The 144,179-nt window shown below is 40.5% G+C and overlaps 5 protein-coding genes across 5 annotated transcripts; 4 read left to right on the top strand and 1 right to left on the bottom strand.

The window, feature by feature from the left end:
• Positions 1-47,877: 47,877 nt before the first annotated feature.
• Positions 47,878-76,406, bottom strand: LOC137284071 (RYamide receptor-like). Its single transcript, XM_067815741.1, has 2 exons — positions 75,685-76,406; positions 47,878-50,862 (listed from the first exon to the last, which is right to left on the bottom strand). Exons 1-2 carry the CDS (start codon positions 76,381-76,383, stop codon positions 50,485-50,487), a joined length of 1,077 nt encoding a protein of 358 aa, XP_067671842.1. The 5' UTR covers positions 76,384-76,406; the 3' UTR covers positions 47,878-50,484.
• A 7,849-nt stretch (positions 76,407-84,255) lies between these two features.
• On the top strand, positions 84,256-85,806 carry LOC137283856 (uncharacterized). The gene has a single exon (XM_067815536.1). It carries the CDS (start codon positions 84,256-84,258, stop codon positions 85,804-85,806), a length of 1,551 nt encoding a protein of 516 aa, XP_067671637.1.
• Positions 85,807-87,214: 1,408 nt separating this feature from the next.
• On the top strand, positions 87,215-88,270 carry LOC137283857 (uncharacterized protein DDB_G0290587-like). The gene has a single exon (XM_067815537.1). The coding sequence runs from the start codon at positions 87,215-87,217 to the stop codon at positions 88,268-88,270; it is 1,056 nt and encodes a 351-aa protein (XP_067671638.1).
• A 6,900-nt stretch (positions 88,271-95,170) lies between these two features.
• LOC137283858 (uncharacterized protein F54H12.2-like) lies at positions 95,171-95,701 on the top strand. The gene has a single exon (XM_067815538.1). The coding sequence runs from the start codon at positions 95,171-95,173 to the stop codon at positions 95,699-95,701; it is 531 nt and encodes a 176-aa protein (XP_067671639.1).
• Positions 95,702-95,760: 59 nt separating this feature from the next.
• LOC137283859 (uncharacterized protein F54H12.2-like) lies at positions 95,761-96,480 on the top strand. Its single transcript, XM_067815539.1, has one exon. It carries the CDS (start codon positions 95,761-95,763, stop codon positions 96,478-96,480), a length of 720 nt encoding a protein of 239 aa, XP_067671640.1.
• The last annotated feature ends 47,699 nt before the right edge of the window (positions 96,481-144,179 follow it).

Below are 144,179 nucleotides of genomic sequence, written 5' to 3' on the forward strand. Positions count from 1 at the left end.
AGTGTCAACAGAATGTGGTCAAAGACCATTTGTCGTCTGGCTAGACGTCCTGCCAGACGACAAAGTTTGACATTATGTCACCAACGTCTACGACTGCAGTGGTGCAAACATCTGCAGTGGAGAGAACGTGAGTGAAGGCATATTTTCTTCCAGATTCCTCTTGCACCGCGCTGATGGCTAACCCGAGCTTTCCGAGCTGAGCGTTATGCCAGAAACTGGACGACCGTCATGGTGACGGTGGAGTGATGGTTTGGGATGGGATAATGAGTGCTGGACGTACACCGTTGCCTGTCATCAGTGGAACTCTACAACGACGAATATTTTAATCTAGTCGTCATAACCTTTCTCTAGTGGAATGGTCCAGAATGATCTTTGGACAACGCAAAACCTCATGTCGCCAGGATGGTTCAGCAGTTCAACACAATGTTAACGTCCTTTCCTGGCATGCTAAATCCCCAGCTTAGTCTCCTCTCGAACACGTCCGTGACAAAATGAAAGGGAGAATAAAACGTTTCCATACCCCGTCACGCCTGGTGGTACCACAGATGTGGAATGCTATTCCACAAGACTTCTTGCGCTTCCATTGGCTCAACGAGACGCAGGTGTCAAGCGTGCACCAATGCTCATGATGGTTATACATATTAGAGACTGTGCGAATTTCGTTTTTACCGTTCTCTCACTGTGTCCGTCGTATAAGTTTAAAATGCGGCATTTGCAATTCTGTATTTTTTCCGATATGTTTTGCAATATTTTTAAAAAAAGTCTCATCGTGAAAATATCAGTTGTTAATTCACATATCTAAATTCAAGTCAATTACGACGTTTTTCTTTGAGTATAGAAGTGTGAAAGGGAGTGAGTGCGTCAGTCAGTGAGTAAAATAATAAGTGAGATTAGATTTTCACCCGAAACAGAAACCACATGACAGAAAATTCAAACATCCATAGAATGTCTCGGGAGAACTGTAAATTCACTGCCAATGGGACACCATTTGTCTACTTGTTGTCAAAATCTTTCTCAGTAGAGGTCCATTCCGTTTTAAGAAATTGACCACATCTTGTACAATTATGAAATCGCTATATTTCCAAACTCCTTTTTGAAACGAAAACGCCTTTAATACATTTCCGAAGCCAAGAAGACAAATGTGGCAAATGCTTTCATTTCATGAGCATGATAGATGTGCTATTGTGAAACCAGATAGGTTAATGGGATTTATTTCCCATGTTTGTAACGTATGCATCACTGTATGTCAACATCAGAGGTTCAATGATGGGCGTGACGCCATGATCGCTTCTTCCTTGTCATTTCAATAGACAGAAGCATCATATCGTTTTCACATTTACACATATCTCAATGTATTCATATATCTGCCTGGGATTTCATTTGCCTATTATCAAAGCTCTGTGCAATTATGCTTTACGGAAATAACGGCTTCCTGAATACAGATAACAATAACACGAAGAACAAGTTTTATCCTTGCGTTAAGGTTATAGCGGTCTGCGTAATTGTATGAACTCATTCCACGACGTTCAGCAACAGAAATATTCCTCATATTTTAGTTACCAAAACAAGTCAGGTTTCAAGGGACAGGTTGTCATTTAGTCGAATGCGCGCAACCCCCTTTTTTTTAAAAAAAACGTCAGCTTATTTTCATTGTTATTCTATTCGTAATTTACAGATTACAAAGAATGTTCGGATGTTCCTGACACACATAAACTTGGTAAACTCATCATCGGCCCTTGCTCCATTCACCTAGCTCAACGGCAGACAACAAACTTGAGATCTTCCTGAGAGCAGCGCCTAGTCGCTCAAGAACGTTTTGTTAAGTGAGTCCACTCATCGACACTGAGGCCTTCTGTATTACCTGGGGTATCAGGTGGACAATGTTCATGACAGGAAACCCATTGTCAACAGAATGGGAGGTACCACACCTGAAGCACAATGGGGAATCAGCTACTTCATACTTGGGATGCAAGGGAGACAGGTCCTGAATCTTGTCAATCAGATTGTGTCAGAAAGGACAGAAAATTACATAATATGAAGTCATTATTTCCACACAAGGTCAGGTTTGAATACTTTGACATGTCCGGGCTGAGAACTATTCCACAGAATTATATCATTGCCATTTTCTATGGCGTCCTCTTCATATGGAACCATTCATCGGACACTCGACGGCAATGATAAAAGGAACGAACCACGCCACCATGTCGTGTTAACGCCATTGCCCTCTCTTCACGCAGCCACGACAGCGTATCGGACTTCTTTCAGGAAGCCGTATTATCAAGACCATCTCATATCAGCAGGGTCCTTAAACCATCAGACCCCACACATCAGTATGAACAGGCAAGTAGGTGATTAAGTATGTAACACCTGCATTGCTGAAACCTAACGATCGGTGAAATGATAAGAAACATTAAACCGCAGTCGTTAACGTTTGCTAGTATTTGCCATCAGGTCTGAAAGCTTTGTCTTGAAATAGATCTGTAGCAATGCATATAACTGTCTACAGTTGGTGTAGCAGAAACCCTGGTATGGTTGTCTACCTTCAGTTGTTGGCGGTCTGTAGCCCGTTTTTATATTGTATGGTCCTGTGTAGTTAATCTGTTTTAGATTTAATTACTAGTTTTAAATATGTATCTGTGATAGTCTAGTTGTTTTACTGTCCTTCGCTGACATATTTTTTACTATTCACTATTATGCATAATATTAATGGTTATCGTCACAATATGGCTGAAATATATGCCGTATATATGACGTCAAAGTTATGACGTTTCAATGCTAATACCTCAGTCACAGTAGTATTAGACCTTTATTGACTCTTTCTTAGGAAAGAAGTACTTTGCTAGCTATTATTTTGCTAATGTTGGGTGAGTAATAAATGAAATACTAAACTATGTCCCGTGTAACACCATATTTATGAAGCTCGTGAATAGTATCAGTATCTAACGAGCGAAACCTCGTTAGACCCCAAACCATTCACTTGTTTCATAAGTATGGTGTTACACGGGACATGTTTATTATTCTCTATGAATCTTCAAATAAACATTCAATATTACATAATGTTATTACGTCCTGACAAGGAAAGAAATACATTCCCTAGTATCCCTTCATATCGCGAAAAGTGTATTTCTCTTCTTATTGCTGATGATGCCAAGTTGTAATTTAAACTGTCACCATACCACATACGGAAAGTCATCTGCATAATGTCAGAAACTTAAAGTGTTTTGTGTGCTAATATATGTATACCTCACTGGCAATGCAGTGGCGCAAATATGTACACAGTCAATGCCCACGTGTCGCAATATTAACCTTTAGGCCACATATACGAATCCATCTGTCGTATGGACCTGCACATCTCATGTGGTCGCGATCTCATTCACCTTTGTATTTGGAAATACCAAATATGACAAGTACAGCCAAGCATCTCGAGCTAAGTCGGACAAGATAAAATAAAATAATTACAATCAATTTCAGTTGAGCGAAGGTTGCAATCCTTCAAAATCTGCAATTATCCTCATGCCAGCTATCCATTGATTTGGCTATGTTGCTGCGACACTGGAGACTTGTCAAATGCAGTGCGAGTCCCTGAACAGGATGATAGGAATATTCACAATTAATAAGAAGATGAAAGAAACATTCTTGATGATTTGAAAGGGTTATTCTGTAAAATGTGTTCTATGTTCCATTCCCGAAACATCACGCTTCATCCGACGAAATAGTTATCCTTATTATCAAAGCCTATTACTTTGTTGGTTGAGCTTGAAAGGTTATTCCTTAGGTTATACATATTAACTAATATTAACTAGTTATGTTACTAATTCCCAGCAAAATAGCAACAGAGACGAAATTCATTCCAAAGGATGATAGAGTAAGGGTGATGACCTATGCTTTCCTTTACAAGTTCAGTTTCGGCATGATATGGCTCATTGTGACATGTGTTGAAAATGTCATGGTTGAAAATGACATGGTTCATATTGTGACATTTGTTGAAAATATAGCATGTCCCTAAGCACCAAAGTTGAATCGTTGCTCTCTTCCGAAAACCTGAAATACACCAAAACTCTCTCAGTCGATTTCCATTGTTTTTTGCAGTAAATGTATTGCCACATATTCGATGGACATTACGTTTACCAAACATCTCTATAAAAATATACATCATAAAAACTGTTAAATATGGGTAAATATGTTTGTTGCTTTGTGAAAAACAGTTTTTCTAATACATATATACTAATATCAGAATTCACCATAAAAAATACGTTGGCATCCGTAATGACTATACTTTTAATTAGAGTCTCGGCTTACACGGAACATTCTTTGTGGCTTTAAGGTGAACATGCATTCGCTAATACCAAATATTAGTTCGTATCTCCGTGTTTGCCCTAAAGAAAGGTATTTTCCATAGCATTGATGAAATGTCTATGTATTTGTACTGTAATACCTCAGACTGATTCGGATCTTGGGAGGTATATTGTTTATCCCCAGAATTTCCCTTTACTGCGCTATTGTAAGAAATAAGTTTCATCAAGCCTTTTCTTAGGGATTGTGGATTATTTCAGGGAATGGTATGCCACTTAACACGAGCTTATGTAGGAAGATGTAAGGGAATATGAGTCACTGCTAAATCTATGGACATTAGGATGATAAATGTGTACAAAAAGCGTTAGGACGTGATGGCACCTGATCTAAGTGCACGCTGATATGAATGCTATGGACACCGTTGATCAATCACTCCATCAGTACTTCCTATAGGTTGCAAGACACCGTTGATAGCAGTATGAGGCTGCTTTGACGGTTTCTGAGAAAGAATGGTTGACTTACAATATCTGTCAGTGACAAGTTATATACGACCTCGTGGATAACAGTAAACCCTTTCTGCAGCTCATACACCACACAGCCACTGTGAACTTCAGATTCTAACTTCAACCACAGTGTGTTGCATGGTGTTATCTGGAATGATTTATTGATCTTTTATAAGGGAAAGGACACTGCAGTCACATAAAACCTTAGATTAAAAAAATATAAAGTTAACATGCAAGAAGCCATGAAGAAAAGCGGCAATGATGAACGCAGCATGCTGTTTTTAAGCAACATTTGATGAAGAACACGGGTTTAAAAAAGTTTGATACAATCTTCGGTAACAGCTTTTGAAAATATCTATGTCAAAGCATTCTGTAAGTATAAAGCGACAGCAAAACAATATTTCACTGCTTTGGGAATAAGAAATGTTATTCAAGTTATATACTCGGTTGAAATGCTGATATGTATTTACGTTGAGTGATTTGTACGGGTGTTGCTCATGACATGAATGCATTTCTTGGATATTTGCTCACGTCCAATAATCTTATCAGTTTCAATTCAGATGGGAAGTTCATCTTGAACTGAAGTTGAATCCATCTCCTGATATTTAACACAGCTACATAATTCAGTTAAATCTAATATTTTGCTACCGCTTATGTCACAGCACATCGTTATTTTTGTCCTTTACGGTAATTCCATGTGACACTTTATTTGAAAGTGATTAAACTTGATATTCTAATTTAGGGCTAAATCCATGCAGCTAGAGTCCATGCAGGCAGCAAAAGTAACGTACGTCCCCATGATACATAATATGGTGATCTACATCTAGTTGTTGTCGATCAATAGCCTGTTATTATATTGTCTAGTTAAAGAAAAATGTATTTTGTTGAAAGTTTAACTTATTCTTTGTCTTTATGGAAAGAGTGTTATGTTCAGAGAACGAAATATAACACAATATGAGAAGGATTACACCTTTGACATCAATTTGATTTTGAATTTTGACTTAATTTTGAATTTTGACATATAAATCGAGTTCAGTTCCTTCAAAAACAAACGACCAATGCGTATGTATATTACCAACACTGAAAACTTAAACATAGAAACTCTGTAGTGCTACCGTTATTAAAGCATTTTACGAGTCCATTGTGCAACTACAATTATATTGCAGGGTTTGTTTCATTTTGATGTGATGCGTCATCGTCAACAACCATCGACCACTCTAAACTTGACTCTGCATTACAGCGAAAAGAATGGGATTGAAGAATCAAGCTGACACTGGACGGTTGACTAGAAGTATGCCTTGTCGATTCCTGGGTTATCTTGAGAATGGAGGCGGTTTAATGAGTTTGGAATTTCATGGTAAATGACTCATTGGCCAATCATGGAACACATGTTCAACGACTATTGTCTCAGCTCACCTCGTTTCTGATGTCGTTTCCTGACTGGCTGAGCGCGATGCAATATATGACGCTGCCAACAGCAACTCATTTGGTACTTCGTTCTGGTTACTTTTTTATTTCGAATAACATTAAAAGACGCACGATCCCCCAAATTATCGATGTTTTGCGAAAGGAAAAGGGATGGAAGGGAGATAACTATAAATCTGTGTTTCTTGTGTCGTTCGCAAAATCTAGCTATGGCTACGGAAACATTTGACTCTCTTTACAACAGGCAAAGTTTGACAAAAACGTTGAAATGTAGTTCCTGTGAATATTAAGAGGGAGGATTACATCGCGGCGACTTTACAATATCTGCTGGAATAATAGAACAGCAAGATCCAAGATTCGAATCGTTTGATTCACACAAGTTGACAGAAGTGTATGATCGGATACCCATGCTTCAAACAGTTCAAACGAAACATGGAGGTGTTCGGTGAGATAAATATGTCGTTCACTGGTCCCCCCGGCACCATGGGTTGAGGTACTCTCGATGTTTGTTTATGTTCCCTGAGTCTCAGCATATGCTCCCCTCGTGATCAGTGAAAGACTATCAGATATATCAGATATCTCTGTAACATTGTTAAACTATGGTAGGTACATACAGAAACGGTGATAACAAAACTTTAAAATCTAAATTTATCAAAGCTGTGTATACACATAAAAGGACAGATAACTCAGAAATTAGTGACATGTATCCAACATCCACTTCGTGACGCCAGTGGCTTCGTTATTTAGACGTGCAATACGTTGTTGTGCGTACATTCCGGGAAAGAGAAACAGAGTAAATGAATGCCACACAATAATGTGACTTTGGGAAGCTCAACGCCTGCACTTGCGATCCTTCATAAAATAGCATGCCAAGGATATCGTCTGCACAACGTCATGAGGCCATTGGGATGGCCATTGGGAAATACCCCAACAACAAGTGGCTGCACATTTCCATTACCACCAGGACACCATTTCTGCACTGTTGACACGCTACCAGAACACAACTGACGTCATCGATCGGCCACGTTCTGGACGTCCACGTGTATCAACGCCAAGACAGATGGATAAGGGTGACCCATCTTTGTCATAGGTTTCAGACTGCAGTGATGACTGCCCGAACCATCCCAGGACGTCGACGTATTCACCCCAATGCAGTTCGGCAACGTTTAAGTCATCACGTGATCAGACCACAACGTCCCGCCATACTACCTATCCCGGCATAACGTCATCTTCAAGCTCGCCGAATGTGGTGCAGAAATCATGTCCGCAGACCTTTGTTTTAGTGGAGCAATGTTGTTTTTAAAAATGAGTACAGGTTTAACATTTCCCATAGTGATCAACGATCTACGTCGTCTTCCTCATCTGCCAGGTAACGTTCTTGACCTTGCAACAGAACTTGAGAGAATCTGGCGTGACATCCCACAATCCTTCCTTGCATGTTTGAAAGGCTCCGTGCGTCGTCGATGCACTGCTGTTCTCAATTCCGATCGTGTACATACCCGTTATTGAACTTGTGACATGGTCATTTGACCCTTGTCCCGCTTGTGGACTCGTGACGTCATAGCGATTGACTTTTCAACCGAAACTTTCCCGACTTGGTATGGTCTCATCATCCCTCCATTAAAGTTTATGTGTACCTTTGTTATGGTACTTATCAAGTAGGATAATATTTTGACAATGCACAGTTTCTAACAGCATTATCATATGAATGTACATAAGAATTGATCTTACCTCGCACGTAAATGTAGTTTTCGGATTGGCTAAGCGCTCTCCTATTATTTTCAATCTACCCCTTTACAAGCGAGGTACATGTCAATGTACCTCGCTGCTAATGGCAACTCCTTCGGTACTTCGTGGTAGTACTTTATCTCGAATAACATTGAATCACGCATGGTGCACGGAAATTATCGATTTTTTGCGAATGCAAATCGCTGGAAGGGAGGCATCTTTAATTCTGACAAAAGGTTGAAATACAGTTTCAGTGAATATTAAGAAGGGGAATTATACCGCGGTGACTGTACTAAGACTAAACCTTCGGGAAAAACATCAAGATGCAAGACCCGTATCGTTTGATTCACACGTGTTGACTGAAGTGTACGATCTGCTTCGAACAGTTCCAAATTATCATTGAGGTGTTCGGTAAGATAAATACGTTGTTCACTGGCACTTCGAGCTCAGGGAACATAAACAAACATAGAGGGTACCTCAACCCATGCCAACCTCGTGCCCAGTGAACATCTTTTAAAGTAAACTTTTCACCCAAAAAACGTCACATGGGGACACATGTGTATGCATGACCTTTCTAACTCCCAGAGACCAGATAAAGGACATGAACAGGTCAACGATCTGACCTATAATACAATCTATGACTCAATGTCCGGACAATACGAAAGTGGTTCTGCCTCTGTATTACATATTCCCATCAGTGTTATACTTCAGTGTGGCCTTGGGGGTACGATCATTGAATAATTCAATGAAGGATATTTCTCGCATAGTTTGATAGCATTGCCAGATGTCTAGACATAAGTCACTGGCACAAGCCTGACTTACACAAGGTTTGATAGCATTGCTAGATGCCTAGACATACGTCACTGGCACAAGCCTGCCTTACACAAGGTTTGATAGCATTGCGAGATGCCTAGACATAAGTCACTGGCACAAGCCTGACTTACACAAGGTTTGATAGCATTGCGAGATGCCTAGACATAAGTCACTGGCACAAGCCTGACTTACACAAGGTTTGATAGCATTGCTAGATGCCTAGACATACGTCACTGGCACAAGCCTGACTTACACAAGGTTTGATAGCATTGCGAGATGCCTAGACATAAGTCACTGGCACAAACCTGACTTACACAAGGTTTGATAGCATTGCTAGATGCCTAGACATACGTCACTGGCACAAGCCTGCCTTACACAAGGTTTGATAGCATTGCTAGATGCCTAGACATAAGTCACTGGCACAAGCCTGACTTACACAAGGTTTGATAGCATTGCGAGATGCCTAGACATACGTCACTGGCACAAGCCTGACTTACACAAGGTTTGATAGCATTGCTAGATGCCTAGACATAAGTCACTGGCACAAGCCTGACTTACACAAGGTTTGATAGCATTGTGAGATGCCTAGACATAAGTCACTGGCACAAACCTGCCTTACACAAGGTTTGATAGCATTGCTAGATGCCTAGACATAAGGCACTGGCACAAGCCTGCCTTACACAAGGTTTGAACGATAATGCCATCTTCCCTCTAACACTAATGTCCGTTTAATTATAACGGTTGACCAGATTTAGATGTCGTACTTATGATAAACTTAGATGAAACTATAACTCTTGTGTGTAATTAAAGAATGTTTATATCGTATTTTATATCGAATTGCACAAATATAACATCTTTGATCAAATTTCAGAACCAGTATTTGCACTTAACAGCGGAAAGTATACTATGACGTGCGTAACAGAGAGCACTTTGTGTAAATATCACAGGTTCAGTCGATATCCGTGATTGCCAATTTCCTGTTATAGCTCGTACTCTTACTCATTGTACATATATATCTGTCAGTGATTCAAAGGCAGTTGATCAAAGCAATATCTTCTTTATCACATTCTTTACGTATCTACAGTGTAATTTGTCTATAAACACTTCATTGGCACAAAACTGCAACATGTTTGATATATACAACAGACACAACCGGTGTTGCAAAAATATCAGGTAGATAAAAACAACATTTACATTACACAAATCAAAATAAAACAATAAGATATAGACATGCCGATTGTATTTCCTGGACCCCTCCCCACAAAGAGGAAAAAGGGCCCACTCATCCATTCATTTGACATACACCAGTATACCAGTCATTATACATCAACAGTTGGATTTACTTGAAGAAGGCGTACGAAGTGCCGCTTTGTACAGGCCACTGCAATTTGTCGACAGATTTAAGTCTCATGGAAGCTGCATGATAAAGATGAAATGATTGATGTAAAATCCAATCATTTTGGGGTTTGTAAACAGGATTCAATGGTGGTGCTCTGTTAAAATCTGCTTTCCTCGCTCATAGATATCAGGCTATTTCATTCCCCATCCGTACTGTCTACAGCAGATGAACACATGAGGGATGTCCATAGTATCATGATGAACGAGTCAACAGGAAACCCCACTCCTGTAATCCATCTCGATTTTGAATTAGTGGCCTTCTGCCTTATGATCCTCGGGGACAAGATGAGAAACACGAACTCAGGGTTGTTAAAGATATTTATATATCTGTCAATAACAGCCTTGTGTCGTTTTGACATACAATGCAGCAGAAGAACTGGATATTAAGGAAGGACTCGTTCGTTTGCTGTTCATGCCTGGTGTCAAAGGCTGTCACATTGATACGTAGTCTCTTGTGTCATTTACTTACAGCAGACTGTTTATGTTAGAATGAAGCATTTCCGCCCACGTGACCGAACTGCTCCAACCTTACAACACCCGGAAACAAAGGTCACAATGTATTCTTAAAGGCATAAGCGACAATGAAGTCTGTGATCCAGATATCATATTATCAAGTGTCGCTGTTACTTTTGCAATGATTCATGTCCCGTGAGATGTCCTTTTCATGTTGATTTTTACACGTAATGCAAGAAAAATGTTTTATATAATTGTCCTATACCCTACGGAATTTCAATTCCAATATACCAAACATCATTTTGGCCTTGTTAATAAAAATACGTACTTAAATACTCTTCTATAGTTAAGAAACCTTTCTCTATTTACTGAGAGTCGCCTATGCATGCTCATCGAGGCATGTTGCAAGCTCATCGTTGAAGGTATCTCAGCCGGTTATTTTATCAACGGCTGGTACCATTAGCCATGTGAGTTTAAAATGATATGTACAAGACCACATGTTGTACTTATTTCTGTTCAAAAGGGTTGTTTAGATATTTCAATGAGAACAACGTTATTTGTAACCAAATCTAATTCTAAATTACACATTATATTTACTCAGACCTTTCCTAACCTGGGGCGATGGAGTAACCTGGTGCTTAAAGCGTTCACTCGCCACGCCGAAGACCCGATTTCCGGTTCTATTCACAGCATTAGTACAATGTGCCGAGATATATCTAAAAGCGGTATAAAACTAAACTCACTCACTCACTCACTTTGCAAACGTTTGGAAACATCTAATTGTGGCCTGTTTTCCGGGACGGTTACATTTAATTTAATTTAATAAACTCACGTGTAAAAATAAAGAAAGGTATTCGTTGAAATAATCAAAAGTGTAAGCAACAGAGTGACTTCACAAATGAACCAGGTGTTCGGTTTAAGGGACATTGAAATGATAACGAGGATAAACTGAGTTGTCAGGCTGCGGGGAAATGGATTCAAAAGCTTTGAAGCTTTGTTCGACCTTAATTCTACCCTTATGAGCAGTTGCGTGCTAGTGGTTTATATTCACTGCACTATTTAATTGGTTTAATCTACAGAGAAAACACGACGAATATAGAATATAGTCTCAGATGGTTTCAACGAAACTAATTATTGTTGACTGCTCACCTGAGGAAAATCAACTTGAGTAAAATTTCAAATAGCAATTAATCATCTTGCAAAGAATCCAGGCTATAAAGAAGAGGTTCTCTCAGCGATCCATGCTTGCCAGTAAAGCGCCTATGCTTGTCATGACGTCATTGTTTTCTTCCAAATAGAGTTGGAAACACCTGCCTGTCATGACAACTAACGGGATCGGGTGGTCGGACTCGCTGACTCTGTTGACAGATGTCATCGGTTCCCAATAATGTAGAAGATGCTTATGCTGTTGCTTACTTGTTTATCTGGTCCAGGCAACTGGGGTATTGCTGAGTGCGACGTTAAACTAAACTAACTCACTCCACTCACTCACTCTTGCAAAGAAGGATATGCTTGATTGCAGCCTTTTGAAAGTAAAATACATTGAATTTAATACTGTAATATTGATGATAAAAGTGTTATATTTCCGTTTAACATATCGTATGGAAATATGTGGCATTGTTTTGAATCATACTGGTACGAGTGAATTCCACTCATAAACATTGACATGACATTATGCCAGGAAAACATGAGACACCGTCTCACAATAATAATAATGTTAAAATCACCAACATGCGTAAAAGTTGACGTACAACCAACCTGAATACTGATGTCAAGGTCTTGACAGTAATAAGGGATATGTATAACGACCCTCGACTATCTGAGCCATCAGCACCAGTGTATTTACAACTGTGCATAATTTATCATGTTCATGTCTCAAAATATTCCCTTTTTTATCTATTTTCAAGGAATAACATTTCGTCATTCCAAGTACATGTTGGTGGGTTGATTTGTTTAATTAAGTTCATTTGGTCTCATAGCTTCGTTTGTTTATTTTTGGTGATTATTATAAACTGAGTGATGAACTGCAACTTTGGAAAGATAGCTCTACTTCCGTGTAGTGAAGAACAACCACATTCACAAGCCTATCAGGAATGTTGTTGAGAGATTTACCGTAGATTAACCATAACAGGAATTCTTTTGAAACTCCATGTTAACATTGCAAGAAGCAATGCAGCATTCTGAGTGTAATAATAGATTATGATAAATCGCAAATGGACTGCCATATAGAATTTCGTAAAAGTAAAGGAATGTGAGCATAAAAAGATTTTGTTTAAGAATTCCTCTGACGCAATCATCGGTTCAAGTAATGGCATTAACATTTTGGAGTTGATGTACAATGCAATGCAAACAACAGAGATAAACATTTGTATTTCATGTCATTGTGTTAACATGGTGTCGGAATAATTGTGGTGTTGCGGTATTTTGGAAACTAAATAAAATATGTAATTACAAACAAAACGCACTACCTAAAATCCAATGTCATACTAATACCTGCGGCTCAAAACTGGATCTGGTCCATTAAGGCCTAATGGACACAAAACAGACAAAAATCAACCTGAAGGTTGTTACTTTCTACAATTCGATTGAGCTCCTTTAATGAAAGGGAAGCTAATATGTTAGCGTATGGCATAGGGTTATTGTCCATCCATCCGTATTGCACACACGCTGTCATTCAAAACAAGCAAACCTTCAGTTCACATTTCTTCAGAAGGAAACAGAGTGTTTATCTAAGGAGTAAGATCAACATGATGTAAACTGAGGTTTTGCATAGCTTCCACTGATGTCCCGTGTTATTACACATGCACACACAACTAAGGTTCCAAACAATGTTTTGAAACAAAAAAGTAGAAACGCATTGTTCCACGTCGGAAACAACAGTGGCAAACACAACGTATAATTGATGAATATTTGAATGAATTTCTTGAATTTCTTTACTGCGAGGAAACCCGATTCAATGGACATAAACAGAACGACTGTACAATGTCTTTTTCTAATATATGTAGCGTAAAGGAAGACGCAAATGAAAGACGACCGCATCGGTTTGTAGCTTAACAAACACAAAGTTCGTAAAACAAACGAAAAAGTGTAATGTATTCATAGAAGCATCAGTCATCAGTCATGAACAAATGACACTATAAACGACGTGCGGTTTTGTGCTGTGGGGGAAAAGAAAGGACGTTTCACGCATGTTGTCGCCTGACTCTGGATCGGGGCGATATCAGGCGATCATACTTATGATATGAATGTAAGCGCTAAACGTCCATATGTTTTGTGATACTTTTTACTTTGTGTACAAGTTACAAAGAGTTTGCTGTTTGAGTTGTATTTGGAGAATCCAGATGGAGTCCGTGCTGGAAGCACGAGTACTGTAGGTACTGTAAGTCAGTAGCCTCTTCTTCTTTGTATTGTTTTCTGCGATAATAGATTTAATTAAACATACAAGTTTTACATGAAGTCTGTGGTATTCTTGTCCTTTTACTGTCCTTCGATGACAGGTTTACATGGTATGTATTTATGGTGGATTAATTGATAGATTGCTCTCGTTACGGTATGGCTGAATTACTCCCGATGTGACGTTCAATATTAACTCACTCACTGTACGTCGAAAGATGTAGACATTTCGAACCAAATGCGCCGTGATTATGCATAACGAGGAACTTGTAGTTCTGAAGACGTGCAGTATAACACACATGTCAGTCTATATGAAAAACATGCATTAGGACAATGGTAGTTCAATATATGGGCTTTTTGTAGAGGTTGCACCACTTTATTTCCCCTTTATTTGGGCCATTGCAGACATGCTCCAATACAACTTCAGTGGAATGCAAAACTTCACAGAGCATCAAAGGCAATGGCCTAAGTGCCACTTACTCTAGAATCAAATACAATATAACATGTGAATCTGACACGAATCGACCATCTCCCACAGCAGATTCCATAAAGGATGAAAGAAAACATAGTCATGAAAATTCGATGAATGGGCAGCTGACATCAGGTATTGTTCATGAAAAAAAATGTTCTGCTCTACAAATGACACATGCGAGTGGAATTATGATGGAATAACTTCATCCACAAGACGATGGTTGCATCAGGGATCTCGACGAGCACCCTCACTAAAGCTTTAAATCTGGACTGAAAGAATGAGACAATCACAGTGACGGACGATTGTGCCTGTATACCGTTTTCTTTGTGAAAAACAGTGTTTTGGTTCATACCATCGCATTCAGCACAAACAGTTCAGTCTACCACCGTGCAACGGTTCTGGACTGAAATAAAGTATTTATGCATATACGGTGCAATCAAGCGTTCGAAATGCGCTCTGCCGTGCATTGTCACACTTTTGTATATTATAGGACATTACACATTACAACGTAAGCAACTCCTACTCTCTTAACATGAAACTTTCGTCTAGTTGGGGTTACTCAAGGTTAAGTCAGAATGGCCTGTATCGGAATGCACAAGACGAGACTCGCATTAGACCAAGCGAGAGACATTGACGTGTCGATATCTAACAACAAGTAAACACATGGACACAGCTGTAGTGAATGTGGGGACTGTTTACAGTAATCTGCTGTAGAAGTGACATTTGTGGCCAAGAAGTGACACAATTTAGAGTTGTCGCTGACCTTATGAGGTGAAGGGGAATGCACCGACCATGATCGCCGCTTGAAACTGTCATGGCGGACTCCAGGACCGGGCTAGAATGGGAGTCGTTCTGGATCGCTGGCATCAAGACAGGGCGAGAAGATGGGAGAAGAGAAGGTGAAGTTGGGCTAGTTTATTCTGGATTCTGTCCCATACGTTCCATTTCAGAATCTCCAAATCGCTGATAAACAGAGAGACAATTTTTGGTCAGTGACGGACGTAATTTGAGCTGCACCGAAGTGACACCTCGACAATACTGTGACGCCAATGGCAAGGATTGAGTGATTTTGGTACACTGTGGATAGACTCTTGTTTAGTGGTGGCATGGGGTTTTGGAGTGTATTGACTCCATCGGAACGTTGCAGTACCAAATTGCGTCGTGGTCTAGTGTTTGTGCACAAACAATGCAAATAAGTGAGATAACTTCTGACGATATGTTGTTACTGGGGACGCGCGTTGTCCAGTTAAACATAGCAAAATATACCTACTGCACGTGACCGGTTAGGACCAGTGGGTAGCTGACACTGCTGTGGAAGTCCAGATAAAATACTGTGTAACGTCTTATTCAATTCAGGACCTAGATTTTCGAAGGGAGTCGAAGGTGACATAATTACCGTAGAACTATTTTAGCGCTCCGAAAATCTAGGCCACCCAGGGAACTGAACTATTTAGCGTGAGGGTCAATAGCAAACTAGATCAAAAGTTATGCTGCATAGAATATAATATGCTAATTTAATCTAAGACTTTTTATAACATTTCAAATGTATGCGATGAATGATAAATGTTTACCGCCATGCGTAACGAACCCACTTTTCACCAAACTAGCATGTATTCCTATACAATAACCTTTGTATCTGATAAGGAAATATGAAGGATCATGTCACCTTCAAATGCATACATGAAGCAGAGTCCAGAAATGAATCATCAGTTAGTTGTTGCAAAAGGTATGTGCTGAGCTGTCCGACAAAACACGGGCTTGAGTTTTTGCTTTGAAAGAAAACCGCGGTAGTATACTACACAACGAATGTTTTTTCACCAGAAACACTTAGTTTATAAAATAGCATGCGAATGACTTCGATTTGTATGCATAAGACCTCATTCGTGTAGCGAGGCTGAAATCTCGGATAAAGCAATTACGTCATTAATGAGTTCAGACTAAGGGGAACACCAGCCACGGTTTTCGCACAATGCGCATAATGCGCACAATTATACAATTACGTAACAGAATGATCTAACTGACTGATCCAGTTGTATTAACATTGTAACATTTTAACGTTGTTAAAACGTATATATAATGAAATATGATGATGTTTTATACTGGCCGCGGTTTCTTTAACACAATCCTTTCATTCACAACTATTGATCATTATAGTCGATATAGATTTCTTATGTACATAAATTGATATCGAATGTCTGTGTGTCTCGAACCAAGGCTAACTAGAGTGTGAAGAGCTTTGAGAAACATATTTTTTCCTGATTACCACAAAGTCGTGGAACACATTTAAAACGCAGTTTTCTTCCTGCCCAAATCCTCACAACTAGAGGACTTAGATTAATCCCTTGTCGCCAATGACAACTGGCTGGTCATCTTCAAGTATGATCAAGCTTCACTTCCTACACCGCGGAGTGTACGGATTTCCACTACTAGTCATCCTTCCTTCTAAAAGGCTTAATCAGACGGTAGAGATAGTGATTGTCCACCTTAAACCACCACGAACAAACATAAGAGGGTGATTCCAAGTAGAGTACGGTGTTAATGGGTTTGGGGAGAGAATGTATTAGGTCGCCATTATTCTTCTTGTTGACATTCAGTAAGGTACCCCATCTATAAACAGGAAGTTTCATCAAGAATATGTTCTGTCTTTTGTGTTTAGGTAGGTGTTGCCATAGTATGAAAGCAAACTCGTAAATTACACCTGCTACCAGGACTTGGATCGTCACAATGTCATTAATGAGTTTTCTGCTGTACGGAATAATGAATGTCATTAATGAGTTTTCTGCTGTACGGAATAATGAATTCAGAGGAGAGGCATGTCAGTTGACTTTCTGGTTTCCAGACAGCGGAAACACTAACGCTGTGACAATGTAAATAACGCATAATGCTATATCAATTAATGTCATGACATTACATTTATCGTTACATATTGGAACATACTATAATGTATAATTGTTCAATCAAGGGTTCTTCAAATTCGGAATGTATGTGATGAATATTATTATCATATGAGTATATTAATACTAGTTTTCAAAGGTTTGGGTAAAGACAAAAAAGGGCTACGACTGAGTAAGTTTTCTTCAATATCACTTTACTTGGCAGATGGCTGTAACATGACGCTTAAAGTGAGAGGAAGGTCTCGAGTCTCCGTCGCTTTGGCCGAAACCGGAATGGTGTTCACACATCTATATCTACAAGCAGCGTGAGATACGAACCTTTACAGATCCGAGGAACTCGTCTGGTATTGGAAATCGTGTATCTTGTAGAAATTCACACAACCTGTCGGAAAAGTGTTTTTCATATCGGCGGCATTTGAAAGATACTTTCCTTTTAGTTGAAGATGCAGATTCTATGCAGACAGAAAAGGAATTCTTCTGTTCATGAACAAATGGAGCAATGGAAACTATTTATGAAATAATGAATATGTCAATAGTCTGATTGCGATGGTCACACGTCTTCGTTAGGTTCTCACCATAAATATCCGACAGGAGGGAAGACACATTTGGAACGAACCATATGATAGAGCATTGCGTGTATTGTGAAAAAATAACACGAAGAGTTTATAAATGCCATCGGGGACCACGCCATACCTATGCCAAAAGGAAACTACGCTTGATCATCCCTATAAGAGTACAATGTATTGACAATATCGTATTTTTTATTTTGTGAATGTTGTATTCACTACATACAGGGAAAAGATATATCAGTGTTCGTCGGTCCTTTAACGGTGGACAGCCGAATATCCCATAATCCTCACGAGGGGGCATTTCCGGAGAATTTGGCCCCTTGATTGTTTTGGTAGGCAAAAACACCAACATGGCCGTCAGTCAGTTTGAGGTGCCTGTCTTGCTATGAAAATGTCGCCAGCCGCGCTGTCTACTCAAACTGATCAGGGTCCATTTACTCGGAACCAATGGCTCTAGAAAGACTTTCGTGGCAGACACGCTGCTGCATGTAATGAACAGGAATCTCGAACATGCTGCTTAAAGACATTGGCAGCAGGTCGTCGCATGCACTTAAGGAACAAAGAATGTCATTGTATGTTTATTCTGGAAATTAATTATTTTTAATTGACGTTAGGCCTAGACATTTTCTTGGAAAAAATGTTAGCGCATGCAACCATGTCAGTTAATGCTGGAAAGGGAAATAATGTTTTTTTCGTCCTGTGTTCAGCCTTGCTCTAACCTAACGAAAACGTCCCCATCTGAGAATCAATAGAGGCAGATATTTTGCAGCATGTGTCAGTTTAATAAACCTAAATTGATGCATTTCAACAATGTGGCAAAGATACTATTTTGAGTGACTGAGTTCAGCTAGGGTCAATTTAGTTTACTAGATCAGAAGGAAATCCCCTCCACTGAGCTTGTTATTTTTTCGTGGTCACTTTTCTATACTTTGTAAAGGTCTATGTGGATGCATTTAGTCATTACCGTAATTATTGGGCTCAGGTGTGTGCTGGGCATACGCGTTGAACTTTGAACGTTTATCTTCAGTAAAATATTAGAGAAAACGTATACACAAGTAGTAAAGAATATGCTTCGAAGAGAGAGCTGTGAAGAAAAAAAACAGCTATTGTGTGCAGCAATACAGTTTTGACGTATTACACATTACATGGCTTTTTGCATGATAGAATTTAGTTCCTTGTTCCATTACCTGCTAGCATTAATGGTAGTGAAAATGATCGAATATTGTTTAGATTTGTGACTGCATTTCGTACTGCACACTCAATTTTTAAGTGACCTGTTGTAAAACTGCATGTTGTAATGATATACCAAAAGATACCGATTGGAATCAAGCTTAAAACTGATAATTTATGGTTACGTTGTATACCCACATGTACGCATTTTGAGCGTAATTATCAGCCAGTGAGGACTTTATGCATTGAATGTCTCCTCCGTGATAACACGTCCAAGTAAATCCTTTGTACGTTTATATAAGAACATCCTCTCACATCTATGAATTCCCACTCAGTCCACAAAAGGAGGCTGACTGAAATGCCCGGTAGAAGAAATCGTATTACTTTCACCGTTTGACATGTACAAAGGGCACATGTACAGCTATTGAAAATGTACTCTCCAATCTTAACCTGTCTCAGTTTTCAATGTATACATCCTGTTGAGCTCTTGACAGTGTTGTGGAACTTGCTAAGGTGAATTCCAGGATACGACCATTTTACTTTACGCCGGCGTCTAGGTGGTAGAGGTGCAGTTCATGAACTGCATTCTATAATGTGTATGATACAAGAATTAAAGATCAAATATTTCTTTTTGTTTTGTTGTCGTTGATGTTTTTATCCAATGAGACCTTTAAAGACACGTAATTGTATACGGATCCTTCTGTATATACTTCCTGACCTGCCAGCCAGAAGAGACTTAACGGAATTGCAAAATTGATTCACCACAGACGGTAATATTTCAAAACCAATTTAAATGTTGCGATACAAAGTAATATTTCTATATTGATAAATACAAATAAGCTGATATTTATGACAAAGTGGCATTCCTGGCAGTATATTTCTGCACGAAAACTCAATCTTGCAAAAACATCTCTAGTGAAGCGAAAGCAGCGAGAAATTTCTGCAGAAATGCACTTTTGTGGGAAAATGACTATAAATACGTGTTAGGGTTTGTTTCACAAAAGTACATCGTAAAAAGCGTTTCAGTTAAACAAAGTTTGTTCTTGTAGCACTTTTAGTTCCACACTGCACAAGATTACACATTGCCATTTAGAAAGTGGTCAGATGTATAATGTTATATTTGGGATTACACTTTCTTCGTAAAGTAAACATTCTAGAAATTGTAATAAGAAATACAACATTTTACATTTGAGCACTTTCTAGATGGCACTGTATTGTCACAGTTTTTGGTATACAATTTCCACCATCCAGCCCACCAGTTGTCCGTCTTCCATTTTTGTGGAAGACTCGGTGACTGAGTGGGCGAGGTGGTGATTAGGTGAGTGACTTTGATTGTGTGAGTTCGAATCTCGGATGGGATTACTAGAATTTGTTGTTTACTAAGAAAGTGTAATCCCAAATATAACATGTTACATTTTAATTCTTGGTTACATTCGGACTGATGGCCATTCCGAAGTTGTTCCGCGCATTAGTATTTCTAGTGATGCTATAAAACATGGCATATGGTTCAGCGATAGTCCCTGGACAGTGATGCGAATCATCTTACCCATACCACTGGAATTAGTTACGTTTTCAAAATGCACCATTCACCGTAACATTTCGGTCACTGCGATTCCATACTCTTTCTTCAAATTCAAGACTGATACTTTGTCTGTGCCACTGAGCCAATACAGAATCTACATAAAATTCAGTGAAGTAATAAGTTTGAATCCGAAGCAAAATATAAAAAAAATACCGAGATTACATTTCTCTTCGCATTTGACTCCAAGTCTTGACATTTAGGATTGATTGTCTGTGGCAGGGAAGAATAGCCTTATCTTTCAATGAACACCTGGTATTTGATATTGACCTATAAACTCATGAATATAGTTCAATGGGAATTAATGGCAAGATTGCATGCTTAGAGTTTCAGTTTATTCCAGTTAAACACATACACGGATCATCTTTATGCTTACTGAGTTTGCATTTCAAAGCAAATGTATTCTTTGAAATAAAATGAATTACAAGCTCTGCACAAAGTTACTGGTAGTTTGAGGCTATTCCTCATGAATCGTTAAACATGTGTTGGACTCGACTGAACCAGGCACAAAACGTATAGTGTGTTTCTTTATTTGCACAATAATAATAATAATAAAAGAAAGAGATTTTGTTTGTGCTACTTAATATAAATATAGAGATAGATAGATGCAAACACCTTTATCAATCTATCTATCTTTCTATCTATCTATCTCCCCCTCTCCCTCTCTCTCATTTTCGTTTCATCTTGACACAAACGGATAAACGGATGGTCAGGTTCCCATATATCACAAAATATGTAAATATGTAAACTCCATATTTGTAATATGTTTTTTTTTAAAAAGGTTAGTTAAGTACTAACAGTATTGAGCTAATTTACACATTTGATGAGTTGGGTATCAATGCATAGGAAGAAGAGGTAAGTCTGAGTCAAAATATGGTGATTGTATGAAAGGTCTCAAGGCCATATACATGAGAGTAACAGTGCGAACATTTTCTATATTTGCATATGTTTATGTGTATAAACGTTTTATAAGATCTCTCTAATGCATGCTTTATATATACAAACAATGGAGCAAAAATATTTTCGTTACTACTTTGTAACTATGGTATAGTTGCAAAAAGAAAATGGTCTGGTATCATAATGTATTTCTGTCGAAATTGATGAAAAGAAGACATATCAGTGTAAAATCAATTTCATTGATATCCCAAGTTTACATAAATAGCGATTTCTTTCTCGACAGACGTCTTGCAGACTTGTAATCACATAGGTAAAGATAAAAAAACGATGTTTTACAAACACTGTTCTTAAACTATTTCATGTGCATATTTTTGCCTGGCTGAAACAACGTTTTAAAGATCCTGTGTATTATTCATATCGTTTGCTATCGTTTCCATTCTTGATTAAACATATCTCTTGATCTAACACGAAATTCAGTAATAAACCCGAACACATCACTATTTGTTTAGCCGAAACAGTGACAAAATAATACATTTCTGATTTCCGTTATCCAAGTATGTTATCCAAGTATGTCCGATTTAAAAGCATATTGTAAGCTAATTTGGCAGACGTTCCTTGTGCAAATAATATATAATGTGTTTTGTATTGTCTATACATTGACCATGTTACGATCACATGGGACATTTGTAAATATCCATGAGTGAACGTGAACAAGGAGCTGTGTGTGTTATCGTGATCAATGGAAAAACGAAGGAGCGTTTCCGCAATATGTTAAGGTATAACATAACCATACAAATTTCGTCCTGAAAAATATCCTACGGCAAATCGTGACCAGAGAAAATGAACACACACTCAAGTTTCCTCACCTTTCTGTGCCATGATTTGTGCTCCTCTCAAATGGTTTTGTTTGGTGCATATATACCCACTTCAGAATCACACATTTCATCTTAAATATACTTGACAGGTCGTCTGCCAAAATAAATTACGACACATCGTGACAAGAGACAACGAACAATTTGAATTGAGTGGAGTGAAGGGTTCAATACCTTATAATCTTTAATTATTTTGACGACAGGACTTTACCATATTACAGTGACACTGGTGATTTGTTGAATACAGCGAATGTCCCAGAATAGGTTCTCTGTATGTCGTTGTCGTTAATAAGAAAAGGGAAACAATGTTGCATATCTGTAGAAATAGCGTGTAATATGCCTTTTTAATTAATGGCACGGAATATGCTGATAGAATACCCAATAACAATTTTATCTTATTATTTGCAGTGTACATGGAAATATTTAGTTCTGAAAATGCCTGGTTCTTTTTTTAGGACGAAAAAACATCTGAAAGAATTCTCGCTTAGCTGATTTATCATTACATTCGTGCAGAAAATATTCACCATCCAGTGTTTTTACCATAAATTTGTCTGAAATGAAATTCTAAACTCTTTCCGAAAACTAACCTTTATAATGTTATAGAGAAAGTATTTAACATTTCTTAAAAGAAAACTTCATTGAAATCGCCATGTAGGATAACTGCCTATATCTGAAACGGGTGTTTGTCTGTTCTGAAACACGTTTTCTTATTTTGAAATGTGAAAGTAATAATTGATTGTTATGGGGCCTTTAAATTCGTTATTTAATGTTAATGGTTAAAGGTTTGCAAACTATGATTTAGGAAAGGTTACAGTCAAGCCCAATAAAGGTAAAATAAAGCACTAAGGTAATGCTGTAAAAGTTGCTTTAGAGACAAAAAATAGATTTTAACTGTGAAGGTTTTATTCGAAACAATAAACTGAAAATCATGAAAGATGTATTAAAGCTTACTTGGTGTGTACATGTCATCTCGGCATACAACAGAATTGTTATTTTTGGTACAAACTCTAATTTAATTGTGTACTTTCAACAGGAGAGATATAGTTATTTGGGGTAAAAATCCATTCCCATCATATTTTCTTTAACATATTCATTCATAAAGTAGAAACGTTTATTGTATTTGTAAAACTGACCATAGGTGAAACTTTTAAAGTATAGGTTGTTTGAATTGATGGTTAACACCCTTTCCTGTAGCATCAGATTTTGTTTTCAAAATAGGGTAGTACTTAGTTACTGCATGGGTGTATACATTCCATTAAGGAGATTGTGAGTGTCGGTGTCGGAATTAGAAAAGTAAGAACATATTCTTTTCACTTCGAACGAACTCTCTTTTATACTTTGGAAAACGTTCTTTTCTGGAACATATTTTACGAATGTACTTATCTTCGTTTACAGTGATTTCAATCCTGCTATAGAAATGTGTTGATGATCATGATACCATACGGCTTAGGACTCGGATATTCATAAGTCCCCAAAGTGTATTTCATTAATCACGTGTACGTATTAAGTGGGTACGGACGGTGTAAGAGATGACATTCAACTTGAACACATGTGAACACATTTCTCATGAAAACGCTACCTTATTGGCTTAGTCTGAATATCAAAAGTTTAACAAGGTATGAAAGCCACAGGGCCTTACATGCACGTGGGAAAAAGGGTATGCAAGACCTACAATTGATAACCCCCCTATAGCCATTTATATTCATGCCATAACTTTGTTTTATAACATTTACCACTTTGGCGCACTATGTATGATGTAAAATATGCACGTGCTAGGATCAGAATCGAGCATCACGTGCAATACATGTACCCACCAGCATTCAAACATCAGGTTTCAGAAAACAGTTCTTACAGCTCGATAGAGCATAAATTGATTCGTTGTTGACAAGCTCATCAAGTGCGATCATAGATGGCAAGCTATTGGTATACGGAATGGTCACATGTCATTGAGTGATGTTGCAAGATATGCTGGTTGTTTTCCATTGATAAACATCAGCAAACTAATAACCTGAGAGACTGTCAGCGTTCAGGTCGACCACGAGGGAGGATACAGTCCTTCTCAGAATCACAAGACTTCATCAGTTAATGTCAAGTGGCGTGTCCCCAAAACAGTGTGGCGTCCGCATCAACGTTTGTCCAGCGGTCCGAAATCAACTGAACTCGGCCGGATACAGAGGTTGACGACATATTAGACGTCCGTTCTTAACCCTAGAGCACAAGGCAGCACGACTTGTTTGTCGGGAATACGTTTGCATACGAGTTGGTTCAGTAGTATATAACGTTACTGACATGGGGAGTGAGCACACGATATTCTACTACGGCAACGCCTGTGAAAATGTAAATCGTTTCCCATTAGAATGTAAACTTTATAAAACACTGAGAGGGAGAGAGAGAGTATAAGTCACAATGTTATGGATGATAAGGCAAAGTTCGAAACGGTATGAGGAAATTGACATCTGTAATAATTTGTCTTAAACTTGAATACTAACTTCTACATGCCGCTCATGAACCTCAATCAAGGAGAGGCATTAACATCAAATCTGAAAAAAATTAGCTTGTGACTAACATTGTCACATTGTCATTACTGAAATGTCTGTCCATTGACAGAAATGACCATTCAACAAAATGAATATGATGTGAACACTTTTATTAATTGATCAAAACGTTTTTGCATAATCACATAATTCACGTCATAATTATGTTTGTTTTATCATTGTTAACCAATGTGTGGTTAAGGAAACTTTGTACACACACGCATACCCCCATAAGCGTGATCGCTGTGGAATTCTTACTGAAAAGTATGTAATGGCGCCTTTTTGTCACGAGCGTAGGATAACCCGTGTTCGCCCAATACCCCTATGAAAACGTTGATTCTTGGAAAACCCCTTTCCATTTTGTGTGAGGAAACGTACCACTAAAGGCCCCAGATTACTGCTGCGTCTCCAGTGACAACTGACTGGATATGTGCGAGTACGATCACACGTCACTTTCTACAACGTACAGATTGGAAACAGTGTTCCCTTTTCCTTCTCGAGAGAGCTTAATCCTAATCGAGAAAGTGATTAAACCATCATGATCATGTGCAGCCTCCCGATTGCAAGTGTAGTAGAGTGTCGAAAGGTTGCGGAGTATATGCCGTGTAGCCACCATTCACGTTCCTGAAGGTAAGTAAAGGGGTGTATGCACATACAAGAATCTTCTTGACCTTCCATATACAAATACTCCAAATACATTCACACATTTATAAGTTTTACATCATATTTACTTCATAAATATTTTGTTTCTGGAAAATACTGTATGACAAGCATTATGAATGCAGTTACTGGCATCTGGAGGCCATCGGTTGTGTCTTGAACTTACATAACAAAGTAAACATATGAACACTTTAAGAAAGATGTGTCATGAATCTTATGAATAAAATTTAGTGGTTACTTTGTGACTGTATTTACACAATAAAACTAAAGGAAATAAAACATACTCTATTCAGTTATGGTTTCATTTGGAGAGTTTTCCCACTATATAAAATACAATATGTGAAAATATTAAGATTGTAAATGCATGCTTATTGAATAATTGGAGAAGGCGACGAATGCATAGCTGGATGACGAACACAAAGCCTTGGGCATTTATGTCCAACACTTTGGGATCCTAGCTGTAAGGGTAATGAGACATATTAGAGTATTTACAGCCGTGCGTTGTGTTTACTAAGGTTTGATGGAGCTATGATAAGGACGAATGTCTGTCCAATGACAGAAATTGGTTTCATCTTGTATGATCAAGAGGCGCTGTGATTAGGCCCCTAAAGATTCGACATTGTACCAATTTATTCTTAGCTTTGTAGTTGTGTCAAAGAAATGACGCAGGTGAAAATCAATAAAAGGGTCAGCTTCTTGTGTTGAGGATTTGAAATATGATGCTGTTTGATCAAATTTGATGATCTGATTTGTTTGAGGCCCGATTGTTTCATAAGTATCGACTGATTTAAATAATTCAATTATCTTTGCAACACGTAATCAAATCGGAATGCATTTCTGATATTGGTCTTTTAAAATGGATTTAAAAAAATGTAATTTTGTTACGCACGAATGAGATAGACATAATGTTATTTCTACGATTAGCGGTTTGCCGTTTTCGCTGTTAGTTGCAGGGGAAGGCGAGTGACGATACGACCTCAAAGAAGGGTGATTTCAGGCTTGCTGCTGTAGCCTGGAATGCAGCGATGTTTAGGAATTCACAAGACGTTAGCTTTCTTTGGAACAACCACCACGTGCACATAACACAGATGACACCGTGTCAGGAACGAAAGCAGTGGCGACGCGTGCAACTGTTCACTTTCACCATACGTCTGTGTGTTGTTGGTAAAAAAAATAGCAGACTAATATCAGATAATCTAATTACAATTGAAATGTACATGTGAAGTCGCTAAGCTAAACTTCCCGCTACAAATCTACAAGTGGCTTCATGGAAAGAACGATGGGTTCAAGACACAAAAAAGGAGCTGAATATCTTCCAGAATATCTTAGAGAGAAGGTTAAACAGCGAGTGATGTCGTGACTGACAGAAGGGATAAACGGAAACAATACCTAATTGAAATAAAGCCATTCCGTCTTAAACAACTGGTATCAAAGTCTGGCTATCTTAAGTCAAACGTTTGCCGTTGACAATGCATCAAATAACATACCCATTATATGTAAGTATAACCACACCTGATGTCAGAACTTTGTGTAAGTGAAATATTAAATAATGGCACATAAAAGAACTATATGTTAACTGAACACGAAATCTCTCAACCCACGCCTCTTTAGACCTGTAAAAACTTGTATTTAGAGAGCGCTAATGCCAGGCACAGCACAGACACGATCGCATCCCTGTCTGAGTGAGTGTCCATAATCCTTGTTAAAATTAATAGGGACACTTTCATATTCTCACTGAGCATTTGAATCGAATGGCCTATGCACTATTTCAATATTCAATTCTGCCGAAAAACTTTGATTTACATTTTTTTGCCCAACGATTCCACACGATAAGCGCAAGTATAACTTAAAACACCAAAGCAGTTGTATATCGTTCGAAATCTATAGCCCTTGTTATATACTGTATTGTCTTCTTTCATTAAAATGTTATAGTTTTCCATACTAGTTATATATTCATATCTGTGATACTCTAGTGTTTCTACTGTCCATTGTTGACAGGTTTTACCATTCAGAATGTTTTGGTCTTTTATTGTATAAATTGTTTTCATCACGATGTGGCTGTCACATTGCCGATGTGACGTACAATGTTAATCCACTCACTCACTCATATTTATATGAGTGGACCACTGGAAATAAATGATGACAACAGGTGTTCATAAAAGCTTCATTTCCTGGATGGATGACACATCGGTTACCAAACATGATGACCATAGATTTATTCACATATCTATCCCCAAAGGTTTTGGAAAATTAGGCAAAGTAAAAGCAAGCTTTTCAAATTAGAATCAATATGTGAATATGTGGATAACAGACATAGATTATACGACGATAAATATATTGATTATGTTTAGTGTACATCTCCAGCATATAGGAGGAGTACGTATTAACATGACATATTGATACAGGCTAATGTATAACCATTCATGTGCTATGTTTAATGGTTTCTACAATGACAATGCAAATATGATTTCAGTAGTTGCACTTATCCTAAGGAACATACGTTAACCCGCAAAAGCCTTCAAACATATGCTTCGATTGGAGAATCCTATGTCAGCGTTGTCACGTAGCAGTTAGTTATAGAGGACGCATGTGGAGTACAAATTAGAGGATAACGATATTCGCGAATGTAATGGATCTGTCAAAGATGGGTTACCGCGTGGCTCTGAGTCCGACCCTCGTGTTGTGACTGCTACAGATGCCGTTATCTATGTCACAAGGGGCTACCCCTTGATAAATAGTTGCTGCACCATTGCAGGTGCTCCTGTGAATGAGTTATTGCACAATATAGTTGTGCCGACACTCCGACAGAACCACCAAATGGATTAATGAGGAATATGCAGGAGCCAAGCTTTCCCTTCAAGACAACCGAATGTTCGACACATCAATGTTCGACACAAGGGCGTGTATGACTGTTGTTTGGTACAACACAAACCACTTTGCCATGGTGTTTGATCTGGATATTATATAGATGATAACGCTTTGGTGACATCCACATGGCACCGTGTTGGGAGTCGAACCCGGGTCTTCAGCGAGACCGGCAAAGGCGTTGACCACTAGGTTACCCCATAGTCCCCATAGCGATTATAAAACCATACCAACAGATGTATAACTAGTAAACCTAAACATTCATATTGCCCATCCATGAGTTTATTTTTAAAGTGAGAAAATGAGAATGATATTAGAAACAACGTTTTCATTTTGTGACTCTGAAAGGGCTCCAACCCATTTCAGGACATCATGGAACTTTGGACGATACAGAGGAATATTTCTGCCGATGAAAAGGGAGACGTTTTAAAGGGAATATAATTGTATTAAACAAATTTTGCAATTCAAGAATATGAATTTTGCTGACAAAACACGTTTGATCACATTTCGACGGTAACAGGAGCAACAGGAAACCGTTTCAATAGAAGCACTATTAAAGGATATGTGTTGGTGGAAACACAGGTTCAGTATATTGTCATGATCATAAACAATTTACTTCATGTCGCTTGAAATAAATCCACTAGTGACTTGGTGACTTCTGATCAAAGCTCTGCATTATTTGCCACATTCTGTGTTGAGACGGCCACTAGTATTTTTTGCATTGAAGTGTTATAATATAAATATATATAATTTGTATGAATGATGTATTGAATACACACTCAATACCTTTGACATACATTGATATCATAGGCATATGTTATAAGAACATTAAGTGTTGCAGTAGCTAAATCACATATTCCAGATCAACAAACGTAATGGAGATACATGTTGTAGCAATGCCACTTGTCTACAAGAAAACGGCACAGCAAGATAAGGACAGATTTGCTACACTGTGACGCATTAAGAAACAACTGTTCCATAAAGAAAACCTTTCTTGGCTTGTGGTGATGTAAGAGCCGTTTCCATGATCGTGTGCCGAATTATTAATATTTTGCTGATGAAGTGTCCTCCGTTCCCCCATAATCACTTCTGCAGGTTAACAGAGGTAACACTAAGAGGTTCACTCGTATATGTTGTACTTACTTCGGCGTCTTTTAGTTATTTTTTGAGTCCTCTAGTAATTGTCACGTGGATAATTCTAGTGTATATCTATTTATAAATATCATCTCAAATGGGGGAACGTTAGGAGTTCTTACCCAGTTTGCAAAAGTAGTGCCCATACATGCATGTGGTCTCTACAACAAAGACGACATAACCGGGACATGTCAACAAGGATGATATCGCCAAGACTATCTCGATTTTGTATAAGTAGCATGCCTCGGGGTGATACTCGAAATGAGAGACACAAGTTCATTAAGAACTGATTTGTTTTGAGATCAGGTTCAATGATATATACGTGAAATAAATCTTACATAGGTTGCAATGTAGCCTATTGTCCGCATATGACTCCACTGGAGAACTCATCAGGGCGTTTCACCTGTCATGTTAGTGACTGGATTACATTGGGCGCTTATTCTCAATGTTTTCATGTGAAGTGAGAGACAGATGTATGTATATAGAATTTCGTATGACCATACATGTAAAACCCACTGGAACGCAAAACACCAACTGCAAAGTTAACGTGTCAAAAGTCAGTTCAATGAAATTAAAACTGAGAATAGAGTAACCGATAAGAGCTGGTCTTATCAATCATGTTACGGATTCTCATGGGATTGGTTAGTTGCAGCAACCGTCACCAGCTAATGTTGTACAAAGGATCTTTTATCAAAATATATTATGCTGGCGTTATGTCCTTGCACTGAGTATATGCCTGCATGTCCTATTTGCTATCAATGTGTTCAAGCATACAGTTACCTACCTACATACATAGATACACAGATACATACATACATACACACGTTGCTTTCTCAATATTACTGTGACTCCGGAGATTTGTTGAATACCGTGAATGTCCCTGAATAGGTTCTGTGCATGTCGTTGTGATTAATAAGAAAGACGAAACAACTTTTTCTATATCTGTTGATAAAAATAGTATGTAGATTTGTCTTTTCTGTTCCACTTTCGAAAAACGGATTCGAAGATAAGGAACATTTCTACATGCTACTGCCATTAGCCTTTAATTTAAAAACGTTGTAGAGTGAGATATATTTTGCAGTAAAATGGATAGGAACCTTTCAAGAATAAAGACTTGACAGATGAAGAGGAGCCCTCAAGACACCATGAACCTTGTTCACGTCTTGCGGTAGGTTATAGAAGACACGTAGAAGGAGAAAGAACACGTATGTGAACACTATACTGTTTGGAAAATGGATTTAACAGATACATGTAGCTCGCTGGAAGATCCTTAGCATTTTGTACTCTGAGTGATTGACTAAACTGGGTGAAAACATACAAGACAAGAAATATAGTAACCAGATAAAGCTCTGGTACCTGGTAAGACAAGGAATGCTCATCTGAAATATATTTTACCATTGGAAGGTTGCATCTGGTTTCGTATAGAGGTGACCGTGAAAAATCTATTGTGCCTGTCCCAAAGGATAATATGTATAATTTAAAGAGGTTGATTGTGATCATGGTATATTGTCACATGGCACCATTAACTTTCTCTAATAAGAGTTTTGGTATTCATAGGGATGTGATTCTGTAGACAAATCTTCAATCGAATAAATATGTTTACTCTTTGATTGCACACTGAACAAAATCCCTTTCAAGTTATTGTTTGTTTTTATATAGATATGGATTGAATTTACCATATTCTATAAATGGAAACGCTGTTTCTGTACTGATATCTTATGGATGTCTTACAGGAAGGAGATATATTCAAATATTTCCCCTTTCAGATCATTGTACTCGACCGTTAGTTTCTTCACTAATTTGTTTATAACAAGTTAACTTAAAGTTCGCTTCAAAAACAGTAGAACGCTGTACCGATGCTGGAACACATCTACTATGATATATAATCCACAAATCTGAAATTTGTCATTGCAGTGTTCTCTTAAGGTCCTGTTCCTTTCAATAAGACAAACTAAATGCAGTAGTAATTGTCTGCATATAGACATTCTTTGGCTTTCATTCATTTATCCATTTAAGGCGTAAGTGAAGTTTGTTGCCTTAGTTGTTATGGTAAGTCAACGGTCCATTAACCCATGAATGAGTTCCATGACAAACATACATCTATACTGCTCACAAAACTAGGTGATAATGAAAAGTAAAGACAAATAAAGACAACTGAAGGTTTAATGAGCAGCATGGAGACGGTTACGTGTCGTCTGTGTCGACGATTGCGAAGAGCTACAGTGATGATCACCTCTGGTGGTACATTTGGGGCGCCCACTTCGTGGTTGGTCGGCTATTTGTCCAGTTGCTTGGTAACGTGCCCACAGCCGGGTGACGACAGACTGAAACTCCAAGATGTACTGATATGTAGGGTTGTGTTCTTCCGACCTGGGACATCCCTATGCCTCTCACTCGTTCGTCTTCTCGAAGTCTTCGCATTGTGCAAATTGGTGGAAAGATCATTACTCATGAGACATGTGCATTTGGCCAAATGCAGGTGTGAAACATGGTGAATTCTAGACCCACCCCTGGTACATTTGGGCGCAATGTTTCATAACCCCATAACACCCAGAGATGAAAGTGCAACATGGGAGGGTGGCCCAGTTATTGTTCACAAACATGTCTAAAGTAATCAGAGGAAATAGACATTCCTATGGTGCGACCTCTGATTTCAACGTCAATATCCCCTACTTTTTGTGAGCAGTATATATCTAATGGCCGCGACCTTACGGTGTTTAAGAGTTGTGACAAGTTCTGTCCACACGCTTAGGTCAGCAGTAATGTCATTAAAGGTCTTTTGCAAACCGATAATTTCTTACTGACGTTAAGCCTAGACATTCCCCGAGGATTGTCAGCGCCCGCAACATTTGGTCGCGGAGTGTGTATGCATATAATGTTTGCTCAACTCATGTAATGTTGACACACGTGGTTTCAGTTGGAACTTATCCACGAGAAGATGAGAATGTCCCATGTGTGTAGACAGATAAAATAAAAGATAAGTGAGTTAGTAACTATGTGAATGTGTGGCATTATCAAGTATGCTTGGCATTATTTCTGGAATAGATCAAATAATGACTTGCTTCAAATACTTACCAAGAAAACATAATGCAATAATCTCCACTTGCTGAACCAAGTCCAACATTCAAGGGATCAAGGCTCTTAAGCATTTTATAGTAGATATCAGGAGGACATTCCGAAAGCTGATGCATCAGTGACAAAAATGATGTCGGATACAATTCCTTAATACACGTTCCCTAATTATTTCAGCTGAAGAATTGACCCTGTATATATTTATGACGGATGCCACAGTGACTGCTAGACAGGATATGTGCAAATGATAATATCACTATTTCCATAGAGCTTCATGCAGACACGATTTGTTTACAAACAACATCGCACAGTTGTATTACTGATGAAACATGTAATCACGATATAGCCACAATGGTACAATCGACTCTGCTTTTTGCAGAGACTTCATATTGAGTTGAAAGGGTTTTGTCACTTCTATTTACCGAGATCAAATGATGCAACAGTCTCGCCTCGTTAAAAAAGCCACAAATGCCCCTAAAATAAACTAAACAAAACACCACCAAGCCATTTCGTACATTTATCAATGTGTCCAGGAACACATACTGAATATGGGTGCTAAATAGATAATGTCTGTAATCACTACATTCCATATCCGATCCAACAAAACCCCATAGAAACTAATATCCAAGTACACCATTCTTGAAAGATTCTACTTTTAAAGTAAATGTGATGCATGTGTTGAATTAATGGGATTCAATTTTCAGCGTGCAATAGCAATTTTCAGAATGTAAAAATACCTAAATGGGAAATAAAGTAATATTTTTTTGGAAAATGTAATGCAATGGCTGCCTTGGAGGCGTTTGTTAAAATAGAAGCTAGTGCTTTGAGGTTATCATTTACATATCACTAGCTGTGTTTGAATCGGACGGTGCTTGATTGGCAAAACCTGTAGCTGTTCCAGTATGAAATCTGAAGACGTCAATCATCTAATAAATATTACACAACAAGTAAAACTGAAGAAACACCCTCTTTGCAGTTACGGTTGCACTTCCTTTAATTATCACCAACGCAAAGTATTGTGAAAAGAAGAAGCATTTAAGAATCTCGATTGTAACACTTAAAAGAAATATTAGATTAATGTTGCGACAGAGGTGTCTGTTGATCTTCTGGTGTTGATGGAGCTAGCATGAGGACCAATGTATTTCTGGGTACAGGTGAAATAATTGTACTCATCTTTGCACCATTGGTATGATCAAGGAGCACTTTGACTAGGTCCCCAGAGATTCCATCTGTCAATTCAATTCACGTAATATCATATTGTAATATTTGTAACCAAAACTTTGCACAGATGGAAATCAACATAATGTGTTAGCTTGCTTTTGTGGAAGAGTTAAACGGAATGCGCATATTTTTACATATAACTGTAATTAGTTTAGTGATAGTTTGGATATATCCGATTCTTACAAAACTCAATTTATGACAACATGGAATTCCTTCCCAACATTCATATAACAAAAATGTGGTATGTGTAACCGAAACAAAAGGCATCCATCGTGTTGCGTTAGAAATTCTAAGGACATTACTATAATCAAATAAGAATGCAGCACACCTACACAATCAAACTTGCACCTTGTTATCACGATGGTCACATACACACCATTACAAGCCAACAGGGTTTATACATCTTCCTTATGTTCACGGGGGCACAATGTGTAAAAGTGGAATTCCCCCATACGTGTTGTGAGGCGTCATTAACGGCAAACCATTGTAGCACGTGCCAGTAATTTGAAGTCATTAAGACACTGGTGTTCCTGAACACATGCAGGGGTCTTGCAATAAAACACTGATTTCTTGGGAAACGAACACTAGGTCGTTGAAACACGACTCTGATGTATACGGATATAGGCGAGTTCCACACAATAGGTGGGCTGGTATCGCTACGTGTCTGTATTTGTCGAACTCTAATCAGTACAAACGTATGGAGGAGCTTCTAATGCTTGATTGCTTTAAGATTAACGACGAGTTCTTACTCAGAAGCGCTGATGGTTTCTTTTCAGTGCGTCAGGTGAGGAAAGGCTTTCGGTTTGTGATCTCAGTTGGTTTATGACGAACTATGAGGCAACCAAGAGAGCCTGTGAAAGGTATCTCTTGCTACATGCGCCATAAACACTTGTAAACGAACCATTTCTTTCATGCTTAGCAGAAATGTATTGCCTAATGTAATAATGCAACTGTGGTGTCTTACATATTTGAGTTATGTACTATCTCGTATGCCTTTTCTTTGAGAACTCATATGCCTGAAACAAAGATTCGAGGTGAACGTTGCCGCCAACATAAGGACAAAACCGTTTTGATATTACAATAAAATACATGAAAGGGAATGTGTACATACACATCGTGCACGTTTGAGCACATGCTTTTCCAAGCACAAACATATTTTTGTAAGTAACCATCATCATTGAAAGAAAACATAGACGTTGTATCTTCCTTTTGAACATTTTTCATGAACCTCTGTTGCCAGAGGGGCGCTGTCGCCTAGTGGTTAATGTGTTCGCTCGTGACGCCGAAGACCCGAGTTCGAATCTCTACATGGGCATAGTGTGTGAAGCCAGTTTTGGTGTTCCCCGCCGTGACATTGCTGGAATATTGCTGAAATCACTCCCTCGCTGTCGGCAGTACCGATAGGTCGGAAAATATGCAGTTGAAGTATGAATGTTTTGTTGCGTTCAAAGCGTCTGCCAACTGCATTCATTTGACATATAAAGATAAAATGATTAAATACCCTTTGCATGTTGTATTTTTCTGTATATGGAGGATTGAAGGCAAGTAATCTAATACACAGAAAAGTAGTTGTATTGTGGCTTACGTGTGGAAGATTACAACTCTTATGGTTATTTCTCGGGTATTCGTGGATACTTTAAGGGGACAGTATTACGGATTATTCTGACACGAAGGAGGAACTGTTTTTGAAGATATTGAATGTGTCTTTGTAGACATGATTGATGCACTAGACAGATTGAAGACTGGACTAGAACGCGTTTAGATTATCATTATACACACGCCTATGTCTTGAATAGCACCTTGTCAAAGAAGAGAGTAACTGAGAATAACAACGGAAGAATGTACAGTGACGTAATTTGCGATCACAGCATACTCCAAGTTCAGGAATAGAAGCAGTATATCCGCTTACCGTGTGATAACAATGGGACGTAATTGATGATAGCTTAAAGGAGATCATTGCGATAAAATAATGAGGTTTGGCTCAGTATGAACGGAAGCTTCTATATCTACCGGCTTTAAAGGCACCGACATGCATAAATCGATGTCTTCAAGAAAAAAATTGGTGCATTTTCATTGCTTTTAATTTTAAAAGAGCATACATGACACTATATGTAGCTTCAAGATGAAGCCGTTCAAACAATCTCCTGACATTTGTAATCATTTAATCTTGCACATAGAAAAGTTAATTTTAAGGATTATTTGAATTTCGCATTGTGGAGATCAAATAGCGTGTATATCACATCACGGTACCTTTCCTCTAAACAGTAATTCTGGCCTGTCATTAGAATTCAGATTGTACGTGCTATAGATGTTTTTCAATTTGTATAGATGATTTGTGGGATCTGCAAAAGATTTAAGATGTTGGTGAACAGATTAGGAATGCACATTGCGAGGATACATTCATCATTATTACCTGAAAACACATCACTAATGGAGAGCAGAATATATCCTCAATGCTCTTCTGAAGTGGAACATAACAGCAAGGCAGTTGATGAAAATCGAAATCTTTTGTGGGATTACGTGCTGGTTCATGGCTGGCACTCACTTGTCATCACTTGAGATGTCGTTGAGAGATTCAATTAACACCTTAAACCTGGCGTTTCAAATTGACTTCATTTTGACACTCATGGCATAAATTGAAACCTAACGGCATCTGTGGTATTTCAGTACCTTCGTTAAAAATGGCATCTATTTCATATTCACAGTTATTTTTGTTCTGTATTGAGTGAGGTTATGCAAATAGTATTCGACTCGCAAGGTGTGTCTGCCGAAATGAGAGAGGTTACATTTCTTAATGCCATTCATCATTAATGAAAAATGCCAACTTCAGTGCCTTTTTAGAGAAGGTGTCACATTTCTACATGACAACATGAAGCGTCTTTGTTAAAAAATGACGTGAAAAATGTTTATCAGTGATGTATGATCAGATGTAATTAGTACCATTACATTTTTATGGTCTTAAAAATAGCCCGGTGAGTGAATATATTCTTTTACCAATTTAACTATCGCCAACGAAACCTCTAAAGAGGGAACAAAACAATGTCATGACTGTTTAAACATTTCGTGAATGGAACTGGAACATTAATCCACTTTAACGTAAATTTACATGACAGGTAATCTACCAGTATGTACCCTGATAAGGACATCCTGACAAAAAGAATTAACAAATAAATTCTTGCTGAGTGAAGCTTGCAACACTTCGTAATGTGTTATTATTCTGATGAGAGAACAGTGGATCGACCATGTTATGAGACTGGTGGAATACAGTTATTGTCGCTGAAAGGTTCTCTGTATTTTGGGTATAATGGCAGCATGTAAAGTAACATTTCCGTAATCTACTGAAGAGATTATCATGTTACAAGGAAAGAGAGGTTTGAAATATAAGAGGTTGTGGCTCTTAGGCTTCACCTGAAAAAAAGTACAAAATATCTTTGTACTAAAAGGATACGTTTCTTTCAGCAACAATTAAGATTTGACAGCTGACAGCGGAACATGCTCCTAACAAACTATTCACGACACTTTAGCTTTTCTGTTAACAATTTTGTGTGGCATATACAAAACACGGACCTAGTTACTTGTGGGTGAAAGGAAAATGCAGAAGGCTGACATGTCAGCATTGAGGTGATTCGGAGCAATATTTATTGCTTGAAAGTACCTCTCTGAATGGCCTTTTGCATTTTGAAAAGAAAGTTAACAACATAAGACCTCAATTGACATGAAAGAAACACACTGTCCATCAGAAGTAAATTTCCCATTAGGCATCATTCATTTTATTAGCAGGCAATGATAGAAGTGTCAGCCTTATTGCAAGTGACAGTAAGGGTTATAACTGGGTGTTTTCAAACGGATATACTCATCACCAAAAATATCACTAGACGGCACCATTCTGTTTGTCTTAGTAATATGATTCCCTGAAAGTTTACAATATACAGTTTGCAGATAATTTATGAACAAAATCATTTATACACAAAGTACCGATGCACTTTGTTGTGAGATGCTAGATAAACATGGCGCAACTAACACAGGCAGATATGTATGGTTTTCTGCAAAGAGACTTCATCGTGTCCTCGATGCCTGTATCTGTTAAACCGTTTTCGACAGACTTACAAAGAACTGTCCAAATGTGTGTTTACATGCACATCCGTAGTTTACAATTCGTTAGGTCTCGTAGTTTTTCAGATGAAACCTAATAGCAGTAACTGCTTACATTTCAAACGTCTTTGTTTAGCTTGTAACGTAATAAACCTGATTGGCAAGGATATACAAGCTGTAGTATGAAACGTGAATACGTCCTTCAACTGACGTATAGTAAATTATCCTGACTGGAACGACAATGAAGCATATTAAATTAATGTCTTGACAAAAGTGTCATGCTGATCTTCTGACGGAGATATCATGAGGACCACTGTCTGTCTGGGCACCGTACATAAATAGTACCATCTTGGAAACACTTTTATCATCAAGAGGGTATGTGATTCGGTCCCTAAGGACTTCACAATCTGCAAACGTAATTCACGAAATATGAGCTTGGAACTTGCAACCAAGACTTGGCTGAGACGGAAATAACACTAAAAATGATAGCTGGCTTTTGTGGAAGAGTTGAGACTGGATGCGAATTTTAAAACTGAAGTGAGTGAGTGATTTAAAGTCACATCGGCAATATTTCAGCCATATCGTGACTAAAACCAATTCTAAATTCAGAATACACACATATGATATATAGAACCCTAACAACTAACAGTTACTGGATTAATATACCTGTAGCTGTTTTAGTGATATTGTGACTACATCCTGTGTTTACAAAATCCCATTCATAACAACAAGTATCTGCAACGAGAAGGGAGCGTTGACATTTTTTACAATTAAACTATTTCCTTAGGTTTTGTGTATATTATCGTTTCTGGCACAAGATAACTGATCGCGCCTTATGATAAACAGTCATATAACAGACATTGCATTGCTATGTGGGGTACTGAAGCAGATGGCATCCATCGTGCTTGGTTAGAAATTATATGAACATTATTATAATGAAATAAGCATCCTGCACATCTATACTATTACACATGCACGTTATCATCACAATGGCCACAGAAACAACGTTTCCCAGTAAACAGTTTATACACATTTCTTAACTCACAAGAGCACAATGTGTAAAAGTGGAATATCTCCATACATGTTGTGATAGCCAGGCGTCATTAATAGCAAACAATTGTAGCGCTCCTAAGTAACTTGAGGTCATTAAGACACTGGTGTTCTTAAAGACATGCAGGGTTTGTACTATAAAACACAGATGTCTTGGCAACGAACACTACGTCATTGAAACATGACTCTAATATATACGGATATAGGCGGGTTCCATACAGTGTTTGTCGAAATCTAATCAAAATAAAAGTATGCATTAGCTGAAAATACATGATTGCTTTAAAATTAACCATGAGTTCCTGCTGCGAAGCGCTGACAATTTGCTTCCAATGTGCCGGTGATAAAAGGCTTTCACTTCGTGATCCCAGCTGGGTCATAGAGAATTGTGAGACAACCAAGAGTGTTTCAGGGCTGTAAAAAGATAATTGTTACTACATAGGCCAGTTATGTAAACATACAGCTGTGCATACAGTATCGAGGTAAACGTTTTCAACATAATTACAAAACACAGAGCACATACCTGATGTACACCAACATAGCAAAATAGCATAGCATGTTTTGACAACATTACAGTGCAATACATACATGGGGGCGTAGTACGCATTGTAACACATGATTTATTCCTAAATAAAGCTATATTTATGTGTAACCATCATCGTTGGAAAGGAAAAAGAGTTCATGTACCTCATCATTTCTTCATTATCATCAGCGCGGTACAATTGAAGCATGTATGCTATGTCACTGCCAACCGTTTCAGCTGAGACAATGTCCAACAACTGGCATTACAACCTTGCAACAGTGATTCAGGATAATATGCTTTCGAAAGTCCGAATCGTATCTAATGAATCTAATGTAAATATGCAATGTATTCACTTGTGTGGAATGCATGTTTTTGACTCATGAATGGCAACTTTTAAGAACTACAACGGTAAAACATAGCGGTTCCTCTTCGATTCACGGGGACACACTGCAGAGTACCTGCATATATTACAAAAGAGGTCCAAAGTAATATAGTTATTGACTATGTATCTGTAGGTAGGTTCCATATACCAGGCAGATGAAACGGTTTTAGATTGTCATTATATGCATGCCCATGTCTTTCCCTTCCAGGCTCTACAAACACGCATACTCGTGGACGTAAGGGTATGGATCCATTTACCTTTTGGCAAAACAGGCTGTGTTGGGTCCTTGTTTAGTTAAGGAAGCTCATTGATATAGTTATATCTTGGCTATTTGCGGATGAACTTTGAAATGTGAACCTTGTGTGGTGGGGGCAAACTGTAGTGTTCCTGATTATTATACCTCAGAGGTGGAAACATATAATTATTGACATATTCATTATATTTGTCGATAACATTGATACGCCTAACAAATTAAACTCTTTTAGCTTATCATTATACACATGTCTATAAGTTGAATAGTTCTTTGAGACACAGGAGAGTAATTAAGTATCACCCCAGAAGACATGACTCTAATGTAATTTGCGATCAGACCATACTCCAAGAACCGGAATAGAAGGCGTATATCCGCTTACAGTGTGATAATAACAGGACATAATTGATGACAGCTTACAGGAGATCATTGCCGAAAAGATAATGAGTCTCGGCCCAGTATGAAGCTTCTATCTCTGCCAGCTATAATGACAAAGACATGCATACCTGGGTGTCGACTGCTTCAAGATAAATGGTCATTTCTTCATTTTATCCAAAGAAAGCCATTTGTAACTGCAAATGTTTTTAAGGTGTTAATGTCAAAGAAACTTAATAATCTCCTGACACTGCAGTAATCCTTTAATGTCGCATATGAATGAAATAAGAAAGAACATTTTAAGGGTTCAAAGAGCTCTAAATCCATGTTCCCTTCTTATCAATAGAATAATAACTCAGTTTGAATGTGTTATAAACGTATTCAAAATAGCACCGATGATATGGATGATCATTAGAACGATAAGATCTTGCACCAGACAAAGAAAGCACATTGCCAGGTTACATTATAACCAGCTATGAATTGAAGTATGTGAATATAAATGCTTGCCTAATGATAAATTCAACAGTACAAGCGAATGTGAATACACATTCCAGACGTTCAGTGAACAGATTGAGAGGTACCAAACCTAAAGCAGCGAGGACAACTGCGTGTCGGACAACTTGGTGCTCTCAAACCCTCTCGGTCGGGATACGCTAGGATATTCCGGAAAAGGTCGACAAGTTTCCATATCAGCATAAAGTAAATGACCCGAGACACGAATTTATGAAATGCGGCATTAGTTTCACGATAAAATATTGTGGGACTAAGATAGAAGTTGATAGTTTGCATTTATCGCAAGACGGCATTTGACGCAGACTGAATAGACAGTAACTGGTGACCGGAGGTTAATACCTACAGATCATTACCTGTGTTTTGAATTGAATATATAATACCAGTATCAAATGTAAATACGTAACTCACCTGAGGAATATAACATACTGAGGTCAAACGACATTTGATGATCAGTATGCACAGATAATGGTGCAATAAAGGATAAACTGTATCAGTGAATTAGTAATCGCACTTCCGTGTCATATTCACATTCGGCGAGGTATCTAAGTACGAATGCTGTTTTCTTTGACATCTACTTATGGATGAAGAGTATAGGCAACCATGCAATAACTGTCATACATATGGTTGCGAGGCAAAATACTGTATGAAACTGCAAAATTTAGGTTCCTGACTTTGACGGTTATGAGGTATATTAGATTTATGTCCTGACAGAAGTGTCTAGCTGATCCTCTGGTTTGATGTGGAGCTATCATAGGGACCAATGTCTGTCTGGGCACATGATAAATAATTGGTTTCATCTTGACATTACTCGTATGATCAAGGGGCACTGTGATTAGGTCCCTAAAGAATCGAAAATCTGTCTATTTAATTTGCGCAATATCTGCTCCGTACTTTCAACCGAGATTTGACTCTGATGGAAATCAATACAAGGAGATCGGTGTTTGTGGAAAAAATTGAAACTTGACGCAGTATTATATATCATAATTGTAGTTCTTGTGATAATGTGAGTATCGTACTGAAGTAGTGTTATACGTTATGCAACAAGGTTTCGACTGTTACATGGTGTATGCAGTGATGGGTAATAATGGCAATCGCGTTACACCGAAAGATCGTGAATGGCCAACAAGAAGCCTTTGTCCACAATGTTCTATCATCCCTTTGTTTGTGAATCCTCACTTGAGTAGGTCAACACCGACACAGTTAACTGCTTGTGTTATTTATTTACCACCACAGAGTGATACCAGGTGTTTCCCAACATATCCTGCCCTATCAATAAATCCCATCAAAAACACATACAGCTTGTCTATATATTGTGAATACCAGGTGGCACATGCATATTCGGGTAGAGTCTACAAATAAACGGACGCGTTATTGTATATAAATGGATAAGATCAATACATCAGACAAATTCAACTCTTTCATGTTATCATTATACACATACCTATGTCTTGAACAGCACCTTGTGACAAACACGTGTAATCTAGTATAACCCCAGATGAATGTACACTGGCACAATTGCAACCACAGCATACTTCAAGGATGGGAAAAGAAGCAGTATATTGACTTACAATGCGATAATGATGGGACGTAACTGATGATAGCTAAAAGAAGATCTTGTCAAAAAGATAATGAGACTCGGCTCAGTAGGAACGGAAGCTTCTGTCTCTACCGTCTATATTGGCACCGTCATGCATGCCTCGATGTCTACGACTGCAAGATAAAATGACCATTCTTCATTTCATCCGATGTTAAAAGGCTATTTGTAGCTGCAGGATTATGCATTTAAGCTGTTACTTTCATTAGATTCGAATTATCTCCTGACATGGTCGTAATCATTTAATGTAGCAAAGGAATGACATAAGAAAGTACATTTCGAGGATTATTTGAACTTTGGAGATCAAAGAGCTTTAAATAAATGAGGGCAGTTTTCTTATGAACAGTGATTCAAACATGTCATTTGAATTCTGATCGAACGTGTGATGAACGTGTACAAAACTGTATCGATGATTTGGTCAATCAGCAAAAAGATCAAACTGTCCTTGCACCAGATGAAGAATGCACTTTGCTAATCTACGACATTATTGCGAAAGTTGCGAAACAACAATTCTTATCAATACACACCATTGAATTGTAGAATATGTACTCCTGAAGTGGAACATTGAGTTATGGTGAAACGAAACTCAAATCCTTGTTTCAGGAAGTCTGTTAGAAGAGACTGGATGTTTTGTGTGCAACTTCATGACTGGCACTCAGTTGTCATCGCATTACACACAAGGTGTCTGTTGCAGTAGACGTAGTGGCGAGATTCAGTTAGCACCTTAAACCTGCCATTTAAATTAGATTTCATTTTCATACGGATGACAATAACTGACAGCTAATTGCATTTCAGTGGTTTCCTTAATAATGGCAGTTATTTCATGTTTCCTCTTCGATTTTTGAGTGTTGAGTGAACTGGGGCTCTCTAACTACACTAACACAAAACAGCATCAGTCGCATATGGTCGTTTACTGATTGCAGATAAGAAGCAACTCTATATGCCATTCATCGATCATGAAAAAACCCAAATGCAAAACCTTTTAAGGTTTTTGCTTTAAAACACTACCCAAAGTTGATAAGAAATATTTGACAGTGATGGATGATTAAACGTAATAATCACGATGGAATTTTTGTAGGTTATTGTTATATGCCAGTTTCAACTGTTTTCAGTAGAACCTCCATGGGAGTACAGAAATAGTCAGCATTCTTCAATGAAACCGGTCATTTGGCGCTAACAGCTAACACTTCACACACAATGATACCTCAAATCGAAAATAGGAACATATCATGATTGTGTGTACCAATGCTTGTTGTAAGAGGCGATTAACGGCATCAGTTTGTCAGGATAGCTGACTTGGTTGACAAATGTCATTGTATCCCAGTTGTATCCACATTGTATCCCAAGATGGTGTCCCCTTGACTGTCCGAGTCCAGACTCGATTACTTACAGACCGCCGCCAAATATCTTGAATATTGTTGAGTGCGTCGTAAAACTAAACTCACCCAGTTAGTGGCTCACTGACACGGTACTCTTGGTTTTGCTGAGTTGGGTTAATGTGCTCCAAACGAATATCTGCCAGATGGATTGGGTGGTCAGTGTTTCGAAACGAAAACAAATTGTGGATTCGCCATTCCACATGTTGCAATTGTGATTAGAAGTTATCTTGTGCGCTCATCTCTGTTGATCTATTTTTCTTCGTGCATGGTAACCGTACTTCAAATAAAGCCGTGCACACGAATGCTCGGTCATTCGTGTGATCCGTTGTGCATCATTACTAACTGTCCTGTCTGTTGATGTAAAACATTACATATCGAATTTGGATGTGGGGTACCTATCCAAGGGAAGACATGCGTGATACGCTGCTCTCTCCACAGAGATGTAATTGTGTTTCGATGAAATTTTTAATCTCTGGCAACGTCATTTCAGGTAACATTCATTCATGAGACCCTGGTCACTAAGCAATCAGTATGTGCCTTAGAAAATCACATGCGATCTCGCCAGAGACCTCGTCATAAATATGTAAAAGATAATTAATAATTAACGTTCATTATAATACTTCCTTCTTTAAATTTATCCGAAACAGACTTATATGCAACTGAAATGCAAATTTTAATCGCATAGGCAGAGACAAGCGTACTTTGATCAAGCTATACATACATGAAATATATGAAATCTTCAGATTTGGTGAAATATGTCCACTAATAGAAAATATATGACTATCCTGTGAAAGGGTAAATTACTGCACAGATGTATGCAAAAAGATCATCTAGAAAGACACAGACAAGGCGGACAGCTTGATCTTTCCATTATCCAATGTTACCATCAGACCGAAGAATATTCAAAGAGCTCCAGACATCGATATCTATATTTGACAGCGTTTACCAATCACTTGGACATGCACTTTCTTCTAAGATTTAAAAAACAGTCGCACTACTTCAAAAGCTTTTTGATCAGGGTTACAACATCCTAAGCTTAAACGAAGCTTTTAAAGCTTTATGGTAGAAAAGAGGGGGTAATTTCCAGACTGCTCCCATTAGTGACTATAAATAATGCCCGGTTTTGTTCTAACTTCATGTTCTGATAAATGTTTATCATACCGTCGGATTGGTACAGCTGTAATTGTGATGCTCTCAATTATAACCTGAATCGTCATTAAGGAAAATCATTGTATATGTAATTCAGGAAATGAAGATGAAAACTAATCGTGGCGAAAACTCTTCCGTAACTATGACACAGTCATTTCCGTTCATTCCTATATAACGCCCTATGTAATATGCCATTGGTATGGTTAGCTGCCTGCAGGGTGATTCTGCTTCCGACGTCTACTGCGCACCTCTAGGTCTAAAGTAATCCCGGTTTTTTTGTTCAAAATGTCGAGGACAAATAATGTTAGCCATGCAAAGTTGCTTATTGGTACAGTCTTCTTACCTGGTGCAGGCTCAAGTCTTAAAATGTGAGTAGGGGCTATAACCAATATTACAGTAATATATGAACTACTATTAAAAAAGCGACGACTAGAACACCAGTTGAAGATTTAACCAAAGAGCGAAACGTGGAATAATGTTGCAACTTTTAGAATGGTAACCTACTGGTAAAGGGATCAGCGAATCCTGTCACATATAAGGGGCCACAACAACTATCTTTTTCGTATCGACTAGAGAATGTGAATCACCGATGTTTCAGTTTCACAGTGGCGTCTTTCAAAGGCAGTTGTTCATAGTGTTTTTAGAAGAAGTTTCTTGATCGATTCCAACAAAACGTGATCACTAAATGGTCTTTACTGGTTGAACGTTCACTTTAAATTAACAATCTGTGGACGAGGGCGATGTAATAAATATATTTTGTGACTTGAAATTTATAAAAAAAAACACACACAGTGAGCTTGAAACTGAGATTCATTAATTTGACGTCAGTTGGAGATTTCCTTCATGAGATTTTTGTCATATTTTGTGACACTACAAACTTCATGTTGACTTTATTTAATCTCACTAATATCATTATTTATTCAACTTGGGCACGCGTGGTCTGGGTATCTAAAGCGTGGCAATTCACATACAAATGCGTCTCTTGGTCGTGGTCCAAATCCTGATTCGTCCTGATCATGTTTCAAGGTTTGTCAGCATGATGGTCATGGGTTTCATCAAACATGGGAAACGTCTGAAACCAGCATCAGTTTGTGATTCCCTCCCACAATGAGCTCAGATGCTACGCCCCGTTTGTTATTGTATCGTGCCCCCAGTTTCAATTTTTTGCAGGTCCTTTTGGATATCAGTAAATGATCAGTCACCTTTTCTTTTCATTTAGACCCTTCTCATAATTATTTGTTCAATGTTAACGTTCGCAGATCATCCATTTTCTATCATAATACAATTTCCTTCAGGTTTTATTCCTGGTATATCAGCGCGATGCGCATACGAATGTCAACACCAGTCTAAAAGAAAATAAACAAGAGAAATAAAAAACCCAAAAAAAACAAAAACAAACAAAAAAACCCCCACAAACTTCTCTCTGCGCTATTGTCTTCGCTAATTGATTTTGTAGAAACAGTGTTAAACTAGTCTAGTCTATTTTTTAACCAAAAAGGGCATGCAGATTTCGTTTAGGGCCTGTAGGTTTTGGAGCCGGCAGGAGGCCTTGATGACCAACTGGCAAATTGAAGTATTGTAAATACTGTATATTGCCGCGACTTAAATGGATAGGCGATAAGTCAGCGATCTAGCCCACTCAGCCACAATGCCATATAGAAAGAGATGGGATTCAGTCCAGAAAGTACCGTGTAGAATATGTACATTTATGACACAATGCAAATCCAAATATAACAAGTGTTACATCTGACCTCTTTCAAAATGGCATTGTGCATTCAGCTGGAAGACCTTTATCGCTGAATGACTCTGATTCGTGCGTTCGAATCATGGATGGGATCCAACCTAGGAAGTACTAGCATCAGTACTTAAATGAGAAAGTGTAATAAAACATGACTTTTGTTTCATTTCACCACTTCGTAAATGACAGCATGTATTAAACACGCTCGCTCGGTCAACCATTCACCTAATATTCCATCAGGATTCCTGTTGTTGGTCCGAAACAGATACGACTGAAGTCTGAGCTCTATCCCGATAGCGGGGATCGTTGTTCATGATATCAGTCATTGTTTTGCCCGATGTTGGCGCTATCTTCAACCGGCAGTTATACTATACCTGTACTGGTGTTAAAGGCGTCATGAAAGGTGTGAAACGGTGTAACTGAACAGATATAGAATACACATTGCCGATGTCAGGCAGACCTCGAGTCAAAACGCCCCAAGAGGACCAGTATCTGCGCACGCTGCATCTTAAAAACCGCTTCCCGACAGTGACGTCATCCACGGCGCATGGCTTGGGTCACCTTGTTAGCCGATACACAGTAGACAAACGACTGATGTGTTAATCCGGGCTAAAATATCTTTACGGGGACAGCATGCAGTTCTCCGAACATCGACGGATACTAAAATGGGCCCGGGCGGTACGACGTTGGAAGTGGCAGAGGTTAGTATTATCGGATGAAAACCACTTCACTCTGTTCACTTTGTTTTGTGGACCTGTCTTCTGTGGTTATTTCACATGTGGGTTTTATTCCATGACGGCCTTTCCTTCGCCCGACAGTTTATGCAAAATATACAAAGCAAGCCGTTACACCCAACGAAACATTGCACAGTATGAGAAAGACTTGGTAACGAATATAGTCAAGATTTATTTGCTGCGACTTGTGATCAGTAACAATATATAATAAACTCATAACGCACAACTACTCTGTCAGTGTAGGATACCCACAATTACATGTACACATGATTCTCAAAATTGGACATAATTCTTATGCGAGACGTGGTAACAATAACGAGGTTAACATTTCAACAGCATTATTTGCTATAAACAGTGTAACGTGTGGGTGTTCTGTACATCAAGAGGGGAGCACGATAAATATTTAGAAACACATAGTGGTCAGTGACGTAAAACAAGGATACTCGTGACACAATATTTCTGACGTCACAACTGACGCACATAGTCGTCACATAACACATGAGTGAAATTTAACGGGGCACTGAACTTGGCGCACTTTCAACCATGTTCTGTCATGTCAGAATACAGAAGCCCCAAGAGACATCACCAAGTCATTGTCCCAGGTCGAGTTATCGATCATATTCTGATTGACAAAGGATCACAACTTGGATCAGTATTGAATCTAAAATCACAACCGGTTTATCCTGGCCGTCTTGAACAACACTCTCATACAAACCAATATATATTTTGATAGAGTGCTATTTGAAACGAGACCGAGAAAAAAGGCTTTTCATGCAGGATGCCATGATCTATTTTCGTGTTGCGTTTCACCTAATCACTATAGAGTTAATATGAAGACCAAAGGAAAAGAAAATGTGTTTAATTTCCGTTGACTGGGTCCTCGACTAAAATAATGAAGATATTAGTGAAAATAGTCATTGCTCTTTGAAAACCAACCAGCAATACGACAGGAACATTGAACTCAGTGATTAGAAACATCAAGTTAAAGTCATTGCTTTAATGATGGCGCCGGAAATTGTTATAGAACCCCTCCTCCCCTTTCACTATCTTGGTGACAATATGTTGACAGGTCAACGGATTTACGACATCTAAACAGATTAATATTTACTAAAACAGTGCGTAGTGGCTGGAATCATTAGTGCAATATGGTTACAAATTGCTGAGCATAATTTAAGACAGAAGTATCTATTAAATGAAAATATCGTTATTCATTTATACTGATTAAAGCATGATGTTTCAGTAAACTTCTTGACGTTCAAATATCAACTATAACAAAACGCACAAGAGATTCGACGCTTGAATGCAGAGGTCTTCCTGTTCCAGACTCGACTATTCACCAGTCGCTACCATATGAGTGGAGGTTTCATACCATGGCGGATGAGGGTGAATAGAACGTGCTTAGCCGTTCGCCTAGGTTTGGTGTCATTGACCATCAGTGATCCATTAATAAAATTTTGATGACTGCGTTGCCTTTTTAATTTTTGACAGGTAATCCAGAATGATTACGTTTACGTTGTGTATTTTAGAATAAATGTTAGAAGTCTGGAACAGTATTCCATTTACACCACGGCATGTAGCATCCCCCAGCCCCGTCTGACGTGATGCAGAGGATGCAAGCATGCAACAATCACATCTCTCCACTATGACTATAACAAATGCTCCCGCCAAGGAATGTAACTTTAATGTAACCGCTCGAAGACTTAATATCCATCATCAAGCCATCTCGGTCTTATTCCATAAAGACGTAATAACAGATCAACGCATCACAATAACACAGGCGCACATAGCCCAGGACTCCTTTCACAAAGTACTAAGGTGATCGCAAGTCACCGAGATAACCTGAGTGCAATATTAAAGAATGGGAGTTAAGGTTAACCTTAGTAAAGGTTGCTTCGCGAAAGGAGTCCCAAGCCTTATAATCCTAGGGTCGGGTTAACGAGTGAATAAAACAAGAACAGAAATAATACATATTACAGATATTCGCGATAACGTCGCCCTAGCCCAGGTTAGGTTAATCCCTGTCCCCGACGTTTTATGGAAACAGTTTATTCTAATATTCGCGTACAAGTCACTGACAACAAAATGAATGTCTATGGAAATCTTGTGATTGATGCTAATCCTATACGCAGCCACATTAAACAAAGCGATAGGGTGGAGAAGACAATATCAGTTGACATTCAACAAACCAGATACTAGAATTAGGTGTAGGCGACGCTGGCACACAAAAATCGCCAGACACGCTAAGTAGCACTGCATCATAACACAACATCAAAGTCCAGAACATAACACTCTCGGGTCTCTGATGGCAATTCTGTGAGTGAAGAGCAAGCCTTGACTGACCTTTCCACTAACACTTCGTGTCATCACTAATATTCTAGTTATTGAGCCCTTTACACCTAATGGAATCTGTTTTCTGAGGACAATAAAAACTGGGTATACTTTGTGCTGATGTTTCCTATTTGTCTAACATCACAGTAAAAAGCAAAACAAGACTTTAAGATATCAATTCCCTTTGCTACATTCTGTTCATCTGAATTATACTGGTACAACCAAATACGTACTTTTTCGGAAGGAGCATTAAACGGCCTGAAATCTATCGATCCAAATGGTAATATTTGAAATTGTCAGTTTGATGCATGGGTCGTACATGGTTTGATCTTGTGTTATAAACACGACACGCGTAGAACTTAAACATGTTTTCGGGCCCGGAGGACATGGGGGTCTCAGACAAACGGACACAAAACACAGACAAGCAAAACACAGTTAGCCGAGATCACGGCGGTCGTCGATGGAGTTGATGGTGGACAGCAACGTCTCAGAAGCCGGGACGCTGAAACTGCGACTGTTCCGAAAGGTCACGAAGTCACTTCCTGACTGTAATTTTGGAGGACGGACACATATACAGTGGAGTTTCAAGAACACAAGACGGAAGTTTTCATTGAATTTCTTGTTCATCCACCAGTAAACAAACGGGTTATAGGCGCAGCTACTCATGGACAGCCAGTGAGCTCCAACCCACATCACTCTCATATATTCAGCGTTGTAGATAGTGTGGTCCACGTCACCACATAAAGTGATGACGTGGAGCGGCAGCCAGCAAATGGCGTAGATACTCACAACCGTTATCATCATCTTGATGACCTGAAACAGAAGGAATAAACGTAGTAGTGTCATTTTCAAGTACATTATCGTAAAGGTCAAATTGGGTAGTATAGTTCATTTGAATATTGTCGTTTATTGTTGACAACAAAACGTAATATTGTTGTTTGTTGTGTGAAAACAAAAGCATAATATTGTTGTTTGTTGTGTGAAAACAAAAGCATAATATTGTTGTTTGTTGGATGAAAACAAAACAAAAATATTCCTTATCCTTGAAAATAAAGACCGCAGCGCATGGAAACAAGTTACGGATAGTAGTGACATATTCAGAATGAAAGCATAGCAGGACCATATTTGCAAATCATTTATAAGACGATAGATTCATAAATGTGAGCAATATACACATCCAGGCAGATAGCACTACTAATGTTTACGAAACATATACTGATATTATACGTTGCACGTAATATGATATCATCAATAATTGAATTGTAGACTTAAGTAACGAATAGTTTCAGGTTTTACATAACCCAATAATGATCGACATGTCTGTCGTTACAACGGCACTATGAAAACATTGAATAAAATAACTCATCCTTAAAATGTGTCAAAGTTAGTTACTACAACCCAGCATGACAAAGGTAGAGAGGTGATATGAACTTTTCAACTGGGCTGATTATTAATAGGTTGGGCTTTTATTTATGAACAGTTTTTAGGGTAATTCAAAACCATGTACAGTTTTTCATCTATGAACCAAAACGAGATGTTGGGACCTGCTGGCAGACTTGGAGAAGGATGCGCTATAATGCGAAAGAGAACAGAGACGAAGAAGTTCTGATTAACAATCTTTTATAAAGTAATTAACGCTCTTGCAATTAAACCCCTATGAGAACATAAGAGGACGGTTGTTGCAGCCTGATGACTGGACATTCAGAATGTGCATTGTGTGCAAATGAAACTAACACACCATCAGGTTTCAATGAGTAAACAATCGTATATATCAAACACAACAGGCTGGTCAGAGATGTCACAGAAATAACACTCTCATTAATGTCTCGTAGACTTGCGGTGAATATACCAAGCTATTACTCGTCGTTATCTAAAGTACTGAACATTGCATCTTCATATAACAGAAGCTATTTCTGTTCTTATCTGGGTGCTAGTAAAAATGCAAATGGCCTCTGGTTTAAAACAACCGAATGTAAATAAATCACATATGGTCAATCTAATGACAATAATTCAGCATTTTTATATAAAAGCACTTGCTTTTATAAAATGTATTGAGTAGGGATCGCAACTTTATAAGAAATTATTTCTGTGTACATGTATATGCACGGATATAACATCAACTTCGTAGACGAAAGCACCATCAACCTGGAGACTTTCTAGAATATGCCTCTAGTGCGTTTCCATGAAAATCAGTCTCGATCCATCCACCGAAATAGGTTTGGCGTAAAATAATATGAATGCATCACTGAAAATCAATGATGACAGCAATTGCTCACGAAAGTATTGGTGTCTTGCTTGAAGATGTCTGGACCATCATGACAAAATAATCACTCTTTCCTGGAAATTAACTTCTCTCATTCGAAGAATGTTACAACATATCCATTCATCCAGTAAATACCAGGATATTGATCACAGAGATTTCAAGTATGTAAAATACGTAATGGCACAGACGTAATCCTTATGTATTTCACACAAATCGCGATCAATATCCCCTCCCGCGGGCATTGTAGGAAACTGGTGTCTGATGCAAGATGTATGTCAACCTAAAATTTTACGATTATTTATTTCTACTTCATCAACATTGTGACTTCCAGTTCCATGAGATGGCGCCGTCCATGCGTGATTACGACTGACGACAAATCGTTGGCAATCATATGAATGACTGGGCGTGCGATATCGATATCATGTGATAGATAGATTCGGGCATCAGAACAGGAGTGCTCAGAACCTGATACGTTACTGCAATGACAGTTAACTGAACAGTCTTGACGATAGACGGTGAACGTCACCACAAGTTGCTAGTTTGATACCTTGTCGTCATTGAGGTGACTCACAATCAGCTAAGTAAATAAGCCTATTGCCTCTTAAGACGACGGGGACCATGGTGCTTGATGGTCAACCTGATGGTGAATTCTGCTGAGGTCATACGTCATGATGTGAACACGCGCAGATATGTGAAGGCACACGTCTTCAACAGCTAATAGGAAAGCGAATGTTACTTTATCTCGCAATTTTACACTTCCACTGTGGCCTGAACATGATTGAGTGTGGCCTACTTCACCACAGGTTGCTAGTTTGATACCTTGAGACGACTCGCAATCAACTAAGTCAAGACGTCTGTTGCCTCTTAAGACCAGGTTTGTGGCCTGGGGATATTATTCAGTTCTGAGGAGGAATAACATTTGTAGTACAAGAACAAGAACTTGTACTGACTGAGTGCCGCATATACAGTTTCATACATTTTCTAATTGTAAAAATGGAAACATTAGAGTACTTTTACCACAACTGCAATAAACGTTTTATGACTGTATATAGGTAAACTTTGGTTTTAAAGTCCACTACACGGTTAAGTCCATGTAAAAAAAAAAGTTCTTTTGTGTGCAACAAGGCATATCGGATGACTGAAGTCAGAGATACCATTCTTTGAAATGCAAAGAACTGTTTTTAAGACAAGTCTTCAAGCGTCACTTGAAGTGAGTGTGTGAGTTCACCTTCCGTCTTTTCGCCATATTCCAGAACTGAGCTGTACATATTGTACTCATCTGGGTCCTCGAACCTTTGTCTTCAGAATGGCGAGCGAACGCTTAACCACACGACTAACCTAGGTCTGTGCCCTGTGTCAGCTGGATCTCAGTTGACAGCACTATAATCTATCTCTACACTCAGTCCTGTTTTATTGAATCGAATGAAAATTAAACGATGACGCCTGTGGCGACAGCACTCTTACAAATTCATATCTAAGTGGTAAGAAAGATGATGGTGTGACATTTGAAAAGATTATTCAAAAGTGACTGTCGGAGTGAATTTAATCATGACATGCAAGATAGTAAACTAACAATGCTGGACTTGCATCAATGGTGCAGTTGACAGTAACAGTAATGAAACATATCGGGTGCTGACACTTGTCATTTGTTACACAATCACGACTACAACTGCCATCACCATTGGCCATAGTTACCTTCAAAATGGTCTTTAATGATTTGTTTTCGCTTCTTATTTGTGCTATTCGTTGGTTATTGTCAGCTGCAATTGAACATACATGTGTGTACTATATGAAATGTTTAATATAGTAAACTCTGGTAACATGAGTTACCTACATAGAAATGTAGCTGACAAAGACCTCGCCTTCACCAAGGTGTCTCTCAGAAATTTCCTACTTTTCAAATCGGCATTACTCACTATGACCGCAGACGATCTTTTATTCATTAAACCAGAATGTCTAGTTACAACTCTTACATATGGTAAACATTTCGGAATAATGTGTATGAAAAAGAAATTTTGAAATGGTCATATGTCTGAGAAAGAATACATGCAGAGACACTTAAAAAACAAGATTATGTTATGCAACTGAATTACTCAAAAGCACAGAGTTGAGTTCTATGGATTACTCTGAAAATACCACATCCTCCCTTGTTATCAATGCTTTTGCATAATTGAGTGTTGTAAGGCTGAATTCAGATCACAAAAGGATATTAAAATGATTTATAGTTGAAATAGATTCCCCGAGTAAGACATTTTTTCCAGTTTTCGTTGACGAAAGCACAAGTAATAACTAAATAATTATTTCAAGTCTAATATGAAAATGCCCCTTTCTGACAATTTTCATTAAAAACATCAAAACATATTGGTGAGAGGACCAAACTGGCGCTGTGGTTCTCCTATCGGAAACACATTCTGGATCCCTAATTGAATAATATTATTGCATTTGGTGACAATTCGACACTTAAGATATTCCCAGATAGCTTTAGATTGGCATTCCCGTCGTTCACTTGTCAATTACAAACTTTCCGTATGAGATAAATGATGTATAGAATCGGTATTTTGTATACATGATAGTTATATATATCCGACATAATCGTATCGTTATTAAAAAATGAGATTCTCTTCATCGGAAATAGGGAATAAACGCCCCGACACCCAATTACCACCTGATATAGTCTTGTGACAAACACCAGGGCACTTTGCTGTCATTAACACAGGAATTTATAGCAGTAATCAAGACGGTAAAATGTCAGTCTCTGGGAGCGATAAGTATGTACGTACATCATTCTATCGATAACTTAGCAGACTGCTTTACCTAAGGCAAGATTTTTCACAGGATAACTTTTTTGCATGATTTCTTTAGACAGCATTTATTTTAAAAACATTACATCAGCGACTGAGACTGACTTACAAGTCATGGTAATCTACCCAAACACATTCTATATGACCTAAAAGGCGACACTGAGATGGAAATTATGCGAGTTGATGACTGAAGAGTAGTTGCTTACTTAAGCACTAGGCCATACAGCGTGCCAATCGAGATATTCCAAGCTATAACCTGGCCACTGCCAGATCATGAAACCGCAGGTTGACAATGCTTTGACATTCGTTTGGATGTCACCAGACTCCACCATCGATCGCAACCAAGTGCAAAGTGACTCGGGACTTTTCCAAAAACTTTACACAAGACCACTGACAATCATCAACCTTTTTCGCTTGATCTGAACCTTGTCGTCAACGTTAGAGGTGAAACACTTGACGCATTGGCAAATGCAAACTGGCCTCGGCCAGATGCTAGTACGCCTAGATCCAGACGACGCATTGATACAATAATTTATACATATACAAAAAATAAATAGCAATGTATGTGCGATGAACAACATCGGTGATTTTGAGTGACAAACACAATAATCCACAACAGTCGATCGACGGTCTTTAAATGTGTTAATATCAGGAATTATTAATGTGTGTGTCAATACAGCGGAGCGGCACATGCATCGATAAGATAAGTTTTACAAGCTGACATATTCTCGCATAAGACGTATGTCACCAACACTTGTAAGTCTTCATATAAGGTACAGACACATATTTTTAAGATTCCCTAAATTGTCGTAAAGGTATGGGAAAGTAGATTCTTTGTTACCAGCAAGTCATATTCTAAAGCTTCATACTGTCGCCTGTTCGCACCGTTTTTTTTCATTATTTTATTTTGATGAAAAAACCCAAAAGAACCGAAACGAACAATTAACGTTTTAGGAATGATTCAGTGCAATATTAACACTGTGATCAAAGGAACGAAATTCAAGCGCATCAGTATTTGTATCAGGTTTCCAGTAATTCCAAACCACTCTATCTTTAAAGTGCGGTCTCCTTTAACGTAAAACCCATTTAAATGTGCATGAAAAACGCCATAGAAGATTTGCATTACACACTTCGGAAGGTAAAATCATCCAATATCTTATTTTACGCCTAGGGCCATTCAGGTTTTCTTCAAACAAGAAAAAGGAAAGAAATCCCAAACCTCACACGTGTCCTTCTATTTGTGGCCCTTTAGAGATCTCTTGACGGGAAATATGGACGATTTTTATTCTTGAAAAATCAGAAGTGGAAGGGAGGATATGAGGGCAATGGGACTGAATATGTATCGATTAGTCAAAGTTGGAGGAATGACAGGTGCTAAAATGTCTTTGGAATATCGAAGGATTTGAGGCAAAAACCAGAGATTACATTAAATTTTATTGTCAGATCCAAGGGAACGAATACGATGTTTAGATCGGTTTGCTTTGCAACGGAACTTCCCCTATTCAAAGTAAGTCTCTAAGCCAACAGTCTTGATATATGATCTTGTGTCAAGATTAGCTGGTGGATATATGACACCCATTTAGTGATCGGAAGCTCAGATACGATGGTCTTTATATAAGCGAGGCTTCTGCTACTGAGAAATTGAGCGATATAACCCATAAGGTTTACAGAAGGTGTTTGAAGATCAACTCTGTGTCATGCAGGATTGATCACCTCGTGCGTTGCTTGTTCGTTGACATATTTCCGCTCTGTCAACGTTATGAACATCCTGGGTGATTTATTGACCGTTAGGGAGGCGGGTTGGCTGCATGGTTCAAGTAAGTGAGTGAGTGAGTGAGTTTAGTTTTACGCCGCACTCAGCAATATTTCAGCTATATGGCGGCGGTCTGTAAATCTCGAATCAGACAAACGATCCAATGACTATCAACATGAACATCGATCTGCGCAACTGGGAACCGATGACATGTGTCAATCAAGTCAGCGAACCTAACCACCCGATCCCGTTAGTCGCCTCTTACGACAAGCATAGTCGCCTTTTATGGCAAGCATGGGTTGCTGAAGGCCTATCCTACCCCGGACCTTCACGGGTGTGCATGGTTCAAGTGTACACTTCTCCTGCTGAAGGTTGGGTTTTGATATGTAAGAACTAGCGTTGGTGAAGCTCATGAATGGTGCCCTCGATGTTGAACGTGCTGCAAAGTTGTTTACAGCTTGCGTGCATTACCATACTGTTGCAATCATCGATATGTAACTATTTAACCTGCTTGAGCGTGATCGCTCACCAGGTATTCCTGAAGCAGATGTAACAAGGAAAAATCTATCTACAACTCACACACTCCTTGCGTGGGTGACGGGTTCATTACAGGGAGAGTTGGGGAACGAATCATTACTGTCAGTGGTGAAGAAATAACAAACAAACAAACACACAAACAAAAAAAACCCGACCCTGATCGTCAGTGTTTACCATTATCATCATGAGAATCCAGTGATTTTGACACGCCAACGATTACACGTCTTTCAGGGATTCGAACCCTTGCTGCGGTTCTTGGAAGTCATGTCACGCTCCTTCAGTCTCTTCCTCACTCGATGTCCATTTTATGTACAAAATGATGTTACAAGTAACTGACTGCAACCGAAGTCATATGCTGTTTGCGACAACACCCCCGCCCTACATCAGAGTCTTGCTATCCAATCCGATTTCAAATTAAGAGATTTATTTCTGGGTGTATTGCTAATCTATTATTTCACCCATTCTTCGTGACCGTCTGTTGTCGACAAGTTAAAAATGTATTCAGTATCATCAGTTTTTCATCACAGTAATCAGGAACCAATTTTACAATGCTGGTGACGATAGATCACCTTCTCCGACACTCCCTGATCACAGTGATCCGTCAGTGAGTCGGAACAATAGCCACAGGGCATAGGAATAGTCTAACAAAGGCTTGAGTTCTCTCTTAATATGATCTTAGCGCTGCCGTGTCCTGCTTGATGAAAGGTACTGTCGCCTATTTGCCAATTCATTTGTACTGGTTCTGGTAACACATGTCATCAAATCAAATCAAATCTTTCAAATGCCCATCCTTTGATTGGGGTGTCACTCAGAAACAACTTTAAAATGTAGCAAAACAATGACGATGCTATGCAACCACAACTGGACTTTACAATAGTAGAGAAACAAGAGGTTGAAAAAATTCATTTGCTGTAGTTCCGGTAAGACATGCCTCAAAATCAAGTTCAATCTTTCAGAAATGCACATATTCAACATTACAGTCTAGAACATCAATGCTGATAATAAAGCACCAAGGACACAAGAGGTTGAAAGAGTGAGCTTCTGTGCACGCTACATGGACTAACAACCTGACATGACAACTAGGAGTTGTCCACAATTGCCGCACCTGTCCGTTACTTTCCACATACAACATTTAGATACATTTCAATGAACCATGAAAAACAAAATGCATAACTTCAAAACATAATCATAAATGTTCGTATCCTTTGTACATTTGCACACCTGAATAATTATTTGATGCATAATGTTTAGTAATATTTGTTTGTGAAGTTGATTTGACTTTCTTTCATCACCATATGTCACGAGTTTTGGGCACAGGGAAATGTGAGCCCCAGAGACATTATATGACTTTACTGACATTATATGACACTACTGTACGAAAATAAACGATTGCTACATTCGTGTTTATCTGACCTTACTCATACATGTCGCTGTCTGATTGGTTATTATTTTCAATGCACCCAGTGTACAAGCTAGGTGCTTTGCAATACACCCCGCTGCCAATTGCAACTCATTTCGTATTTCGCAGGAGCTACTTTTATTTACTTCGAATAGCATTAAATGACGCATGATGCACGGGAATTACAGTGTTTTGCGAATGTAAATCGATGCAAGGGAGATAGCTCTAGATCTGTTTTTCTTGTGTCGTCCGCAAAATCTAGCGATGGCTACAAAAACATTTGACTTTCTCTCCGAAGAATACATTTTGGCAACACGTTCAAATGTAGTCCCTGTGATTATTATGAAGGGGAATTACATCGCGGCGACTTTACTAAGACAATACCTGCGGGAAAAAAAGAGAGCAAGATGCAAGATTAGAATCGTTTGATTCACACCGGTTGGCCAAAGTGTACAATCGGATACAGTTCAAAATTACCATCGAGGTGTTCGGTAAGATAACTATGTTGTTCACTGGTCCTTCAGGGACCATGAGTTGAGGTACCCTTGATGTTTGTTTATGTTTCCGTCGAGCTTCGGGGTCAGGGAACATAAACAAACATCAAGGGTACGTCAATTCATGGTCCCTGAAGGACCAGTGAACAACTTATGATGACTCCACAGACATCTCGTAAGGTTCTCCGAGTAAGAGATTCTATACTGAAGTGAAAGCTATGGTAATTACACTTGGCATAAAGTCGTGGCATATTGCTGGAAGCCACGACTACCTACTACTAGATCAGATGAAGAAGCAATAAATATCCAATGATTCACCAGATTAACGCCAAGCTACATCATTGTCAACTTATAAATTCAGATTTTATTGGCACGGTTGCAAAGTTCTTGGTTAATAACCTCATCTGGGATATGTATGGACGACTTCCACACTGTTGCCAAACATATGCATGATTGATACAATGCTAGTTTAGGCACCGAGGTGTCTGGCAATGAAGATGCATAAATTCATTTTCTACTTATGTATTTTGAGTTGATATTAGATATACATATGGACGGTCAGTAAACCTGTTGGCTTCAGAATCAGACATGACTTGCTGAAGCTTCCACCACAATCCACTATTTGCTTTGAAGGCGTTCTTAAGCCAGATTTGGTAACGTGCTATTGCAAATGATTCTCTGCTACCTGTTACAAGTGTCTAGACAGGACCGTATCAATAGACATTGCGACATCAAAGATTATGTATGTTGAAGGAAAAACATGCTATCAATACCACATAATAGATTTCGTCAGAAAATTGGTTTATTAGCACGGATATGACAATAGGGTATTGGCGGCTTAATGATTAAGCCTAGTCTGTTCCATAGACAGGGATAAATATGTCTTCCTCCACACAAGTGCAGCAGAAATGGATTCATCACGCAATGGACCTGCTTCTGTAGACAGTGCATGGTGATAGGTGGACCAATTGGAGTCGCGGTAATCATGACACTTTTATACATATACTGACTGTGAGCTGACCATTCCTTATTCCATGACTCCAGGCAGGTTAACATCAAGTACCATATACTTTCAGTGTCTTTTGGCACAACGCAACTATAAGATGGAACCAGCTGCCGTTCGCTCTCCGAACATAAATGTCCAGAACCATGACGAAATTGCCAACAAAATGATACATAGAATGACTTGAAACATACCTAAAATCAATCTCTTCCAAATTTTTAAGCAACTTCCTGTACTTTTCACATCAAATTTGAAATTTGGGAAACGATTCCTCTTCATTCTTTCACTACCTCGATTCGCAATGTAGTTTTTCTCACACAGGACAACAGCTAAACATAAGTATGATAATATTTTGGGCGTACAGACCATGACTATTAGAAACAAGATGACCAGGTGTTTGCCAATAATATAGCACCGCCGCTAAAGAAGAACTAAATATTTATTGCATATTTACTAGTTTTTATTTTTGGGGTCTCATACGTGAGGCCTGACATGACCAGTGTCTGCGTGATCATGAAACGTAAACCGTCAAAATATTGAAGACTGTGGATGCAATGTTTATGACATATCGCGTTTACATAAGTTTGAACAGTGTTCAAAGTGTCCTTGGAAATATGGTCAAGGTAACCAAAATTAACCGGTGTCTGCATAATCACCCAATGTAGGCTATCACCAAATGTGAAGACACTGCGTTCACCAGTTCATGAGATATTGACTGTGTTACCAACATGTGTCGTGGTGACTTTGATGATAAGGTTAAGATCACCAAAAGTGACTGGTTTCTGCGTAATACGGAATGTAGACTGTCACCGTATTTGAAGACATTGGCTACAACAGTTCAAGGAATGTCAGATTAACAAGAACTGGGACGTACGTACGTACGGGCGCTGTTGAACATTTAGACAGCCCCCCGCCCCCTGCGTCATGCTAATACTGGGCGCTGATGTCTCATAGACCCATCTCCAACAGCGATTTATATATTGAAAAAATGGTAAAAGCAAATAAATAAAGGCCTCTTCTTTACCTTTCTTAAAGTTTCTTCTTATCTTAAAACGTTATCTTTTTGTGGTGATGTTTTATGTGATAGAACATCACAGTGGAAGAAAAATCACCCTAGGGCTTCAGTGTACTGGCCCTCTGAAAGGTCTTCAACATCGTGTTTCACGACCTACATGATTCCTTTTCATGGATCTATGTGAAAAGGGTCTCTGAATACGCCATGCTCTGTTGGGTGTGCAAAAAGGTTCTGCGGGTTTACCAACATTCACTTTTTTGTCTTTTGTTTTGTTCCGAACCATCTTAAGTTAGATGAACAGTGACTTACTGAAATCTTTCACATACACTTTAGTGTGAATCGAAGCTGACCTAGTATAGTGGATATCGAATCATGGGAAAGAGAGAAACGAAATTATTGCCAAACATTACGGAAACAACATGCCATGGGCTCTGAGGTTTGGCAACAGTTACAAATATATATTGAATATGATATGTACCAGATAATGTAAGAAAATAGAATTGGCATTGCAAACGACCTGACCATTAAACAGAGAGAGAAACTAAGAGAACTATCAGATACGGGAAAGAAAGGATACTATAAGAATGGTAACCTTTTTGTTGCAAACAATGTCAGTACCTCTAGCGACCACGTGATTGGGGGACACCGGGACGCTAGGCGCAAAGCACCTAGATCCAACACCGTACAGGATGGCCCTAGGAGGCGTACGAGACAGGACCGTGAGTACAGATAGGGGTACGGCCGGGTTCCAGTCAAAGCAACCCATATCCATGAGGATTTGTCGAACTAGGTGACTGATTCAGATAGTGGCGTTTCGTTTGTAACATGGAGCGTACCTGGACTTGTTAATAAATTACATGATCCTGACATTATGAACTTTCTTAAAGAACATGACGTTATTCATCTATCCGAGACATAGGTTGCTGATTGTGATCATAGTACTATATTGTCATCGTTTCCTTTGCACAAGTATTACCATATCCCAGGAGTACGATTGCCAAAATCGGGGGTATCCTCTTATGTGTAAAAGAATGTTACCAGGCATATGTTAAACACATTCATAAAGGAGTTAACGCAATATTTGCTCTCTTCGACAAAAATATGTTTACCACTGTCAAAGATAGGGTGTTTATATTTGCGTACATTCAAACAGACGGATCAAATTGGTACTCTTCACTTACCTATTCCAAAAATGGTATCGATATCCTTTTTAATGACTATTGCGATTACTCTGCGCATGTTGCACACAGCGATGTCGTTCAGATTGGCGATGTGAATGCGAGAACTGGCCAACTATCAGATTTTAACAAAGATGATTATAAGTACATATCGGACGATTGTAATGATTTGAATGACTTTATAAATGATGGATTCTCATCTTCACGAATATTTTGCGATACCCATGTCAACACATTTGGAAAATCTTCTAGAAATGTGTCGTCTGCTTAACATCCATCTAGCAAATGGAAGATCTGGTTCAGACAAGGGTAAAGGTGAATTTACGTTTATAAGTCAAGTAGGGTGCAGTGTTATCGACTATGTCATCGGGTCAGATACAGTACTTAACCAGATATCAGCATTTGATATTGTCTCCCGTTGAGAATCTCAGCATCTTCCAATATCGTTTTCTCTATTGTCGATACATGGCAAGTAGCTAGCTACAAATGAATCGCCGCTAAATACACCTATTGTTAAGTACGTCTGGAAACCCGACAGGAAGGTGAATATGTCTCAAATCCTTTAAACCTGTCGAACGAGTTGGAGAATGCAACAGAAGTAATACGTTCTGATTGTGAGCTTGGCATACAAAAGTTTAGTGATGTAATACTCAAGTCAGCGGAGTGCGTGAAGCGGACCATTACATCGTCCAAACCAAACCCAGATTGGTTTAATGATACATGTTTGGCACCTAAACATCAGCGGTGTCACTACCTTGATAAATTTAGAAAGCATAAAGACACACCATCCCAGGACTCATACATCTCATCAAGAACTGTCTACAAGACTGCGTGTAGGGATGCAAAACGTAAGTTTGAAAACAAAATATGAGTGCGTTGTCGGACTGAATTACTAACCCCCAATTATTTTGGCGAAAACTAAAGTACATGTTAATAATATGTCCACGTAAAACTGAAAATAACATTACGGTTAATTCATGGCAAGATTACTTTAGAAATCTCTTTGATTGGGACTCCAGTGTGACTTCCTCTGACTCCCTAGAAGATAGTAATAGCATTTCCATACCTGACAGCCAGACAGAGGACATAACTATGGATATATTCAATGCATCAATTAGCCGGGAGGACATCCAGTCAAGTATTAATTAACTTAAATATAATAAAACCGCTTGGGAAGACCTCGTAATCTGGGCTTCATATGTACAAACGATTCTCTTTAGATTTGGACTTGGATACGTGTGGATATGGCAGGGAGTTGGAAGCAAACACAATTTCTTAAATTTGATTGCTTTATACAGGAGTGGCATGCAAAACTCGAAAACAGTTCCTGTACATTCACTTATTCCTTGTTTAAAGAACACTTTATATGTGAACGACATGTACGCTGTATTAATCTCAAGAAAGTAAGAATAGCCATGTCACAGTTCCGTTCCGTTTATTATGACTTCAGCTGTTATAAAGGAAAATTCCATAAGAAATCCATCATGTGCAAACACTGTAAATTGAACATCCTGGAAGACGAATACCATGTACTATTAATTTGTGATTACTATAGAAACATTAGAATCAAATATATACCCAATTATTTTACGATGCAACCGTCAAAACATACATTTATCCAACTACTGTCAACTTCCAATCGGATACTCATTGGAAATGTTGCTTTGTTTATTTATCGTGCTATTTCGAAAAGACATCCACTCTGCTGTTGAACAGTTCTGAATAAAGATTGATTGATTAATGTATTCATTCCTGTTGGTAGTACAAAGGTACATGAGAAATTGGTACTGTCGTTATTTATGAGTACAACAAATTAAATCAATATCTGGAATGTCATTTCTGTTATTCACGCATACCGACATGAAAAGCCTTACTCAGGATCAGGGACATAAGGAACAGGAAGTAACGTCTATTGTGGTCCATATACTCATGATTGTCAAGTTTGATACAGACTGCTTAAGAAAGACACTTCTTCACACACATACACACACACACACACACACACAACACACACAACACACACAACAACAATAATAACAAAACAAAAACACCCCCAAAAAATAAACAAAAAACAACAAAAAACAAAACAAACAAACAGAAAAACAAAAACAAAACAAAACAAAAACAGTTTACATCATGTACGCTAACTGATTATACAATTAAACAACTACACAAGTAATTTGACAACATACTGTCAGTGATGACGGGAAATGTTGTGTCATGAGACTTTCATTCAAACCGTCCACGCCAACATAACCAACATCAAGGTCTTCACCATGCTATCCTCCAGGTAAATATCCCGCATATATTATACCGACTTCAAAGCTGATTTCTCATGCAACATTGAGACATTGAATCACTAGTACTATCCGTGCATATCCCCGTTCTTACATCTTCAACGCAAGAGTAAGGTTGAGCTAGGAGCTGGTGCTTGTCATGCTATTGAATAATGGGATTGTTTGTTTTCTGCTTCCAGTAGTATCAGAGGCCATTCATCTGAATTACGACGTTATGAGTTGAGGTCATAGTCGGTAATCAATTTAAGATTCTATCTAAAGTTCCCCCTTTCCTCACAAGTCCATTAAATCACCGATCCCCTCTTTTCGAGTAAGAAAACGTGTCAAGAGTGATTTGCTGGGCGACTGAAACCGCTATCGAGTGTCCCCGCGTGGTTCTGGCGTCACAAAATGACTTTGAATTACATCGTAGAGGGTTAATGAAACTCTGTGTCAGGATTAGTTAGGTTTACCTCGGTGAGTTATAAGGAAGATAGTCTCATAATGAGTGGCATGGGCGGAAAGGAAGGTGAAAGATCCAGTCACTTGTATTGCTTTTTTCACTTTGTATTTTTTCTTTCCCAAGAACATCGAGTAATACTTAAAGTGTAAAGGTTTCAGAAGTAGCCTTGCAGGGATTGACTCAATGAAATACTCAGGATAAATGTCGTGAATTCGCGTCTGAACTGTTTGTAGTCACTTTCAAACATTACCATATGGATTTACTTGGAAAGTGGAAACAGAAAAAATGAGACGATCAAAGGAACTAAACGTCACACCTACTTTAATTATGATATATTGTAACCGTTCCATGACAATATACTGTCTTTATTTTACATTAACAATTTCGAAAACAAATCCCAAAACCAGCTCACCAAAATAGTTCATAAACCATCTTCACTTTTGCTGATTATATAGATTATCCACGTTATCATAATAATATATTTTTTAAAATACTGAATATCGCAATGACACATACAACGATACTATGCTTTGATTGCTGTATCTGAACTTTTGTGGCTTCTTCTGTCTGTTGGTGGTCAGGATGGCTAAAACATTTTAAAGCGGTTCAGGATCAGTTGTGGACTTTTGACTGTCCGGCTTGTCAACAGATCGCTGTCGCATGCAGTGAGTATTGTTGTGCCGATACAGGTAACACTCACTATTTTTATGAATTTGTGTAACTCGTCGGTTTAACCTACAGGCAGGGCCTAGATTTTCGAAACTCATTTATCGCTATGATAGTCGTTAGTGCCACACGTCAACAACAACTTACGACTATCTTAGTACTAAGAGAGCTTCGAAAATTTAGGCCCTGGACATCCGGTTTCAGCGATCCATTCATATGATTTACCAGTATATTGTGCCCAATGGAATCTGGTCCACATAATCGATACTGGTTATTTCCTTGGGTTGACGTTTTATATTTACATAAACTTCTTATCAAGCCACACTGGGATTGTGTATGATAAATAACGAAGGATAAATCGTTTACTTCGTTCACAAACAAAGTAAACGATCGCCAAGAGTGTACTCCCAAAGATTAACAAGCAGCAGCCCGTTGCAAATGGTCTGAGATTTACTGATGCTGCCTAAATCAGCATATGGTAACTGAGTTAATGTTTTACGCCAAAGTCTACCTATACCTATGCTTACTGCAGATATAACGAAGTAGAAACTTTATCCAGGAAACCAGCAGACAATCATACATTGGGGGAACAGCTGCACAGTCTGTCTCAGACTTCAAACAGGAGACAAGAACGGATTACATGTGCATATTCGGCCCCAGAATCCTAACGGCAGACAAGAAGCGGTACAGCTGCTTACTTTGTGTTGAATCCTAACGAGAGACAATTCGGGAAAACATTTGCATATTCAGGGCCACCTCCTATCGGCACACAAATAGCGGAAGAGCTGCATACTTTATGTGGAATCCTCAGGGAAGGTAATTTGGGAAAACAGTTGCATATGCAGGTCCATACTTTAAACGACAGACAAGTAGTGGTACAGCTGCATAGTTTGTGTGGAATCCTAAAAGGACACAATTTGGGAAAACATTTGCATATGCAGGTCCAGAATCCTAACGGCAGACAAGTAGCGGTACAGTTGCATAGTTTATGTGAAATCCTAACGTGAGAGAATTTGGGAAAACTGGTCCTGTCACAGAATCTTCATGGGAGATAAGTAGGGACGCACTTGCATACTTTGTAACAGACACCCCAAACGAATTGGTGGCTTACGTTTCATAAGAATCCCAACAGGGCACAAGACAGGATGTTCTCAAAGTTATTGTTTCGAATCAATTAATCAATTTGATCGAAGAGTGTTCCACTTGAAGCAGTTCTGTTCAATGGTCATTTAAGGTACATAATAAGTTGGAGGTTCAATTTCAAGCTATCTTTCCCAGAAAGATGTTCTTTTCTTTGTTGAGAAAATAGATCAACAATCACAGTTATTGAAAATTTGGGGAACCATGTTGGGAAAAAACACTTGGTGCATTTTGGCATCCCGTAGAATCATCATGTAGACTAAGAGCGCTCTGTGGTAATGCATCTGTTGGAAGAACTACCCAGCGGGTCTTTGACAACTTGCGATGAGTTTGGAAATTAGGGAATCTGTATGATCGATCAATGCCGAAGTAATTCTGTTTCGTGAAACTCAACCTTCCGCGTATTGATTTTGAAATTTATTAAATTCGTTTTTCCTCTTTCATACTTTTCAATTTGGGTAAATTTACAGATCAGATGATGATTCTAGTTAGTAAATATTGAAGTCGTGTTGAACTCGAGGGAATTATGAAGAAATCCCAGCCTCGGGAAATATCCCCCACAGTGATAAAGAAATATTTGAAATGTTCTCTGTTTTTAACATCCGTTTTAATTTCAAACTAACACAAAATTTGCTCAAAGTTTTCTAAATTTGATGCAGAAACAATTATGCATTTTTGCATGTTCTGAATGTCTTGAGAAATCTATTTGCATGAAAGAATGCTCCCCGTGTCTTTCTCCCATTCACAGTGCACGAACGTAAAACACCGGAATTGCCAAATGCACCGTTTGCTGTTCTTTGAAGAAATAATCGTTGGATTATTTATGAAAAATGACACTGGGGTGTTATCTTGAACGCTAGTTTAAAAGCATGCCAATTTTACAAAGTCCGGAATTTATCACCCCCAGCAACTGCGTGACGTTAAAGTTAGGCATAAACATTATGTAAAGCATTTATGTTACCAGAATGTAGATATGAGACTCCAGAGCCGCAATATACTACAAACAGGTGATAATGTGTACTGACGATCGAACTTTTAAGTCAGTATGGAAGAGAGGAACATGAGAAGATGCGTTGGTTTATGGGTAAGCGAGTGGTTCAATGTTCAACAGCATGAGCATCGATCTACTTTGGACGCAATGGCATGTGTTAACCAAGTCAGGAAGCCTGACCAACCGACACTGTTAGTCGCCTCTGACGACAATCATGGTTTGTTGATGACCAATTCTGTCACCGCAAAATACTGAATGCAAAATACTGTCATTTCATGCCCCTTATTCTCTCCCTTGTTTTTATTAAACAAGACCGTCCGTGGTGTTGGCGAGCTCAGCTCAATATTCGCCTCCTGTGGTGGGCGTCATACCCAGTACAGGCGGAACAAAGGGTCATTCTGCTATTGGGTCACCCTTCTTTATACATCCGGTGACAAACAAAGTTTCATACCTTTACGAATGGTCCTTTGGTGGTTGTTTGACAGTAAGGAACTATGTGTTACGACTTCCAAAACCTGTGACAGTCAATCAAGGTTGTACATTTGGTGAGGTATAATATGGCCATATTTCGCGCAATTTAGAATCAGAAGTGGTCCTTGATTAAACGCCAGTGCCAAAAGTCACCTGGGCTCAGTCTCGCATAAGTTGACGCGCGCAAAGGGAGCACGGAACCAGTTTAGTACCGGAAGTAGGACCTTAAAGGATCTATTTCACAGGATTTTCCATTGATAAGATCGATGGAGCATTATAATGAAACAATCTAGATCTGCCTTACCCAGGTCCAAGTGCTTCCCTGACCGCATTTCCTACAGTTAAAACTACACTTTGGATAGGCACAAAGTCGGCAAGTCTAGAATTTGACATCCATCTTCCAGGTGCATTTCAGCATTGAATTTTTGTTTTAGGTCAGTTACATAAGTGATTGCCATTACCATACTGGACCCGTGCCTAATATGCGGTTTATGCATGATATCAAATTCATTGTGATTACACAGTTTGCTGGTGGTACGCCACGCTATTGAAAATATTCACCTCAAGAATAACTCATTACTTCCCGTACGTTTTGTACGTGCTATAAATATTTCGTTTCGGGACGTCGTCATAACATGAAGATTGTCTTGTCAACATGATCAGTGTTGTTTAGCGATACAGCCTTCCAGTTCGCGTGACACATTATTGAGCTAACAAAGCCAAACAATGCAATCTTAGAAGATATGCAACGCTCATACATATGCATATGTAGTTTTAGTGTTCATTGCAGACAAAGCGTATATCAATGCATATGACGACCATGTTCATGGGGCCAGGTTTTGCTGAAAGTGAGTTAGTATAATTGAAAGTATTTGTTTGTTAATATCAGTAAACAGTCCAGTAATTCTCGAAACATTCGTAGCCCATTCTTAGCACACTGACTTCGATTCAAGTTAAAAATGCACAGGACTTCGAACGTTTCCACAATAAGGGTCCAGATTCTGTGGACGCTTGGCACATATATGCCATACATGTGATTCAGTTTCAACATAAGCTGATGAAGAAAAGTGACCAGCTGTTATTTTCTTAATCTCATGTAATTAGTTTGCTCAAATGATTTCGAAATGCCTGATTCGTTTACTGACAGCTACTCCGATACTTAAGACAGTTGATATTGCGGGGAAATGTTATGTCCAGGCACAAATCCTCTTAGGTTTAAGATCTTAGGATGCAAATAGGTTCGTGAAGTGATCATCCTTGTCATACTCATATGTTCCATAGTAACAATAACGATGTATGAACGTATTACTAGTATGACACTAGCAATATTAACAATTTCCGATTGTGATCGTCAAACAACAATACTGTATTTACGTTCGATACTCCGTGACAGCATACAGTGAGCGACTGGAATGATTTTTTTTCTGGACAGTGTTTCCATGACATCGTGTGTCTTGATATCCCAGAAGTAATGCAAACCTTACCTCTATCAACCCATGTAATCCATGTGCGTGGGTACGGTACGGACAAACCAAGATACCTGACATATATCGGATTCAAACCCTTGATCAAAATTGTCTGGCACTTAAAACGGACATGTTACAGACGCTGTATAGAAAGACATTACGCACGCACACACCACACACATACACACACGTGTGTGTGTGTGTGTATATGTGTGTGTATACACACACATGCATTATATATATATATATATTTTGGACCAATATGTGCCAATTTATTGTGCAGTTCAAACTCTTTGTTGCGTGTATAATTACAATAATTGTATATTTCTATATTTTGATTGGTTTGAACAATATTTATTTAGTCAATTTTCGTATAAAGAATAAAAAAAATCCTGTATTCGGTGCTGTTACCAACGACATGTGTTGCTCGTAACTGGAGACATCGTGTACAAATATTTGAGTTTGTTTTATGATTAATAGTTCAGTTATCTCAATCCGTACCGATTTCATTTAGAGGGATCCGCCGCAATATATATGGTATATTGTTGAGTGCGGCGTAAAACTAAAATAACTCTCATCTGGAGAAAAAGATGTAGGTATCAGATTTTTAGCACTTACTAAGATCCACGTGGTGTTGACACATTTACAGGCATAATCAGACCAGCCAGGGATTCGAACCCTGTAGTTTCTTTGATGCAAAATGCTGCAGATGATGTTCGGCCAACTGAAATGTCTGGACAGAAAAAGACGTTGCTTCAGCTTTCAGTATTGGAACCTTGCCGCTGTAAGATCCTGTAAATCTCCATCTTGAAGAGAAACTGTCGGGATTTGAAATGGCCGAAACATAGACTAATATAAATGGACGTAACATGCACTAATTGTCCGGAAAGAGGGTTTCCGGAGAAACGAGATTTCACAGTGTAATGGTACATCGGTCGGAAATGTTCGACTAATGGACGGTCATAACTATTACTGGCCAGACTGAAAGGCCCTGCGGGAAGAGCAGGATATGTTTAGCCTTCCGTGAATACGTGCCGTAGTAACTACGTTTTCATGTATTTCCCATCAACATGTTGCATTTACACCAAACAGAATATGTTTTGGAAGATATTGGAGACAGATTATTCTTTGTCGTTGATATGTTTTTAAATTAACGCTCATAGTGACTTGTCATTTATGTCGTGCACAATGCTATTAGCTCTTAGATCTGGTATCTACTTTTATGTTGCCGGGCACTTTGGATCAAGTATATATAAGGACATATTTTGTTGTCAGGTGAACTGCCTGACTAAAGTATCACGGTCAAAGATCGGGTTCAGCCATTCAAGAAAATGTATGGTCGACATCCATACGTTTTAAACACTTGTGATGTGTGCCATGTCAACTTGATGCGCGATCCTAGCCCATACTATGATTGTTGCTTTGGAATTTCACTTGTACAGAACATTTGTGTGAAAAACGACTACTATCTTTTATGACGCCCTGTCTACTATTTATGGCAACAGCTTGTGACATTACTGCTTTTATGTGATCTATTCGGTAGATATTTGCGACTGATTATTCTCCGGTAATGCAGTTTTTTCGTAAGATATCCTGTTCTACGTATTAAATAATAAAAGAACTGTTCTTAGCTTACGTGTGTCGTGACAAGCGCATACAAACAGGTGTATTAAGCGTAAGAAGCATGACGCTTGTGCCTCACGCTGGACAAAGTGATTATATTAAGTAGCTGGAAATGTGACTTAGTTCACGGTTTCAGTATAAAACAAAGGTATTTCCAGCTATGTGTATATTACGCCTGAAATCAGAAATGTGTAAATCAGTTTGATACCTCTGTTGGCCCTTACCCATGTTTACCCGAGGAATACCGTTTAAATGACAGCGAAGAATATGTGTGTCATTGTCTCGATTAAAACCGCACCATTACTCCCTTTACTTAAAACACAAGAATATGCAGATTTGAGATACACATGTCCATGGATAACAAATGATTCAATATCGTACACAGAGTTTGCAAACAGCGAAATACACGATGCACATATACATCCACCGAAATCGGAACTGCTGCGAAGTAAGACATTTTGCAGTTAACAATTATTTACCGAATGCTTATATTGTATGGATTTGGCTGCCCCACACACTGACAGCAAATAACGATCAAATACTTGACAGGAAATGATGCGATGAAGAGTTTCACGAAATTTCAGTACAATACAATGAACATCGCATTTTATCGATCTTACAGAGAAACGGAAATCTCCACAGGCATTCTCCAGAGTTTAACAACATTGACTAAAAATTGCATTGTCTCTGAAAGTGTAAACCTCTCGACATTAGTCTCCTTCGAGGGGTTCCCGATTGTTTTTCTATGTCTCCGCTCTGTAATGCAGGAATAAGCTGGTAACTGAACGTGTTCTGCACATGCAAGAAGTCCTTTTCACATCTGATGGACCTGGCATAAAGATAACTTACAGCTTATTCCCTAATCCCTGGACTAAGCCCATAGGCCCTCTGGTCAGAACAAGCGTGTACGGACAAAATCGGATTTTTGTAGACATGAGACTAATATCAGTGGATAAGAGCACGTGACGGTATAGTCACATTCGTCATATTTTTCTGTGACCTGTCCGCTCAAGACCGTCAGCAGGATAAAAGCTTAGAAAACCCAAACATTCACAACACGGGATGATCGCGCGAGAAGTGGAGACTTCTAGTATTTAAAATTCACAATATCCCTTAAACATCATTACCGTAGCGATTTATCCGTTACGCCATTACGTTTTATGATATTCAGATAGAATACAGGTTGGGTAAGATTTTATCATGACTTCTAGGTCCCATTTTAATGATCATATTGCTTCATCAACTGCTGTGAAGCTTATATACATATAACACTTATATACATCTTAGATTTATTTATCCACATTAGATGTATATAACTCGCCACTGAACTGTAATTCCTTCACTCTTGTAAAATATAGTATGCCGGACTCCGAGAGCGTGGGTTTGAAACCTGAATGGGACTCGACCTTTCTTGAAAAAGTGTAATCCCTTACACAAAATCTGTTAACTTACCAATCAGACAGTTCAGTGAAGTTACATTATGGTTCGTTTTTCTTATGCTATTTTTCTATGACCTTTCCATGGTCAGAAAGACTCCATAAACCCACACAGACCCTTTATTTTCCCGGGGCGATATTTGGTATTGAGGTTTCTGCTGAGGACTTTCTTTCTGGGGCATGTGACTGTGTTACGATGATGCTTGGGGAGTACTTTCCGAGAGCCTGAATAGTGTCATAATCTTCCTTGAGTGTTACAACCTGGAAGTCGCATCTTTATACAACATGACCGAAGGGAATAACTGCAAAACAAGCTTAGTTACTTTCGTGCTCTTAAAATATTTTCATCAACAAATTGGCTGAAAGAACTCACTAGGTTGTTTTGCTGTACTAGCCAACACATTGTAAGTGTCATCACGGATGTAAGCAGAACTATAAAGTCACATAGCTCAACATCACCAGCGGACCCTGTCCGGTAACCGACGCTGTTGCCATCTTTAATGAACGCTTGCTTGCCGCAAGAGAGTCGTCAGCGTGTCTGAAAAGCTCGTACAACTCTTCGGACGTGTCATGGGAATTTTAACGAGAATGGGCCGGAAGTTACGCAAGCTGACTTGCATACGGTATTATGGTGTTAGTAACGTGTATGAATGTGTGCAGAGTTTCTTTTCAGCCACTGACTTTTTAATAATGTAAAGTAAGTAAGTAAAACAGAATATGTACTCGATTAGTGATGACAAAATGATTGAAATATTGCCAGTCTAACCAACTCATAAAAAACATCCTCAGTGAGTGACTGAGTTCAGCTTCACGTCGCTCTCAGCAATATGCTAGCTATATGTCAGCGCTCTGTAAATAGTCGAATCTGGTCAGACAATCCAGTGATTAATAGCATGATCATCGATCTACGCAATCAATGAGTCAACCAGTTACTCGAGCTTGAACAGCCGATTCCTTTAGTCGCCTCCTACGACAGACACGGGTTAATGAATTCTAACCCGGTTCTTCACAGGTCGATACCTTCAGGCCTTTTCAACGCTTAAATTGTCTGTAACCTCACCCACTCGCCTACTGCCAACGTTACCTTGGACACTAAACGGATTCAAAATCGATGGAAGTTATGTCGGTGCTTAAATGACGTTAAGCACAATTCGACAGACCAAGAAGTCCTAGACATGTGATTCAAACGTCGATGCAACAATGACATACCTGTAACTCGGGCAACAATGACATACCTGTAACTCGGGCAACAATGGCATACCTGTAACTCGGGCAACAATGGCATACCTGTAACTCGGGTATCACACAATGACCGTTTACACTATGCGTTTTCTATATTGGTTGGAGGTGAGGATGAGCAGTGTGTGGTGTATTAGTCACAATGAATTAATATTATTCATATTGTTAGTAGTGTTAGGATGATGATGATGATGATGATGATAATGGTGATAATTTATGAACATTACAGTATGTGTAATTTGGAGAAAAAGACTGGTGACGATATCAGGGAATACGATTGTTAACATTTACAAACCATATGAAATCCTGAATTTCAACACAGGTAGTCGCTAACAAGTCAAAGAACAATAGATTTGTACCAACAGCCAAGGGATCCTGCTACTGACCGTAAATAGCCTAATAATTTTACAATATATCCTGCTTACAATCAATAATGTCACCTAAACCGATCGCCAATAATCCAACATAACAAATAGGTATTTCCTTCAGCGTTCAACCGTGAGGCTAAACAATCTACGACTGCAATGAGTGATTAAGCATTGGAGAGCATCGAAAGAGGAAGAGTGATCTTGGCAAGGAGAGGAAGCAGTTCCTTACGGAAGCTCACGTGTGGGGACATGTCAGTTTCATGAAACATTCATACATGCTGTGTACAGCAGATGCCCCTGTATCGATCAGAAAATGTTATATTGAACCGTTTACTGAATTAAGTAGATTGTTATATGAAGAAGTAGATTTCTATAATATGTGGGAGTCTTTGAAGTTAAGTCACTACAGATTGAATAGACTCGAACTCGTAACCCTGAGTTTGAATTAACATTTGATTCTAATAGGGCATCATTACATGTATCTGTTATATGCCCGTGGGATAATAAAACATCTTTGTCGTCATGTGACACGTTTAGTTCAATAATTCAACACGAATATTGTCTCACGCACTGATTACGCAGTTCAGTTTCTTAAGAATTGTAGAACTGATTCAAAGCTGTATTGAGTTCAAAGAATCAGGGAAATGTTAAAGTGTTTCTTCTTTCATGGTTTCGCACACACATGAAATTTAACAGTGTCAGCAATGTCACAAGTATTCCATTGATCCATTGAGTAAACGACCTTGTATCACGAAACCCAGTGGTTGATATAGTGGAGGCCTGTTTATGAGCTCCTTATTCCTATACGCTTTTCTTACTATTTCCTCACTTACAAACCCGTAAAAACTAACACCAGGTGATCTGGCTGTTCTAATTGTTCTAACTGAAGACTTACTTTAAATACTCGATTGTTCTTTGCAGTTTAATTCGACACATGCGAAGTTGAGATTTGAGTATAAAGGCTTATAAATGCCCATAATGCTACAAGGTTCTCAATTTATTTACTTCCTAAACGTGAGCACAATGACTGTTTTGAATTCTGATATAACTCACCTTCTTCTTGGGATCCGTAGTGTCCTCGCATTCTCCAGGGGGTACGTCTTTTAGCCAGACGACGTGAACAATGCGACCGTAGGTGAAAATCAGCACGCCGAGGGGGATAAAATACTGGAGTACCATGATGACCACACTGTAGGCAAACTTTTGATTGGGCACTGGCCAAACTTCCTGGCACAACGTCACATTGTCGACGTCGTCCTTCACCGTCATTGACGTTATAGCTGTAGGAAGCGGCGTCAGCAACGACAATGCCCAGCAAACGGCAATCACCCACAACGACTTTCTTTTAGGCAGTCTGGGTTTGAAGGGAAACATGATGGCGATGTAGCGTTCTAGGCTGATGGCGAGAAGGATGTATGCGTTGAGGAACACCACAACCACTTGGAGATATGTAACAAGGGGACATAACGCTATTCCAAACGGCCAATAGTCGAGAAGGATGTTAGTAACAAAGGTGAACGGGACACACAGCGTTGCCATGAGGATGTCACTTACGGCGAGACTTGCGATGAAAAAGTTAGTCACAGTTCGCATACGACGTGTCGTAACGACGATGTAGCACACCATGCCGTTACCGATGACGGAAACAATTGACACGGCTGAATATAACAACACCAAAAATACTTGAATTCCCGGACTCAGCGACTCCGGTAGTTGAGTGTCGTTGGCGAAACCGATAGTGCTCACCTCCATTTTGACGTTTCGACGTCAATGTCGACGTTCCGTCTTGCAAACAGATTCTCCAAGTATTAAAGTCTTCGCTTTAGCTCATCTTCACTCTTTAAGAGCCTCCACATGACAAGCCTCTAAGTGCCTCCTGGCCAGAGACACACAGACTCAACTCCCAAAGACTCGCGCTCTTATCAGCGATTTGTCGCAGAGCCGGTTGCGCGTGACGGTACTAATTCTTTCTGGTTGTGTGACAAGCGTTGATTAGAGATGATATATACACGGCAACGACCGATGACGTTGCCACCAATCCTGTCAATCAACGTCACAACCCCAACCGTGCAGAGTCGCTTCCTCAGTCGGATCTAAATTCAATTTACCGACACAACATTCCAATCCACACTGCTAAAATGTAGCCAGAGTTTGTCGACTGTACTTTATGTCAACACTTCTTCATAATGCCCAGACCAGCCAGAACGCTGAATCAACTTTAAATGTTGTAAACTCTTGTCTGCCTGGTACTGCATCCCACCTGTCTGTCAATGCAAGCTGGGACGCGAATGCCACGCTACATCACCGTTAAACCTGCTCGTTAAGGATGGAGCTTCGTTGATAGGAGGGGCTCTTCGAGTAAGCGCCTTCTGTCTTGCATCCCACAATCAAATCTGCTGACAGTTTGGTAGTACTTCGTTTCAGATTTAAATTAAACCACATAACTAGTTTACTTTTGCAGATTAACGTGAACGGCAAAACTGATTAATCCAATCTGATCTTTCTAGCATACTGAGACGTGGGTCGAACAAAAACACTCCAAAGGCAAGTTAGGATTAGGTTCTGGTGCCAATTATGCTCTCTCACATGGGACTCTTGCTGGAATTATCCATTTAAGGATTCCATCTGCTGAGTCGGGCATCACCAACCAATTGGTTCGTCAATTGCATCTTACCGTACTGGTAAGATGGGGCGATCGATTGACATATCAGGACAACTGTTTATCTGTGCACATGAAGAAACGTCGCCTATTCGCGATGGTATATATGAGCCTCTGTTTACCGTAGTGACGTTACTGTTCATTTAGCTGCTGCAGAGCATTTGAATCAATATTCCGATTTCCGTAGGTGTTGTTTGTTTGTTTTACGCTACATTCAGCACTATTCTAGCTACATGGTGGAAGTTTGTATATAATAGAGTTTAACAGTCGCGATCGAACAATCCAGTAATCAACAGCATGAGCATAAATCTACACAATCTCTCTCTCACTCACTCTCTCTCTCTCTCTCTCTCTCTCTCTCTCACACACACACACACACATACACATACACGTATGATTACTTCATCCAGCCATCAAACGGCCTGTACGCAGCAAATTCGCGTAAAAAATAGATACTTAAAAATTTCGCAGCGCAGTGGAATTCAAAGGATTAAATGTACTTACTGATGAATAGGAATAAAAGTTCACAGGAATATATGATGCACGTAGATGATCGAAGGCTGAACATATTATAGAGACAATGATATTCACTTTCAGTGTGAGCACCCGTACACATATGACATAATCTGAGATTTCTTGGTTCACTGGTGAGTCAGAGGTTAACTGATGAGAGTTGCAAAGAAACTGTGAATATGAATATGTTTTAGAACTTGATTCATGTCAACCCTGTACATACATATTCTGTGCTGTAATCATGAATTCAAAACGAAAAAGGTCAACGGAGACAGCGAAGCGAACCTGACAACTGGATCCCGTTAGTCGCCTCTTACGACAAGCATAGGCTGCTGAAGACAAGTCTCAGAAGGTGCATTTAGGAAAACGTTTTGCACGTGTGAAAAAATGGAGAGTTTGCTGATAAATACACAAAACTAACGCAAGGGACAGAGTGTGGGTATTTTTGTGATTCACGCCAAATCATAGCTAAATCTGTGATACATCACACCTTGCCTCATCATAATCAACCTCTCGTCAGTTTTACAGGTTTATGTACCACTTCAGTGAAATGGCGAAAGAAATCAATCAAATCAGTCTCTCTCTCTCTCTGCCCCCCCCCTCCCTCTCTCTCTCTCACACACACACACGCACACAGTGACACAGACCATGAACGAATTACAGCTGACATCAAGAAACATGAAACATGTTCACTGTGCACTGATGATATCAAGTAAAACCGTCGTACCAATGCACGACTGTGTGAGAAAGCATATGACGTAGCATTCTGACAAGGGCTGATATCACCTTAACTACATCTGGACCGACCATCTACTGCAATGGTGAGATTTGAGACTAGTTTGCGCAGTGTGACATGCTTACGTGTGCCCGTGCTGCTGTATTGATCGAATGTTGAAAGTGCGGCGTTAAAAAAACAAACAACTATGATCATGAACCACTTACATGACGTGAAGTTTTTATAAGCATCATCAGCAATTCATCCTTGCTACCAATGGTTTTTTGTAAAAAATCCATTTGTCATGCGAAGCACCGGTTCTCAGCATAAAGCTGTGCCCTAATTGTTTCATGTCGCATTCGAAAGTGAGCTTAAGCCTGTCAGAATGCAGGATGAAAAATTCAATAAGTAGCGTCTGAAGATATTGACTTCTGAACTGGGCTGACAGGCTGGAGCTACGGGAATACAAGATGCCAAAACAACTCGGACGGGTCTTCTCCTCGTTTCTACACGTGTCGGTTTTGAAAGAGTATACTGTCAACATGCCGGAGCCTGTGGAGGGAATGATGCCAGCACACACTATATAGTAGGATAGTCACAAAATTATATTAGGATACTTGTTTTGGAAGGACAGGTTTGATTAGCCATATAGATACACATGTGCTAAGCGCTTGATATTCCTGACTCAGCCGTTTTATCTTGCAGTGGGACTTTAACCTGATAAATATTGTATAAAAACTCAAGCATTAAATTTCAACACCAAAAGAGATCCCGGTTTGCACATCTTTAGCAACCCGTGCCTGTTATACGAGGCAACTAACCGCATCGGGTGGTTGGGGTCGCCGACGTAGCTCACTTATGATATCGTATCCCAAATGTGTATATCGATACTCATGTTGTTGATCACCTGGTTGTGAATTCCAGACTCGATTATTTACAGAATATAGCTGGAGGTGCTGAGTACGGTGTAAAACTAAACCCACTCATTGTTTGCACAGTCGTGTTCCTGAGTTCCATATAAATTGAAAATGTATGAGGCCTGCATCACTTTTTTCAATGTTTTCCCACAGTAAGCAGACCCGTAGTGCATTTTATTTAAAAATACAATATAAGATAATGTTTGTTATAATGCCCAATTATCCCATGAAGATACATGGATTAGGCAGTTTTCTGAAAGTAACTTCAAATATAATTTGATAAAATTTCCCTCGTTCTGAGTTTTCTTAAAGGAATAATCTATTTTTCTAAAAATATATATGGTGTAACAGTAAGCTGTAATTGGTATGAACACGAACCTAATAGACTTTAAAGAAATACCTTAACGTTTCAGGTGATATTTGAACATATTCAAAGATGTCAGCCATGATGAAATAATGATAAAAATGGATAAATTCCTGGGCAGTTGCGTTGGGAAATAAATTCTAATTATAATATGATTTTTTTTTTTATCCAAAATGAAACTACACCAAACAACTCCAGTATTTGTGACGTGGCAATTACTTTTACTCTCAAATTGTCAGTTCCTATTACAAATGTCACCTTCTATGCTCAAGGTTATAGAGCTGTAATGCCTTTGATTCAATTGTACTCAAATCTCAAATCAGAATGTTTGATGCCTTCTTACTCAAATGGCACTGATCATCGTTCGATCCCATGGACGTATGCATTACTGTTGGAACTGAATGTGGAAATTATCAAAAACATATATGAAATATTCATTAAATTAGCTGCTGAATTTTGAGTCCGGTTTTATTTGTTCCTAATCAAAGACTGTAAAACCTTTCAAAATGTGTAAAGTGGATATATTTGCCTGAGGACAAAAGTAGTGTACAACGTCTCTCTGGCGTCGTTTTCAAGATGGCGGCACTTCCGATCACGTGACCCGCATGGTGACGTCATTCGATTGTTCTCGGATGACGTCATGAGTTGGTGTGTACGGGGGTGTGGCGTCATGCGATTGTTCTAGGATGACGTCATGAGTTGGTGTGTACGGGGATGTGACGTGGTCGTTAGCAACGGGGGTGTTGCTAAGCAACGGTGGTTTGTGCGCGATTTCGCGTGATCTCGCGTGATCTCGCGAGAAGGAAGCGTGTTTCAAGATGGCGGCGGCGGCAGACGGACGGCACGGGACGGGACGAGGGAAGGGAAGGGAAGGGAAGGGAAGGGAAGGAGAGGGGGAGAGAGGGGGAGAGAGGGGGAGGAGGGAAGAGTGAGTGGAACGACGGCGATGGGATGGGATGGGATGCATCGTGTTTCAAGCAGTCTTTAGGGAGCATGTGGGTGGCCCTGAAAAGGGCCGTTGATATTGTTTGGGGGGGTTGGTTTATGACTGTGGTCCACTGCTGCTGTCGCTGGAGACGTCATCGTCCATGGGTTCAACAAACTCCAAGATGCGTTGGATGAGAGTGTACATGGTGTCCATGCGTTCTTGAACGAGGGTGATCTTGTCGTGGAGACGAGTCAGTAGGCGATTGTCTTCCTGTTTACTCACTTTCTTCGGCGGTTCACTCGACCGGTTGGTGGGAGCCGAACGTTTCGAGGTCTTGTTAGGACAGTTCATGCTCTTGTGCTCTTCATGGCCACAGTGACGGCAGGGATGTGGACAGTCGTAACTGCGATGACCTTCGTTTTTACCACAGTTGTAACACGTGTCGTTATCGTGCTTGTTGGTGCTACCGTTGTTGGTCTTCTTTGGGCATATGTAATGGCGATGTCCTTGAACACCACACTCGGTACAGGTCACCTTGGGGCAGTGCAGATAACTGTGGTCATCTGTTTCGCACAGGCGGCAACGAAAGGACACAGAGGAGGCGGCGACGGCGGGAGACGTCTGCATGCTTCAAACTTCAGTCAACAACTGATGAGGAAAAGCTGGAACACCTCGAGTTTATATATAGAGTCGATGACGTCACGCTGATGCGAACCACCAATCAGCATCACTGGCCTCGTGTGACGCGACGCCATAGGGATGTGTGACGTCATGGGTCTGCCCCTCGGAAACATATAAATCACTTCACCAACTCCTGGTGCACTCCACGAACTCCTAGTGCACTCCACGAACTCCTGGTGCACTCCACGAACTCCTGGTTGACTGACACTGACCGACAAAGACCAACACTGCCAGCACTGGCTCACACTGCTCAGCCTACGATGACGTCATAGGGTGACGTCATAAACCGTCTATATAAAGCCGGCTCCGCGTGGGTCTTGTCAGTTCTCATCATGCCGTCAACGACCACGAACAGCGATGAACTTGAAGCAGAAGACCTTGAAGAGGATCCTGAGCCCTACCAGTTGGAGCCGGCGTCCAAACTATTCACTAAAAAGTTCCGTACTGACAGTCATCGCTACAAGCTTAGGTTTAACCCAGCATGGCTGCAACGTCAACAACCTGAAGATTTACCCATCGTTCTCAGGGATCAATTTGATGCTGTCTTGCAAGATCTCAGAAACGAAGTGAATGGTCATGATGGGGATCGAGTGGGACTGACCCTAGAACACCCTGCTTTGGATACACCCATTCGAATCACGTTTCGACGTATGGAGAACCTCCAGGGGGAACACATCATGGCCAAAGTGGAAAACGTGCAACAGAGTAACCGTGACTTGAACATCGACGACACGATGGACATTTTCTTACTGCACGTAGATGATCCTGATCGTCTTGGCGAGGGACACGGACGTCTCAAACACATTGCTGGCTTGAACGTTTTCCTGGAAAAGAAACAATGCATTGTCCAAATCAAGAATGAAAACGATCCACTCTGTTTTGCTCGCGCCCTCGTCGTGGCCAGCCATCATGTCCACTAGCCGGATCCCGTGACGAAGGAATGGACCCGGCAATGGAAGCACCTCTGCGACCATCGTAGACCCGCTCAACTGAAAGCAGCCAAGGCCTTATTTCGACAACTGAAGATCCCCGAAGGACCGTGTACAGGGCATGCCACGTGGGACTTGTTCAGTCAACGTTTGGCTCCTTATTATCAACTCAAAATTTACTCTCAGGATGTCATGAATCGGCTCCTGTACAAGAGGTGCCTCAACCGACCAAGATCCTGCACTTGTATCATCACCATCACCACTACGATGTCATCACCTCCATGGCCGCTTTTACAGGTTGTAGTTACTACTGCGACACCTGTGACCAAGGATACGATCACCCGCAAGATCATCGCTGCACCCGAACATTTTGCTGCCAGTGGTGTCTACATGCTGGGTACTGTGGTGACGTGGTCAACGAAGGACTCTCCTGCCTTCAATGTGGAGGATGGTTTCGAAACCCCACCTGTTTTCAGCGCCATCAAGCAGCTTCCCCCAAGCATCCCAGCACCTGCTCCACCATCCACACTTGTCATCACTGCTATGCCAAAGTCAACGTTCGGCACATCCAGGGGATGGCCAATCACAAGTGTGGCACGAATCGTAATTGCAAAATCTGCAAAGAGCCTTTGAAACCCAACCATCAGTGCTACATGACACCCATCGAACCACCCAAATGCAACGATGATGGTGAGAAAAGGAATGAAGAGAAAGAACGGCAACAGCGTGAGTTTATCTTTTACGATTTTGAATGCACCCAAGATCAAGGTACGCACGTTCCCAACTTGTGTGTGGTGCATCTGGGATGTGGCAAATGTATTTCCGAGGCCTCGAGCGAACTTTGCGAAAAGTGTCCCTGGTGTAAAGAAGGAGAAGGACCTAGCCGTGTCAAAGTGTTTCGAGGGGCGACCACCTTGAAGGACATGGGCGACTGGTTGCTCAGTCTGGCGGAAAAGAAAACCGTAAAGAAACGGAAGGCACCATCATCAAACTGTCCACCCTCGAAACGCACCAAACCATCCTCCCCAGTTGATGTGGAACAAGAAGAAGGCGATGACGAAGAACAAGAAGAAAACGTTGCCATTGACGATGACGAAGTGTTGGTCATGGCTCACAATTACCGTGGGTATGATGGACACTTACTCCAACAGTACTTCCACCGCCATCTCGTGAAAGCACCGCAGGTCACGATACGAGGGAATCACATCTTGCAGATGACTGTGGGGCGTCTCGTCTTTAAGGATTCCCTCAATTTCCTCACCATGGCTCTCAAACAGTTTCCAAAAGCGTTTGGATTGACGGAACTCAAGAAAGGATACTTTCCACACTTTTTCAACACCGACCATAACTAAGGCTATAACCAAGGTCCTTATCCTCCCGCCTCCACCTGACCTGGTATGATGCACGAGTGGCTGAAGGGGTCGCCTTTGATCTGGACGAAGAACTGTTGGCCTACTGTCAGAGTGATGTGGATATTTTGCGTCGAGGTTGTGCTGCCTTTCGTCACATCTTCATTCAGCAGAATGACGTGGACCCTTTCTACGAAGCAGTGACTCTCCCCATGGCTTGCATGCTCACTTTCAGAAAGCTGTTTTTGGAACCACGTACCATTGCCATCATACCTCCTCAAGGTTATCGTCCACAGCGTCGTTACTCTCTTCAGTGTCTGCACTGGTTGAACTGGATCATGCATCAACACCCTGGCCTCCACATTCAACATGCTCGTAATGGTGGGGAAGCTGGCTTTGATGGTGGTGATGGCAGTCGCTACACGGTGGACGGTTACGATGCCAACACACGTACCGTGTACGAATACCTGGGTTGTTTCTGGCATGGATGTACTCGATGTTACAAGACAGGCCGATGTGAAACCCATGCCACCCTGGGCACAACCCCTTGGGAACGATTCCATCACACCATGTACCGGCTCGGTGTGTTACGACAGCATCCTGACATCGACCAAGTAGTGACCCAGTGGGAATGTGATTTCTTGAAAGAACAGAAAGACAACGAGGATCTGAGAGCGTTCCTGACCACCCTGCAAGGACCTCATGCCTACCTGCCTGACCCATTGGATCCCAGAGAGGCTTTCTTTGGAGGACGCACCAACGCCACCAAACTCTACTATGAAGCGACGGAGGAGGAAGAGATCAAATATGTGGACGTGTGTTCTCTCTACCCTTACATCTGCAAGTATGGCACGTACCCCTTGGGACATCCCGAGATCAAGGATCATCCTCCCGTGTCAGACTTGTTTGACCTACATGGACTCATTCAGTGTCGGGTCTTGCCACCCACGGACCTCTACCATCCCGTGCTTCCTTACCGCGTCCATGGCAAGCTGCTGTTTCCTCTGTGTCGCACTTGTGCTGAAGAAGAGTTTGTTGGCTCCTGTCCCCACGGTGACGAAGATCGAGCATGGGTGGGCACCTACGTCAGCAAGGAGTTGCAGTATGCCGTTCAAGAGTGCGGCTATCAAGTCCTTGACATCTACGAGGCTTGGCATTTTGACAGACTTACCACCTACGACCCTGACACGCAAGAGGGAGGATTTTTTGCCAAGTATGTGAACAATTTCTTCCAGATCAAACAAGAGGCCTGTGGATACCCTGAAGGTTGTACAGACCCCGAGGAGTACATCAGGGAGATTCAGCAAAAAGAAGGAGTCACGTTGGATCGTGCTCACATTCGCAAAAACCCTGGACTACGTGCCCTCGCGAAAGCCTGCCTAAACAACCACTGGGGCAAGTTTGGTCAACGTATCGGGTTCGACAGGACAGAGTACATCAGTTCTCCACAAAGGTACTTTGCCCTCCTTCGGGATGAACGGTGCCAAGTAAAGGATGTCAACATTATCAACGAAGACCTCCTCTGTGTCACGTATGAACCTCGCCCAGAATTTCATGATCCACATCCTGCTCACAACGTGGTCATTGCAGCCTGGGTCACAGCCCAAGCCCGTCTCAAGCTCTACTCCTACCTGAAACCTTTGGATCGCCGCGTCCTGTACTTTGATACAGACAGTATCATTTACATTCATCGTCCCCTACAGTACAACCCTCCCCTGGGAGACACCTTGGGAGAACTCACCGACGAGCTGGGAGGGGGCAATAGCATTCAGATCTTTGCATCGGCAGGACCTAAGAGCTACACCTACAAGCTACGACATCCTCAACCCGACGGCAGTGTAGTAGCTGTCAGCAAAGTCCGAGGATTTACTCTGAATCACAGGGCAAGTCAATACGTTCACTTTGTCAGCATGAAGAATCTCATCTGTAAGAGGGATCGAGTCAGCATCACAGTCCCCTATCCACGTCGGATCATACGGACAGGACTCCGCCAGGACAACACCTTGCTGTCCAAGGACACCAGCAAAGTGTACCGCATGGTGTACACCAAGCGACGCGTGATTTACGATTCCGAAGGCATGCCCGTCGAAACACTACCTTATGGCTATAAGGGCGAGTGACTATGCCTGAGGACTCAACAAAGGGACTGTTGTGGTGGTTGCTGATCATGTCATGGACAAGAAAACTGATGATACTGTATACATGGTTTGTTTGTTTGTATGTTTATCAAGAGTCATTAAAAAAAAACATCATGTGATGTATGGATATTCATGTGTCGTGTCATTTGTCTTCAGGGTTAGACCTGGTGGAGTCCATGGTCACCCTTTTTTTTTTTTTTTTATGATGATCTTGTTAGGCACAGACCTGGTGGAGTCCATGGTCGCACACCCTCCTAACACCTCATTGGTCAAACCCTGTTGTCACGTGTCCTGACGTCACGTGTCCTGACGTCACGCGTCATAAAGACCTCCTCAACGCAACTCCTCATTCTGACTTTAGTCGTCAGAGAGAGAGCACACACACACTCACCTCTTGGTTTTCGGTATGTTTCGGCACCCCCAAGCCAAAAAACACAAAAGGATGCAGTCCGTTCACTGTGATAAGCTCAGGACCAATCGCCTCAGTCTCGTCGTAGCCATCAAAGATATCGAAGCTGTGGTCGACAAATTGGTGGAGTTTAAACTCCTTACCCTCTTCATGAAGGCTGACATCATGGAGGTACCACAAACCTCTTACAATCGGATCAGAGCTTTATTAGATGTTCTACCCCGGCGAGGACCCCAAGCTTACACCTTCTTTTGCAAAGCGTTGAAGGAATGTGACGAGACAGAAGCCATGAGAGTGTTGGGAGTAGAGACTCCCAGAGAGACTCCCACAGAGGCTCCACCCAGTGACAGACGACAACTGACTCTGCAGGATGTTTGGGATGATCGTAGAAGGCTGATCTTATGGAGGGACGGAGTCACGGAGTCACTTCTTAGAACTGGGCAGAGAAGCGATGCAGAAGCAGTCACAGTGACAGAGACGACCGAGTGATGTCATCCCAGGTCATGACGTCATCGCATGTGTGTGTATATATAAAGAAGAGTTTGTGTGTGAGACTTGTCATTCATCATCATGTTGTTCACGTTGCTGTTTGTGATCGCCACGTATCTGGAAGAGAGACACTTCTTAGAACAGATCAGACAAGCGGTGCAAGAGGCGGTGCAGAAGCAACAGGCTCGTGACGCCATGCGTGACGTCAATGCGTGACGTCATAGCACGTGCAGCTGATGTGGGCTATAAAAACTCGGGATCCATCGAGACGTCTTCAGTCGTACCAGTTCAGTCAGCATGGCAGCATCTCCACGTCAGCACAGTAAGTATGGTTTTCACTTACTTAACTCAACAAAGTACGCGACCGCACAGAGCATTTGTAGGCCCGAGGGCATCATGCTTGCACAATGCAACCGTCGAAACGTTGATGTTATTCTTTTTCCATTTCATGTTACAGGTACTAGAGATTGTTCACTGCTCCCTTCTTCCAACATGGACCACATCATGAGGGCTGAATACATCCAATCCCCTTCGAGGTACTTTGCTCTTCTCCAGGATGAACGTTATCATGTGAAGGACGTACTCATCATCCATGAGGACCTCATCTGTGTCACTTATACCGTTCGTAAGTCGGAATCCTCCAAAGAGACAAAAGTCAAGACACCCAAGGCCGTCCCTCCTAAATGGGTGGTGATACCACCACCAGGGACAACCCCTGCCGCCACAATGACGAGGAAGACACAGAAGGAGGAGGAGGTGGTGGTGGTGGTCAGCAAGAAGAAGAAGAAGAAAACACCCACCAAGAAGACCCTGGTTAATCCTATGGATACCCCTGCCACGGCTCCTCCAAAACAAAAGAAACAGAAGTTGGAGGAGAAGGTTTCCGTCAAGACATCCCCTAAGAAGGTGTCCAAGAGTATCTCTCACAAGGGTCCCTCTCCCAAGAGTGTCTCTCCCAAGAGTACTTGTCTCAAGAGTACCCCTCCCAAAGGTACCCTTCCCAAGGGTACCCCTCCCAAAGGTACCCCTACCACGAAGAAGACGAAGAAGAAGGAAGCCCCTACCACCACCCCCACCACCACCACCAAGACAGCAGACCCACAGAGTGTCAAGAAACAGATGACGTCTGATGTGCTGTGGAACAATGATCAGCAAACTGTTGATGTCAGCCCCGACAAGTTAACACCCCACGATGAGTTGCCTCCTGATCTACAAGACTTGTATGATCTACTACCGATGCTGTCACCAGAGATGCCACCGTCGACTGTCCCCATGACTGATGCAAAGCAGACAACAACAACAACAGTGTCAGGGGAGACTTCCGCCGACACGTCTGCTCATTCAGGCCTGATGACGACGGATCGCATGATGACATCCGTGATGGCTCCAGAGACGACTTCATCCGAGATGACTGCATCAGAGATGATGCCTCCCGAGGACTATCCAGACATTTCCATGTTTAACGATGAAAATCATTTTCATCCTGGACAAATGGACTTTCTACGTTGTTCGACTTGTAATCCCCACGACCATTTGAACTGGTGGTGATCTGTTGTTGTTGTTGTGGTTCACAAGTTGTTGGTGTTGTTCCAATAAAATTCAACGTGAATGGTTTGAATGTGTTGTATATATCTTCAAGGTTCATCGATCCTTGAGGTCATTTCTGGTGTCAGCTGCAGAGCGATAAGACGTATGTCAGGGACACTGTCAGGGACCATGTCAGGGGCCATGTCAGGGACACAGTCAGGGACACTGTTAAGGGGCGACGACCTGGTGGATGCCATGGTCACCCCACTCACGTTACGTCATCCTTTTACCATGTTGATTGCAGGCCCTACAGGGTCGGGTAAAACGTCGTTCGTCAAAACGTTGCTGGAACACGTGTTTCAACCAGGGATTCTCGATCTACCCCCTCAGGGGATCGTTTGGGTGTACAGTGAATGGCAACCCATGCACGAAGATTTGGAAGTGTTGACATCAAAGTTAAACCTTCCCCTGACCTTTGTGCAAACCATGAGCGAAGCCAACACGCAGTTACCTGCAGCAGGGTCTGTTGGGGCTGGGGGTGGGGGTGGGGGTGGGGGTGGGGGTGGGGGTGGTTTGCCTGCACCCCACTGGTTGATCATTGACGATTTGCTGGGCGATCATAGCAAAGAGGAAGAGGCAGACGTGTTGCGATGGTTTACCAAGAAAAGTTATCATCGCAACACGTCCGTGTTGTACCTGACGCAAAACCTCTTTGCCTCAACACCTCATCATCGCACCATTAATTTAAATGCTCACTATCTGGTGCTGTTTAAAAAGCCGAGAGATGCCTCTCAAATGGATCACTTGGCTCGACAAATCTTTCCAGGACAGACGGCTTTCCTTCGAGAAGCCTACGAGGATGCCACCTTGGCTCCTTATTCCTATCTGTTTCTGGACTTGAAACCCACCACGGCCAAAGAGCATCGTGTGCGTACCCATCTCTTTCGCAACCCCACCACCCTTTACGTTCCCAAGTGATAAATAGCGCTGACTGTCGACCTGACCCATCAGTTGAGTCTGACCTGCCATGGGAAACAGACGAAAACAGACCCAGCCCCGCAAACGTGCTGTTGTTGCCACAGGCTTGTTTAAACCCGCTCATAAAACCCTCCCCACCACCTTGGGACGTGATCCCACCGAACGTCATCGCTCGGGTGTACAACGGTTGTACGAAAGTCTCAGGACACCTCTTCCTCCTGCTTCCACCTCCTCCTCCTCTGCCAAACCCAGAAGACCTTCCTTAAAAGAGTTGTACCCCGCCACTCCCACCATGGCGGCAGCAGCAAACACGTTTGTCCCTGTCTATACGCATCGTGCTTCACCTGCCGTCACCTTGTCGCCTCCTTCTTCTTCTTTTGATGCCACCCCTTTGTTCTCGTCGTCGCCGTCTCCTACCATGATTCAACCCTTTCAACCCTTGACGTCTCCGGCCATGATTCAACGACCTCGTGCTCCTAGCTCCACCAAACCGACACGCTCCAAACCGACGACACGCAGAAGAGTCAAACCCATCCGCCTTGTGAAACGCTTGCCTTTGGCAGAGAGTGTGGCTATCAAAGGACGTCATCGGCTGTTGCAATGGTTTGCCATCGCCGTGAGAAATATGCGAGCAGGGCGTGTTCCTTTGAAAACGCAACACAAGACCTGGCTGTTGAGACACCAAGACGTGTTAACCAAGATTACTAATCCACGTTTGCCTGTGGATGAACGTCTGAATTACCTGATGAAACGCAGTGGCAGTGGAACGTTGGCAGGTGTGTTGACACGCATCTTGTTGAACTGCCAGTCCTACCTGCAGGAGGAACAACAGAAGCGACAACATCCAACGCGTCGCCAAAGGAAACCTCAAGGGAAACCTCAAAGGCAGCCTCAAAGACAGCCTCAAAGGAAACCTCAGGGGCGTCGTCACTCCAGGAAACAGACCAAGAAGGGCAACAACAAGAAAACAGACCCAGGGGCAGCCTTGACCCGCATGGTGTTACGAAGCCAGAAGAAAAAGAAGAAGAACAAGAAGACAACGGCATTACTCCCACTTCCACCACCAACGCTACCCTAAATAAATAGAGGTATCCCATCCTTATCCTCGTCAGTTCCATGGTAGCAGCAGCAGCAGCAGGAACATCATGTCTGCCCGTTTGAAACGTCACAAAGAAGCGCTCTGTCATGTGTGTAGTCCTACAGCAACACCAGCCATGCAACAGGCTATTTTGAAACATGCTCCGTCTGAACTGATTCAAGCCATCTGCGAATGTGTGGTGAATTTGTATGGAGGTAACATTCCCATGACAGCACAGCAACGCCATCGTTTACAAAAGCATGGACCCCTCATGCATACGTTGATGAAAAAGAAAGTGTCTGTGGCCAAGAAACGCAAACTGTTACAACAGAAAGGCAGGGGATTGGGTCTCTTGTCTGCCTTGGTCTCGGTGGTGGGTCCTTTGGTGTCTGGTCTGTTGGGGCGATGATCATAAATACAGGGATCCTCTCGGATTGGGGTTAGTTGTCTCTGCACCATGATGAAGCATGCACGGAAAATGGTGATGGTCCCCGAAGAGGTATGGCAAAGTCTGCAAGACGAAAAACGACAACGTCATTTGCTCAAGTCCAACCTGTTGGAACAGAAACGGTTACACACGCTTCACGATATGGATACCCTCGTTCGTGATGACACGATTCCCTTCAGGGACAGAGAGCAGCAGTATAACACCTTGTTGCAACAGATGTTGGCGTTTCAAGACAAAGCAGCAGCAGCTGCAGCAACAACAACAACAACAGCACGACGCACCAGCCACACGCAACCATGGAATGGAATCCCTGCCAACACCAGTCAGGAAGGAACAACACCCCTCGGGAAAGGAGGGACTCCCCCTCTCCTAGCTGCTCCCCGTAAGTACGGTTTTACTTACTGAGTCACACTCTGGCCTGTGTAGAGGTCGCCTAGAAGTCTTAGGTCTACAAGTCTCAAGACTAAGAGAGCTGTCATCCTAAGCATGGAGAGCGCGAAGCCGGTTACAGAGTCACTGACTCATGTTGGTTTTTTTATTCTTCTGTTTCAGAACACCCCTCCTCCTCCTCCTCCTCTGACCTCATTCTGAATGACGTGGTGCAAACGATTCCTAAAACGCTGCAAGCCAAGGCCAAACAGTTGATGGCACGGATACAAGCCCATCCTGACTTGGGTTGGAATGAAAACGGTCAATTCGTGGTGGAAGGGGAACCCATGCCTGGGACTCACATGGTGGATCTCATCAATGTTCTGGTGCGACAACGTACCAAAGCAGATCCTCCACGGGGTTGGAACGTACTGGCTCAGTATCTCGCTTCCAGCAACGTCCCTCATGAACTGATTGGCAAACCCTCTCCGTTGGTCCTGGATGATGAAAACAAAAGGATCAGCATCCACCACCCAGCAACCTGGCACACGACAGGCAACACCACCTGACACCCCTGTCAAACGTCCAGGAGGAGAAGCCTTGTTTTTAACACCACCTCAATCGAATCTTGCTGGCGTCAAGAAGAAGAAGAAGAAGACAGAGACTCCCTCTTCCCCTCTGAACCGAGTGCGTCAATGGATTGACTTTTAATCATAAAAGAGAGCAGAGGGTGACATCTACAACAGTGTTAGCATGAGACGTCCCAAGAGAAACAACAACAACAGCAGCAAGTCCTCCTCCTCCTCTTTGTCGCCTGCCTGGGCACGATGGCTTCACCATACTTATTACGATCCCAAACATCCAGCAGGCTATGGAGGGTGGCGTGGTTTGTGGCAAGCAGCAGTCAAACAGCAAGCCGTGGGATCCCAGAAGGGGAAATCCCAGAAGGGAAAACGACAGAAGGGGAAATCCCAGAAGGGGACACCCCCACTCACGCAACATCAGGTTCGACAGTGGTTGAAAACCCAGGACACGTACACCTTGCACAAACCTGCCCGACGATCCTTTTCCAGGGATCATTACCGTGTGAGCGGTGTGGACGAATTGTGGCAAGCCGATTTGAGCGACCTCCTCGCCTATCAGAAAGAGAACCAAGGTTACCGGTATCTGCTGTGTGTCATCGATGTCTTCTCCAAAATGGCTTGGGTGCAACCCATGAAGTCCAAGACCGGCACCACGTTGATCGAAGCCTTTCAACGAATCCTGAAACAAGCTGAAGGACGTGTGCCCTCCATGTTGCAGACAAAGGGACCGAATTTGTCAATAAACCTTTCCAAGCCTTCCTCAAGAAACAGGACATTCATTTCTACACCAGCCAAAACCCAGAAACCAAAGCCTCGGTGGTGGAACGTTTTCAAAGAACGTTGAAAAACCGTATGTGGCGTTATTTCACCCAACATGGAACACGTCACTACCTCAGGGCTTTACCCCAGCTTATGCATGCCTACAATCATCGCATTCATCGCACGATCGGACAGCGACCCGTGGATGTGCATCCCCACAACCCTTACGACGAAATTCGGGTGTTGGATCACATGGAGCGCCAGAAGCAACGGCAGAAGCAACGTCAGCAGAAGCAGAAGCACCATCAACACCAGCATTCTCTCTTGTTACCTGGGACCCGTGTTCGCTTGAACAAGACCAAAGGGACCTTTGACAAAGGGTATCTTCCCAACTGGACCAGCGAATTGTTCACCGTGGATCGCGTCGTGAAAGGGCGTGTGCCTCCTGTCTACCGAGTGAAAGATGATCATGGAGAAGTGCTCCAAGGCACCTTTTACCCCGAGGAACTACAACCCATTCAGAAAACGGATGACGTGTACAAAGTCGATCAGGTCTTGAAACGTCGACGGCGTCAAAAGAAGGACGAAGTGTTAGTGAGGTGGTCAGGTTACCCGGCCAGCTTCGATTCATGGATCCCTGCGGCTCATTTGGTCTTTTAAATAAGGGTGGCATCCCTCTGTCACCGTCATTTGGGTCATACTCCCTGCCCAATCATGCAGAGCGAACCCAGGCTCAGGTGCAAGGAGAACAACAACAAGGCTTCCTCCTCCTCCTCACGTTGGTGTTGTTTTGGCATGGACTTGCCACGCAGTGAAGTGGTGTTTTTCTCCCAAGTGTTGCTGATATATGGCGTGGTCGTCATGAGCATGGTTCAGTTGGCATTGGACCACGGTGAGAAACAGTTGTGGACAGCGTTGTTGGCCAGTTCGTTGGGATACTTGCTCCCACAACCCACGTTGGTATCATCGTCGCCGTCATCGTTGACTTCTTCTTCTTCTTCTGCTCCTGCTGCCGCTACCGCATCTTCGACTCCCTCCGTGTCCAGTCTGGTTCCCTAAGCGCAAGGATGGCCATGTCCTTGTTTTCCTCCAAGCGGGACTTTTACGTCACCTTACCCAGCGATGCGTCCATGGATGTTCATCCCGACAACAAGGTGAACCATTACGAAGTCAAACTCCCCTTTCCCATTCAAGTGAATCGTCAAGAGTGGGAAGTGGGCGTCAGTGAACTTCATTTTCCCATGACGTGGTACAACGTGTCGTACCCCTTCAACTGGTTTGTGCTTCGTGTGAACTTGGAACGCTTGACCAGGATTTACAGTTCAGGAGCACCGGATGCGACCGTGATCGAAGAGAACCCAGGCATCATACGAGCCGTCAGCGAAAAGGTGATCATTCCCGAAGGCGTGTATTCCGCTCGAGAACTGGTCCAGAGACTGAACATTCTGCTTCAGCGTGCCTGTGCACGATTGTTGGAAAAGCATACAGCTAATGTGTACCAGTCGGATGCCAGAGGTCGTTACACCGTCACCGTGAACTACCCCAAAGAAGAACTCCGATTTGAAATGCGCGGCCCAACGCACGTCAACTTTTATGCTCCCACACCGAAAGACATGTGCAGGGCCATCTCGGGTTCTTCCTGCAAAACAGTCACCCAACCAGACCACGATGCCATTAGGTCTGCCTACACCACTCAACTGGTGTTGCCTGTTTCCTTGGTACGCATGCTCGGATTCATGCAACTCCCCGTGGTCGACGAAGCAGAGGAAATAAGTCAAGTCTCCACTTACCCTGTCCAAGTGAGTGTGTTTGACCGTCCTCTTGTGGTGGGGGAACAGGAAGCCGACCATCTAGCTGGCTTTGATACGGTGTACGTCTACTCGGATGTGGTAGAAGATCAAATTGTTGGGGATACCATGGCTCCCTTACTGATGTATGTTCCCGTATCTCGTCGAATGATGGAAGACAGCGTCGTGATGAAAACTCCCCAGCATGTACGCTACATGGGATTGCGTCAGAGAACCACGGATGCCATTCAAATCTATTTAATGGATGACATAGGACGACCCGTGCCATTCCAGAGTGGGAAGACCATCGTGACACTCCATTTCCGTCCCCGTCGTCTGGGCACGTACTGACATGGTAGGACATCAGTGTATCCGACACCGGTGCAGCACCGGCTTGGGTGGCCTACAACAACAAGGACGAGGTTTAGCCGCGTACCGAGGTCGCATTCATCAACGCGGGAGAGGTCTCGGAAACATCTTGGGAAGCTTGGGCCGTTCAGCCCTCTCCATGCTGAAGACGGTGGGAAAATCGGCTCTCAAAACCGGTGTGAAGATGCTGCCAGGCTTAGTGCAAGATATTCGTTCTGGACGTCGTAGTGTACGGGACAGTTTGAAACATCATGGAAAACAGGCCTTACTGACCACCTTGCAGTCACAGTCATCACCGGCACACAAAAGAAAACGAAATCCGCCGTCTGGTCCCATAAAGAAGAAGAAGAAGAAGAAGAAGAAGAAGAAGAAGAAACAACAACAAAAACGCCAAGCTTTGTTTTGAGTCGTCATGGAACTTTGTGACATTGGACTTGACATAAAAAAGGATCATTCCCATGAACAAGGGTCAGTTCAACACCAGACACGAACCTGTCAAGACCTGTTGGGCAGACCTGTTGGGCAGACCTGTTGGGCAGACCTGTCAAGATGATGCGCCGGGATGCTTGTGAATGTGCCAAGTCACAGTTGGATCTCTTTTCGGTTCCCCCTGTGGTGACGTCAGTTCAAGAGGGTCAGTGGATTCGATACAGTCCTCTGGCACCCCCTTCGGTGGCGGGTCCCCTCCAGTTTAACATTGCCAACCCTGTGAATGCGTACATCGATTTGAATCAGTGTTACCTTCGCATCTGCCTCAAAATCAAGAATACCGATGGCACGGATGCCACTCATGATGGGGATGACCGACTCGTCATGTCCACGGTGAACAACATGATGCATTCCCTCTTTCGAGAAGTGCGTGTGCAAGTGGGACACAACCAGTTGGAAATCACCCCCTCCATGGGAACCTATCCCTACCGAGCCTATTTGGAAACGTTACTGAGTTATGGGAAGGCAGCCAAAGGGACGCATCTCCAGTGCCCAGGATGGTACACCGATGAAGCTGGAAAAATGGATGACTTCAATGCCGTCGTTCAGAATGTCAATGCAGGACTCGTCGCACGACGGCGGGTCAACTGACAGGGCGTCTCCACTGTGACCTGTTTCTCCAAGACCGGTACCTGGTGGATGGCGTCCCCATGAAACTAGAACTGATTCGGAGCCCGAGTGATTTCTACTTGATGAGTGCTGGAGATGTGGAATGTCGATTTGAACTGACCAAAGCCGAGTTTTACGTGCGCCAAGTCAACATCGATCCTGCCATACGGGAACAGCATGTGAAACACATGTCACCAGGAGTCACGGCCAAATATCCTTTGACCCGAGTCCAAGTCACGGCTCACGACATTCCAGGAGGAGGGCGCGATTTCCACAAAGATCAACTGGTGGGAGGACAACTGCCCAAACGCATGGTGTTGGGACTCGTGGACAACGATGCTTTTGCCGGTAGCAAGGAAAAGAACCCCTTCCATTTCAAACACAACAACGTGACCAGTCTCAAACTGAAACTCAATGGCCAGGAAGTGCATGGCACAGAAATCAAAAGTGACTTTCAGAACAACAGTGGTTCGCTCAAACAGTTGTACATGAACCTGTTTCGCAACACGGGACACCTGTGGCAAGAACATCCCTGCAACATCACCCTAGACGAGTTCAGGAACGGATTCACCCTGTGGGTGGTGGATTTGACGGCAGATCTGGGAGCAGACGAAGGTCAAAACTACCCACGACACACGGGCAAGTTGGGACTCGAACTCCAGTTTGCAGAACCCTTACCGCGTCCGGTCACCCTCGTCTGCTACGAGGAATACGAAAGCGTGTTGGAAGTTGATCGGTTCCGCAACGCTCTGATGGTCTAAGGATGGATGGACTGACGACCAAGGACTTGAACGCCTACGTCCAACAGGACCCCCTGGTGCGACCCCTTTACCAAGGGACTTTTGCCCGAGATCACTTTGCCATCACCGTGCTAAGTGAACGACACGGACCTTATCCTAAAGCTTACATCGTCAACACGGACCCCAGTCATCTCCCGGGACAACACTGGGTGTGCGTGTATCGTCCAGCACCGGGTGTCTTTGAGTACTTTGACAGTTATGGCGTCCCTACCCACTACTATGGACCAAGGTATTCTATAAGTGATCCCTACCAACTGCATCCAGACGTTCGGCATGTCATGGCCTACAGTGGATGGCTCGCACAGCGGTGGAATGTGAATTCACTTCAACCCTGGTTCAGTAGCTCTTGCGGAATGTACTGTTTGTTTGTCCTGGCTCATCGTGCCCGTGGATGGACTTTCGACGACGTGATGGAACAGTTTGATCCCTTCAACACCCTCGTCAATGAAGAACGTGTGAAACGCTGGTTTCAACTCACACGCCTACCAGACAACAACAACAACAACAACGACGTCCAGGATCCACAGCCCTGTCAAACATGTTGTTCTTATGGTTCTGATGTTATGATGTTCTCTTCATGTTCGAGTTCCTACCGTTTGTAAACAAAAGATCAGGGACGCCCCTAATCCTGACTCTTTTGTCACCATGGTTCTTGTTAGCGGGGGAAATAAAACGTTGAAAAAAACCAACACACATGCCTTGTTATGATTGTCATAGCATGAAAGCATTCTTTAGAGAAAGTTGGATGGCCCTGAAAAGGGCCGTTTTTTTTTTTCGTTGTGATGATCACAACGACCACAGGGGCGGCATCATGCACTGGCACGGGTGAATGGTTATCTTGGTTTTCACGGGGCACTTGGCCCCGTGAGTCAGCCGGCGATGATAAGTATCTTTCAACACCGTGCCGCAATACACGCATTGAAAAGTCCCGCTGTAGTCATCTGTGCCCTTGCAATACACGGGCAACCCTCCCTGGCATTGGCGACACCGCCAAGCTGGCAAGTGTCGCCATGATGGAAAAGCCGGTGGTGGTGGAGGGATGGGCGCTGGCGATGGTGGGGGTGTCTCCACGGAGATCAGTTCTAGATCCCAGTTTTCTTCCATGGTTGTCCGCTGTCGTCTTCCTCCTCATCTTATATAACAGAACTCAGCCAATCACAAGACAACACCTCACGACCATGACGTCACGACCTCACGCGCCATGATGATGTCACGATCTCACGTGCAAGCACGACGTCACGGCTGTGACGTCGTCGAGGCTATATAAACGTGGCCATTACTAGTCACCCTCACATATCGCCGACTCCTTGTGTGTGTGACAAAGATATGGATACACGTAAAGTGAAAATGGGTCGACCAACCCCTTACCGAAGAAACTGTGGACGAAAACAGTGTCTCCGGTGCAGCCCGAAGAAGGAAGAAGAAGAAAAAGAAGGGACAACACCCCTCATTCCTACCACCACCACCACCACCACCACCACCACCACACCCTCACCACCACTAGAACCGACCATCAAGATTGAAGACGGTGGCGACGACGTCGACGACGTCGACGACGGTACGACAGGAGCTGACACGACAGCGCGACCACCACCACCAACCACCGCGAGAACAGGCACTACAGCCAAGAAAACAAGTACAATGACGGCATTACAAGAATTAGCAGACCAATGGCGATTCATCATGTGCCCTACCTGTCTGAAAGCCCGTCCATCCGATCGATTCGATGTCGTCCCCACAGCCAAGTTTTACGTATGTCTCTATTGTGGTGGGGGTGTCCCCAAAGGAACGCAATCCCTCCACGATGACATTTGTCCCGGCAAATATGTTTTCCGAGGACTCCAACTCATCTGCCGATGCTGACTGTGAAGCATCCACATCTCACGGCCCTTTTCAGGGCCACCCACATGCTCCCTAAAGACTGCTTGAAACACGATGCATCCCATCCCATCCCATCGCCGTCGTTCCACTCACTCTTCCCTCCTCCCCCTCTCCCCCTCTCTCCTTCCCTTCCCTTCCCTTCCCTCGTCCCGTCCCGTGCCGTCCGTCTGTCGCCATCTTGAAACACGCTTCCTTCTCGCGAGATCACGCGAGATCGCGCACAAACCACCGTTGCTTAGCAACACCCCCGTTGCTAACGACCACGTCACACCTCGTACACACCAACTCATGACGTCATCCTAGAACAATCGAATGACGTCACACCCCGTACACACCAACTCATGACGTCATCCGAGAACAATCGAATGAGGTCACCATGGGGGTCACGTGACCGGAAGTGCCGCCATCTTGAAAACGACGCCAGAGAGACGTTGTACACTACTGACAAAGCAACAACATAATATTAGAAGTTATCTTAATACATTATGTTTCAATGTGATTGCACATTTTCCATAAATATGCCGCATTATTTATTTCTTATCTGGTACATCAAAACGAGTTTCGCACTCCCCGAGGATCATAACAATATTCACAAGCTTTAAATATGTTTTCCTTTATTTGAATAATGATCACAAATACAGTCCGATCTGGACACTGTCGGACAAGTCCATTTTGTGAGCAGGATGTTCGTTTGTGCTTGTTTTGCTATGTTTGTTGTAACGTAACATCCCATCAACATTGCGTCAGTCTGTAAATAATCGACCAGACACCCCATTAGTAACTTAGACCTACGCAATAAGGATGCGATGATATGTGTCAGCCAAGTCAGCGGGCCTGATCATCCGATCCCATTAGTCGCATCTTACGGGCAAGCATAAACTGCTGAAGAACAGTCCTAACCCTATCTTCACGGGTTCGGTTTAACTGATGCCGTTGTCCTGCCATTATCTTCATCAGTGTTGCCCTGCTACTTCCGTGGGTAACAACTCACCTCCCTCTCAATCATCCAAGTGCAAGTGTGCATTCGCCTCTGTAGGAACTACGTCGTGAAAAACGAAATGTTCCATCGTGAAATGAACCACGCCTCTGTGTCCATTTTTGCTTTGCTGTTTATGTGCTCTTGGCAGATATAATATATCTTAAATCTTATCACCCTCTGTGGCTTACGGAGTAACATATTTGATCGAAACGAACAAGAAAGAAGTAACGACTTAAAGCACTTAGATGCCAACAGCCATATCAGTTGTTTTATATATTGGCATCACAGCACGCTCTGTAAGTGTAAGTTGCAAGACGATTACACGACTGACGCTTTTATGTACGATATAAACTGACATTTAACGGATTGTTCCCGATGTCTGTTGCAACATGACATATGACTAAGGGTGAAATGAATTTGAAGAGATCTGTTTTGTCTTGCAATCTACTGGAAAAAGACCCATGTGTCTCCATTCCGACTGATCAGGAACACGATATAAGCGTTAAACGTACTTAATTCTACATCGCGTGACAAATCAGGACTTTTGCGGATGTCGCTGGACTTGAATCTCTAAACATAGCCAAGAATTCACTTCCACATGGCCCTCTACTAGCTGAGTCAACTAAAAGGCCTGCCTGAGATCAATAGCAGTCTCTTGTGTGAAGGTATTTTACTCCGTTTTAACGAATGTATGAGTGGAGTCACGATGCGTGAGTCCATAAAGGCCGTTCCATATTATTTATGTCCCAATTCTGATGATGGGGAGGGGGCTTGTTATGTTTCTTGTGACGGATAAGATCATGCTTCAATACTTGACTTCCCTCCACCAGATGAAAGAGTATACATTATACATGTACTCTGAAATGTTGTGTTCTTGATATAAAAGTGAAGCTGACATGTCCCTTATGTGGGTCACTTTTAAGTGTCACTCAAAGACCTGGCATTATGAATGGGTCATTTCTAATGCCATTTCATGTTTTCATTTGTAGGTCAACTAGGAGAGCAAGGGTAGGGGAGATGTACACCTTGTCATCAGTGCATCTTAAAAATCATTTTGTGCTCACATTAGCCAGAATTTACTAAATATCGTATTTATTCCGCGATCTATACATGATAACATTTGTCATCAATCCAGACTAATTCCCGTTCATTTCCTTTGTACGTTAGTTCAGGTGTACGAATGTGAGAGCATTCTAATGCGATGTGATGACACAAATAACGGCGGAGACGTTCTAGAAGTAAGGTGTAGAAGGCGTCATGATATGGGCCGGCATGTGTGACCACCCGTGTTTGACCACCACTTCATACCCATGCATTCAACAAGGGTGATGAAAGATCGATAAGTATAAAAATGTAATAGTAGGAACTAAAAACAAAACTCACCGGGACGGGTGCTTCTTCGAACGACGCCATGTTTTGCTGCGTGAGTTTCCGTTCCCGACCGACAAATCTCCGAAGACGGCCGAGTGTGTTTCAAGTATTACCGACATTGCTTCCGATATGGCCGATGTGTTTATGTAATTACCGCTAAATTGCCGATATGGCTGCAATTGTTTCGCGAGTGGGATGCGTTTGTTTGCATTTGAGATGCAATTCCTTCAAATTTGCTGTAATTCCTTCAATTATTTAGGGGGGCCTGAGTTTGAGACCTTTAGTTTGTGGACAGAACAAAGCCGAGAAACAGTATGTGTCTTTCACGTATATTATAACTTTGATTTGATTGATGAAAGCCACAAAAAGGAGCAAAGAAGAGCTGGAAACAATGAAGAGTGACATAGAACTCTTATCAGAGTGTACATAAAGCGTCAATGACGTGATTCTGATCAACATGAAAAGCAAACACCTTCCCTATCAGAAAATAGATGATTGTGCATTGGTACAAAATGTGATGTTTTGGCGCATATAGAAGCATGTGTTACAACAATATCAAATTAACAGAACTGTAACTGTAACGCTCAAAACATGCCGTCCCGTACAGCTCTTGAAAAGCATGTTAAAACCCAGCTTACCAGGCAGGACGTATATGGGTAATTTCTTGCAGGGAGGACGTATATGGGTCATTTCTTCCAGGCAGGACGTATACGGGTCATTTCCTCCGGGCAGAACGTATGCCGGCCATTTCTTCCAGGGGGACGTATTTGAGTCATTTCTTCAAGGCAGGACGTATATGGGTCATTTCTCCCAGGCATGAAGTATGTGTGTCATTTCGTACACCCACGTTTTAACACTGGAACCAGCAGGAAAATGGTAAATATGTTCCCTAATGAACAACACTTCACCACACATCAACATCTTGTCAGGAGTTAGTCTGCCCTGGCTGTAGAATGGGATGGAACAACATAATCTTTATTATGCAACAGCAAACTTACTTATTGCAATAGCAATAGCACTATACGGCTCATGGCTCTGTTGGTGTAAGGGCCAATGTTCATAAAACTTACTCTCCATATTGTGAAGACATTGTTATGAGAGTGTATGTTCTGTAAATAGTATTATTAATGAAGTAATAATTATTATTGGGTCACAACTTTTAGTGTTTTAAGTGATAGTTATTATGGGTCACATTTCGTATCATAAATTTCAGAGGTATTAGTATTTTATCGGCAGAAGGTAGTTCTCTAGAGTTACCTCCCTTTGATGTTTTGAAATTCTACGTTGATGGCGATGGTCGTAAGTGCTCGAACTTTCAGGAATTACTGACTGTATATATAAAGGCTAGTTGCCGTGTTGTTGGACACGGAAATACACAGACTACTGGAGTATATATTTGCCTCTCCGTCAACGCTTGATCTACATAACCGCTGCCTGACAGCACGCCGTGTTACATTCTGCATAGCTGTTTCTCACTCTCGCACCAAGACTTCGGTGAGTTGACATTATATTGTCACCCATTACGTCAGAATTGACTCAGTTGTATTGTACATGAAACCTCTATTGTATCGCGTTTTTGCTTTTGCTGAATACAAATTATTGAAGATATCAAACTTGTCAGTGTTACATATTTTGTCGGTTCTGAGGAGATTTCTTATACCTTTTTTCTCTGCAATTTTTAAGCGTAACAACATTTATCCAGAATATGTAGTTAAATGTCCCTAAAGGCATTGATGATTTTTCGAAATTTAAAACTGTTGCAAGAAAATGCAAAGTAGTAGTTACCTTCTGCAAACGCTCGTGAAGATGCGAGTTTGAATTGGTCTTTTGCAATCCATGCTTCTCCTAAGTGACAACTAACGGGATCTGGTGGTGATCGTCTCTGACATTAAGAAAACAGGATCGAGTGCTCAGACTTGCTAACTTGGTTAACGTCATCTGTCATCGTATCCCAAATGCGTAGATCGATGGCCATGCTGTTGACCATTTGATTGTTCAGTCCAGAGTCGATTATTTACAGATCGTTTCAATTTAGCAGGAATATTGCAGAGTGCGCCGTCACCAAGAAACATGCAATTTGTGGAAAATCCTAATCTTTGTGGAAAATGCCCCACTCTTCTAAGTGTCCAGCTGCAAATAAGGTAAAACAATGACGTCATCAAGTATTCAGTAGTGTAGAAAAACTCAACAAGGAATCTGTCAAATATCAGTACAATTACGAAACAACATGAGGACTCGACGATGTCCAGAATCGCCTACAACAACCTGTTCTTCTGGTAAGGGATGGCTGTGGTTCTCAAAGTCAAGCCCGATGGTTAGTTGGTTGTGTGTTATTGAAACAATGGCTATAAATAATATCAATCACTGGATTGCCAGGTCCACTTGTAATAGTTTTCTGTAAATCTGAAATCTACAAGCGAATCTTGCGATTTATTATATAATGTACAACAATCTATGTTTTAGCAGATATTTCGTAAGGTTATGGAAATGGTTTTGTTGTTTGCATTAAAAATACGCACGCAGACACGCTCGCACACACACGCCTGTTGTATACATTAATTCATAAAAAATGTTCACAGGTTCACCTTTATGTATCATTAGTAACCTTTATTTTTATTTGAACAATTACTTTGAATCGATAAACGCCATAAATATATTACATGTATTAGACTTAACTGAAGCTATCGATGTTGGTAAACATGCTCATCAAAACTCATATCCGCTGCTTTTAGCTTGTTTACGTGTATTTCTTGTGCAATGAAGTTTTAATATCTGAAAATTATTTCACACTCACTTTCAGGTAGACATAATTCCAAACGAATTTACATCGTAAATATGCAGTAATTCAATGTCAACATATTTCATTCGCCGGAATGACTGGTAGGTGTATAACATGGATGTGTATTTGTGTAGTGTGTACACCTGTTACCACCAAACAGACAAAATTCGTTTCCAAACTAACAATTCATCATTGGACCAACAAAACTGCCCTAATGATTCGTTGACATCAGTCAAGTTCAATGTGAAGTACATAACACGCTTGTGATAATATTGACAATATTTTGAGGTGAATGTGGAAATCTGAGGACTAATTTACATTTTCATGAAAATGATACATTCACGATGCATGACAAAATCTTGAATGTGTATGATTTAAAATGTGTATGATTTAAAATAATACTTTTAAATTACGTTATCGATATTCGAACCCGAACAGTTCAGTTATTTGTGGATACATAAAATAATATAACCAGTCTTCATTGGTGCATCTATTAAGCCAATGGTGGTGAGAGGTTAATGGTGGTGAATGTTGTATCGATGGATTACATGGGGGAAAAGACACTTATAATACTCCTCGACAGAGGACTCACATCGACGCATTTGTTACCTATAGCTGCATTGGTGCATCTATTAAGCCAATGGTGGTGAATAGTTAATGGTGGTGAATGTTGTATCGATGGATCACATGGGGAAAAAGACACTTATAATACTCCTCGACAGAGGACTCACATCGGCTCATTTGTTAGCTATTTATTATAGTAATTAAGCATCACTTTCATCTGAGATGAAACAAATAATTGTCAATCTAACAATAAGCTGTCTGTGTTTGTTATTAAACACAAAAGCACATGATGATTCGATTGGCTATGAGCGCGTACAAGAGTTAATTGCTTTTGAGTTGGTACTTTGTGGTTAGAATTAGGTCTAAAGAAGCATAAACATAATTATGTATCTTCCCTAATGAAAATGTGCAAATCCCCAGATCCCTAAGGTATCATCTTGGTGACGATGTAATCCTGGATAAAATGTACCACTCACGGAGTAAGCCTCTCTTGTATGCCTTCCTCCCTAATCCTGCGTCCCTGCATTCAAAAGCCGTCGCTAAACTGTCCAGCTGGTCATCCGCAGTGGTCAAACGAGGGAGGGGGTAATTGGTCTTATTTGACAACCTCACGCTATCTTACTTCCGGTCTTTCAGTGCACCGGAAGCAGTAGTAGGAAGATGAATGCAGCTTTAATTTCCGATCTGCACTGACGAATAAAGACAAATGGAATAATAAGGGAGCTACATTCTTGTTCTATGTTTAGATCTCACGAACACCATTAGCAATGTGAAACATAATCCATGTAGTCAGTGTATCATCCTACATTGATATCTTTCTCCCTGTTACATACACGCCGATGTCTATGCTGACTTGAATGATCAACGCACTTGCTTACTTGTTATATAACCCTGCATATATGCATTCGCGTTGAATATCAAGATGAACATTCCATGCCGAGATACACTGATATCCGTCTGTCAGACATTTCATTCTTCGCTACCGCGGGGCCTCTCGAAAACAACCATACAAATTTTAGGGTCATCACTTGCTTGATAACGGTGTTAGTACCTACATCGAAAAGTCGTACTCAACACCGAAACGTCCCAGTCATTGCAATAATGAAGTTGACTATCACAGAATTTAATTTTCCTTCACCTAACTTCTAAAATGCCCCTTAAAGAAGTCATGCAAGTTTTAGCTATTGGTGAAAGATGTCAAAGCCCTTCCCACAAAATAAATGAGTGAGTGAGTTGGTATGCTTTATCATAATTCCGGCAATATTTCAGCTTTTGTTTCATACATTGCACAGTACGTATACCCATATGAGGAATCGAACCAGTGTGTGTTCGGCGGGACAAGCGAACGATTAAGCCACAAGGCCATCCCTAGCACCACTCCCTTAGCTCATGAAGACTCACATAACCATAACCGTACTATCACCTAAGCAGTTTAACTCAAATCAGTAAAGGCATTATTCAAAACGTCATATTGCCGATGAGAGAATATCTTCCGAAACGGCTAGGGCATAACTAAAGGTGGCGTAGAATTCTTCTCACTCATTCATTTCAAGTACGTAATTCACATATACATTACATTTATACCTACTGTTATCATACTACTGAGTTTACAATGAATACAATATTGTTTCGTCATTAATCATTATGCTTCTATCCCGAAATATTTTCCCTTACTCAACCAGACCTCAAGCATCATCCACAAAATAGAAACGACAATTCCTCAAGAAATCTCTGCCAAAAGAGTCTGTTTTTCAATTCTGACTATACTATTGTGAGTATTTGTTTGTTTAAAGCCGTATTCATCTCAGCTGTGCGGTGCGGTCTGTAAACAAGGCTAATTCTAAAATTGATCGAAATTCGCACACGTGAATAAATTAAAGACGGCTAAGAATGGAAGCTTGAAATGTTCAGTCTCCACGACAACACTTAAGTAAATATTTTAGTAAACAGGGCCACTGACCCGAATACAATCCCATCAATTCAAAAGGTCAGCGACTTCCTGTTTGGCCACTGAACTGCAATGTCTGGCAGCTACGGTGTGTTATTAAGTTAAGCGGGCTGTCTGTTCCTTCCTTCATTTATTCACAACCTTGTCCAGTTCAATGGCAGCAATCGAATATTTAATTGAAGGTGGTGCTATTATAGCTGTTAAGGTGAAACGAAGAGCAAAGCACTTTTTTCAATTTGCACCATATCATTCTTCGACTCGGATCTAGTGAATTCTGTTGTCTGTTAAACAAGGTTAAGGTGACATACTCCCCCGCCTCTTGTTATCAAATCAAACAATCAAAGAAATGAAAGTGAAGGTCGTAGTTTATGATTATTACTCTCAAACTCTCTTGATATCTTGCACTGTAGTTGTTACACTGTACAAATTATTTTGAAGAGTCACTTAGGAGTATTCTTCATTGGAGTCAGGTGCTGAAAACCATCTAACAAGCTTTACATGCACTTTAACATGCTGAAATCTTCAAAGTGTCGCCATGACCTTGAAAATTAACTGAAGGAAGGTGGTCCCCGCGCCTTCCCTCAATAACGCTTGGAATATGAAGAAAATGCAGAGAGCAGTTCTTGAGGTATCTCGCTGACAAGCTTAACATGCAGCTTGCGATGCTGAAATCCTCAAAGTGTCGGCGTGACCTTAATATCACGTCTTAATATCGCCTGAAAGTTTTAACGGTCATCGGACACTTTTAGAGTACGAGTCACAGAACTCTTGTCTTGCTGAAATCTTTCATGAAAGAGCTTACTGGATCGTTCCTCAAAAGATGTGAAATGTAGAGACGATACATGGGGATATTTCACCCTGTTACGTGAAAGATGAATATTGAAAGTTTGCAGCCATCGGTCTTGTCATGCAGTCTTGATTCTAATTTTATCACAATATGAAGCAAATGAGTTTGTTTTCATTTTACGTGTTTCTTGTTTTATTGAGATTGAATACCTGCATCAAATGGTTTTGGGTTCAGGTTGGTTTGGCGAACTTCACGCTGTGCTCCACCCTAATGCAGCCATTTTCCCAGATGAATTGAAAACATATTAATCCCTATTCTGTATTATGTGTACCATTTTGTCATAAGCTCATGAACCCTTATCCCTCTCTTCGCGGATCCCTGACAGCGAATGGGGCTTCTCCAGGGACGCCCGCCTTCATCGAGCACACTTCATCCTCTAGAATGTGAAGACCCCTAGAACTGCAGATGTCTGCATTATCCAGATTGTCAGAAGTGCTGTGGTCCGGGTTGTCACTGATAGACAGCATACTCTCCCGATCTCCGTCAACAGGGATGTAGGTGTCAAAAACAATGACCGAGAACGGCGGGGAGCCTGAACACTTTGTACTTCGGATACAAACTTGACATTTCGTTAGCGTGGTCCTCGCAGCTCACACTTGCCAGCACACATTCCTGAATCTTGCCAGTCACACTGTCAGCAGCGTGAATGAATTTAGTGATATGAATCATATCATTAGAATTACAAAAATGTGTCAGTTTCAGGTTTTGTTTGCCCAGATACGCCTGACACTATTCTCATAAATTCTATAATATAAGTTTGTATGATGTCATCAACATATTGTGACCACAAGGATTGCAAAGACGGACACACAGATCAAAGGTAAAGGATATATATTAAAACACCGTAGTAAAATAATTCCAATACATGGATTACTTTCAGTATGAAACTTGTTATGATTAACACTTCTATTAAAATACAATTGTTTCAGATGATTACATTTGATTATAAGCGTTCTGAGTGTCAGCTTGAGTATCTTTATTCATTGAATGAACACTTGTGGAAACTGATATTGATAAATGTGGTTCAAATTTCCATTGACCACCCATCTTACCAAACTCAGGGATTTCGAAAGCTATAAATGTGTAAGGAAATGGAAAAGATTGAAGCCAAGTGTTCTTCGTTATATGTTCATGAAGATTAACTACGGTGCCAAAGAATGTATATAATTGAAAATTGCTTTTGGTAACTACAAGAGACGGGGCAAAACAAGTTTGAATGAGTTAGCGTTCTTGTTAATAGCTCGAGTAGCATATGTCCGACCATTTTCATAAATGAAAACGTTCGTGAGAATATTTTCATGTTTCATTAAGTGAAGAACAATCAATTCTTTGTTTGGAACTGGTTATCTATGACTGATAATGTACCAGGTATCACCTCAAGGACTATGACTAAACCCCGATGATTGGGACGCAGTTCTAAAGATTTCGATGTACAAACCCTAAACCATAGAAGTACGTTTGTTATTAGATACTATTAACAACTTTAGTTTCAGGAGCTGAAATAATATTAAGCATTAAATCATGCCCGCTGGTCATGGGATTCACTGGACGCCATAACGTTGTGTAACTAGTTGTTTCCTGCTGTTGTGCCAAATATTCTCTCTGATATCGATCATTTCTCGGTTTTAACATACATTCCAGACAAGTGGTTAAATAATTGATAATACATCACGGCTTTACATTCATCAAAGAGATTTGCCATACTTTATATAATTAATCTTGATTATCTTTTTCCCTTTGTGCTTCACAGAATTGATGTCAGTGTAAGGAACGATTATCGTTTTTCTGCATGAAAGGAATTATTTATAACTTCCTTGGATCTTACAGTGGTTGTTGGCTGAAAGATAGTACATGGCAGCAGGTTGTGGAGATTAATTCCCCGCCTAATACATCAGCATCCTGTCACAAAATCTATTTTTTTGAGGTTGGAAATCTTTTAGACATCTACATCCCCCGACAATTTGCTTTGGTCCCACTAGTGCCTAAGGCACGACACTCGTACCGGTAATTTGTTATTACAGACCATTTTTCATATCCGTCCATCATATTGTGTTCGAAGGAGTTGGGCTATATAGCATCAATACTCAAGACGAATTCAAGAAAACTGTCTGGACACTAAGGTCTGACTACGATAAGCAAACTAACAGCAACAAAAGCGACAGAGCAATTTTGAGATCCAAAGAATCTCTCAGCTCAAAGTAATTTCTGGAATCTTCATAAGATTGTTTTATGCTTTCTCATTTGTAGCACCAGTAACATGAACGTCCTAATACAAGTAAAATGTTAATATATGACCCTGGATGAAAAAAAACCAAAACAACAAAAAAACAAAACAAAAGAAAACAAACAAAACCGGGAACTCAAAATAGTTAATTGCTCCAGGCTGCAATTTTGTCATTTGATGACAAATGACCACCATGTCTATGAATGTTTTCCTGGGCCTTGGTATTGTTTATTCCTTACCAAGCAACGTTCGTACAAGGCTCTAATAACGCATAACGCTCTTTAAAGTCTGATGAGCAGGCGTTGCTTTGAAGCTGTCTTCCCTTTGGTGAGCGGCTCTTTGCGGCACACGAAAATGAAAGTCAGTATTGCATCAACATCTTGACAGTCTGTAAATAGTCGAGTTTGGATTTTGCGATGCTTAATGGCACAAAGATTTCCCATTTTAGGTATAATGACATTCATTTATAGTATAATTGTACACGTGCAATCACCATTATACCGAAGTGGCTTTTCATGTCTAATAATATATTAACAAATATGCACTAACAACACTTGCTCGAAAGACTTTTGATCGGTTAAAAGATTCAAGGCCTTAAAGCTTCAAAATGTGTTTCAGAGTAAACGTGTCAGTGACACAACATTTATCATTTTTATATTTCAAAATTAACTGTTTCTGATGTGTTGGAGGTGAGTGTCAGTAGTGGGATAGGGTACACCTAAGTTTCCGGGAAGATATGCTATTTGATAGAGATTCACATGCAAATAGTAGTGTCAACATCGTATGATGAACATGCGTAAACTTCATATACAGGAGTCCAAACTGTAAGAATGTTTACAATGTTATTAACGCCAAACGCTTATGGACGTCAGTTTTGCAGCTCTATGACTGACCTGTCGTCCAATGCATGTGTAATCGTTACGTAGCAAAACCAGTATACGGCTGAAAAAGAGGACTTGGTGAAAGTTTACATGTTCTGATGCTCTGCATACAAACACTATAGGTCTAGCTATCTCGACTTGCACAGCAATGTCGGCTACCCAGTGGTTAAAACCGGTCATGTGCTGTGGGTACATTAGTCTATGTAAAACTGAACAATGCGCGTCCCTAGTAACAACATGTCGTCAATAGTTATCTCCTTTGTTTGCATTGTTTGTAAACAAACACTAGACCACGACGCAATTTGGTGTTGTAACGTCCCCGTTGGAGTCAATATTGTAAACCAAAAGTCACTGTGTTCTGTGATCTGATTGGTTGAAAAACATGATCAAATGGTATAAGATTCCCGGAAACTACAAGACTATTCACTGCGTATTCTACCATGACTACAGTAAATACTGGAATGTGATTCAAAGTCATTCAGAGGTATATAATCACGTTATATACCTCTGATTTTCCAAAACGTTAAGTATTTGTTTAAAATCTGAATAACACGGTAATGGTAGAATGGAGATAAACGTATTGTGTTGGAAAATCAGAGGTATATAACAAAATTATAATAGCTCTAAATTTTGTATTTAAGACCTCACGCTACGCGTTCGGTTTTAAATCAAATTTAGAGCTATTATAATTTCGTTATACACCTCTGATTTTCCAACACAGTATGTTTATCTCCTAACTGACCTCGCAAACAATTGTTTTGTTGATTCATCAACAGTGGTGACGTCATTCAAATCATATTGTGACGTAAAGTCAGAATGACGTCACAAATGAGCAACTCCAAATGAGCAACTACCAAGGGAGCCAGCTGAAACGGCCTGCTGATGACACTTCACTGCTGTACCCGTACTCGATGTAAACGAGTGCAGACAGTAAAACCGTTTGGTTTACGTTTGTGTTTACAATGTCGATAAGTCGATAAACATCATGTGTTGGCCAATCTCCGGGTTTTATTGTGTATTTGAAGCACGGGAAATTGACCAACACATGATGTTTATCTCCTAAGTAACCCATGTCATCACTAAGCAAGAGTTGCAGTCTATCCACAGTATACAAAACGCGCTGTATCCTTGTCACTGGGGCCACACTATTGTCGAGGTGTCTCTGCGGTGCACCGTCACTGACCACGAGAGTGAATACATATGATCTATCTGTTTCTTCTTCCATTGTCTACTCGCGCTGTCTTGATCCTTGCGACCCACAGCGGCTCGCTTTCTCGCCTGGTCCTTCCACCTGAGAGGGTTCAGCGACAGAAACTTCTAGGCACAAATGCCACTTCTATAGCAGTGTACCATAACCAGTCCCCACTTTCACTACAGCTGTGTTTTACCTGTTGTAGGATATCGACACGTCTAGATCCCTCACTTAGTCCATGTACGTGACATCTTCGTGGCCTGTGCATTCCAATACACAACCTCGAGTAAGAACAAGTTGATAAAAACTTTCAGGTTAACAGAGTAGCCGTTGCTTACGTTGTAATGCGGTAGCTGAGAGTTCCTTAATATACAAAAGTTTGACAATACATGACAGTGTAGATTTCGAACGTTTGGTTGCACCAGGTGAAATGTCTGCACGAGGTGACGTGACCGTTCAAACACAAGTAAGAAATCGCCGTTTCAGCTGCCGTTTAGCTTAATTTCAAATTGTATAAAAGCGCCATTTCAGTCTAGAACCGTTGCACGCTATTAAACCAAATTTTTGTGCTGAATGTAAGGGTATGAACCAAAACATTGTACGTTCAAGAATAAAAATTATACAGACAAAATCGATTGGCACATTTTGATTGTCTCATTCTATCAGTCCAGATTTAAAGCAATTAGGGTGCTCGTCGAGATGATTTCGTTACTTTACCGTTCGTGAGTTTGATAGGAAGATTAATCATGAGTCCAAGTTAAATATCAAACAGAAACGAAATAATATCAGTCACACTATCCATTATATTACCTCGGATAGGGGATAAAGATATGCGAATAGTTTAGTCGGTATGTGGATGAACATACTTCATAACCTTGATAACAAGAATAAGGAAGTATACGAGAATATATTTACTTTATTAATCGTCATCACACACGAACACACTGAAGGGTCCTAATGGCGTTTCTCGCACTTACAACTGTAAATAAATCTGAATCGCATCAAAAATCATTTTGAAGAAACAATTATCCTTAAGGATTCCCTAAATGTTGCTGCACCCATGAGTCTTAAGTTCACACGTCGTTCCAGAATCTTTATTGTGTTCTCAAAGAACAACCGCGTTGGGGGTTAAGACGAGAAGCAATTATATGAATGGCTCTGGTTCCGGCGCTTTTCTACTCGAAGATCCTCTTGAAGACACTGCCATGGAAAAACACTCCGAGTACTTCACCAGACAGACTTTCCTCACCTTCCAAACACAGGGCACAGGGCTCTGGCAGATGTTCTTCCCAAACGACCCGGGCATTGAGTAACGCTATTGAACAGGATTTGGATGAACACATTGTTGCTTTAAGGAATAGATCACCATACCATGGTCCATGGGGACTTACAGTACCTTTGCTACCTGCATGGGCCCTAGTTGGATTTACACCATCCCCTCAGCCGCTGGCGATTGTAAGGAAGTTTAGCCAAATTTTAAAAGTACAAATATACTACGTTTAAAATGGGGTAAGCAAAAATTAAACTATGAAAGGTTTGGGGCCTAAGTACCCTCTCAGAAGGACAATACTTTTACGATACTTTAACCCTTTTGAGGATACAGCTACTAACAATAGCAGCTGCTAATGTATGCTACCAATAATTAAAATACATCTGTCTACAGCACATATTAATCATTATGCAATCATGAAATCAATTTCTTTAAAAAAAAACAGTACTTAAGTGAGAACTAACTGTGGTAAAAAGATCCTTAACAGTTTTGACACTGAAATATTTATCCGATGTGATACAGAATTCAACATAGTCATACTGATTATAAACATTTATTTAACTAATGTATGTAAATACTAGCCCTTCTATTGAGTACATACATATACATTTCTTCTCTTCAGTTTCTTGCCAATGTGACATTACTTTCAGTTAATTAATATAGCGTATGCTAAACGAAAAAGATCAGGAAGGACAGGGTCAGAACTGAAACCCTATGGGCACACTACACTACACTACACTACACTACACTACACTACACTACACTACACTACACTACACTACACTACACTACACTACACTACACTACACTACACTACACTACACTACACTACACTACACTACACTACACTACACTACACTACACTACACTACACTACAGTGGAACCAGAAATTTTTATAGCGCCAATTTTATAGCGCCAATATCCAGCTAGTTCAACTGCTCAAGGGCGCTTTGTTTCTTCCCTCGATCATTGGATGTCCATCACAACGGCACATAGTATTTTCAATGTGAACTCCCTGGGGATCATACAACTCTTGCACCCGACCAGGCGCACCGGGTAATGTGGCTTTCCCATCCATACTACACTGCTCTCGATCTGGACCAAGCCTCAATAGGCGCTGTACTTTGCTGTATTGTGTTGCGTGGAAACCTAATATACTACTGTATATATTAAAACAAGCTCGCCCCAATTATGTCTGTTTTTGTTGCCGTTTCATCCTCAGCAATATTCAAGCTGTGTACTGACAGTCTCTAAATACTTATAGAGTCTGGAACAGACAGTATAGAGATTGACATCATGAGCATCTATCTGCGCAATGGGATACGATGTCATGCATCAACCCAGTCAACTGGAAGTCAACCCGTTGATGAAGACCGATTCTAACTCACGTCTTTAGTTATATTCCTAGGTTTGGCAACACGGCACTGGTGTTGGTGAGACACATGTGTCACTTTGCGTGGGTGAGTTTTGTTTTAAGCCGCTTTTAGCACTATTCCAGCCATATCACGTTTGGGGAGACCAGAAATGGGCTTCACTCACTGTACCCATGTAGGGAATCGAACCCCGGTTTCAACGTGATGAGCGAACACTTTAACCATTAGGCTACTTCACCGACCTGTATTACTTTGAACGCCTGGACTACATGAAAGAACGTTATGTTGAAACACGTTCGGATGGTCAGGTGGTTTGGTATCCTGGTAACCCTTTGTATCAGTCACCAATTCGATTGGCGCACATTACAGATCACAAAAGGGTTTGACCAGTTTGACGTTCATAACCTATGTCATATCTTTGTCCTCAACAGGCAGACAGACAAAAAAAGTATATTTTCTTTTTATCAGAACTCATCCTGTAGTGTTCACGTATAAAATGTAAATCCAGTGAGATTATTTCATGGTGTATCGTCAAAAGTTTGAATTACTTATACTGCCCATATGACTCTGTTGAACAAAACATTATGTATGCCTGAATATCATTTTTCAACAGTTGGGTATTGACCATTAACTGGACCGTAAATGTCTGGAATGCAATTCAGGTGCTGGCTTTACATCCAATCTATTTTCATAAAAACATTTCATAATCTGAGTAATTTAATGGATGATTATTGAGAGGTATTTGATCCCCGACAAAGATAGCATTTGGCATATAAATCAGATAACATCACCGTCAAATATGTAATCTGTGATTTTGCTGTAATAATATCCTTTACTGCCGAATCAACCGTTTAGGACCCAGACCTCCAGACAGATTTTCAATTTGAATTACCCTTTCACTGTCTGAGTATTCGACGAGAAAATGACTAGCCACTGACGGGAAAAAGATTATCGATTTAAGAAGTCAATCAGTGAATGCTTTGGGAATCATTGAGCTTGTTAACATTTCCTGCGTCAGCAAATGTCACGTATAGACTTCATCCGAACCTTATTTGCACGTTTTCAAGCGAGCGAAATATATAGATATATCTATCTGAGAACAAATACTCGAGTCTCACTGTTCTGTCAGTAATAGGATGGACATACGATATGACGACGTTGTTTTCACATTGTTCTTGAGCAGCTCTCTGCAAATGACAACACTAATATATAAGATAAGGGCGCAAATGAGACAGAGAGACGGATAATCCTAATGTGAGGTATTTATCGACTTTTTTTCAAATCATTTCACTGTTCCTCTTGTTGACAGTTGAGCTTTCATCCTCCGTGCAATGGTTGCACTATATGATACACTATAATCTGGCGTACTGTCTCCTGCTCACCATGTATATGTTCATCACGTATACTTGCATTAATTAGAGAATCATATTAAATGTTTGTGTTTTGTATATTAGCTTTCGTCGTTTTGAAATGATGTAATTTCAAATACGTCTTTAAACGGAACATTTTGGTGATATTTCTATTCCCATATTCTGTAACACTAAACGTCTTATCTGAAAGCACAAAGGATGACTATAGACACGTGTTAAAACAAATAGGTTAACCAAATAGTATGTTATGAAAATTTCAACTAACTATTACACATAGTGTGTCTACATATCACATACGATTTACATCCATTTATTTGATGCATGTACACGTTGTTTCACTACTTTGTATAAACAAGTGACACATTATATTGCGTTCCTATAAAAATGTATTTAAAATTTAATACCTACTACGTGCTCAGTCAGCAAACGACCATTTGTATAATGATCCAGTGAACTGAATCGGGACGGAACAATCACAATTTCAGGTTGATATAATTGCTCGCAGGAATCCGATTTTACGCCTTCGTCTGTTCACAAGGAAATGCATATAGAATATTAAATGCAGTGAGCATTGTTGAATTGGCCCTGGAACGAACTTGGTGTGCTGACTTCGTCACATCCCTACCCTTTTACATAATGCGGTGCTAGTACACTAGTGGTTAGTGATTTCCTACATGGCTACACTATAAGAAGACCATTTCCGGTGTCCACCGCTGTGATATTGTTGGAATATTGTAAAATCGGCCAAAAGCTAAACTCAATCACTCATAAAGCCAACAATTAGACACTTATACACACACGCACGCACGCACACACACACACACACACACACACACACACACACACACACACACACACACACACACACACATATATATATATATATATATATATATATATATATATATATATATATATATATACATCAATTACATCAATTACACAAAGATCACAAGCCTACAACCACTGATAGTTAGCTATAACCAACACCAAAGTCCAATCGCAACGACCAAACTGCAGCCAAGTTTCTATCCTACCTGAGTTTGCCAGTATCCCTAGGAGGTCTAATTGGGAAAGAAGACAGAAAGTCCCGCAAATTTAAATCTAATCGGTGAATAATTAAACTAATATTTGCTCCATAGCTCATTTTGGTCATCACAGCCATTATGCATACACATGAAAACATACACGTGATGATTACTGTCGGTTTGTAATTCCCATCCGACTTTATGAATATTGGATGGCGCTAAGGAACTGCAATTACACGATCAATTGAGACAATTGACCACTTAGGCGATTTCATATGAATATCCTGTATGAATTGAGTGGTTCTCCGTGAATATATGATGGGAAGAATTTAGTAATTACTAAACTGATGTTTGCTAAAGATCTTAGAATCGTTGTCTTTATGTAAGCATAATACTGTTCAGTTTTCATTCACTTCTTTGGGGGCCGTTTGTTGTTCCAGATGTGAACAGAACGATCATATCTCGGATTCTCCAGTTCACGCTGGGTGCAGTGTGAGGGACCAAGTCATCGTCATAACATACGCAAGTTATGTAAATGTTATGATGAATGGGATATTCTCTGTGATAGTGATTATGTGAGGGTTAAAACTGATGCGGTTAGCTGAATAATTAGGGATCCACTGAAATCCATGGAACTGTTTGTGCCATCTATGCATCTTTAATCTGGTCAAATTAACTGCATAACTGCCATTGATATATGTCCTACGCACACCTCTCTTAGACTAGGCTGCGTGCCCAGATTTTGAGTACCCAACTTTTGCATGTATTTAAAACGAGTTACTCCATGAACAGAGATTTTTTAGTTTTGCATGTTACCCACTCAGTGTACTTCAAGGCTACAGCTGCAGGATCGGCAATGCTATGCTCACTGCTAAATGCCAGAAGGTAATCTGGCGTACTGTCTCCTGCCCATTGCACTGTGTCTGTCTAATCAGTGAAAATAGATTGCGTCTTTTTTGTATCTCTTTCATGGGAAGAATTAAGACGTGGGTAGCTAATATTGATCCATTTTTTACTTCTCTATGGGAATTGGCGCAGTGTTTAAGCGTTAACGTTGACAAAGTCCCACATGACAGAATTACCCATTCAACTCACAAGATTTTGAAACTAGCGTAGATGTTCTTGATGTAACTCTTTGGTATAGATCGATTTTCAGTTTCTTAAAGGTGTTGGAGTCCGGGTTGTCATGCCAATGTTTAAATTGCGAAAATATTACATTATAAAACATCGCAGTATTCAGCAATATTAAGATGAACATCTGACATATTTAGTTCTCAGTCAAAGAACGCAGTTTATTGCAGTGTTCCGCAAAAAATATTGAAAAATCCATTTTGTGTATCATTTATTGATGTTAATCTTTGGAAAATGTCAGCTGTGTTGCCCGTATGCATGCAAGGATATCTTGAACTACCGGTGACACATATTATACAGTTTGTTAGCTGAGCATTTTACAATTTAGTCTGGTTGTGATATTGTTTGTCAAATCATGCTGACAAAAATTGTATAATGGTTAATAATTTTTACGTTATCGCTGTCCGTTCATCGTTTATGTAAACATTTGCTTTCAGATACTGTTATTTACACACTGACCTCATGAGAGACTTTGAACGGTAATTAACATGCAAATAATGCTTCACGGAACCAAACAAATTGAAAGTGTAAAACATGTCTCAAAAACTTTGTATTGACCTTTTTCAATCGATAGTAATCAGGACTCTTCGGAAATTGGTACGATTCTCGCCACAGAAGTCGGTGGTCGGTGGATGGTTATCAATCTAGCGGTCAAAGCCGGAGAAAGACAATTGTCCAGATAATGTTATAGTGGGTAAGCAAACAATGTCATGCCTATATGCAAGGTTGGGGACTAACGATTCTTGACAACATATTCCAGTCTTCCATGTTGGCATTAGAAACGAGAAAATCGACACATAGAGCGTGTCGTGAACATTTGTTACTTTAACCACCGGTCATATGGTGTGGAGAGTCAAACCTGGAGACTGGATAGTATTGTTACTCATAAAACTTCGAATCCGTGCATATGGGAATACGGTCAAGATATGAAATAGGCAGGGTTCATCGACTCATTTCCAAACTTAAACAGGTATGTTTAACTAAGTAGGTACATGACATCAAGTCTCGGATACATCAAGTCTACGTCATTGCTACCTGTAAAACAAAAGTCAGGTATACCAAATATGCAAAAGCATGGTGGAATCTTAAATCTCGCTCTATGCATTGTTCACTCCAGGTGGGGTAGCCTAGTATGTTAAAGCATCATCGCACTGAAGACCCGGGTTCGATTCCCTACATGGGTACAATGTGTGAACCACATATCTGGTGTTCCTCGCTGAGATATTTTGCTGAAATAATGATAAAAGTGGTGAAACACATACTCATTCACTCCTAGGTGTTGTATGTGTAAGAAAAGGGGGAAGTTTTATGCTATATTTGTCTAATTCAAAGAGCCCTTTGACTTTGTTAACAGAGATAAACTATGGGCCATCCTCAAATATAAGATACTTAAAGCCCTAACGGCTATATATAAATTGTGTTAAGGGACCGGTGCGTGATATTTCCCTTTTCCAGTTGTTTAATTGTCCACATGGTTTACGACAAGGGTGTGTTTTAGGTCCGCTGTTCTTATTTTTATTCAACTATTTAGCTTTGGAAATTGAATCCACACTGGTATACAGCTTCACCCTGGTGTTGTACAAATGTTTCTATTACTTTTTGCGGATGATATTGTACCTTTTGCAGACTCTCTATTTGGTTTACAAAACGTATAAATATTTTAGAAGGTTTCAGTAAAAGTCATAAATTAACTGACAATGACAATGACAATGACAATTTATTTCAGTGTGAAGGACACATGGCCTAAAGTACATTAAATATACAAAAGAAATTGTGCACAGCGGTGTACAAAGAGTATTATTAACTGTAAACGTGGAACAACCTAGATTGTTATATTTAAAAATGTTTGTAAATTGTCAAAATATGAGAAATGGCATTTCAGTGAAATTCCTTTGGAAACTGTTTCGTGTTACAGATACTCGGGCATATTATTTGCTCGTTCACTATCTTTCTATTATTCTATATGAATAAAGCTGCTTTGCAAGCCAAGAAAATTGCATATATTCTAAAGTCTCTTTACACATTTAATGCACTTCTTAATGATATATTTTCAAAGATATTTGATACCAAAATTAGACCAATTCCTGTATATTGAGCTGAAATATGGGGAGTTGATACATTCAGTGAAGATGAACATATGTTTTGCTGTAAACGATTCTTTAATGTCAAGCGGTCGACTTCGAACCATGTACTTAGGGAGAATGTGGCCGTTATCCAATGAACATATGTACATCTGAAAAGGCTGTTATATATTGGTGTAAAGTATGTACAATGCGAGACCTAGGGTCACTCATTTACATTCTCGCTATTTTGGTCTTCACAAGATAGTATGTTAATACAGTCTTTGTACAAAGAGTACAAAAAGTGAAGCTCATTTCTGGTGTGTCCCCACCCAAGATTTGATGGCATCTGATGTTTGAACAACGTATAAAGAAGAGACTACAACTGACCATTTTAAAGTCAGCAGCATTACACATGTACGTTATTCCCCCTGACGTCTTTTACTTGTTTGTAGAAGTTGGGTGGAATAAAGATGAAGACTGTTTTTATGGATGTACAGTTTCTGTATTTTGTAAAGACAATATACCGCCCTGTATAAGAGCTTGATTATTAATTATATAAATGGTTGCAACATTGCAACAAAAATGGGATGTGTTGCTGTGTTGGCAGCGCTTTAGCAGTGTATAGAAGCGTATGTCAAAAGCAAGCACTCCTACACGGCGATAAAGTCGATCACATCCGATTTCCATCGACAAAAAACAGTTCTTCTCGAGTTCACAACTTTCAGAAACAAAACAATAAAACAAAAACAAGTACAATTGGACCAGCTGTGCGGATTACGTTTTTCATTGTCATCATTCCCAAAATGGAACAATACCAAAACCTCGAACACCAACATTGTTGCCGCATGATGTGTCTACATTTTCCACAAGGTCAAAAGTAACTGAAGCCCGTAAAACCAGAGATAAAAATAACTTTTTGGAGAAAAATCCCCCCTGGAACCGTGTTCCCTTATGCAACACTTCCTATTCTACTGGAGGATATTTACAGTAGTAGACACACATAGTACATTGTCACAGAATGTACGAACAGTTAAACATCCACGTCCATGGTAGTCGTCCTGCTCCAGAAGAGTTCTTGATCCCCTTCTGCCCATGGAATGTCTGCTTGGCAGTTGTCCTGCCTCTGGGGTCTTCAGGATGATGACATCCTACTGATAGTAAAGGTAAACATATTTTACATCACTGGTACTTACTGTGTGTATTAATGCAAAATATATGCCTGCACGAGAAAAAAAAGCTCAAACATGAAACTCAAGGTGAAATTTTGCAGTGCACATCATTGTAAACAAGGAGGCATTTTATGTTGTCTTTAAAAAGGCACACAAGTTCCTTTGCGTGAGCGACTGTTCTACTAATAAAGCTAATAGTAAATGGTATTATACATCATTCATACGTCCCACACATATTAAGATTGCATGAGTGTAGTTTCTGCACCGCTTTAGCAGTATTCCAGCAATATCATGGCGAGAAACAACAAACACGTACCCATACGGGAAATCGAATTAGGGTTGTTTGGAGTGTCATGAGTGAACGCTTTAACCGTTCGGTTATTCGACGATCCCCATAGAACTAAATGCAAAACAAATATGTCGGGTCGTTAGAAACAAAATTGAATCTAAATATTAAACTGAAATATTGAAATACTCCGTACGCGGAGAGTGGACGTAATATGGAGCCACCATCAGACAAAAGTTCATCCCATCGGTCTCCCGAAAAATCAGTGTACTGAAGTCCGTGTGGAAGGGTTTGAGGGACAAAACTCCAAATCCAGAATGTGCCAGGGTTCCTGTGTCTGAAAGAAATGAGTCACGCATAAAATTCAGGAATCACATTTCTCGCATATGTAGATTGGTTTAAAGAACAACTCAATTTTTGGTATCCTTTTTATCACTGCATATGAAAGACTTCTGGTTAGTCATAAAAACGGAACACCATTTTTGTTTTAAAAAATGTTGTGGTTAATTAATAACAAGCGCTCAAAAGTTGCTAAAAAGCCGTCTGCTTCTCTCTCGCCCGCAAAGAAAACCTCAGACAGGTTACGTAACTCTGTCGCCAGAGCCCTACAGTGACGTCATAGAAGGAACGATTTTCAGTTAAATGTATGGAAAATGTGTAGGAAGCTCGTCATTTTGCTGATTTCTCGACGTCACCAAAGACATGCCGAATTGCTGTATTGCCGCCAATTGTTCCTTGGGATCGGGTGATGGTGTCACTATGCACAGATTTCCACCGGACCCCGTAGTTTGTGCTTAAATGGTTGTTAGTGTGTGCGAAGTGAGCGCTGTGGAAGCCTATGGTATATACTAAATCGGATGGTTCGACCCCTACCACGCTTCCAGGATAGAAAATGGAGTTCAAGTTTCATCGAGTTTATAAAATCAAGACTGCTTACTACACTTTGCTGACCAAAAGGAAACGAGGTTGTGGTCGAAGTGACAATATTTTCGTAAGTAATATTATATTGACCCCTTATATTGACCGCTTCCAAGAGTGAAATTGTTATGTTATAAGCAATGTCATGTAACGTCCTAATGTCCATCAATAAAATACATATTATACTACCAGTAGAAAGTAATTGTCCTTTTGTAAGTCCTCTGAAAACAAACTTAAATAGCATTCATCCTCAGACAGGGCGCTGCCATTGTTTGAAAATCGTGAAGTCAAATCCATTTGAATTATTGAGTCTATGGTTTGTTTTCATCAAGTTAGAAAATCAAAACTACATAAATATGTATTTGAATCATTACCAAAAGGAGTTTGCATGACACAACCTGCAACATCGCAACCTAAGCGAGGTCGGTGTCGAAGTGAATATACTGCGCGATAAATTTCTTCACTTGCTAAATTTACATGGTTTGTAACGTTCACTCAACAGTATGTAGACACTCGCCTATATACGTCTTTAAACTTAGTCTCATAATCCTAATTACTTTATAATCATACTTGTATGCAATTTGAAACTTAATAAAAAGAAGCGATCTGCGAATGTATAACAGGAATGTAATATGTAGACATTTCATAGTTTGCCTATGTGAATCATAACTCGCCCTAGTGTATGTCGTCTGCATCATTACACTTCACGACGAAAGCAATGACTCTGTTGAAAGCTACGACAACTAAATAAAAACGAGAATGCAAATAGTAACATTAAAGTTATAGGAGAAATGTCAAGCTATTACCTTGTTCGAGGAATGTATCCATCAATATCCACAAAAACGAGTGATATGTAATTCATCTGCAGATTTCCCAAGTGATGTGTCTTTTAACAGTCTAGTATACAAAAACGTGATGTATCGTTTCAGGTTTTTCACATTGCTGTATAGTTTCATTGGTTACCCAAGATAGCACACCTGGCAACTGATTGCACAATGTGCGTCATTCTTTTTAAAAAGTTATTTAGTTAGCAAATAATGAGCAATCAATCAATGTATTGGCGGTTAATCATTTGAAAGAGGGGTGTTACTTTTGCAGACACGACAAAGTGTATTCAGTATAGATTAGTAAATGTACATACATACAGTGTACATTTAAATCTGCATAAAACTAATTAATCAGTCAGCGTGTTATCGGTTAATCCTCTGATCGATCCAGACACAGGAAATGCCAAATGGGAGCCTTTGTCGGGTAATCCAAGTGGCGTTACCACTAATTATACCTGTTATAAATTCATTAATTGAGCATCAAGTGAATGATGACAAATAACGTGTAGGTTTATACTACCTAACACGGATTACAACCTAGCGACACCAAGTGATCTTGACAGAATCGTCTATGAAAACAGGGGTTGTAACTTGAAAACTAGGCAAAGCAGGAGACAAAACTAAATGATAGTAGATTGTGAGAACATATAGCTTTCATTTTTCTCAACAGCTGTGGCGATTTCAGGTTTGTACAAACCTGTAAACGAAATCGTTTAACCCCTGAAATGTAGATGAATACTGCACAGACCCTCATTTCCATACCTACAATTACGTCACGGAGACGCGCCGCTCTGATTGGTTGAAATTTCGATTGCCGCTGAGAATTGTGCACTGTTGACAAAAAGGTCGATTTAAGCTAATTAAAGGTCGAAATGAGTAGTTTTAATGTCTGGGTTTCATTTATAGCGATCAGCAAGTGATTTTGTAATCGTACCCTACTAGAGTATGTGTGATTTTTAAAGCCACAGACGGGAATGAGATTCTATGCTGGTGTTGACACCTTGTCGGATTGGTCAGATGTGACAGCTTCCATTGTACATTAAAAGGGATGGAAACGTCTCCCTCGCAGTGCATGTGGAGTATGTGCACACATGAGTAGAGAGACCGACTAAAATGACCAAACCAAATTCATCAGTTCATTAAAAATTAAAATACATGTATGCTAATGTTACTGGTCGAATTATCGCCATTGATAGTTGTAAGCAGGGGAGCCCTAGCCTGCCCTTGCAAGACACTTCTGTGTCCACCATAGAACCATATCTTAATGATGACATGCATACTGTGATAGATGTGGTTTGGGTGTTCCAGTGGTGTAGTGGTGGGTGTAGTTGTGTCGTAATTAGTGGTGTCTTCGTTGCGTCCCATATTGTGTTGGTGGCTGTTGTGTCTATATGTAGTGGTGCATGTGGTGGTGGTGCGCCATGTACTGGTGCTGGTGATGGTGGTGTCTCATGTACATGTATATGGTGTCCGATGTAGAGATGATTTCTCAATTTAAACAAATTAAAGTAAACCAGACATACTGAAATTAATATTGCGAATCCACATAATTTTATCTTGCCAATTGAAAATTTAAGTCTTAGAATTTTATTCAACTTAGGAATGCAAACGATCATAGATTCAAATCGTTATTACTGATTTGTATTGCAAGGAAGTAAGCACAGCAGTTAGAACGGTGAAACAAGAGCACGTACTCTACGTGACGAACGTTAAATTAGACCAACCCAACTTCTTCTTGGTGTTTAATTTAATGGGTATACTCCATTATAATACAAACAAAGAAAGTGATTTGAAATTATGATCGTTTGTTAAACAACATTCATCCTAAGCTCTGAGAATTAGATGCTCAATTGGCAAGCTAAAATTACAAGAATTTGCAATCTTAATTTCGCTTTATTCCATTTACTTTTTGTTTAAAGAGTCATTCATCGGTACGTTTTAACGGCAAACAGACTATAATCGCAGAATAACACGAGTGAGTCACGAATGCGATGAGCAGTGATAAGCACTTATATATATTGAATGAGCCATTCACCTATGTCACTTTTGGTTTAACTTGTAATGTTAAATTTACAATGCATCATACCTGTATTGTATTAGCCGTTGATTATGTTTCAATTACATACAGGTGCTCAGCCATTCGGATATACGAGACAAAAATGCACATAATTTAGTGTTTTGTCTGTGAAAATGACCGTTCGGTTACGAAAACCGGATTTCCGGATATGTGAGTAATTTTACAACGTTGTGAATTCGTTTTAGGTAATTTTCGTTCGGAAGGCGAGTTTTCCGGATACTCGTATCTGAGGTTCGGATAAATGCGGCACGACTGTAAATAAATTCTGGAATTAATGAAAGAATTTTTTTGTTTCGTCATGCTTCAATAAAGAATATTACCAGGTCTTACTTGGCTCACGCTAAATCAGAAAATATATCTCTGTGCAAACACTTGTGATTGGGGTGTTTTCCAAAGCTTTAACCCTTTGTTTCGGGTTCGGCGACTGGGATTAGGTTACGTAAGGTGGCTTATTTGCCCATCGTCGTTTCCAGCTGCTCACTTAAAGCGACCGACCGAACTTTGGAGTCTGAGCACCGACTCACAGTTGATGTGAAATATTCGTCGTGGGGGCAGAAAGTCTTGAAGTCCTCTAGAGGCAGGACGACTTCAAGGAAACTGACAGAGGACAGGACAGGCAAGTTTTTCAAACGTTAATTTCAAGAAAACATATATACTTGTTTACAATAACGTTTCGTCACTGTATAGTGCACACCCATGTCCTTAAAGTATCCAGCCACCTAAATAGACAAAAAAAACAATGACACTAATTTCACCATGGAAACGGAGAGGTACTGTGGGCTAGTTGTTTAAGTGTTGGTTCGCCATGCTGAGTGCCAGCGTTCGAGTCCACACTTGGGTACTGTGTGTGACGTGCACTGCAAAGACACCCAAAGACACCCCTTAAATTTCGTTCAAGTCAAATCATTTGACCTGAATATGTATCACTCGTGTGATAAGGATAGGTTTCAACCTGTTTCATTAATTGTATCTGAACATAGTGAAAGACACATAGGACATGCCCACTTCTGATGCCCGCCTTTGGAATATTGCCAAAAGCGACATAAAACCACACGTACTCGCTGTTGTTAAAGATCACATAAACTCTAGTAGGGTACAAATACAAAATCACTTGCTGACATCGCTATAAATGAAACCCAGACATTAAAACTACTCATTTCGACCTTTAATTAACTTAAATCGACCTTTTTGTCAACAGTGCACAATTCTCAGCCGCAATCGAAATTTCAACCAATCAGAGCGGCGCGTCTCCGTGACGTAATTGTAGGTATGGAAATGAGGGTCTGTGCAGTATTCATCTACATTTCAGGGGTTAAACGATTTCGTTTACAGGTTTGTACAAACCTGAAATCGCCACAGCTGTTGAGAAAAATGAAAGCTATATGTTCTCACAATCTACCATCATTTAGTTTTGTCTCCTGCTTTGCCTAGTTTTCAAGTTACAACCCCTGTTTTCATAGACGATTCTGTCAAGATCACTTGGTGTCGCTAGGTTGTAATCCGTGTTAGGTGGTATAAACCTACACGTTATTTGTCATCAATCACTTGATGCTCAGTTAATGACTTCACTATTTTCAAACAATGGCAGCGCCCTGTCTGAGGATGAATGCTATTTAAGTTTGTTTTCACCCACTTACAAAATCAAAATTACTTTTCACTGGAAGAATTTATTGATGGACATTAGGACTTTACATGACATTGCTAATAACATTACAATTTCACTCTTGGAAGCGGTCAATATAAATGGTCAATATAATATTACTTACGAAAATATTGTCACTTCGACCACAACCTCGTTTCCTTTTGGTCAGCAAAGTGTAGTAAGCAGTCTTGATTTTATATACTCGATGAAACTTGAACTCCATTTTTTATCCTGGAAGTGTGGTAGGGGTCGAACCATCCGATTTAGTATATACCACATACTTCCACAACGCTCACTTCGCACACACTAACAACCAATTTAAGCACAAACTACGGGGTCAATCTGTGGAAATCTGTGCATAGTGACACCATCACTCGATCCCAAGGAACAATTGACGGCAATACAACAATTCGGCATGTCTTTGGTGACGTCGAGAAATCAGCAAAATGACGAGCTTCCTACACATTTTCTATACATTTAACTGAAAATCGTTCCTTCTATGACGTCACTGTAGGGTTCTGGCGAGGTAACCTGTCTGAGGTTTCGTTTGCGGGCGAGGGAGAAGCAGACGGCTTTTTAGCAAATTTTGAGGGCTTGGTATTAATTAACTACAAGTTTTTTATAGAAAAAGTGGTGTTCCGTTTATGACTAACCAGAAGTCTTTCATATGCAGTGATAAAAGAGTACCAAAAAGTTGAGTTTAGTTGTTCTTTAACATATGCATCAGCTCCACAATCCGGCCCTCTGTCTAAACTGGATTATTTCTTCAGTCCCGATGAGTGCCCGTTTAGCTTCCATTGTATTTACAAACCCATTTAGGTTTGCGTTTGCGCGCAATACCCAAGAACCACGGTATGGTTAACGAATTATAACACAGGAATTGTCTATGCATTACAAATGCTGCCAAAATGTGTCAAAATGAACTGCCAAGCTTTGATGACGTATAGTCCAGATGTCAAACAAATGCACCGGGTAAATACTGGAATGCTGTGATGCAGAACACAGTGTAAGAATCATGTGGGGATTTACTTGTGAGTGAGTGAGGTGGGTTGTACGCCGCTTTTAGCAATATCACGGCGAGGGCTTCTGACAAAATACCTGTGTAGGGAATGGTACCCGCGTCTTCATCGTGACGAGCTAACTCTTCAACTACTCATACAGACGCGCGCCAGTTATATTAGAACACTTGATGTAATTTCCATAGACTAACGTGTTATTTCAGCGGAGAATGAATGATTTTCATGAAGTACATTTAGGATGGATGTTTGTTAAAGTCCACAGGGAAATGCGAAATCATCTATGCTCTCATACATAGTTCGGTTTTCGAACCTCCATTTAACTAATGACATCACATTTATCAACTTTCGTATAGTTCCACAATGCAGAATCTCATCAGACACCACGTTAAAGGAGTCCTCGGCATCGTGCGTATGTCGACCAACTTGTTGCCATTCGATAAATATGAAACGGAAAATTAAACAGAAAGATGATTCCTCACAAATGTGCAAAATTTGACTTGGATCTTATGAAAATTACACCCATGAAAATTAACTATGTTGATCGTTAACTGCTTCAGTGTATGTATGTATGTATGGGGTGAGTGAGTGAAATAGTTTAGTTTTACGCCGCACTCAGCAATATTACAGCTATATGGCAGCGGTCTGTAAATGATCGAGTCTGGACCAGACACTCCAGTGACCAACAACATGAGCATCGATCTGCTCAATTGGGAACCGATGACATGTGTCAATCAAGTCAGCGAGCCTGACCAGCATATCCCGTTAGTCGCCTCTTACGACAAGCATAGTCGCCTTTTATGGCAAGCATGGGTTGCTGAAGGCCTATTCTACCCCAAACCTTCACGGGTTGTATATATGTATGTGTGTGTGTGCGTGCGTGCGTGTATGTATGTTCGTCTGTGCGTGCGTGTAGGGTCTTTAAGAGGAAAGTCGTCACTAACTGAAAGACAACAGATCCCAATTCAAACTCAAATATGTATCTTGTGAAGATTTTAAATAAATGAATGGCCTCACTATTCCAAAATTAATTCCTCACCACCAGATGTGCCTGTGAGATCTTCGTAAATCTTGTGTAATCCTAAATGCTCGGTCGTTAGTTCAGCGTTTTGCCATACAATTCCCTACTTCAGAGATCGAACATTGCACAAAAATAGGAGACCAATCTTGCGTAGGAGTCCCCGTAAACTGTACGTGGCCATGAGGGTAATTAGTTGGGAATCGATTGTTTTATAAATAGGACGTCAACTACTTTTTGTTCACTATCCATTAAGCAGCCGTGTCTAGGTTATTTTTGAAGTTTCTTAACCCCTTTTAAATGATACTATTATATTTGACTCTGAGTAATATATGCTGGACCCCCTTATGCATATGCAATGTACACACACAACATAATCCTTCTGTCATAAATGCGAAGGAGTCACCCTGCTTTTTACAGTATCCAGTTTTATCATTCCTTCTCAGCATGATATGGGAGGAAAGCCTGATATAGACTCCAGACATTCTTAGTTCGGTCAAACCCACATGGACTGGCATGCTGCCGAAAAAAAAAACGATATTAAATAAATGGGATTCTAAGAATTCGGATTCGGATCCAAGACCATACGTTTCATGTGCTTCTAAGAGACGACATGCTGCAGATCTGCCGTTTGGCGCGTCGGTTAGTTAATGCCATGGCACAAACAAGCTCATGATGACATTTCGTCTGATGTACATTCCATAGCTGACGCTAGTCACCCTGTTTTGTGAAAGGATTAGTTACACCTATAGTTATTGTTAGGTTTCAACCCTGCCACAATAACAGACAGCAAGACCGATTGCACAAGCCATATTATGTTTTCATATTCAACGTGTATAGTGCACGTAGACGCAGGGACGGGGATGGGGGTATGGGTGAGCGCGCTACGTGTTGGTTCTGCCATACCGTAAAACAGTAAGGATGGTACGTGTTGTCCTGTTGGTGTTGGGCATCAGGAACGTAAACCGAAGCCGGGTCGGCTCGGAACCAGATGAATGATCCATGTTAACACGTGGGAGAGTATATCAGTGGAAAAGCACCACAGAACCAGTATACGTTCACACTGATGTGTGTGTGTGTGTGTCACGCAGACACACACCACACAACCCCATGCACAAATTGTGATTAAGAATAATGTGGAACGTGACGTCAAGCTATCTTTCCTCCACATTTCCCAACAAACGTTCCTCATGAAATCAACATTGCCGACGGGAACCCTCCGCCAATCGATTCCGCAAATCATTTTTTTACCTTAATAATGCCTTGGTGCATAATGGATGCTTGAACGTTAAGACTTGACGCATGCACTAATTATACTTAATGAGGTTAATATACACACATTCAGTATCTACCTAACTAATGAGAGTTTGTGTCCATTTTTTCACGTGATAGTGGTTAGCGGGAAACCTTTATTCAGTTTCCCATCACAAGATAATGTAGGATCTGTAATTAATGGGATTTCGTTGTCTTACCGAACAGAAGAACAACTTTGTTAGAAGACAGATTAAAATACCATGCAACGTGAACTATCGATATAGAGTCGTTATTTTTATCGCCCTCGGGCCTGTAATGCGGGGGATATATTGTCTACGCCTCGTCTGTCAGTCCGTCTGTCCGTCCGTCCGTCCGTCCGTCCGTCCGTAATCATTTTGTTTCCGGAGCATAACTCAAAAACCGGTCAACATTTTAAGACCAAAATTGATAGATACAGTAATCTGAACCTATGGTTGTACCTTTCGCTATTTGTCGTTTTTATTTTAGTTTTAGTTTTTCCATGGAACGTTTTGGTGTTAGTCGAATGGTGGGGAGGGCTTCGTTACCGGAGCATAACTCAGAAACCGTTCAATATGTTTTTGCAAAGCTTGGTAGATATATCAGTCAGAAACTAAAGTGGTGCCTTTTGCTGTTTACAGTTGTTTGTGATTTCTTATTTTCTCGGTTTCCATGGAAACGTTTCGGACCTTGTGTCAAAGTGGCAGGATGGGCTTCATTTCCGGAGCAGAACTAAAAAAATTCTTAATGTCTTTCTCCGAAACTTGGTAGATATGTGGGGCAGACCCTAAAGTGGTGCCTTTTGCAACTTACAGATTTTGGTGATTTATCATTTCCCCATTTCCCATGGAAGTGAAAGCGGGTGGGGTGGTATATCATCTTCTGATGGCTCTTGTTTAACTGTGGCACCGTTACGGCATTTCGATGTACACAGGTAGACCAATGACGTTTGAGTTGGAAGTTTTAGATTTGCACAGTGGAAGAGCATACTGGTTGCTCTCAGTAATCTTGCCAAGCAGTTTCCAGATTTACTGACACATTAACCCTTTAAATAGTTTTGTTTACAGAGAATTGCATTATCTTCAGAAGCGTGATATCATATTCAGATAATTTCATTTCTTCGTTTGAGCAAGGTACCACAAGCATAAGACGGATTGAACGTCAACATTAAGACAAAATCTTTGACACCTAATTTGACGATACCTATTTGCTGTTACACTTGTTCTCAAAATGCTACAGACGTCCAGTATACTCTTATTATACGGTCACAATAGAGATACGTCCTGAGCACTGGGCTCGATTCTACGGGTTAATGGTCATCGCTAACACAAAAAGTCATGCCGTACGCGAACTATGCTGTCAACATCATTGCGCATTAATTCTCACTGTCAGGCAGAAAATAGATTATAGATTAGGTGTTGATTATGTACATCTATTGTCGGGATGATTCTTGCAGCCTTCGGCTATGTTCCTGATTGCACACACACACACACACACACACACACACACACACACACACACACACTGACGTATGTTGCTTTAGGGCATTTACTATGATATCAAAAGGTCCTTTTCACAATCTTTATCGAGTTTGTTTATCATAGAAAATTATCCCATTTCTCTAGTCTACTCAGAACGGCGTAATGATATAAAGCCCTGCGAATGCAATTTTTGTACACCGTCATTTGACACTGACAGTCCTTTCATGGTCTCGTTGAGCATTTCATTCATCCAGTATAGTGTAAAAAGAATAGATTTGGAATAAAGCGTGGTTTAATGTAAGTAACACCGAGTAGTATCCGAAGTCTGATACAGATAATTGGAAATTTAAAATCACGTACTTAGTTCCATACTTAAGGATATATTTAGACTGGTTGTCTTGGAGCTAGGAAATGGAATACTATCCCTGCAGTATCGCTTCACTATGAAAGTTCACAGGGGTCTGAATTACTTACAATTGTGTTTAAATTGCGTGGGTTTTAAGAGGCCGATGCCTCTTAAAGGCATAGTAAGCATGATGCTTGACCACGGGATGAAGCTAGTGATGTTGAAGGGAACGTTGGTCATATTCCATCATCAACTCTTGATTGAGGTGATTGGAACCCATTTGTTGTAGCCAGCTGCAGTTTTATTGAGTTAAGAGAGTAATCAGGCGACTTCCGCTTGGTTGGATTCAAGAATAATGAGAAAGAGTTGGATAATCACGTATCTATTTCGAAACATTGTCAAGAAATCAAGCTTTTCTTTGTAACTGGATGTTTGATTTTAGATATTCTTACTACGTACTTTCCCAAAATTGTATGATACATGATTATAATACAATAGAAGCTGTCTAAATCGGCATCCATGTGACTGAAGAAATCTTCCGGCTTAGTCAATGGGCCGGTTTGTAGAGATGATGATAAATGTGCAAAGCACCGATGGGACTGATATTTTGTGCCGATGTTGACAACTTCCCGGGTCAGGCAGATGCCGGTTTTGACAGCGTCCACTGTAGATTCGTACAATGTCATTCCATTTGGGTATTGGAAGGGTGTTCATTTTCATTATACTAGATACCTGTAAGATAAGAACAATGAGCTGTGACAATCTGATTTAAAACAAGTTGTTTTATTTTAAAGATTAATCAAAACATAGGGCAAACCACGCTGTTTATTATCCGAGAATTACGTCACATAACGCTAAATCTGAAATAATCTGACGCTAAATGCCGCTGTACCATGCACGTAGAGTTGCATGTTTCAAATAACAATGACGCTTCCAGCAATTGTGAGTAATGTTTATGATACTGGAATAATGTTGAACTGGAAGTAGCCACGCACTTGTAGTCAAGTTCTCCAAACTGGCATTTCATCTACAGGACTGATTACAATTACAATCATTGTTGACATTTCTTCTGTATGTCTGTGGATATATCGGATTGGTAATAGAATTGAGTCAGATTAAACATTGCCTTAAACGGCAACGAACTTGTCGTATATACATGTGCCAAACCAGTTTGAAACTTCAAGGTCTAGAAAATGATACATTATGTCCTGAGGATTATTGCGCGAGCGAGTTGTTTAACATTTTAGTTAATACTATCCAAGCTGTTTTACGGTGGGCTATATATATACTGAAATCCATTAGAAACGCAATTAGACATTAACATTTTCTTTACTCACGCAAAAGTCAACACCTATAAAGGTAACTGGCTGACAAGTGAACATACCTGGATAATGTCTTCTGAAAATGTCCAGTCGACAACATCAGTCAAAATCGTGTGTGTCCACATGCAGTCTTTGGGACAATGAAGGACTGGTGTGGATTTGTCTGCCTCCTATGGTCTGTGGTCTGATCATGGCACCGACCCCTCCATAATGATCATGATCTAGGACACAGTTTGGCTTAAGTCCTTCCAGTTTACGTTGATAAATCCGGTGACGTCCATCTGCAAAGGATGTGTTGAACCTGGAATCATCTGAAAAAAGACATCTGTCCATTGGCATATTTGTTGCCAATCGCTATTTGGAAAGTCAGTGACGATGCAATAAGGTTGAATCACAGTACAGGCGACGGCACTGGATGTTGAAGACAGCAAGGCCTTTGCGCACCGTTTGAGTGCTGACATGGCGTTGTCTTGTCCGATTTGGCCTTCTTGCCAGATCAATAGCTGTTTGGAATTGATTTCGCAAGTGTGAAACTCGGATGCGCGATTTGGCCTAGCTGTGATCACAGGTGATGCACCAGGTCGCTGACGATCAGCAACACTTCCGGTGACCCGAAAACGAGTTACTTTCTTGACGTCAAGACAAATTCCTTCAACAGCTTTTGACACAATAAAAAGAGACACAGGTAGCTACAATAATCAAACAGAGTAAAAGTAAGGCTGTTTGCTCCTAAGACAATTTCCCTGAAGACAAATAGGTCAATAATGCCAGATTGGTCAATGAGCCTCAACCCGACATAAGATGAAATAAAATGAGTTCTAACAGAATAAATTCGCTTAGAGCAGATCATGGTAAAAACACGTTAATAGAAATGGTTTGGACGTAATCTATAAATAAGTGCAGTAGTACACTTTCCCATGAGCAGGACATGGCATTACCGGCCGATTGATTGACTGATTCCACCACCCATTTAGGTGAGGTAAGGGCGGAAGTGGTGTGTTGCGCAAAAGGAAAACGGTTCCAGGCGTCCTTCCCCGAGACAGGGGCGCAACCCACGGAAAACATCTAGCCCCATTCGGTCGCTCTTTGCGACCAACAATGGTGTGCTATGGACCAAGTTGATCCCGGATCCCATAAGAGGGGTCGAAGAGCTCTTGGCATTGCCTTGCACCCATAACCAGGAGGTGGCTCTTCACGGGTGCCTAAATCAAGGTGAAGTAACCTAACATTGGTTGCGGAAAGTTGTTAGTTTATTGCCAGTGTTACGCGACCTTCAGTCTCGCCTTCTTCTCCTTCTTTATCCTCTCCCTTCTCCTCTCTTCACTATTTTCATTTATAATAAAACATAGATTTCGCGTGATCCTGGCACAGTCAACTGGTTAGGCTCGTCATCAGTTTAGGGCACTTGCTGGCTCTAAAGAGTGCGAATAGGATTTCATCTGGGAGGTGCTGCCCAGAAAACTTTTTTTTAAGAATGTGAGGACTCCCAAACGCAGAGCGCATGACACTAGCGTAGTTATATTCCGTTAAATGCCAGAAGGTCATCTGTCTTACTGTCTCCTGCTCATTGAGAGTGTCTAATCAATGAAATAGTTTGCGTCTTTCTATTGCTTTTTTCAATTTCATTTGTGCATTTCGTTTATGATATTGTCAAATTAGCATATATCACATCATTCTTCAGAGATTGAACTTGAGTGCTATACAATGTGTTTAGGACAAAGGTACTGGGAGATCAAACTTACATGTTTCCAACTGATCAAAGAAGGCATGGATAGTTTAGATTATCATCAGAAAGCACACAATCATGTCTGTATATCATTTTCCTCATCACTCAGAGTATGAGTGTAACCCATGATGACCACGGATAGGATCGATCTTCACCAACCATGCCTATCGTAAGATGGTTGACACATGTCATCGTATCTCAACTGCGTAGACGCCGCCATGTATCTGGAACTCAATCATTCACTTCTGTATGTGTTTAAGGATTTGATCCTTTACCATTTGTAAAATATATTGTACATATTGTAGACTGAGAATCATTAGTCTGTTTATTACTGTCGAGCAGTGGCATTGTGTCACAAGTCATAATTGCAAAACTTTTGAACAAAATATTTGAACCTATATGGTGATTATTGAGATAGGAATCAATAAACGGAGAAGAGCAAATGAAAGCAAACGCAAAAAAATAAATGTCTTAAAAGAAACTAAGTACTGACTCCGGTTAATCGAAACTAATCAGCAATGCTGACATTTTGTTGCTAGACGCCCCAAGACGACAAAAATTGATATAGTGGGTCATCAATCTAGTCTTGCAGGGACAATCGACCTAGCAGATAACGCTTGAATGGGTGATCAAAAAATGACACTATTTGCAAGGTTGGAATTCAAACGATTCCTTACAGGGTGTTAAGTGACGTGTCAGCGTTACGTACGAGAAAATCCAAAATTGACGCATTTCGTAGCCATTTGCAACTTTTATAACCACAACCATTGGTATGGGTGTTAATATGTCGGACATCGAAGTGTTTCTTTATTCCTTAAACATCCAAACATTTGATACAGCCAAGTCACGACGACAGGAATTTCAAACACAAATTAAAAGATTTGTTGAAATTAAGTATCCGGGTGACATCATGTCTAGGGTGCAGTGAGTGTGAGTGGGTGAGTGAGTTTTCTCCGCTCTCCGCAATACTCCATCTATATGTCGTCGGTCCGAAAATAATGGAAACTGGACTATACAATCCAGCAATCAACAGCATGAGCATCGATCTACGGAACTGAGATTGATGACATGTCCTTTCCAAGTCAACGAGTCTGAACACCCGATCCCTGCTTCCTGCAGATCAGTTCTAAACCAGATCTTCACAGGTATGAATATGAATGGAGGGACTGACGTCATTGCTGATGTATAACTGAAGTCAGATCTACCAAATATGCATACACAGTGTGGACTCCCTCATGTTAAAAGGTTTTACTGTACAAGATTAATTTTTTGGGGGGAAACAATGAATGAAAGAAATGAATCACAAGCAGGCTTTAGACAGGGATATACTACTATTGATAACATCTTCATACTGCAGAGTGTTGTACAAAGATATCTTATTATCCAAGGAGGTATTTGTTGATTTCTCTAAAGCTTTTGATTCTATACAAAGACATAAACTGTGGGATTTATTCAAAACAGGTGCCCTACGTAGTAAAATGACAAACTTATTAAGCAGTATTTATGAGAATGTGAAAGCTTGTGTTAGGAATACAAATGAACTATCAGACGCTTTTGATGTACAAATCGGCGTTAGACAAGGCTGTGTACTCAGTCCATTTCTCCTTCTTTATCAATGAATTAGCAATGAATAGATCTGTGTCTATATATATAAAGAAAGATCTTCTCCCGAAATAATAATACAACACAGATCTTCCCCCGAAATAATAACACAACACATATCATCTCACCATCTCACTGTTTGGGTTGTGTATCCCCCTTGAATTAATCGTCGCAGAAATACCATACACTTTGCGGCTTCTTTTTGGTGTCGGTTCAGTGTTTCTGTTAATGTGCGATCTTCTATTCGTAATATGGATTAATTAATATTCCATTTCATGTGCATAATATTCAAAACATTTTCTGAAAATCGTTCCTGGCATATATAATTCGTTTATACATTTTGCTGTATTCATTAGTTCCGTGGAAGTCTGCGAAAAACACTGTAATGCCCTATTCATGCACTACACTTACATTTCCCAGTGTCATCCGAAAAAACACGTGAGTAATTAACTCGTGCACGTGCACGTGCGTATGTATATGAAAAGAGAACGAAACGGTGTTAGACATATTGCATACATTGCTTTGATTGGAAAGATGTTGATAAAATCATTATATTAATATATTAACGGTTTGAGTGAGTCATATTTAAAAAACAAATGCCTCTAGCATTTGTTACAAATGACACTTTTCAGTTAAGAGAACTGGCGGATATAAAATGCATTGTAAAAGAACCCGAATATAATTACCACTATTTACGACTATAATGAAGACATACACGGTGCTTCTTATCAGTAGGATGAACATTTCTGGACTTCAAACAGATTTACATAGTAGACGTGTTGAGGTATATTCTCTATTATTTGAGAGCATTTCCTCATTCTGTGGTCAATCGACCACAGTACTAACATAGGACACACATCTCATGTAGGAGGTCCCTTACCAAATGTACACATACAATGACAGTTATTACTTGCGAATCGATTATGTTGCACACTGTCACCTTCGGCTATTTGTAGGCCACTTATCGAGCAGTCAAGGTTATGTTTGAATGTCCTTTGACAATTATTTAGTTCATTATCATCGTACAGACTGTACTAGATGCCTGTTATGGTTACATGTAGAGAGCAACAGTGGTAGCTTAGAGGTTAAAGTGTTCGCTCGTCACGCCGAAGACCGGGGGTTCGATTACTTACATGGGTACAATGTGTGAAGCCGATTTCTGGTGTCCCCCGCAGAGATGGTGCTGGAATTTTGCTAAAAGCGGCTAAAACTAAAGTCACTCATACACTTTCATACAGAGTGTATGGATATTCCCCTTTATATCAAAGCAAATTAGTGAGAGCAATTTGACACTGTTTCCTACAGCATTTAATTATATCATTGAGTGCAACTTGGATCAGGTCCCAATTGATACAACCATAACACTTGTGTTTAATTTTTTCGGTTTACCTTTGTATTGCTATAGCATGATGTTAAGAACCATTAAGCATATTCAATGGGAGTTATATTAAGGACTGCCCGGCTGGGTGTTCCTGACTACATAAGCCATGCTAAAAACTCTGGCGTAGTATTAAATGTTAACAATCATCATCAAACCGACCTTCTTGTACAACCAGCCCTGTCTCCACAAAAGTATAAATAGAGTGGCAGTAAAATTGGCACAAGAGAGCAATATCCTACAAAAGCACTCATTACATCAGTGAAGACAATGATAGTAAGGTTAGCCTCGCTGTCACAATAGTCAAGTTGCCAATGACACACTAGTCAACTTGCCAACAGACAAAGTGTCAAGGGTAAAAAGTATCTCCATGCAATTACTAGTCTCCATGTGACTTGAGATGTTATGTGAGATGGGACGAAAGAGTCCCATTATATACATAAGAATATCTGCTAGACGTTTCTTGACTATTCTGGGTCAGAGTGTATTTGGAAGACTATAGGATTACAGAGCGTCCAGGGACATCTAAATGCAGAACACACTGATGTGGAACGTGGACGTCATATTTCTTTTCACCTCACCTATCCATCCTTGGAAACATTGCGACAAGTCGATTTTGTACATTTCTATCTCAATACTACCCTGGCAGATTGGCTACCCGGGCGCTAACGGGTGTTTTCAGTCCTCTGTAAATCAGCTTTAGATATACGTATCTACCGAGAGATCGTCAGCTACATTTGTTTTTTGTTCAACGATCAACGGTACAATTTCAGAAGAAAATACTTTTTGGATCTGTAATTTATAACTTTTTGGCGTATGTATTTACAGTTTATGTTTGTTTGAATATGTAATAAATCACAAATAAGTATAGGTTTAAGATGCCGAAACTAATAATTCAAACTTTGGAGACACATTTTGAAAGGGTACATGCTTCCTGATGACGTGGCTTCCCCAGTTATTGTGGCTGTGAGTAGGCACTAGTCGCAATGCATCAAGGAACAGTAGATAGACGATTTCCCAAGAATTCCTTACACGTAGCAAACTTTACTAAGGTTAGCCTAACTCCCATTCTGTAATATTCCACTAAGGTTACCTTAGGGAATTACGATCACAAAAGTGCTCAGTGAAAGGAGGCCTGGTGGATGAATTGTGGTCTTGGGATATTTTGATTTTCCACAATTAGCTTATCACAAGATCAAACGCCCTTTTCGGTCTTCCGCTATGTAAGCTGATAAACATATCCACACTATTTCAGCTTATATTTGCATATACATGCTAAATCAGAAAATGCAAGTGCGAAGATAATTTATTCCTTGACATTGATTTGCTAAAGAAACGAAAAGGACCATCTTAAGGGACACAGCATCTATGAAGTGTGATGTTGACGACAGTCCTTTTGACGCGACCGTTGTCCTGTAATTGTTCTTGCAATTCCTTCAAACAGATTACGATACAGTCGTCCTGAACATTGGGGGCAGGCGCAAAACATCGTCTTGCCCCACGAAGTCCCGTCACAATACAAACGCCTCTGGGTAATGCGCAATCTGGGTTGTTAACATCATTGTGTTCCTCTTCAATGGCAAACTGATATAGGGGTCAGTTATGTAAATCAGCCCTTACATTGATTCTTGCAGCTTTAGTCTATTCTCCGATTCTCTCGAACGCGTTTTTGCTTTAGCAGGATTACTGCGACTTCGAAGTTATTCGTTCAATATCGTTTCATATATAATACGTCTCATTTCTCATGTTCCGTCAGACTGACGTAAGGTTATAAAGCTCAAAGAGTTCCATAGATTTTCTTACAATGCCATCTGACACAAGCACATTTCCTCTGTATATGTTTTCTCGTGAGGGAATATCTTTCCCATCGACTTTTCATCTTGATGTAGCGTGAAAGGTTGGATTAGAAATTTTGCACGGTTTATTATGAAAGTAAAAACTGAAAAGTTTCGAATATCCAATACCCGTAAATAGAAATCAGATATCATGTATTTAGTTCCATGTTTAAGGACATATTTAGTCTAGTTTTACTGAAGATGGCGAATAGAATAGTATACTTTAGGTCTCATTTTACTTTGAAAGATCGCATGGAATCATATATGCTATTCATAACCGTCTGTAAATTTAGCTTAAGAACGAACATTGTAAATATAACCACGTTGATGAGGCTAATAAGATAGAAGGTAATGACGGCCCCATTCCCACCACATCTTGATTGAAGAGATGGGAATGTATGTCGTGTGAACAGTTGCAGAGTCAGGGTATTCTTGGAACATACATTACCTTATTGGCTTCAGGATTAATGCAGTTTAGTGCTAAGCTATTATTTACTGCACACTTCTATATTCCATGTTTTGTGTTGCACGTGGATAACGTCAATAACGCCTGATTACGTCACGTGGCGCATAATCGAGTATTTTAAAAGTCACTAGTGGGGATCTATTCTGATTCTGAATAATCCCAGGAACCGGCCATTGTACTTCCGATTTTGTTCGATATTTGATGATATACCACGTTCTTAACAACATAAATATTATGCTATCCCTGCTGATCTTGTGTCTTATGTTGTTATCTAGTAGCCATCAATTCATCATATTGTCTGTTAAAAATCCACTAATAGAATCAAGCGCATCATATCATGGAATGTGATTACATTGAGAGAGGTACGTGTATGGTGGCTTTCCGATTATGTTACATTAACTTAGTGATCATGTGTAAGAGCCACAGTGGTTCGGGTTGTGGAAGTAGCAGCACAGCAACATGTACCAGAAGACAATATTGATCTATATATTAATGATTCCACCTGGTTGAGATTCGTGTTCACATCGGGTCGTGACATTTCAAGTCAGACAATCTGAAAAGTAGGGACAGTAATTCAAATCTTTAAATCGTATAGGTGATTAATTTACCCATAAAATTACAGCATTGCAACCTTGATTCCCAACGCCATGATAAACATGAATGTATGTGTTCAGGTTTGATAGACAATCGATACTGTCAGAAGAACTGATGCATGCTTGTAACGGAGTTCTCTCTGTTAGCACATTTGACGATGTCAAAATACCAAGATCACTCGATGTACAGATTCATTAAACACTCATTTGTCATATCGGCCATCATGACTTTTGATGACGATGATATACATGGCGTCATTAATGAAGGGCCATGGTATTGATAGCGCTATTTCTTAAAAGTCTTAAATTCTTCGCTTTTGTTTGAAATAGATCATACAACTGAATGCTTTACAAATTTTCTTAACAGTATGGAAAAACATATCAGGCAGTTTAAATGTCATTATTACGTTCTATAACGTCCGATGCATCCTGTTACAAATAACACTTTTGCATTCAGATTGTCAATATGAAAGTCCACCTGTCGCTTAATGTCAATTTTTTGCACGTGCAAGACGTTCTACTCATGGAAAGTGGAGAACAATACACATGCAGGTATTTGTTTGAATTTGCAGCTTATAATGAGAGGTTTCTTGACATGAGCTGACAGGGGTCAAGCTATTTGCCTTTTGGAATCTGGTCAAACGCAGCGGCAGGTTGATGTCCACTTTAATGTGAGTCAAAGTGCTGTTTGATGACTGTGTCAGAAATTTCAAGCCGATGGGAACACGTCGATGTTAACAATATTACAAACTGCAGAAGCACCGTTCGTCGACGTGTTAAGGCAGCCGGTCTCCGCTGAAGGCGACCTTCAATTCGTCCACCACTAACGCCAAGTCACAGGCAGGTGCATTTGAGATGGAATAGACCTCATGCCCACTGGAATCATCGTCAACGGTGTCGTGTGCTCGTCACTGACGAAAGCAGATTCAGTTTGTCCTTCCAGTATGGCAGAGGATTATCGTTGCGATGAAGAGTGAACCTCATATTCGGCTGGGGATCGGTCATGGTTTTCCGCAGGGTTAACTCCTCCTGCACGTGGTCGACGGTAATCGTACCGGACAGCCTTATCGGGATGAGATTCTGGCTCCTATAGCAGCATCATTCCTGCAAAATGTGCATGGGTTATATGGCCGACTGTCTTTACTAATAGACGACAACGCTAGGTCCCAATGGACCTGGACTGTCAGGGAGTTCCTTAGGCAGCAGGAGTGGAGGGGATGGAGTGACTCGCATGCTCACCAGACGTCAACTCATTTAAGCATGTCAGAGAAGAACTCTGTCGACGCGTGTACATACGTCACCTAACACCTCCCCTTTCTCTTTATGGGACCCCATCCATTAGCAAAAGGTGCCGAAATAATGGTGCTTACATTGGTAGTTTCTACAGTTCCAATGGTTCCTGAAGGAGTGATCACAAATCTATGAACTCAATTGTATTATTTGTCATTTTTTTCTTTCTTGACCACGGCATCTTTAAGATGGCGGAAGCAGATGTTGAACTGACAGTTTCATATTTCTCCACTGTACATACACAGATTTCTAATCTCTTTCTATGACTCCGACTGGAACTCAAGGCTATTGACATATTTTCTTCAGCATATAAATATTCCAGCAAATTAATTGCAGAATCCTATTCACTTGTATCCCATTTCTGGTGTCATCTCCTCAAACATTGCCAGAATATTGATGGAAGCATCGTAAAGCCTCTTAGACCACATGTGTTCCTTTTTCAATAGAAAATCGTTCCTTTCTCGATGATAGATGTTCTAGGCAATTTTAGATGACTTTATATGAGACGAATCTACTTGATATGCAAACCAAGGCGTAACAAGCGCCATTGTTTTCTGATAAGGTATTTTCTTCGTCTGCATTATCTAGATTGTCTTGTCAAGAAGGTCTGTAACCTAACACGGTAATATATAATATGTTTTCATCATTAATGCAGTCAATATCTGAAGACGGAACACATATCGTTGTTTCGTTGTCCCTGTTTCTCAAATGAATATCCCAAGGACCCCAGCTTGACTTCTATTCTACAATAGGTGCTGCTGACAATTTGGGCATGTTATGAAATGCCAGTTACATGGTATAGAATGTAGTTGAGAAAGTTCGTAAGTCAGCACGAAATGTCTTTACGAAAGATTCCTTGACTGCATTAGTCTCGAACATTCAGTCAGTTTAAGATGAATATATACTTCCCATCAAAGGTTTTAGACTCGCTTGAAATACTCACTATATATTATGATCCCGTGAAGATCCGGGTTAGGATTGATCTTCCGTAGCCGATGCAAACGGGATCAGGTCGTCAGGCTCGCTGACTTGCTTGACAAATATCAGAGCATCACATTTGCGTAAATTGATGCTGATAGTCACTGGATTATCTGGTCCAGACTCGATTAATGACAGACCTCAGCCATACTGGAATGCTGCTGAAACTATATCATATGTGTGTATATTTGTTTACATCGAAGTTTGATTTCTCTACTAACATGTTCAACCAACGGCGAACCTTATGCAGATGAATTACACAGGGATCATCCATCAAACTGCATGAGAGCATAAGCAGATACAGTACATATGAAAGGGTGCTGTGCTTTAGGTGTACATGTTTGTGAAGAATTCGGGAAATGTCACTGATTTTGATCATTTATTGAACTCTATAATAATGTGTTCAACTTTACGAAGCTGTTTTACAATACTCCAGATCATGTGTAAAAAGTACGTTTAAACAGTATGGAATATTTTGCAGCATTTACTTTAGAACGGATGCCTGATGGTAGAGGCCATATTTACACTATTGACTCTAACTTCAGATTCCTCAGAATCGTGATAAAGGTTATATTTTATTTAAATTGTTATTTAATTAATTTTATGTTATTTTCGGCATGAAAACAACATTCAGTTCTTAAAATGATGTAATGCAGGTTCTAGTTACTGTATAACTATGTAATGCACCATGTTTCTGGATCAAATATGACATCCCAATATTTCACTGCTCAAATGTCTTCCTTTAGCACAGGGTTAATTAAACATTTTGAAAACAGTCGTAATTCCGTATAAGATGGTTGTCAAATGACTTTGCAAAAGAAATATCAGTGATTGAACCTATTACCTCTTAGTGAGATTCTTTTGGTTAAGATTCCGAACCACTCGGACAAATATTCATTAGTGTTGCTGCTGGAGATTACATGCTTATGCTGGAACCACCGGGAGTCCTGTAGCACATGTGCTTCAGACATTCTGCCTGGAGGTGGTACTTGATGCTGTCAGTGCACCTGGCGGACGACCGACCGAAGCGCGTTTGAATCGTGACAGGATTCTTGAGAGTCAAAGATTTCCTTTCACCTGCATATGCTCGGTCTGTTTGAAGACCTACTGGAAAGTGTTTATTCGTCTGTTTGTTCAGACTGTAGAAGCGCACGTCGAAGGTTGTTTATTTATGTTTGCGAACCAATTGTCTTGTGCTTTTTTCTCTTTTCAAGCAAATCCCTTGCAAGGGATGAACGGACTGAAACAAACATACACATATAGAAGGTCTAACTGAATACTAGTATTTGACATTTCTTGTGTTGACCTTGTGTTGTAAAGCTAGTTGGATACAATTTTTAATTCGTTTATACAAATATAAATGTGATTTATTTATATATTTAGAAGCACGCGTTAGAAGCACAGAATCATACGAGCTCGTATACCCAAATATAAGTATCATCCGCGTCAATGAAAGTATCATCAAAAATGAACGAAAGCACCTAGCGCGTATTTAGCGCATCAAAATCAAACTTGC

Source organism: Haliotis asinina, chromosome 5, assembly GCF_037392515.1.
Source record: "Haliotis asinina isolate JCU_RB_2024 chromosome 5, JCU_Hal_asi_v2, whole genome shotgun sequence".
Classification (NCBI taxonomy): domain Eukaryota; kingdom Metazoa; phylum Mollusca; class Gastropoda; order Lepetellida; family Haliotidae; genus Haliotis; species Haliotis asinina.

What these genes read in the sequence shown, in the direction of transcription:
- LOC137283856 (XM_067815536.1), top strand. Translation starts at nt 84,256, where the DNA reads ATGTACCGGCTCGGTGTGTTACGACAGCATCCTGACATCGACCAAGTA.
- LOC137283857 (XM_067815537.1), top strand. Translation starts at nt 87,215, where the DNA reads ATGGACCACATCATGAGGGCTGAATACATCCAATCCCCTTCGAGGTAC.
- LOC137284071 (XM_067815741.1), bottom strand. Translation starts at nt 76,383, where the DNA reads ATGGAGGTGAGCACTATCGGTTTCGCCAACGACACTCAACTACCGGAG. An exon ending in CTACGGATCCCAAGAAGAAG is followed by an intron (nt 50,863 to 75,684) that starts GTGAGTTATATC and finishes CTTCTGTTTCAG; the next exon opens with GTCATCAAGATGATGATAAC.
- LOC137283858 (XM_067815538.1), top strand. Translation starts at nt 95,171, where the DNA reads ATGATGCGCCGGGATGCTTGTGAATGTGCCAAGTCACAGTTGGATCTC.
- LOC137283859 (XM_067815539.1), top strand. Translation starts at nt 95,761, where the DNA reads ATGAAACTAGAACTGATTCGGAGCCCGAGTGATTTCTACTTGATGAGT.